The sequence below is a fragment of the Paramisgurnus dabryanus genome, chromosome 23 (genome assembly GCF_030506205.2).
Source record: "Paramisgurnus dabryanus chromosome 23, PD_genome_1.1, whole genome shotgun sequence".
Lineage (NCBI taxonomy): Eukaryota > Metazoa > Chordata > Actinopteri > Cypriniformes > Cobitidae > Paramisgurnus > Paramisgurnus dabryanus.
Window position 1 is genome coordinate 10,939,127 of NC_133359.1, and position 144,179 is coordinate 11,083,305.

Consider the following 144,179-nt stretch of genomic DNA (forward strand, 5'->3'; position numbering starts at 1 on the left):
GTTGACGTCATGCTGTAATGACGAGTTGATGTCAAATACCAACTTCAGTGTGAAGTTAAGCTGTTATGTTGGGTTGACGTCATGCTGTAATGACGAGTTGATGTCAAATACCAACTTCAGTCTGAAGTTAAGCTGTTTTGTTGGGTTGACGTCATGCTGTAATGACGAGTTGATGTCAAATACCAACTTCAGTCTGAAGTTAAGCTGTTATGTTGGGTTGACGTCATGCTGTAATGACGAGTTGATGTCAAATACCAACTTCAGTCTGAAGTTAAGCTGTTTTGTTGGGTTGACGTCATGCTGTAATGACGAGTTGATGTCAAATACCAACTTCAGTCTGAAGTTAAGCTGTTATGTTGGGTTGACGTCATGCTGTAATGAAGAGTAGACATCAAAACCCAACGACGCCCTGACGCCCAAATGTTACATCGGGTTGACGTCAAAAACATCGGGTTTATGTCAGTCTGAAGCTGTTAGGTTTGGTTGACATCATGATGTAACGACAAGTTGACGTCAAAACCCATTGTTGGCCTGAAGCCCAGATGTAACGTCAGGTTGATGTCCAAAACCAACGTTGGTCTGAAGGTAAGCTGTTCCGTTGGGTTGACGTCATGATGTAACTACGAGTTGACGTCAAAACCCAACGTCGCCCTGATGCCCAGTTGTAACATTGGGTTGATGTCAAAAACTAATGTCAGTCTGAAGTTAAGCTGTTAGGTTGGGTTGACATCATGATGTAACGACGAGTTGACGTAAAAACCCCAAGTCGCCCTGACACCTATATGTAACGTCGGGGTGACGTCAAAAACCAATGTCGATCTAAATTAAGCTGATAGGATGGGTTGACTTCATGCTGTAACGTCGGTCTGATGAAGTAAAGCTATTAGGTTGGGTTGACATCATGATCTAATGATGATGAGTTGACGTCAAAACCCAACATCGCCCTGACGCACAGATGTAAAGCCGGGTTGACGTCAAAAACCATCGTCAAGCTCTAACATCAGACAGACGTCGCGTTTTGGTTGGAAATGAAAATTGGGCTGCCGTCAAGCTCTAACTCGAACATAAGTCTTATTTATTTAGAAAAACAACTGCTTAAACAAAAAAAGACTACTGAAAGGACTAAAACTAAACCTACCCAGAGGATTTATTTTTCTGGCAAACCAAACTCAAGCCAGGACTCAAGGAGCTCTTTGCTTGGCTCACACCACAACTCAGCCGAATGCTGTTTCAGACAAGGCTGTAAACAGAAGAGAGCCAGAATTAGGTCAGTTATGCCTAATGTAAGCCACATTTGGGCCAGAACATCTGGGTAGGTTTTGCGTTTCCCTTTATGATTAGTGTTGGCGCATATTGACATTTTTAGTTGTAAGCGCTGCTATGAAAAAATACTCTAGTATACTTTAGTATTTACTACAGTAAAAGTATAGTAAGATTCCTGGATAGTGCTTTTGAACCTAGTAATATTAAAGTATACTACAGTGTTTACCACAGTTTATCCATGAACTATTGCTAATATACCACAGAATATAATAGTGTATAATTACAATATGGTAATATAGTAATTATACTATACCATGTAGTTAGAATACTACATTTTACTACAATAAATGCTAATATAGTTACTATAGTATCTTCCATTTTGGAAATCATCCCTAAAGCGATTTATGTAGACTGCATAAACATGCATGACTCATTCCACATCTTCATTTGTGTAAAAAGATAGATTTCTTTAAGGAATGCACACTAGCCGTAGCGCTCGTGCCTCCTCCTCGAGACATCACATCCGGGTCACTCGTCAGTCAGCGTGCAAGCGAGCGTGCTTCTCCATACAGTTGCGTACTGCTGCTGCAGCTCCACCGCACGCAACATGGACATTACGAGCAGCGGCCAGGCGCGGAGGGTCTGAGGACGCGTCGGGACCGCCGATACGCCACGCTGGGGCAGGGATGCGGTGCCATCCGACAGACGCACATTGGTAGGCGAGTCATCTGTCAGCGATGTCCAAGAGTCTCAAGAAGAAGAACCACTGGACCAACAAAGTCCACGAAGCGGTGCTCTCCCGAAGCAAGGAGGGCGAGCTGGGGTTCGAGTTGAAAGGGGGCGCCGAGAATGGCAATTTTCCGTACTTTGGCGAGGTGAAGCAGGGCAAAGTGGCCATCCAGAGCGGCAAACTGTCCCAGGACGAGCTGCTCTTGGAGGTCAACGATACGCCGGTGGCGGGGCTCACCATCAGGGATGTGTTGGCCGTTATCAAGCACTGCAAAGATCCGTTCAGACTGAAGTGCGTAAAGCAAGGTGAGAATACGGCGCCGCGTCGTAAACATCTGCGCTATGCTGTTGTCTGCACATTGTTCTTGTCTGAATCCGATTTACGCACAAATGTGCGTTTGGATGTGCCAGCGCGTTATTGTTGCCGTCTATAATGCACGTGATTGGCGCGATTATTGATTAATACGTTGTAGCAGCGAACGTGCCACCGTCGCCATGGGCAACAGAAGTTACAGTCAAGCTTATTGTCGCGTAAACATGTTGATGAAATCTGAGCCTTGTTTGGATCGTATGGCTGGCGGTATCGTTTGCAAGGGGGCGGGGGGTTGTTCCGCCCCATGTCTGAGATATTTTGCCCCGAGGGTCTGCCATGGGCAGAGTGGGCGAATCTTTTTGTAAACGATTTTACTGGTGTCGGCTTTTATAAAACGACGGCATTTCAGTCAGTGATGAACGCTAGATCATGATGGTATGAATGGGAGGAGTGATGTTATAGCCACGCGTAACGTTCTCCTCATACAGATGTTGGTTACCGTGATGGGATTTGAGGGCGTGATACTACGTTTTGGTATACAATGCTAAGTTTTCAGGCATGGTCACATTGTTTTGGACAAAATCTTCCAAGTGAAAGGAAACAAATCTCTTCATGTAAACAATGGGTGTCTAGAAAAATCCAGTTTGATAAATGTTGACTGGCTTTGGGAAGACACAGTTGAGTTTCTTGACCCGAAGGGATTTACGGCGTACTTATGGTGTAGGGTCACTTAAAGGGATATTACATACACATAAATTATTAGTCTGTCAACATTTTCCCACTTTCATGTTGTTACAAACCTTCATGTTGAAAGAAGATGTATCTCGGTCACCATTCACTTTCATTGAATGTTAAAAAGCAATGACTGTGAATGGTGACTGAGGCATAAATCTATCTTGTTTTCCACCAAAGCAAGAAAGTCATGCAATGTAAAGGTGGGTGAGTTTTAAAATTTCATTTTTGCATGAATTATTCCTTTTCTCTGTTCATTTTAATGATTAAAATCTGGTGGAGTAAGGAATTTGGCTTTGATGTTATGGGGGAGATGGTGTGTCTGTACTGGGTATGTGTTGGTGCATGTTTGGGACTTTGTTGTGTCTTGGTGGCTACAGGGTCTTTGATGCCTGGTTTGTCATAATGACCCAATTCTGACAGTTATATAAATATCAAGCTAAGTAGTCAACCACATTTTTATATCACATACTTGACCGGTGGCCATCACGTTTAATCTGAAATAAGCATGTTTATCGCTGTCTTATTTTGGAAGTAGTTTTTCATATTTTCTTTTAATTCTCTGGGTCAGGATTCAAGAAAATATTTAGTTTGGTGGTCTCTTACATAATCCTGTGTCGCTTCGCTTTATTACAGGATCCACTTTCTGTTTTTAACAAGTCTGCCTTGATACACAGTATCAGAAATATAATCTCATTATGTTTTAGTTGTGCAGTGCAATATTTGGTTATATAATACGTTGCATTCGCAAACTGAATAACGCAAACATGACACAAAGCTTATTTCACTTTGATGTGTCATTTTCCTGTGACAGCCATTATTCTGTCATAATGATTGTCATTATGAATTTTTATCTGTCGTGTAGTAATTTCTAAATTAGAAGTCATTTTCTTTCATCTGTGCCTTTTTAATATTTCAGCTTCTTCTTTCATCTCAAACGCTTTCATTTTTCTCTCCATCTATATAAAGAACATACACTACTACCCTACGTTCAATCAGCATCGTTTAATAAATTATCATCTCTACATTAGTTATTAAAACAACCAATGATTCTCAAACTTTTTGGCATGCCCCCCCTCCCTTTTGGGTGCATCCCTTTGCATCCCCTCCAAAGAAAATGTTGTATGTCACAAAATCTCAAATTTAGAATTAAACAAAACATTAAATGATACAATGTTGTGCTATTGGTTAGTAGCCTTGTTTTTCTGAGGTTTAAAGGGATAGTTCACCCAAAAATGAAAATAATGTCATTAATGACTCACCCTCATGTCATTCCAAACTCTGTATTCCAATCTTCTGAACACAGTTTAAGATGTTTTCTATTTAGTCCGAGAGCTTGTTGACCCTTCATTGAAAATCTATGTACGGTATACTGTCCATGTCCAGAAAGGTAATAAAAATATCAATGTAGTCCATGTGATATCAATGGGTTAGTTAGAATGTGTTGAAGCATCTGGGTTTTTTTGGTCAAGAAATAACAAAAAATTATTATGACTTTATTCAGCATTGTCTTCTCTTCCGCGTCTGTTGTGAAGCGCATGTGCAAGTCTTAAGTCACGTGACTGCTGTGACACTGATGACGGGTTATCCTCAGACATGTTTGCAATTTTGTTTTTCAAACTTACAGCGTCTCCCTTAGACTAAACGAAGCCAGCGCTCACAAAAAAAAAACAGCTGGGGCGCACCAGATAACACGTCAGCCGTGTCACAGCAGTCACGTGACTTTAGTCTCGCGCATGCGCTTCACAACTGACGCAGAAGAGAAGACAATGCTGAATAAAGTCATAATTTTGTTATTTTTGGACCAAACTGTATTTTCGATGCTTCAACACATTCTAACTGACCCACTGATGTCACATGGACTACTTTGATGATTTTTTTATTACCTTTCTGGACATGGACAGTAAACCGTGCGTAGATTTTCAATAAAGGGTCAACAAGCTCTCGGACCTTTAAAGGGATAGTTCACCCAAAAATGAAATTTCTGTTATAATTTTTTTACTCTCATGTTGTTACAAACCTGTATAATTTCTTTGTTATGATGAACACGAAGGTAGATATTTAAGGAATGTTTGTATCCAAACTAATCATGAGTCTTATTCAGACGGTTTCAGCAGTAACAACATAAACAAGCGGCTTTCGTGAAACACACGTAACTTTCCGTAAATGCCGCTAAAACTAAATAACAACAAAGTCCCTTTGAAGTAGTTTTTATTATATTTCTTTATTATTTATATAACAAGAAAAAACAACAACACATAGATTACCTAGGAAACCAAAACATTTGTTATTTTCGACGAGGTATTTGTTCAAGAGTTCAGTTTAGCAACTAGTCAGACCATTAAAAAACTAAAACCGGAAGTAAAGTTCGGACCAGACGCGTAATCGTGTCACCGCACGTGCGTCCGAAGAAACCGTTTATAGAAAAAGAGACTACTATGGAAGTGTATTGGGCTCTTGATTTTTATTTAAAGGAACAGTATGTAGGATTGTGGCCAAAACTGGTATTGCAATCACAAAACTTGTGGCTAAAACTGGTACTGCAATCACAAGACTGGTGGCTAATACACAAAATGACAACCTAAACATCAGTTGAGGGCTGCAACTTTTTAAATGACAATATCCTGGCCAGACCACTGTTGTCAGTGATATTAGTATTTGAAATGAAAATTCTTTTTTAATGTCTAGTGACATATAAGGGCCATTTTATGATAAAATGATATAAATTTCTTACATACTGTTCCTTTAAGATACAGAATTTAAGATAAATAAATGTATTTTATAAAATGTCATAAAACTGGGGTCCCCGGCACCATCTTGTGCCTCCCAGTTTGGGAACAACTGGGTTAAACAATATAATCTCTAAAAAGATTATTTTCTGAATAGTAACTAGTTTAACTTTAGATAACTCGCCATACCACCATGCCTAAGTTTTTATTTGTTTTAGTAGAGGCATTTCAAAAGCTGGTTGTTTACATGTGCTTAAATGGCAGATGATTTCTGTTTGTTTTTCCAGAAAGGGAAGCTGTTAACACCAAGCAATATTCCCCAAACTACTAGTTTGATGTTTGTTTTCGTGCACGTACACTCAAATGAGCTTGCTTTAAATGATTTTCTTGGATTGCACGGTTGCCAAATCTTTTCCAAATTTATGCAAGCAAATGTTTTGAATTGAGCAATATCTGCCATTTTTGTCCCAGTAATAACGCTACATATTTATCCCATACCGACTGGTTACAGATCTTGAAACGGTTCCCTGAGAGAGCTGCGTTTGTAGCCTGCGTTAGCTTTTTGCACATTGTAAAATGTAAATATAAGCTATTTGATCCATATATTGTGTCCGATACTAAATAAAAACTCCATTATATTCCACTCACTAACCAAGTGTCACCTCATTTGTAAAACAGATCCATCCGACACCCCTCTAGGCTGCTATTTGGGATTATGATGGTTTTAATGTGTTGAACGTTGGAGAGTGATGAGTGATTGCAATCATCCGGACAGAACCGCAAGGTGCACGTCAGACAGCGCATCCGTCTGATGTTGTGATTGAAGCATCTATAACCTCAACCAATCAGGGCGCAGAAGCTTCTTTGATCCATTATTAAGTCACGACTACGACCGCACGGGATGTCGGAGACAGCTGCCTCGAATGTTAACATGACAAACACGGGCGCTGGTGCGTGTGAAGCAAGATTTTGGTTTTTATTAAAGATTTTTGAAGCTGAATGGTTTACGTTGCTAATCCGCTTGAGAACGCATATATAGTAAATTATTCATTATGATAAGAGTACTTATCCTTTGGATATGTGCATAAAAATGCACGGCCATCTGTTATGATGTGAATGGTAGCGCAGTTAATTTTGTCTCGGTGCTGTGTGCACTGTAGGGACCTTTGAGATCTCACTTAGCTGGATAGCTTTTAAAAAGAGTGGCTTTAATTTTCTTAAATGCACACGTTGTGTTTGTAAGGCACTTCTGAAGGCAACACTATACAAATGCATTGAATCAAGTAGTACTAGTAGCTCTCCCTTAAGATGCAGAGATCATTTTTTTATGTCTTTAAGTCCCTCTCGAATATGATAAATCCACCATGTACTCATTAAGTTATTAAAGTGGATTTTCTAATCGTGATTATGATTTTTCCATAATCAAGGAGCCCTAACAGTTTTTACTTTCTTGATTTGAATGTAAATTTGACAAATTACGTCAAAGTTATAACATTGTGTTATTTACATTGTTGTAAACATCTGACCATAGATCACAGAGGTTGAAAAGGCGAAAATCATTTTAGGCATTTTGGAATATTTTAGTAATAGTTTGCATCATTAAGATAAAAAAAAAATGGAAAATAACATCATCTGTCCTCCATGAGAGGTATTCTTAGTCTAGATTGTCTACGAAATGCACACTCATACTGTTTGTTTTGTCCACGACCTATTAAAAATGCCACAGTCGGCTTTAACTTAAGAGCCACGTGATGCTGTGCACATCCATTGTGCATGCATTCTGTGTTTGTGCTATAGCCTGCAGTTTCTGTATTATTACTATGTAGGATATGAAGATGAGCCAAGTGTTTGTTTTGGGATTAGAGATGCATGCACAAATTAAAGAGGTATAGTCTGCTCGTGTGGAATTGCTCGACAGCGGGGCGCAAAACAAAGGCGATGCTTTAGGAGCCTGGAGTCAGAGAAGCGAGCAGAGAAAGGTCTTTTTGTGCAGTAATCGCTATGTGGTTGTGAGCTTTTAATGTCTGTTTCAATGCCCCAGAGTGTGTGCTTTGTCACAGAGATCCAGAATTGATCCCCAGAGCATGTTTACTTGAAATTCAGACTGTTGTTGTTGTTTTTGCTTATGTTAGATTGGATGGAGGAAGTAAATGCATGTAGTCAGGCCAAAGAAAAGCAGGTCGGGTAGAGATGAACTGGTAGACGTTGTTCATTGCAAATTGAGTTTTTTTGCTTTCATTCTCATGCAGATCGATACATCGGCAAGGGTGTCGGTAATGATAATCGCCTCTTGAGACCATTTAGGTATATCTGTGTGTGCCTGTGGTGGTCTGTCTGTTATACAAATTAGGGATGCTAAACAATTAATCGCGATTAATCGTTAGCAGAATAAAAGTTTTTGTTTACATCATATATGTGTGTGAACTGTGTATAATAAATTTGTATAAATAAATGTACACACATGCATGTATATGTTTTAGAAATGTTTACATGTGTATATACATTTGTATATTTATGTATAATTTATATTATATTTAAATATAAATACTTAATATATACATTTTTTTTTCTTAAAATTATACATGAATGTGTTCATATTTATATATATACATATTTATTATACACAGTTTACACACATATGTGATGTAAACAAAAACTTTTATTCTGCTAACGATTAATCGCGATTAATTGTTTAGCATCCCTAATACAAATGTATGAATGCATGCAAAATACGGATATTGTACAGTTTGCACTATGCAGATACTGTGTGCACTGTGTATCAGATAATAGCAATGAAAAGTTTATGCTTAAAAATACAACATTAAGCAATAAACTGTCAAAGTCTATGTGAAGTCCAGGCTAAAGTCTAGGGCTGCATGACAATAAATCGCAACTAATCGTTTGTAGAATAAAATTTTTTGTTTACATCATATATATGTGTGTGTATCATGTATAGTAATAATAATTTATATGTAAATACACACATGCATGTATATATGAAGAGTTTGGTTCCAAAACAATTTTTTTTTTAAATGAGTTACCGCGAAAATCAGTATTGTATCTGGTCAGTATTAAACTTAAATTCTTAATTTTACGCAAAATACAATATCTGCCATGTTATTCTGTCATATTTTCCCCTTTTTTCCCAAAATGCGATAAACGCCAGTCTTCCTTCTCTGCAGAATGCAATAAATCCGCTCAACAAATCACAGCACACCGTTCCACGCATTGTAAACAACAATGGTGGCGCGTTAAATACACACAGAATCCTATTTGCTTTGTACTAAGTGATCAACAAACAAACAAAAACAAAATAATACTTTTGATGGCATTAATACACCTGTGGTGGTTTTCTTTGGTGGGGAAGAAACGTGAGCCATCAAATTGGAATAATTTACATGAGAGGCACTCTGGAGACGTAAAAATGCCGGCTGTTGCTTGTTCTCCCGACAGCATCAAGCTTCTGTCATGATAACACGTTGACCCCAGGGGATCTTATAAAAAACTTTCCATTATTTTACTGAAAGTCAATGAAAATCGAGCAGGACCAAAACATTTTACAGCTGATCGCCGTCAAAAAAGTTCAGCGACGACGTCCCAGTGATGACAGCAGCAATCACAGTGTTATTAATATGACAAAGTAATGCCATTATTGTTTATTTTTTTAATCAGTGTATACCACTAATCAACTAAATACCGAAATTAGTCAAAATGGATTTAATGCGTTTTGGAACCAAACTCTTCATATATTTAAGAAATATTTACATGTTTATATACATTGTTATATTTATATATAATTTATATTATATATAAATATGAATGCTTAATAAATACATATATTTTTTCTTAAAATTATACATACATGTGTATTTATATATATATATATATATATATATATATATATATATATATATATATACATAATTATTATACACAATACACACACATATATGATGAAAACAAAAACTTTTATTCTGCAAACAATTAGTTGCGATTAATTCTCATGCAGCTCTACTAAAGTCTCATAATCAATATTTGAGATTAGGAGCATCAAAGTTTGATTTCACATTAATTCAACCTTACTCAGTCAGTATTAAAGGTGCCATATCATGAAAAGTAGGCTTTTTCCATGTTTAAGTGCTATAATTGGGTCCCCAGTGCTCCTATCAACCTAGAAAATGTGACAAAGATCAACCCAGTAACTTAGTTTTGGTAAACCATTCTCTGCAAGCATGTAAAAAATAGCTCATTGAAATTTGGCTCCCAATGTGATGTCAAAAGGGGATAATACCGCCCCTCAATCTGCACTATCAAACCACAACACTGCCATTTAGTGCAGAGATCAGCTCATTTGCATTTAAAAGGACACCCAAACATGCTATAATAAATTATCTATATGATATTTTAAGCTAAAACTTCACACATACGCACTCTGGGGACACTAAAGATTTATTTAACATCTTAAAAAAGTCTTGTGAAATGTCCCCTTTAAAGAGATCATGTTTTTTAGAGAATGGGTCACATTCATCTAATAGTCATACTGAAATATGAGCAAGATGTGAAATAGACACTTTGGCTGAGGGGAAAATTGTGTCAATGACATGAAATTAGGCCGAAAAGATGATCACTTAATACCGCAATCACACCAATCCAAGATGTTTTTCAGGGAAAAATAACAGTGACCTTCCTCCAGCAGATGGTGAGAGAAAGCAACACCGGTTGGGTGGGACGCCATCCCAGATGATTTTGCATGACAACGAGACATATTTGACACGTCATGGACATCTTTGAAATCTGTGCCTGGTCTTTTGCATGATGGGCCAGTCACTCAAGTCATTCATTGCAAATGTCCTGTAATCATTTTAAATCACTTTTTTCTAAAGAGAATGTGAGTGGTTTCTAGCCCAGGCCTATAGCAGAACTTGCAAGCATGATGTTTGAGGTGGTTACTTACTCCACAAGTCGCTAAAAGCTATTTAAGTCTGTATAAAGTGATATCAGATACGTGTTCTGAGTTTGTCAAACCAAAGAAAAATGTGTTAGTAACCAACTAGCCAAATTTGAATGATAAAAAATGGCAAGCAAAATGAAATAAGTGCACTGTAAAAAACAGGCTATACTCCGGTGGTTTGGGTGTTTCTAGGTGATTGCTATGGTGGAGTGGTGACATTCTGGATGTAGATGATAGCTCGGCTCCCTCCTTCAGTATAAGTGTAAGGGATTTTAATCGTCTGCCAGACGAAATCCATTTGCATAGAAAAGCAATCGGATGCCTTTTCAGAACAAACCACCAGGTTTGTGGCAAAAATGATGCAGGATGAATAAATGCATAACTTAAACCCTAAGTATGAATAAGACCAGCAGTGATATATTACCAGTGATTCTTATATGTTAGATAACATCATTTTACCGCATTTGTCTTGTTACAGTTGGAGGTGTGAGTGATTTTGTAATGTGAATCATATTCACAGGATAAACAAAGTGAGTCAGCGGCAGATCTTCAAAACCATAATTAGCACTTCTTGCTTTTCTTGATTTGACAAAGAGGAGAGATTGATCACTCCGGATATGGGCTGTAGAAACATGCCTGGTAAATGTGAATTGTTTGTTTCAAATAGACAAAAAGCTCTCCTACCTTACAAAAGAGTTAAAATGCAACAGCACGGGTCATTTGTTTTTCTTTTTGCTGAATGTACGATTTTAAGCTACGGTGTGCCAAAGAAATACATTGTGCTGTAATGTACTTGCCGTTCTTTTTTATCATTTGCACAAACCACAAATGGATTGATTTAGAATGGAGGAAAATGTGCAACCAGGCAGGCAGACCTTACATTTTTCTTTTTAGTGTTTTGCAACGTTTTATTGATATAGATTGTAGAGAGAGGACAGAAAGTAATGGAGATAGAAAAGGGGGGAAGTTCTGAGAAATGTTGTCTTGCAAGCCAAATTCATACACTTGTCACCCACATGAGCATTGACGTTTTATAGGATAGTTCACCCAAAAATGAATATTTGCTGTTTATTTACACACCCTTAGGCCAACTGATATGTTGGTGATATTTTTTCTTTCGTAGAACAATAAAGAAGATATTTTGCAGAAACGGCAGTGCTTCGGGATTCATATAATGCAAGTCAACGGTTTCCGCCACTTTTAAAGTTCAAAAGCAGATAAATCCAATATAAAAGCAAACCCAACAACACATGGTGACATGATGACGGCTTGTAAAGCCAATCGATCGGTCTTTGCGAGTAATTGAACGTTATTTGCAACATAAATTTTTTTATAAATAAAATTTTTATTTTTATATATCTTTTAAAGTGCCCCTATTTCATTGCAAAACATTTTTGTGTATTTTATATAATAAAATGCACGGATTTTGTACAAATTTCATCGATTTGAAAAGCGCTGTGTCTCTGATTGGCCAGCTAATCTGTACATTTTGATTGGCCTGAATACCTCTGACTTCCGAAATGTGACGCTCTTTACCATGTTTTAAAGATTCGATCACAATGCAATGCTAATAGGAATTAACTTACAGGCTGTGAGTCCAAGCGTTGCATACAATCCGTGTGTTTTTTGTAGTCCAAGAAAAGAGATTTACGTTGGAGATGATAACTCGGATCATTGTTTACTTTGGGGTATGTACCTTTTGCATATCATAAACATGCACTAATGCACACTTACACACCAAAAGAAATGTAAAATTGTGAATCGGACGATTGGTGATCTTTAAAGGGCTACTCCACTTTTTTGAAAAAATGCTTATTTTAAACATTAAACATTTGATTCTTACCGTTTTGGGATCCATTCAGCTGATCTCCGGGTCTGGCGCTACCACTTTTAGCATAGCTTAGCACAATCCATAGAATCTGATTAGATCCTTAACACCGTGCCTAAAAAAATAACCAAAGAGTTTTAATATTTTTTTTATTTAAAACTTGACTGTAATTACATCGTGTACTAAGACCGACGGAAAATAAAAGTTGCGCTTTTCTAGGCAGATATGGGTAGGAACTATACTCTTATTCTGGCGCAATAATCAAGGACTTTCCTGCTGTAATATGGCTGCAGGAGGCGCAATGATATTATGCAGCAGCCGAAAATAGTCCCCTTAGTATCTTTCAATAGCAGGGGACTATTTTCGGGCACTACATAATATCATTGCTATTTCATTGCTTAAAACAATGTTATTTTGTGTATTTTAGTATAATACAATCTGTTCGCATGGTTTATGTTTAAAAAAACATTATTTTCCACATACCGTACATTTTCATAGCTCCAGATATGCCTGCCTTCCTCAAATGCTCTGATTTTGTACAAAGTTCACTTATCTTAAAAAAAACGTTGTGTACCTGATACGCCATCTTCAATATGGCGTCCGAACAGTGGTTGCTCGTGACTTCTCATCCGAGAGGCGCAAATTCAAAATATGTGTTCGGAGTGTCATGTGATGTGTGTCACTTGCATTTTCAAAATATCTGTTTGTTGCGTCATGTGTACCATGTGCATCACGTGTTTTGTCAAAATAAGGACCTGCTGCACATGCGTCAAAACCGTTTATGATAAAAGAGATGCTCACATTCACAAAATACACGCAAGACACTCCCTTAACAATAAACTCTGATTACGTATGAGATTATGTGAGCATCCGGCAAATGCGAGCATCTCTTTGATCATAAACCCTTTAGACGCGTCTGCAGCAGGCACTTATTTTGACAGGACACGTGATGGCCTACATACATGTTGTGACGAACTTCAAATTCCTATTTGGAAAAGTCATGAAAGTTTATTGGAAATAAAGGCGTGCAAACCCGAAAGTGAGAATGAGAGATGAAAATTCTGTGTTGTTTATGTTCGTTCGCATCTACTTTAAGAAGATGCAGAATCTGACCTCTCGTAGGAGTTTGTGGCAGGAAATAGGAGATATTGATTTGACGGCATCACACACAGTTTTTCTCTCCGAGTCCACGGTTTCATCTTGTGTCTCTGCTTGATGGTTTCAGCCGAAGGGCTCTGCTGCTAAACAACTTTCCACAGGAGAGAAACTTTAAGTCAATCGATAAGCTCCTCGCTTGTCCTCCACGAGGGCAGCGGTGTCGGGTGTGATTATGGCATCAAAAAGAAACCGTTGAAACTCATTGGAATGTTTTATTAACCTCTTTTCATGTGAGGAGAAAAGCATCAACCATATGTGCCCCTGCTTGTCAAAACCCAGATAAAGACATTTTTTTGTGATTTACTGTTTTATACATAAATCATCCTATATTATGTAAAGAACATTTTGGGAAAATATAACCTTAGTTTTTTATTATTGACAGAGTGAGGTCATGTCAAAGATTGAAATCAATGTAAAATCAATGAGTGAAATCAATAAGTGAAATCAAACTTTGATTCTCTCTCTCTCTCTCTCTCTCTCTCTCTCTCTCTCTTAAATTTTGAGAATAGGAGAGAGAGAGAGAGAGAGAGAGAGAGAGAGAGAGAGAGAGAGAGTATACAACTCACCCTCACCTTTATGTCATGCCTTTGCTCATGAGGTCATTACACGCTGACAAATGATGCGACTGCGCATTCGTGAGTCAAAGGTTTGTCTTTCTCCACAAAAATCTCATCTGTGCCCTCAGTTTCTCCTTGTGTTATTGATTGACTCATGAAGATGTATTCTCAGCATAAACACCTTTTTTCACAGGTCTCAGATCAGTTGTGAATCCGTGCATTTCTAAGCCGAACTTCATGGCTTAATCAGTTTTTCTGCAGATGTTGGATACACATTTTTCTCTTTTATTCATCTACAAAAATGTATTTTTTGAAGGGTTATATCAAGGTTGCATCTGCGCCACAGTAACTATGGGTTATTGTTGCTCTCCTCTGATATATAATTTTGTTCTCACGTTGCGGGAAGTCGTACATTATAAAGGGCACCTATTTCATTGCTAAAAACAACGTTGTTTTGTGTATTTAGTATAATAAAGTGTGTTTGCGTGGTTCAAAAAACACATTATTTTCCACATACCGTACATTTTTGTAGCTCCAGATAACCCTGCCTTCCTCAAATGCTCTGATTTTGTAAAAGCTGAATACCTCTGACAATTTCCTCTGACGGAAATGTGACGCTCCTTACCATGTTTAAAAGATTCGCTCACAATGCAATGCTGACAGGAGTTAACTTACAGGCTGTGAGTCAAAGCGGGAGGAATTATGATAATGTCTGTATTCATTACATAACCAATCCCAGGAAGTAAACTGTTCCCTACAATCCGTGTGTTTTTTGTAGTCCAAGAAATACTGATGACAGAACAAATAAGTGCTAATTTTATCATAGCAATGCCTTTGGCATAACATGTTAGCTAATTACTTAAACAGCCTGTTCATTTCCAGCAGAACCTGGCTGGTCAATGCACTCTGCTAATTTCTTTTCCCATTTTTTTCTCCTGACACTGATATCTTCACAAGGTCAACAAGTTCACACAGTGCCAGCCAGCAGGAAGCATCTGGTGTGAACGCGCTGGCCTTTTTGAGCATGTGTCTAACAGCATCTGTATCACACACACACAAATACATGTACACAAATGCAAACAAACACACGCACACAAATACATATACACAAATGCATGCACACAAAAATACATTTATACGCAAAAACAAATACATAACCAAAATGCATGCACACAAAGTACACACAGACATACACAAAAAAAATGCATGCATGCACACACGCATTAATACACATGCACACAGTCATTGCGCTACCACCATTGGCAGACAGGGGGCGACAGAGGTCTTTAATATCAGCCTTGCCAATGAGAATATACAGCGTTTATTGTGATCGACTCCCCACCGGCAGATGCTTTGCTCCTCTCCGCTGTCGACGACTCTCCTCTCATCTGTTTCTCCTGTGGAATAAATGAGCTGTGATCGGTGGACTCCATCACTGTTGCGTCTATTGATGTATAAAACGCTGGTTTAAAATAGGATCGACATTATAGAGGGAAATGGATTTATGAAGGGGTGAGTAACGTTAGAGCCAAAAAAAACGGCATCTCATCTGGACCGCTGGAATAACCATTCGGATACAGGGGTTTTAACGGAAATAAAGGGATTGTTATAATGGACGACGATGACAGGAGATGTTAATTGAAGATTTTTCAGAAAAATATGTGCTCGTGAGATGTTTCCTGTCATCTGTTGTGTTTTGTCGTTTTTTTTTTTTGTAATGATGTGACGGTATGCCTACTAGGTCGCAACAGCTGTGAACGCTTGATTTTTTTTTTACTTGAGCAACAACATCAAGCGCATATTTAACATTTGGTGTTTATTTTTTTCTGGAAAATGCTGATGCTTATAGCTTTAGAGGAGAGTGCATCCAATTGTCTGTCTGAAATGATTTTGGGGTAGCAGCGATTGCCTTTGTTAACCGGTGACACAATGAGATGTGAAGTTGGGAAATGATTGGTTCACGACAGCAGATATTTTTAACTTTGTTATTAGTTTGACGTGTGCTATAAACAAATACATAAAATAAAAACTAAAATAAAGGGAAAACAATATACAGTTATAATAAATGATTAGCATATAACGACCGTACATGTATACACGCGCGCGCACACATAGGCCACTGCATGTATAAATACATAGACACATACATACATAGTTATCTACGTAGTACGTACACACACATGTGCACACATACGTACTGTACACCGTACACATGCAAGCTTATGAACATGCATACATACTGTATATACAAGCATGAAATCACGGCCTATGATGTAATTCATACAGACACAGCAATGTGTGCAGGATTTATGTATTTCGGAGCGCGTTTTGCATTGTATCCTTTCTCTGAATGGTCAAGGTTATGGCTGGAACAGACTCTCATGTGGCACTGCAGAAATTAAATATTTGTTATTTTGATGCCCTTTGCTCACCTTGTAGAGTTTTTGACAAGCTACCTTTTTGTTCTCTGCATTTGTCTGGTGTCTCTTGTTCAAAGGTATTGTTGGGGACACCTAAGGTGATTTTCTGCATGATGTCCAGCATCTGTTGGATGCATCAGTTGCTGTTACTGTAGCTCAATTGGTGAAGCATTGCGTTGGTAGCATTGCACGGTTGATGGGTTTGATAACCAGGGAACACATACTGATACAATGTATAGATTGAACGCACCATAAGTTGCTTTGAATTAAAGCTTCTGCCAAATTAATAAATGTAACATAAATGGAAATTATTGATACATCTATGTTTAATGTGCCAAAGACTGCAATTAAATATTATGAACACATGTTCTTTGATATTTACATAGAATGTGTTTAACTTTATTAAGTACAAAAATGATCCAGAAATGACCAATGTCCATTTACAACCCTAGGATTTGTCCTTTGAATAAAATTATTTTTTTTTGACCTATTTGGAAGGGTCATTAATAATAATATTGAGCTTTGCTCTGATTGGCTCTGCTCGGCTCTGCTCTGCTCTGAGGCTCATGACAGTAGCTCAAATAAGTAAACAAACCTTGTGGGGTGGTTTCCCGGACAGGGCTTAGCTTAAGCCAGGACTAGGCCTTAGTTTAATTAGGAAATATAACTAGTTTTAACAAACATGTCTTACTAAAAACATTACTTTTTAAAAAAAAAGCCAAAGTTCATCCACACGTTGGCTTTGAAAGCTGCAGGTGTTTTTACATTTTCTGCCATTTTCTCACTCCCGCTAACTTTTGAGACATTGGCTGAATGGCCGTATATGACAGACAACTGGACAGTGACAACTACAGCGACACACACAGAGGGATTTTATGTTTTTTTTTAAAATATCGATAGTAGAGATCAAAATACCGATACACTATCAGGGAAAAATGTATCAGGATAGTTGGCTGTATCAATATTTTTGCGCAGCCCTAAACACTAGCATATAACATTAATTAGCATGTAGCGCTAACTCAGCAGTCACAACTTTGTTTTTAGCTTTTAACTACTTTGTAATTAATTTAATGTGTAATTTAATGTTGGGGCGTACATTACGACTGTGACGTCACAGTTTATGTTATGTTGAGATTGGTCTGTTTTCCAGCAGTCTTTTGCGTGCACGAGGTTTACATGAAAATGAGGAAACAAACGCATTTAAGGCTTATGATATGTCATTACCATGTATAGAGCTCTTATTATTCATCTATGCCTAGATAAATACAGTTCTGCATTCTATGGCACCTTTAACACATATGGGTTTCTAACAAAATCCAGTGTCCATTCTCATGAAAACCGCATCCCAAGCCCTTGAAGCCATTTTTTTTGTGCACATATAAGATTAAGGTCAGACCTTACTATAACCATTATTTTAAGAGGATCTAAAACATATTTCCTATAAAATTATTTTAATTTTAAAGATTATCGTTATAAAACAATTATCATTACCGCAACATGATATTACATTAAATATATGCATTTACAAACTCATGTTCCGTAATGAGAACTAAAAAGTTGTCTAGGTACTATGACAAACAAAATTTCAACTTTTATCTGGAGAGAAAAAATAAGAACTGCTTACCTGGTAGCCATCTTGAGCATCACAGTCAATTATGTCCCTTCCAACTATTTTTTTTTGAAAATGTTAGTTCCTTGAGGGCTTAAACAATGATTGAAAATTGTTGCGGAGAATGGGAAAATGTTTCTTGGACGCATTTATATTCCTTATTATTGTCTCTACATTTACCAATGATCACCAAATACCACATGTTTCTTTACTGTAAATGTTTAAAGTTTAACATGCACTGAAGCTTTTTATTTTTTAGATTTTTTAATTATAAATATTTCCATGTCAAAGAACCCAAATCCAGTCATGAACACGTTGCGGTAATGAAAATGTTCACCTTAAATGTGGAAAAAACAACACAATTGGTTTGTATGATGTCATTTGAAATCATGTACATAGTACATGAAGAGATGTTTGTAACTGTATGCTTCTTATTTTTTGCATATACATTTTTTCAAAATGTTTCATAACACCTCATAAGTCTATTTGGCTAGAATCCCCCATATGTCAAACCTTACCTTTTATTTACTGGTTGATTGAAATTTCTTTGTGTTTTTCAGGAGGTGTTGTGGATAAAGATCTCCGCCATTATCTCAACCTACGGTTCCAGAAGGGTTCAGTGGACCACGAGCTTCAGCAGATCATACGAGACAACCTCTACCTCCGGACTGTGCCGTGTGAGTTACCCATTTCCTTTTGGTCACAACTTTGCTCTGTTACCTCTCTATAACCCTGGCCTGGTTCACCCAAAAATGATCATTTTCTCATCCTCATGTTGTTCTAAACCTGAATGAGTTTCTTTGTCTGAAGAACACAAAATAAGATATTTTGATAAATGATGGTAAGAGCACACAGCTGATTGTACCATTGACTTTCATAGTAGGAAAAACAAATATGATGGAATTCAATGTGTGCCATCAACCTTTAAAAAACCTTTCAGGAGAACAGTAAGTAAAGGTAGGTAAACCTAAAATAAGCCTACCTGTAATTTTGCGGAAGTTGTTATTGTTGTGTAGGGGGTTATGGGAAACATGCAGACAAACCCTTCCTCATATGTCTGGGTAATATCACAATGTATGATGCAACCAGATAGAAAGAACCGTTATGGGTTATTTTGTTATGAAACTCTTTTAATTTATTTTTTGAGTCAAAAGTAACTCATTTTGGGTGTAAACCTTACCTCTGGTTATTGGTGAATAATAAAGTTTATGAATAATAGAGTTTCTGAAATAGATATATCAGTTTTGACTTTGGTTTGGAAACAAATATGTTGACAATACAATAAAAGTCTAGTGTATTTGAGCATATATCATGATCTCAGATGTTGGTAAGCAAGTCTTCATTTTTTAAAAACATGTTTAATTCACAAATTGAAGTGCTCAGTGCTCACCCATAAGAAATGTTACAAGCTGGGTACTGATGGATAAACCAATAAAAAATGATTTAGTTACCTTAGTCACAATGATTACTGGGATGAGTCATGTACCTCTGGCGTTTTGTTGCATATGGAGAAAATGAATATGAAGTATTTGTGCAAAACGGTAGTGTGCACTCACTGTTGTGCTCTTTTTGTGCTGAGCTAAGCTGTGGCGTAGTGGTTAGCACATAAAGTGGTTGACATGACATAAACTGTGGAGGTTTGAGGCAGGTTTGCAACATTTGTGTGCCATTTTCTCTCTCTCTCTCTTTCTTATTGATAGTAAAAACCAGGCGTCACTTGTTTAGACAACACTTTGTTTATTTCTTCATTTTTTTCCTAATCTTATCGCATCAAAACAAACGGATGCCAAAAATGATGATGCATATATCAACTCTGTTTCTTCACCCTCCTCACCCTTTCCCTCATTCCTCCTTCCCTCCTCCCCTCTCGCGGTCCTCTCTTCCTCAGCCTAGGGTTTCCAAGGCAACCACCGTTTCCTTTCCAGGCTTTGCCTGCTGATGTTTCCCCCTCCCCCTTCATAGTGGTGCACAAACACATCACAATCACCAACCGGCTGGATAAAATGATGCCTTTGATTTATGTCTATGCAGTGCGGTCGGGAGCGTGTGTTTCGGGAGCTGTTTCTCCCATACCGGGAGTCATTAGTATTACCCAACAGCTTGCTATGAGATGTTTTGGAGGCCGGATTGGAACAGACAAGACAAGAAAGGCAACGTTAAACTGTTCATTTGTCTTGCATATGCTATAGCGGAAGACCGGAGCCGGATCATGGCCCGTGTAACTGAATCTGATAGCTTTGGTTTATTAAAAACATGTCAAATGGAGTTTGATTATAGTTTAACAACACCACAGGGAAGACGAAAGAAAGGGGTGCCGTCACAACAGAATTATTAGAATACACAGAATTGTATCTCTGGAAGAAAATCTTTCTGCGAAAGTTAGTGAAAGTTGTTTTCAGGTTGTTGGGAAATGGCCACATTAAAGCCTTTATGATGGAAGTACCTAGAGGCAGTAGATGTGATGTGATGTGATGTGTTATCTCACTCTCAGCTGGGAAGCAATGCATTGACACAGCAAATGTCTGTCTTGTTTCACAAGTCTCTTTGCAGACACAGTCAATCATTTCACGACTGGGTTTATACAACTGCCCATTTACTATTCACAGCAGGTGTGAATATGTGAAAATCTGACAACATGTAGATAAAGTATGTGTAGATATAAACATCCTGTCTTCTGTCTGTTTGTCTGTCTATCAATCTGTCTGTTTATCGATATGCTTACATGCCTATATGTCTATATCTGTCTGTCTGGCAGTCTTTCTGTCAGTCTATTTGTTTCTGTTTATCTGAATTGATTTTTCTGCCTGTCTGTCTGACTATCAGTCTGTCTTTCTGTCTGTTGCTCTGTCTGTCTGTCTGCTGATCTGTCTGTCCATCTACCAGTCTGCCTGTCTTTCTCTCTGTCTATCAGTCTGTCTGTCTATTAGTCTGTCTGTCTATTAGTCTGTCTGCCTGTCTGTCTGTCTGACTACCAGTCTCTCTGTCTGTCTGTCTTTTGATCTATCTGTCAATCTACCAGTCTGTCTGTCTTTCTCTCTGTCTATCAGTCTGTCTGTCTATTAGTCTGTCTGTCTATTAGTCTGTCTGTCTGTCTGACTACCAGTCTCTCTGTCTGTCTGTCTTTTGATCTATCTGTCAATCTACCAGTCTGTCTGTCTTTCTCTCTGTCGCTCTGTCTGTCTATCAGTCTGTCTGTCTATTAGTCTGTCTGTTTTTCTAGAAGTCTGTCTGTCGCTTTGTCTCTCTATCCATCTATGTGTCTCCGTCTGTCTGCCTGTCTGTCTGACCACCAGTCGCTCTGTCTGTCTGACTATTGATCTAGTTGTCTGTCTGTCTGTCTGTCTGTCTATCCATCTACTGTTTATCAGTCTGCCTGTCTGTCTGACTATCAGTCTGCCTGTCTGACGCTCTGTCTGTCTGTCTATTGATCTTTCTGTCCATCTACCAGTCTTTCTGTCTTTCTCGCTGTCACTCTATCTATCTATCTGTCTGTCCATCTATGTGTCTATCAGTCTGCCTGTTTGTCTGACTATTAGTCTGCTTGTCTGACGCTCTGTCTGTCTGTCTATTGATCTTTCTGCCCATCTACCAGTCTGTCTGTATTTCTCTCTGTCGCTCTATTTGTCTGTCTGTCTATCCATCTACTGTATATCAGTCTGCCTGTCTGACGCTCTGTCTGTCTGTCTATTGATCTTTCTGTCCATCTACCAGTCTTTCTGTCTTTCTCTCTGTCACTCTATCTGTCTGTCTCTCTGTCTGTCTATCCATTTATGTGTCTATCAGTCTGTCTGTCTGACTACCAGTCTCTCTGTCTGTCTGTCTATTGATCTATCTGTCAATCTACCAGTCTGTCTGTCTTTCTCTCTGTCGCTCTGTCTGTCTATCAGTCTGTCTGTCTATTAGTCTGTCTGTTTTTCTAGAAGTCTGTCTGTCGCTCTGTCTCTCTATCCATCTATGTGTCTCCGTCTGTCTGCCTGTCTGTCTGACCACCAGTCGCTCTGTCTGTCTGACTATTGATCTAGTTGTCTGTCTGTCTGTCTGTCTGTCTATCCATCTACTGTCTGACGCTCTGTCTGATCTATCTATTGATCTATCTACTGACTATTGATCAGTGGCGGCTGGTGCTGAAAAAATTTGGGGGGGCGCAAACACACTCAAAATCAAACTTTTACTGTAGTAATGCAGTACTCTTAAAAGCCATATCAGGTGATGAGTATCATTTGGCTACTACTTAGCTAAAATGCTGAAAATGTTACAGTTGAAATCAAACGCACAAAATAAATGTACTATGAATCTGTAATGAACTCATGTCAAGGTAATCATTCACACACACACACACGCACACACACACACACAAACACACACACAAACACACACATACACACACACAGAGGTTGCGAAAGACTTTTTCAATCTCCGTAATTTTTTTGATAAACAGCGTTGTAAAGCGTCCTTCACAGTCAGTTATTATCCATAATTTCATGTTTTAATTATTTTCATTTTCGTTCACATGTCCATTTCTAATCATAAACTTACAAGACGAGCATACAAGTCAAATGTGTTTATTCATTTGTTTAGAGAACAGATAAACGGAGACCGTGCATCACTTTACCCTCACATGAAGCAGATGAATTAATGTTTTTTTCTCACAGTGACAGCGGAGGCAATAAAACACGGAGCTTTATGCTGAACAGGCAAATATGAACAAATCAAATAACAAAATACTACTGCAATTAAAATATCAATAAACATGTAAAAATCTGAATGGAACTAAACTCATCTGAAACCATCTTGTGTAATAAACGCATGAAGGCAGATTAATGCAGACTCTTGTCATTAGATTTTGTATCTTTACCTTGGATAAGCGTCTTGTCGCAGCGCTCCTGTAGTGTTTAATTTCAGCAGCCATGCGCAGACCAATCAGTGTATGACATCAAAATATCGCGAGAATGTTTAGAAACCAGGGCGTCATTTGAGCAACACACTGCCACCAACTGGACATACATAGGAATTACATTCTCAAGTTGAGTTGTATGAGCAATCTGCCAAAATGGCGTTCAGATTTTTCTTTATTCTGCTTCAATTTTCTCCGTCAAAGACTTTTCGTTTAACGCGACCGAACACAAACAAAAAGAGACATTAAAGTTGCCTAATCACAGACTCGTACGTTTATTTTTGCTTTTATAGCACAAGCACATTTTTCCTCACAACAGGGAGTACATACAGTCCATCAGGTCAAAATGCATGGTTCGTGAAGTTTCCTTAAAAACAGTGGTTTTCTCGTGGGTGCTTTTTTAAACTCTACAACACTGTACAACAACAAAACTAACAACAAAGTTGACCAAGCCATGGAATATACCGGATTATATGAGCTCTTGCTCTCATTATGTCCACGCAACACAAGCTCCAATCACAGGAGGTAAAAAACATTAAAAGCAATATTGATTTGTTTACAACATAAGTGGGAGTGTTTGGGGCGCACAGTACTGCGCCCCAGGGCGGATCCGAAACCAGCCACTTAGAGCTCAGCCTCAGGTCACATGTTTTTACCCTTTTTCCTGAACTACATAGACACTCATTAGGGGTGCGCCCCAGACACACAAACATGACACACACACAACGAACTCAGTTTTGATTTTTAATTGTTTTAAATAAATTATAACATGACTAACAGTGAAATAGTACAACTAAATGATTTTATTTTGTATTAATTTGCACTATATATTTAACATGTTAAAGTAGCTTTCCTCTCTGGCCAGCTTTAAGGGGGCGGCGCCCCCTAGTGACCAGCCGCCACTGCTATTGATCTAGTTGTCTGTCTGTCTGTCTGTCTATCTATCTACTGTCTGACGCTCTGTCTGTCGCTCTGTCTGTCTGATCTATCTATCTATCTGTCTGTCTGTCTGTCTATCCATCTATGTGTCTATCAGTCTGCCTGTTTGTCTGACTATTAGTCTGCTTGTCTGACGCTCTGTCTGTCTGTCTATTGATCTTTCTGTCCATCTACCAGTCTGTCTGTCTTTCTCTCTGTCACTCTATCTGTCTTTCTGTCTATCCATATACTGTCTATCAGTCTGCCTGTCTGACGCTCTGTCTGTCTGTCTATTGATCTTTCTGTCCTTCTACCAGTCTTTCTGTCTTTCTCTCTTTCTCTCTGTCACTCCATCCGTCTGTCTGTCTGTCTGTCTATCCATCTTTGTGTCTATCAGTCTGCCTGTCTGTCTGACTATCAGTCTGCTTGTCTATTGATCTTTCTGTCCATCTACCAGTCTTTCTGTCTTTCTCTATTTTGTTCCATCTATCTGTCTGTCTGTCTGTCTGTCTGTCTCTTTCTCTTCCTGTCTATCAGTCTGTCTGTTTATTGATCTATCTGTCTGTCTACCAGTCTTTCTGTGTATCTCTGTCTGTCTGTATGTCTGTCTGTCTATCTTGCTGTTGTTCTTGTCTGTCTATCAATCTGTCTATCTATCTGGCGTGTGTTTCCCAAAAGCATTGTTAGCTAACTATGGTCATAAATTCCACTGAACTCTATTGGCCACGCACCCCTGTCTCCCAGTCTGTCTATATCTGTCTGTCTGTCTGCATGTCTCTCTGTCTGTTAATGTGTCTGTTATTCTGTCTGTCAGTTTTTCGATCTGGCTACATGTCTATCATCCAGTCTGTCTGTCTTTCTGTTTGTTTGTCCATTGGTCTTTCTGTCTGTTAATCTTTCTGTCTGTTTATTTAACTGCCTGTCTATATCTGTCTGTATCGATGTGTCTATCTATCTTCCTGTATAGAATATTCTATCTAAAGCGTATATTTAGTTGAAAATAGGCAAATATTTAATTTAAACTTTTTTGTTTTGAATTCTATTTGAGTGGGCAAAAATATTATTTTATGACATCTCTATCATAGTTCAATTGTAAAACATACATTAAGTTAAGGGCAAGGCATCTCCAGTTTCTCACGACACCCCGTGGCTTGTTATTTAATGCAGTTTATGACAATAGACATCATCCCCCATTCGCACTCTGATTCTTCTGGTATGTCACCATTTCTCTTCTGCATCAGCTGTTATTTCCACCAGCCAAACAGTGACAGTGCAAAGCCATGCTTTAGTTAGACCGTAGGCTGTGGCACTGTCGGATCACGTCGGTCACTTTGACGAGCGGGTGACAGAACGTATTGTGAAGGCCAGTTCTTCCTCACGGCAGACAGAGCTATAGATTGTACAATTAGACTTTCGTTTGTACCCCCCCCCCCCCAGTCTTCCCTATGCAGCCAAATGTACTCGTCATGTCCCGCTGTTGGTAGGCTTCTACTTCCCACTTTACAAAACCATATTAATATCTCTCAGCCATCAGCCAATGATATATAATCACTGCAGACAGTTAGCTGCTTGTGATGGGCGCAGAGAGAAGATGAACAGACATTTGTGGCATTGTTTGGAGGGCATTTTGATGAAAAGTTTTTTAAAAATCCTTACTGCCTTTTTGGTTTTGATTGCATAGCCTTAAAGTTGTTGATATTCCTTTGAGGAATAGTGATGCATAGAGAATGATCTTTCATTGTATGTTTGCATTATGCATGCTGTTGGTTTACTCAGACGGTCTGTCAGCTGGGTAAAATGTGGGCCTGTGTCTCACACGGAGAAACACATCAGAGTGAAAATGGCCTAGTGTTGAGTGATATGCCCCATCCTATCGTCAGCCTGTGAGATCACCGATACACGATAGTATCGAGGGACGGGGGGGGGCAATGGTTGACTAATTTATTTATTTGTTTATTTTTTACTCATTTATGACAAGTCACTTGATTGATGGACAAAAAAGAAGCTGACTTACTCTAAGGGCAACACTGTCATGACTCCAACATTCTTAAAACTGATGCCATTAATCCGAGCGCTTCTTTAAACCAATGTGCTCTGAAATTGCCAGCATGCTGAATTTTGAAAATACAGTGGCGGAAAAATTTCGGAGCCGCGGGTTGTGTTTTTTTTGGCTAGTTTTATAATGTGCAGCGGCCGTGAAAGTGTTAATCTGTAGAGTTGTGAAATTAACGTTCATTATTTTCTTAACGTGCACTATTCCCATATCTGTCAACCCAAGGACCGCTGCAGCATCAGGAAGTCAGTGGAAAAGTGAGTGGAGGGGCGCGTTTTGCTCTTAATATCACCTCAGAAACAAGAAATTACCTTACGTGAGGAGTTATGTCTATACTGAGAGGATATTTACACACCATGTGAACCCATATTTGTATGATCTTTTCAAGTTAAATAAAAAAATGTAAATACAGAGATAGTATTTTAAAAGGGCAGAGTTCATATACGGTCTCAAAATGGCACGGTCGGGTACACCTACAGTAGATGTTCTTAAAATAATCTTAAGTACTAAAGTAGAATTTTGTATATTTGGAACAGAATAGTGGGTGAAAATAGAGCACTTTAACTCTTTTGCCGCCAGCGTTTTTAAAAAAAGTTGCCAGCCAGCGCCAGCGTTTTTCATGATTTTCACAAAAGTTTTATGCCTTCCAGAAAATGTTCTTCTTTAAATATATAAACATATAATATACCAAATTAAAGAACAGACTGCTTTCACACAAAAAAACTGTTTCATCCTACCTTCAGTAGTTCTTTTGTAATCAGCTTTTGAATATGGGAAGGTTTCTGCAAAAACACCACATTTTGAGCAAAAAGCAGAGATAATTCCATTTTTGTGACAGACTTTTCATAGAGATCCCATTCAGAGCGATCTTTAAAACAGACACGGACATGCAGCCCCTTGCCATAGGGCAATACTTCCGGCTTTAAAAAGTTGCAGAAGGGCGCCACCTAGTAGATATTAGCAGTATTGTGGAAAGCCGGAAATACTCGTCATTGGCAGGAAAGCGTTTTCTCTTCGTCAATGGCGGCGAAAGATTTATGTGCATTAAGAACATTTTCATCTGGAAAGTACATTAAAAACAATAGTAAAAGTTTATTTTACAGCCTTTTGTTGTAATCCCGCAGTTTTCAACTGTGATTGGACAAATGTAAAAAATGGGCTAGTTTAAACTTCCAGTTGGGCGGGTTTTAAGATGTCATTGGGCTGGATTTTTTTTTTGACCTGGCAACCGTGCCTGAAGGACGCCAAATGCCAGCTGTTTTTTCAGCTGAGTGCTTTGGTAGCTGTGATACTTCAGCTGTGAGCAGGTTGGTTGTTGTGATAGTTGTCCCGCCCCTCCTCCACTGTGATTGAACGGCCGTGTGGGAACTGACATTGACGAGCGGAGCTTTTCACCCCAAAGTTGAATCTCTTTCAACTATCGACGCTCAGCGCCAAGCGCGGAAAAAACGCCGGTCACGGGCGTAAAAGCTTTGGTGTGCACGCTCCCTTAATGATCAAAAGCCGTAGTACATGAAATAGCTGTGAATATTATCGGCTGTGCGATTCCGAATAGGCCACGTATTATTAGTGTATATCTGCATTTATCGGTGCACTCCTAGTGAACTGGAGTCAAAATGTAATAGGATTATGTACATGTTTACATACATAGCTAATTGTGCGGACACTCACAACAGACCACTGAGTGAAAACTGTGAGGTGTGGTTCATCACACCATGTGCCTTTGATTTCTCTTTTTCATGCATCTTCGAAGCTCCATATTATCATCATACAGGACATTTGAGGGATCTGTTCTTGGATCACTGCCTCCATTTTTAATGTCTGAATGGTTTTAGGTCATCCTTTAAATTTCTGACAACTGGCCTCATTAAAACCATGTCCTTGTGGACGTCAAAGGCAGATTCAGGCGCTAGTGGGAGAGTATGAATGAGTCATCAGAGACTGTAACAGTACATTTAAAAATATTGGTGATTGGGTAAAATCAAAGATATTGGATATGACAAGATTGAGCCTTCTTATTACTATGAATGCAACGTCCTGCCTATAAGTTAAAAGAACCAATCATCAGTCAATAAAGACAGATGAGTCTGTGGGGGAAGAGCTTTATACGGATTCACGTAAGGTGCTTGCCAACCTGTACAGCACATGCACAGTAGCTGAAATTACCTCAGAAATGGGCTGTTTTAGCACAAATTAAGCTTAAGAAGCTAAATTTATGATACAGTTTAAATATTATGTTTAATTGTGATTTAACATGTGATTTTAGAGATATCTGTTTATCCCCATTAATCTTGCATGACTGAAATAAAATGGCTGCCTATTGGCATGACTTCCCTTCAGGTCAAAATATTGACAAATCGACAAACCGTTGAGTTTAAATTAACCTACGCTGGGTTGAGTCAAATATGGACATTTTCTAGATTAATTTAAACCAATGGTTGCGTTTGTTCATGTTTTACCCAGCCTAACGTTAAAACAGCCCAGAATTTTTAAAGTGTAGATAGCAAATCTGTTTGGGCCTTGAGCTCCGTTATTTGTTTGAGGTTCTTCTTTGCTTAATGGACCAAACCACACAAAACAACAGCAGACTTTTAGGCAAACAGCTGTGGATCATTGATTGCTTCTTGAAGCTGCTGTTTTCATACATAGAAAATAATAAGCCTGGGTAGAAGAGCAGCAGATTGTTGAGATATTATCACATAACGCATTTGGAAAGCTTGTCTTTGGCTTGGCCATACCCATTTGAAACACATGGAGAAGACATTAGAGGACACTCATGGAAATGCTGTTGTCAATTTTCGTAAAATCCTTTCTCCGCAGGAATATATTTCATCCGACATAGTTTCCTGATGATAACACTTTAAAAGCAAAGTTTTGTTGTATGTAGAAGATTTTTAAAATATTTTTTATACATTTTTTATTACAGCCAAATATGCAGATCAGCATGTTCAGCCTTGGGCTTTGCATTTTTTGTTTTTGTTTGAAGTGATGCATCACATATGCATGCCTGTGAACTCCAAAGGAGGCAAAACTAGATTTTATAAAGCAGGCCACAACTGTAAAAATGTACTATAACTTTTAAGGTTATTCTGAGGACTTTTAAGTGTGCAAAACTCAACTCCCAAGTCACCTAAAAAAAGGCAATTTCACTTTAAGTAGCTCATCTCCACAGCCTTTGCTGGAACATATTCCCAATATACCAGAGATCTTGTGTGGTTATGTCATATTGATTATTCTGTTTGTGCTTGAGCTTATTTAACCTGCTGTGCTAAAAAATGGATGACGGGCGCATCGTAAGCCCTCTCTGCAGCTGTTGCGCGTTACTGCGCCGGCTTTTGCAGATCTGCTTTGATGTGCTCACGGGCTCCAGCTGTTTGATTGACGCTCAGGGTTAGCATCGCTAATCCTCTGTTGTAGCTATTGTAACAGAGTGTCGCTAATGTGCAAGGTCCTTTGCAAGCTGGCCAATCAATTGAGTGAATTTTAGCTGGAGTTTTTTATCTGGACACTGGAATATCACTTGAGCCCTTTTCACACAGAAATTCCGTAAAATACACGTAAAATTCATCCTGGATTTTTCCGTAATAGTTAGATTTTTTTTCATTTACACTGCCAAGTTTACCCGGCATGTGACGGTCCCGGAAAGACACGCGACCTATTGAAAGTCCCGCCCTCTCTTCTACGCAGCGTCTGAAGTTTGCATATTATATATTATTTCTCTCTCCAGAAACAACTCGCGTGCATTTTTGTTTATGATAAGACTACAAAGGAGCGCGTGAACGCACAGTTCTATGCTGGTCAATGATCTCAGCTTCAGAGTGGATATTGAACCAACTTCATGTTGCCATGACACGCGCGTCCTCACTACGGCACGTGCGTCATTGTTTATGCGTCTCATTTATCATTTCCTGATAACTGCTTCAATCTAGTTTGCAACATTTCTCGTGGTGAATTTTTATATGCATGTTATCTCTCGTTGTAAGGAGCTGAACCATAACTTGTGTTGTGATGATGACGCGTGCGTCCTCACTTCGACACGCCATTTAGGGCATTCTTGCGGCTTCTTGTTCACACAGTGTATCTTACTAGGTCCTCTTTCCGGCAATGATCCCAGAAGATTAACGGAACGAGTTTTTCTTCACACAGACGCTTGTCTGGCAATTTTACGGGTATTTTCTGGGACCAGAGGTCTGTGTAAATGGGGTTTTGGATATCCGAACCCTCCTACTTCTTTTCTGGAGTTTGTTGAATTTTGTTTTTAAACTCTTTGCTTACTTTCACATCTCCCCTTTTTTAGCTTCTGGCAAAAGTCGATTACATAACATACATGGGGTGCGCGGATGACTCACGGTTTAGATACTGAGAGTGTTATTACATTCGCTCTGCATATGGGTGTAATCAGGGTAATGAGAGCGATGGATTATTATTCCCCCCGTTCTCACAGATGTCAAAAATACCGATTACAGCATCTTTACTTTAGTATTGGTAATACATTGTATGAACACAACTGCTGTTTTAAAGGGATAGTCAAAGGAACAGTATGTCAGAAATGTATATCAATGAATCATAAAATGGCCCTGATATGTCACTAGACATTAAGAAATCATTTTAATTTCAAATACTTATATCACTGACAACAGTTGTCTGGCCAGGATATTGTCATTTAAAAAGTGGAGTTGCAGCCCTCAACTGATGTTTATGTTGTCATTTTGTGTATTGGCCACCAGTTGTGTAATTGCAGTACCAGTTTTAGCCACAAGTTTTGTGATTGCAATACCAGTTTTGGCCATAATCCTACATACTGTTCCTTTAACCCAAAAATGTAATTTCTGTCATCATTTACTCAGCCTCAAGTTGTTTTAAAACTGTATGAGTTTCTTTATTCTGTTGAACACAAAACAGGATATTTTGATTAATGCCAGCATTTTTTATTATTTTTACAATTTTTTTTATAAATTTCTGTATAGTCCTAACCATATTTGCCTAGAAAATCGCAGCTTTTAATTTTCCGTCAGTCTTAGTACATGATGTAACTACATAAGAGGCAAGTATTAAATAGGAAAAATATTGAAACTCTTTGGTTCTTTTTTTGCCCGATGCTAATGGTCTAATCAGATTCAATGGATTGTGCTAAGCTATGCTAAAAGTGCTAGCGCCGGACCCGGAGATCAGCTGAATGGATTTCAAAACTGTAAGAATCAAATGTTTAACTCTAGGGGAGATAGAAAATGAGCATATTTTCAAAAAAGTGGAATGTCACTTTAACGTCTTTCAGAAAATGTTCTTCTTTAACTCTTTCGCCGCCATTGACGAGTTATCATGTCAATTAAGAGAAAACGCTTCCCTGCCAATAACGAGAATTTCCAGCTTTCCGCAATACCGCTATTATACCTTCTGCAACTTTTTAAACCCTGAAGTATTGCCCTATGGCAAGAGTTAAACATACAGTTGATGGGATCCATTAACTTTGACTAGTACTGTCAATAACATACAGAATTTTATCGGGGAAAAAAATATTTAAATTGGCTGTTGTCCAAGTAGCGATCAGAAACAATAGATTTTGTGCAAGGATCATGTTTCAGGATTTTCAAAATTTATCTTGGCTTGCCACATTGGGGCCAAAATCCTACAGTATGCACCTAGCTATAGCCATACACAAATATGCAGTGAAACTTGTTGCAGGGCTCGCATGCGACCTAATTTCTCAATGGTGCGACTTAAAAAAAAAATCTCAGCCCGCTTCACTTCGATAGTATTCTTTTTTTCCTAAGTGAATGGGGCTCATGAATAGTTTGGTTACAAATGTTCCTCAAAAAAATATTCAGTTATGTTCAGCAGAACAAAGACATTTATACAGGTTTGTAACAACATGAGAGTGAGTAAATTATGACAGAATTTTCATATTTGGGTGAACTATAAATGCGATGCGGTCAAAAATTTGGGTGCACCTAACTTTTAGGCGCACCAGTGCAAAAAGTTAGTGTAGAGCCCTGTGTTGTTATTGTGTTTTTGACAGTTTGTTGAGACTTAGTTGTTATCTAGTAATTAGAAGACTTTTGTCTACGGTCTCATTGTAGAATCATAATGAAATTGTGAAAATTCATTGGTACTGACTGCCGAAACTCTGGTTTTGTGAGAACAGTAGATGCAATGTCTTAAAAAACTTAGGCAGTTTTATCAGAGCTCAAGCAAGTTCTTCTCCATGCGAACACAGCTTTTCCATTTGAGTGTGCGTGGCGGGTTGAGCCGGCTTACGGCTGTGCCGGGTGACAGAATGAAACTTTAAATGGCCTTTCAATCCACCAATGACTCTCTCCTTCTCTCTCATCGCTCTGTTTGCCCCTCTCTCTCCTTCTCTTTTCCTCTCCCAGCCACGTCCTCTTCCGACGTCGACCTGATGGATGAGTCCCTTCATCCTTTATGGCAGGCAGGCAGTATACTACGTTAGTGATGGGGCTCTGTAATATAGCCAATAGACACTGGTGCTGGATCTGGTCAGTTGAAACATAAATCAGAATGAAGGCTTTGAGTGTCAGGATTATTTACGCTTTCTTTAAACATATGCAAAATCGAGACTATGAATACTCATGAATAACAGTTAAAATGCACGAAGTTGTTGTAATGTCTGCTTTATCAGGATATGCTGATGTCTGTCTTCACTGGCACGAGAACGCAAAGCGCCGTGCGCTTGGTCGTGCTACCGGCATGTAATTTTTTTAAGCCGTGGGAGAGTTAGTCACAGCTACTAGCTTGCTGCCACATCATGACCCTCGCTTTCTAAGCCCTCGGTTGAAATGTTTTTCTGATGCAAATATATTCCTTAAGCGTTCACTGCTTTCAGCCAGCCTTCAGATGGACGTCTCAAAGGTCAGCCCACGAGACGATGATGAGTTATACAAGACGTTGATGTTTGAAGGCATTGCAGACATTAACTGTGCTTTGTAGAGTCTTCAGTACTAGACGTGCTTTAAAATGTTTTTAAGAAATCTGATTCATTTCAAGAATCAGTTCATCGAAATATAAACATTTACTAACCTCATCCCAGATAGATATGACTTCCTTCCTTCGGCTGAACACAAGAACCAATGGGATTCGAAGTTATCAACGTGCCGCCATAATGGTTTTACAGCGCTGATCTGTACATTCAGCAATACCGGTTTGTTGGCGGAATCCGCAAAAAGTCCTCTTAAAGGGACACTCCACTTTTTTTGAAAATATGCAAATTTTCCAGCTCCCCTAGAATATAACATTTGATTTTTACCGTTTTGAAATCCATTCAGCCGATAGCTTAGCACAATTAATTGAATCTGATTAAACCATTTAGCATCACGCTCAAAATAACTAAAGAGTTGCGATATTTTTCCTATTTAAAACTCTTCTGCAGTGACATCATGTACTAAGATCGAAAGAAAATTAAAAGATGCGATTTTCTAGGTAGATATGGCTAGGAACTTTATTCTCAAGGACTTTGCTGCGATAACTTTGCATTTGAAAATGTCTCTGGTTACGTATGTAACTGTTGTTCTCTGAGAAGGGAACGAGACGCTGCGTCTCCCTTGCCATACTTCCTGGATCCCTGTTACGCCATCTTTGACAATATTTCAGATAGCGATATACTTCCTGGCTCCCGCGTCACCCTGTCTTTGCCGTTAAGCCTCACCATTGGTTGAATTTGATATACACATTCAGACGCACTTACCCATGGAGGCATCCCCAAAGTGTCACCGCAGTGACGCAGAGCAAGTTCCCTCAAAAGGGAACTGTAACAATGTATCTTAAAAGGTAACACGATGGAACCTTGCTCTCACTTGAAATGTGTCCCCGCAGTCCTGAAATTTGAGGGTATTGGCTGGAAAGTCCTTAAAAGGTCCTTGTATTTAAAGTTAACTAAGGTGTGGGAACACTGTACTTAGTCATTTGGATCACTTTAATGATACATGTAAGGGAGATTCACCATTTTGACCTCCATATAAAAGATAACATGATGACATTTTTATATAAAATGAATACGTGTCACACTGAAGAAAGGATGTCATAAACATGTGGGATGGCATGAGTAAGTTGTGAGAGAATTTTGGTCTTATGTGTGTGTCAAATGTATATTTCCAGCCTGAGGCGGATGTTCACCTTTTTTTCCTCTGGTACCTAAAGGCGTCTGATGGCATTTAATAGATTTCAGTCTGTGATGTGATGAGTCATGAGTTTAATCGTTCAGAAAAAGCTGCGCCATGTACAGCAGTGATTGAAAGGCCGGTTTTCCTGCATCATGTTCAAAACACAACACTTCAGATTCGCTGTTCGTATCCCCCGGGTCGTTCAATATACATGGCTCATTCACTCCAGTGCATCAGTATCTCAAATATCCCTTCACTTCTACCCACCCGGAGAGCTGTTTACCTTCATTTATACATTAGGGATTCAGCGCACAGAGCAGCGCTGGGCTTCAAGGTTGGAGTGACCGCAGATTAGAGGGAACACAACCCCCTTGTCGGTGTGTCAGCGAGGGCTGTGGACGATTACAGGCAAATTTCAACCCTTCAGCCCCTGTTCTCATCAACCCCTCAAATGGTTTCCACAGAGGTGCAAAGGGGCAGGACCTCTGTGTCGGCGTTCGTCTGACTTTATCTCCACAGAAAGTCACTAGTGCTGACTGGAGATGTTTCATTACTCTGGCTTTCTTGAACTTTTAAATCTTTTCAGTCTTGTGTTTGTACGCTGCTGCAGTTATAATGCAAATGTTTAATATAATACATTTTGTTGTGTTTTTGTTTTGATTACATGAACATGATGAAAATGATTAAAACAATAGTTGAAAATGAAATTCAGCCCATAATGTACTCTCCTTAATGCCATTCTAAGTGAATGTGACTGATGAAGACATTTAGAGTTACTGTATATTTACTAATATTCTGGCCTTCCTAGCTTTGGAATGGCACTGAATAATGGGCACGTGTTTGAAGCTCATCCATCATCAGAAAAATGAATTGGAATCTGATGAGAAGCTGAAATGCAGAATGATCAAAATCATTGATTCATGCATATTGGCGGAAGTGAGAGACAGCTCATATATTTTTTCAAATGCAAATTTTGTCATTGTTTTGGAAGACACTAGTTTATACCTACATTTTCTTAAGGCTACATATTCCTACTAAAAGCAAAAAACGTCATATGCTCTTTTAATAGTAGATAAGTCTTGAACAAACAGATGAAGAGTTTGGTTCCAAAACGCAATAAATCCATTTTGACTAATTTGGGTAAAAATGTGTTTTCTATACCAAGAAAGTGACAAAATGAAAACCACTATCTTAACAAACTTTTACATAGCATCTTTAGGTTATAATAACATTACGAATTTAAATCCATAATTTGATTTTCAAAGATTTATTATAAAAACAGATTATTTATTTAAGTTTTTTTTTCAAAATGCAATAAATCTATTGAATCAAAATGTGCATTCATCTTTGCCATGTTATATTCATTTAGTTGACTAGTGGTATACACTGATAAAAAATGAATGGTGCGCTGTGATTTGTTGAGCGGATTTATTGCATTCTGCAGAGAAGGAGGACTGGCGTTTATTGCGTTTTGGGAAAAAAGGGAGAAAATATGACAGAATAACACGGCGGATATCGGATTTAAAAACGTGAATCTGACAATAGGTGCTCTTTAAACAAACTGTTGTCAGTAAATAACATACATTTAAATCTACAGTAAGTTACTGGCAAACAGCTGCATAACCACAGCAAATTTTTACAGTTTATGGTTTAATATGACAATATTTGGCAGAGATACAACTATTTAAAAATCTGGAATCCGAGGGTGCAAAAAGAAATCAAAATATTGAAAAATTGGCCTTTAACATTGTCCACATAAAATCTTTAGCAACACATATCACTAGAGATAATACATTTTTTTTATATATATATTTACAGTAGGAAATTTATAAAAATATTTTCATGATCTTTACTTAATATCCTAAGAATTTTTGGCATTAACAAAATCAATTATTTTTACTTTTATTATACAATGTATTGTTGGCTATTGCTACAAATAAACCCGTGTGACTTATGACTAGTTTTGTGTACCAGTGTCACATATGGCTCAGCACACTGTTGGTGGTTTGACTCGACTGAGTGTCTATCGTACATCAGTTGTCAGAGTTTTGTTTAGCAGGTTGCAATGTCACTAGCAATTTGTGTGATCCGAAGAGACACTGTTGCCGAATTTAAAACAGAGAAGCGCCGTAGAGTTGAATCAAGGCAGCAGCAGGCAAAGCAAAGAGCTGGCTGGGTCTGCTAACGTATTGTCATTGCATTTGTCTTATATAGCCAGAGCCTGGTTTTTCACAGTTTTTTGTTCATTGCTAACATCTAGAGCTTTTCTTTCTTGCCACAGTTTTCTTTGGCTTTCTCAGTTGGAGCTTAAAAACAGAAGCACTGCACCTAAAGAATTCATATTAGACAAGTATCTCAAAGGGTACATATTAATACCGAATGTATACTTATCTGTACCTAATAGTAAACATTTGGACCTTTTTAATGTGTTCTGCATATTTTGACACATTTTTTCTAACAGTGTAAAGTGTTTACTAGGATGTCACTGTTTTTAGTGGTTGCATTTATGTCAGTGGCATAAACAGTGCAAGACAACTTACATGCTGATGGATATTTTAATCTCTAAATATGAGAAATAGTTATGATCTGATACAGGTACATGACAAAATTTTTTATTGGGATGTGTATCTTCTCAGCATCAGGCTATCATCTCAGGACAGCCCTCGAAATTGTAAAATGATTCACACATTTTTAATTCAGGCCCATTTACATTGTGCTTGAAAATGGTGTTGAGGTGATTCAGATGTTCTCAGGCACACTGTGTCATTCCTGTCTGCACATTACATAAGCTTTCTTTGACGTATTGGTCCCAGTCTCTCTCTGTTTTAATAAAAATAAGTTCATTTGAGTTTTCTATCTTGCTTTTATAATTCAGCAGCATTACATTAGACATTTTGAGCATCAGATGTGCTCTGTCATTTTAGCCTAGAAATCCAAATGGACTTTTCTTGTTCAAAAGAGTTCACACAAGCTGAGAAATACATTCTCACTGGCTTTGATTTTTATATATACAGTAGCTCCTATCTTATCTCTGAGTTCCCTGATGTGATTGTGGAAAAATTTTATTTAAGCGGACCAGAGACTCAAATATAGGTGACTGCTTTTAAGCAAACTGGTGAGGAAGCTTTTTGTATGATATAAGTTATTAAAATATTTTGGTATTATTAAAAATATCTTTTTAATGTGCTTAAAACATTTATTTGCAAGCAATATATATATATATATATATTGTGTTCAGGTGTTCTTTTGAATGCTCAAATTTATGTATTTTTTTTACTTTATGAAAGGGTAATAATAAGTGTTTTTCAGTGCCCAGCTTTCTATATACGGCCTTTAAAGGGACATTTCACTTTTTTGAAAATAAACTCATTTTCCAGCTCATTTTCCAGTTAAATATTAATTTGGAATTAAATATATTTGGAATCTATTCAGCCGATCTCCGGATCTGGTGCCGCCACTTTTAGCATAGCTTAGCATAATCCATAGAAACTGATTAGACCATTAGCATTGCACTCAAAAATGACCAAAGAGTTTGGATGTTTTTTTCTATCTAAAACTTGACTCTTCTGTTTGTGAGCAGATGCTGCCGAAAATAGTCTCCCTAGTAACTTTCAAAAGCAGGTAACTATTTTCGGGCAGTGCGTAATATCATTGCGCCTCCTGCAGCAATGTTAAGACAGCAAAGTCCTTGATTATTATGCCAGAATGAGAGTATAGTTCCTAGCCATATCTACCTATAAAATCACAACTTTTAATTTTCTGTCGGTCTTAGTACAAGATGTAACTACGGAAGAGTCAAGTTTTAAATAGGAAAAATATCAAAACTCTTTGGTTATGTTTTAGCGCGATGCTAATGGTCTAATCAGATTCAATGCATTGTGCTAAGCTATTCTAAAAGTGGTACAGCCAGACCCGGAGATCGGCTGAATGGATTCCAAAATGGTTTAAAGCAAATATTAAACCTTAGGGGAGCTGTATAATGAGAATATTATCAAAAAAAGGGCAGTGTTCCTTTAAAAGCACCAGCATGACTATTGGAGTGAAACTCCAAATATTTGGATTGCAAATCCTTAGGCCCTGAATTCTTAAGGCTGTTTAACTACCCCTCACCGAATGCGTTAATTTATTATACACAAAAAGTACATAAACATTGAATATGGAATTTTGAAACAAATGTATTTTCTATTTTGAAATGGCACGTCATGGTATTTTATGGACACCATACAGTGGCACTGTCATGTATGTTTTGGTGTGTACTATGGTTCTATGTTTTTAAGAGGCATGCACTGTGCTAAAGACCATTTCACATTAAGAACATTAACTATAAAAATACATTTATTGATAACTACATTAGTGTGAACACAAACTGATAATAACAATGTTTTTCCTAGCTTGTGCATTTTAAGTGTGTGAGTCATTTGATACCACCACAAAACTATAAGAATTTGTTTTTCATTCCAATTCTGCTTCTGGGCTACATGGCTATTATAGTGTAAAGCCTAAATAGTCTGACAGATCTGATATATGCTTTTTCTGCAGGCACGACGAGACAGCCCAAAGAGGGGGAAGTCCCAGGTGTGGACTACAACTTTGTGAGCATCGAGCGGTTTATGGAATTAGAGAAAAGTGGGGCCTTATTAGAAAGCGGTACTTATGAAGGTAAGGCAAATTCACTGCTAATCCTCCCACTTTTCAATAAATGATTATAGCTTTAAATAAAGCACGTGTTACACCTGTTACACCATGGTGGGATAAAATATGAATAAAATAGATATGCTCAATGTTACTGCTAGAAGAAGCAGGTACATTCCCTTTGACATTGCACAGAGGTATTCAGAACTGGTGCAGTGGGGTCCCATGAGAGCCGACACAGAGGTGTGTGGACTACTTTCACAGGCACAGGTTTCTTATCTGTTTAAGATAAACCTTCCCATGAATGCATGAGGCCCTGCATCATAATGTTCCAGGCACATTGAGAGCAGTGTACGTTTCACAATGTACTCGGATTTGTTAGAATATAGTTTCGTTCTTTTGGGTGTCACTTGGTGTGACTTTTGCATACAATATTCACCCTTTGACATTTTAAGTCAGTGTCAAGTGATTGTAGGTGTTTTATAGCTTTGACAGTTTTTTTGTCAAATATCATGTTATGCATTACTGTTAATCGATCTATTTAATGCTTATTATATGAGTTTTAATGCTATGCTACCATTGTATTGGCGACTAGTTAGCATAAGCTAAAACCACTGGATTACAAAGTTATTTTACCCAGTCTGTGATTCTGGGTCACAGGCTGTAATTTAAATAAAGCTTTTTCTCTCATCTACAAACTTCACTTCTTCTGTTCAGTTCCCCACAGACCTGCCAGTGAATTTTAAAAGCCACTGCCGTACCTGCAAATCCATGCATGGTTTTTAATCATTAAACAGATTTCCCTTGATACACATGATTTCTTTTCAATCTTCAATAAAACGATCGGGTCGCCAGTGAACGTGGTCGGCATAATGGAAAGCGTCAGAGAGAACTTGAGCAAAGTTATTAAAACTGTAATTAAAACAATTCACAGTTTTGGCATGCCAGGTAGCTATGAATGCGTGTTTTTAACTTGTTGTGCTGTTTGGAGTGCCAACTAAGTCACAAACAGTGATGCGCGGGTCAATGTATAAACAAACCGACCAACGTTTTCAACTATCCTGCAGGCAACTCGGATCGCAAAGAAAAAATTGTACCTGACCCTCTACTTGACCCGCATTTTTAAATGGTTTAAAATAGCTAATTGGCATCTTCATTTCAAATGACCTGACCGACTGCGACCCAAATATCATTAAAAAATAGTTTTGGTCAGAGCCGGTGGTGTAGTGGGCATCGACTCAACTTTTTTTTTTTTATATATATATAAAAAAAAAAACTAAAACTATAGATTACATAGGAACCAAAAAAAATGTGTTATTTTTTATGACTCGTAACCGGTGATAACCGTGTGTGACCGCAGGCACGCGCTCATTTTGGATCAACCCGCGCAGCACTGGTCACAAATAATAAAACCAAATTTGGATGCTTTAAGGCCCTGTCCACACGAACAAGGTTATTTTTGAAACCGTAGCTTTTTCTGTGCAGTTTAAGCATTCGTCCATACCATAGACTGTAAAAAAAAATGGACGCTGCGACGTCGCTTCCTTCTGTTGTAATGAACTGTGCATTAAATTTTCGATGATGGGCGCTGACATGTTATGCAAAAACATCAGTTTGGAGCCTGGCAAACTGCGCAAAAGAAATCATCCGTGGAGCCCAGAGGACTAGCAGTGGTATCAGACTTTTGCCCATACACTCGCACGCCCTTTTTAACCACTCCCCTTGAACATGTGATTTGACTGGCTTGCTAAAATAAGGTAAGTTAAATACAAGTAATTTTGTCGGTGTGATATATAACACAGAAATCGAAATTAATAGTAAGTTATATCTTCAATCTTCCCTCGAAGCTTAGAGAGTTCATTCAGAGAAGCTGTCAATCACAAATGTCATTTATAACAACACGCCCTGTTTCTATAGCATCAAATTACTAGCTAAAATGAGACTTATCACAAAAATGAACAATTGAACATATATCAGCATGATAGCAACTACCTAATAGGACCAAAACCATCTTTCGGAAAATTTTATTGGAAGTGTAATTTATTTTCTTATTTTGACCCGAGTTCTGTTCGTTTGCATGGAGAGGGCGGGGTTTTTGACTTGTACTTCATACCAGGTTTTTGCATGTTTTTGATTTTTTTTTTTTTTTTCGAAAAAAGGGAAAAATTACTACACTGTAAACCTGGATAAGTTCTACTAACTCAAAAAATTGAGGCAACTGATTGTCTCTATTTTTCTAAGTTTGCCAACTTAAAAGTTTTGAGTACTGACAACTTCAATTCAAATAAAAAAAAAAATTATTTATCTAAACTTAGATAAAGTCTTATATAAATTAAATTATATATTTTATGTAACTTAAATTGTAGTAGTAGCTTTACTTAAATATTTTGAGGCAACTGATTGCCTTGTTTTTCTTAAGTTTCCTGTACTCAAATATCTACATTTTACAACTTAACAGAACACTGTAAAACCTGACAAGTTCAGAGTACTCAAAATATTCAAGTAAACTAACTACTATTTAATTTTGTTCACAAATCACAGAAACATATCATGTGACTCATGAAAATTTGATACCAGTGAAAGTGTGTTGAGACTGAGCTCAGTGCTGACTTTCACATAGGTATTGTTTATATCAGGGGTGTCAAACATGCGGCCCGCATGATGATTTATACAGTTTTATTAAATATTAAATACATATTTTAAAAACCCTTTTAGGCGGGTGTCTAGTTCGTTTTTAATATGAGAGACTTGCGGAAAACAGCAAAACGTGGAACATAGAGTAAACACGGTGCCCAAAATCTTGCCGTTTTATTGTTACCGCTCGGCTAAAGATCCACGGGTTCTGGTAATCCACTTCGTGTTTTCTCGCCCGCTCCGCAGCATCTCTGTGCACTCTCTGCCTGGAGAGAGAAGACGACAGTTTCCAAAGTTCGTTGCATTAACAGGTAGATTCATTACATTATATCAGTTGTTAAACCGCAGACTTAGTAATTTGTAAGTATGTTTATGTATTTCTTCCGGTAATGATTTGCTGTCGGTGTTCTAAAAGTGCTAACAACTTAGCAAGCAAACAACAACAAAATTTACACATTCTTATAACGTTACAATACTTGTCTAATCGATTTAATGTTCCCGATCAGATCTAAGTTAATATAAACACTAAATTTGCTGATGTTGGCACACTTTGTAGACAAAAAATACAAAAAACACCAATGTCTTCACAAAATAACGACAGAGAACGGAAAGAGAGGCTTTTAGCAGCAGTTCAACATTGCAAACATGGATTCAAAGCTCCATCAAGCCAGCAGGTAAATCAGATTGAATATTTAGCAGATTGTCAAACTTTAATTCGTGTTATTATATTTCCCATTATAATCACTTATCTAAGTTGATGCTAGTAATATAACACATAATATTTATAATACTTTATTAAAACCATAATAATAGGACCACCCCCCATAGTGCCATTTTTGGTTCGGGCCACTGCCCCATCTAGCATTTTCTAAATGACTGTTCTCATTACAAATATATTCCAAAGAAAAGTGAATGGTTTATAAATAATTTTGGCATTAAGGCAAAAGAAGTTAAATTAAAGCTTTTCAACCTATAAGGCCAGTGGGTTTTGTTCAGATGTAAATTTGTGTGTATTAGTGATGGGTCGTTCGCGAACGCCGGCTCTAAGAGCTGATTCTTTGTAGCGAACGAGCAGAGCCGAATCTTCAGACGCATGCAGGGGAGCCGGCTCCCGAGCCAGAAGAGCCGAATCTATGAAAAGAGCCGGACTGCCATCACTAAAATGTAGAGCCGGAGCTTGAGCCGAAAGAGCCGAATCAATGGAAAGAGCCGGACTGCCATCACTAAAATGTAGAGCCGGAGCTTGAGCCGAAAGAGCCGAATCAATGGAAAGAGCCGGACTGCCCATCACTAGTGTGTATAATATACAGTATGAGTGAGACCTTATGAAATGTAGTTTTCACAGAGCTGTGTGTTTCTCTGGTTTTCTTGCTAAACAAACTAATTAATTGGTTTGTTTAGTTAATTTTAACACAATTATCAGCACACTAAGGTTTAAAAAATTATCCAGCCCGCACTTCATGCCGTTATTTACCATCCGGCCCTCAGCCTAAAATGAGTTTGACACCCCTGGTTTATATGATAAAGCAACACATTATTGACCTAAAGCCTAAGCACAGGCACTACACTTCTGAACAATGGTAAGCACAAAACAAAAAAAATAGCAAACTTTTCTAAATCTCCAAGATAAATAAATGTTTAACACTACTGAGTCTTTTTGTTTACTAAAAACCACATAACATATCACTTAATTTCAAAAAATGCTCTCGTTTTGCGGGCTCATGCAAAGCATGCTGGGAACTGAACCTCCTCAACCAATGGTGTTGATTTAACTTTAAAATGAAGTAAATTTGCTGTGACAGACTCTTTCTTAGCTTACCTGGCAAATTGAACTCATCACAACCACCAAAAGTTTGTAATTATTTGCATCCAAGAGCAAATTCATCCATTTAAAACACGTCTAAGTGCCCTTTCAATGATGACATCACTTTTTGGTAAAAAACGCCACTAGAGGGCTTTTGACTTAAAATATTTAATTATGGTTGAATCCACTTTTTAAGTTCCCTAAACTCTTTACCTTTGGTGTAGTTGTAAAAACTCCAAAAACTATTTACTGTTAACTTAAATCTATGATAGATGTTGAATGAACTCAAAAATAATAGTTAGCTAAATTTTTTGGCACATTTTGAGTACCAGGTACTTTCTATTTTAAGTTAGTTTTACTGTGTATAAAAATACCTGTGTACGTGTGGACAAGGCCTAAGACTGAAAGGACCTGAATGCATTGTCTTAAGATGCAGCTTTGTTAGGCTATTTTTAACTTGATGCTTTGTTTTACGTCTGCTATGTCTAGATCATCTAGTAAGAGACTCAGTTCTCAGACAATTGAGAGACAAAGCTTTTCTGATTTTTTGCACGCTCTGCTGAACTACTGGATGTCTTTAGACAAACGGTATGCCCGTAAGCAGTTTTACATTGATCTGTATCATAGTACAATACAAGTGCAATAGATGATTTTTATTTGTTGAATATATTCTAAAAGAACTAATATACTGAACATATTCATTTCTAGTGAAGGACTGCTCCTCTGTGGTTTGCCATCATTTTATACCCAAAAATGCATTTGGTGGAAGGTCTTAAATTATTTATACAGGACACTATGATTGAGAAATTTAGTTTTTCCATATTTCTAGTCCAAAATGCACATTCCTGGGCTCAATGTGATAATACCACAACGCTTTAAATCAAGATGAAATCTAATGGATTTAACTCTTTCCCCTTCAAAATTTTTTTAAAAAGTTGCCAGCCAGTGCCAACATTTTTATGATTTTTACAAATGTTTAATGCCTTCCAGAAGAGTTCTTCTTTAAATATATAACATACAATATATCAAATGAAAGAACAGACCCTCTGCTTTCAAACGAAGGAGACGTTTCATCCTACCTTTATTTGTTTTCTTTTTATCACCTCTCAAATATGGGTAGGTTTTTTCAAAAATACCTCGTTTTGAGCAGAAAGCTGAGATAATTGTTTTTTTGTGAAGGACTTTTGATAGAGATCAGATTCAGAGTGATTATCAAAACATACACGGAGTTACTGTTTGGCCTAAAGGGTTGCTTTCAGGTTTTATAAGTTGGGTAAGAGCACCACCTGGTGGATAATAGCAGAAACATGGATTGCCTGAAAAACTCTTCATTTGCAGGGAAGCGTTTTCTTTCAATTGACGAGTTAACTTGTTCATTTAAGGGACTGTCACTATGTACCCAACCTGAACATCTCTTTAGTTTTTACAGTGGTCTGTTGGGTAATAGGAGACCCGTCTCTTAAATTTACCAATCGTAATTTTCTGCCGAATAAACTCCACATTGTCTCTCTGAATCTTGTCCCAGATAACTTCTATGGCACGCCGAAGCCTCCGGCCGAGCCTACGCCCATGCTGTTTAATGTGACGGACCAACTCTTGCCCGGTGCTCGACCCAGTGCAGAGGGAAAAAGGAAGAGAAACAAGTCCGTCAGCAACATGGAAAAGGACAGCATTGAGCCACCAGAAGAAGAGGAAGAAGACAGCCCTGTCGTCAATGGCAACGGCATCGCCATCACACCAGGTACTATTACCACTTAGTATTGTTACAGAGATATAATATAAATGGACCAGCTGAGGCCATTTAAGAGTATTCAAGAGTCTGTATTTGCTTCATTACATTCTGTTGTTGTATGAATTATTTTGGAAAAGAGTTTATTGTTATTTAAACTTGTGGCCCATGATCGGGAATGGGGCTGCAGGATATTGAGGAAAAGACTCTAAACCATGCTATATATGATACAATAATGCTTTAAAGGGATAGTTCACCCAAAAATTAAAAGTCTGTCATTATTTTCTCACTCTAATGTTGTTACAAACCTGTATAAATTTCTGTGTTCTGATGAACACAAAGGAAGACATTTTGAGGAATATTCAGAAGCCCCATTGACTTCATACTATTCTTTTTATTATTATGGATGTCAATGGGGCCTCTGATCGGTTTGGTTACAAACATTCCCCAAAATACACCTTTCGATATATCTTGCAGCCCTAACTTCAGTGAATATGAAAAATTCACTTGCTTAAACTAAATTTATAAAAACAAATATAGAGGCTTTTAATGAAGGGGTAGGGGTGTGAATTTTGCCCTATGTGTCAAGCTGGGAAATCACACTTTGAACATACTGCCGTTGCTTATGCATCCTGCCAAATTATCAAATTTCCTCTGCTGCCTACTGTATGTAAATTGTCTTATGCTGCCTACTGTATGTCACGCTAATATTTATACCTGCATGCAGGGGATGGCGCACGAATCCGACCCAAAAAACCCTGCTGTACCGCCAAATTCTGCATGTGCCAGGCACTCTCAGTGCCCACTTCTTGATAATCAACTGTCAAATCAGTCTCTCAGTTAAAAGGTCACTCCTGACACTGATTCATTCTGTTTTACTCATAGAATCAAGTGAGCATGAAGACAAGAGCACAGACGCTTCAGGGGACGTGCCCGCCCAGCCGTGCCCACCTGAGACCCCCACCCTCACCGCCACGGATGCTCCTGAAGAAGAAGGAGAGGCCCCCAAATCCCCACAAGACTCCCAGGAAAATGATGATTTGGGGCCCTTGCCGGACAACTGGGAGATGGCCTACACGGAGAAGGGGGAAGTTTACTTTATAGAGTGAGTGAAGTGCATTCTTCAATTTGATAGAGGTGTAAACATATGTGCTTCTTCCGAAACATGGAGGCGCTTATTTAGTTACTGCATTTTACATGCATCACGTGTCCTTTACAGTGAACTCAATCCCATAATGCACAGAGCATAGGGAAATAACAATTTTGTTTTTATAGCATTCCCAACTAGACAGCTCTGCCTTTGTAGACAGTAAGTCAGCTTAATAGGTTTGGAAAGAGCTACAAAGCACAAGTCGTTTTCCTGCGGTTAACTCCTTTTCTCACATTGTTATGGACACCTGAATTATTTATGCACACTGTACTGAGCGCGCTTCGGTCTTTGTTCCATTTTGTTGTTTGCAAACAGTTTGTTTGTCTTCAGTACATGGTATGACGTGGATTATGGATAAATTGATGCGTCGCATTATGCCAAGCCACGAATCCGAACGATGAATGAATCATCATAAAACCGAATATGACTGCCAGAGTAGCAAAGGAAGGAAAACGGTCTTGATAGCGTGAGAAAGATGTTTTCCTCCCTCTCGCTGTCTTCCAGCACTTAATTAGAAGCAAGGGACTTGTTATAAGTATTGATTGTCACGCCTACTTTGACTTGAGTCCTAGTGGAATATCTCATCTGTAAGGTTTTGCATTCTGAAGTGAGATTTGTCCCAACGTACACTTTTTGAGCAGAGAGATTAAGGGGGGACTTATAAATATAGATATAGGTGGCATTATTCGATAATGCTGTGATTGTCTTTTTAGTGTACAGTATAATTATTTGAAACTGTGATACATTGGGATCTTTTACTCAAGTCGTTTCGTATTTATTTGCATTATGGTTTGGTGTTAAGCAAAATTATATTCTTGGATTGTTCCGAGTTCAGATTTTGAATAGGAATTAGTTTTGAAGAATAATAAAAGTAATCTTTAGACTTCTAAACAGTTAAACAGTAAAATAAAAACACACAACAGGAGAATAACAGTACAGTTTTGTAGCAAGTACAATACTGTCGCAGTCAAAAGACTTTTAGTATGCAAAATTTCTACGTAGCCCCCTGCATACAGTGGGGAAAATAAGTATTTCACACATCAGCATTTTTATCAGTATATGGATTTCTAAGTGGGCTATTGACACAAAATTTCCACCAGATGTAGCCATCAAGCCAAATATTAAATTCATACAAAGAAGTCAGAACATTTAGGTATACAAGTTGAGTCATAATAAATAAAGTGAAATGAGTCATAATAAATGTATATGGGTAGCAACTGCATATGGTATCACACTGCTAAAATGTTTTTTATTCATACATCATTGATTTTGATGTGCTTGGGCTGATATTGTTCCTTTTTATATTGTACATTATAGGATATTGATCTTTTAAAGGTCACAAAATGACATATTGATCATCTATTGGTCACATATCATCATGTAAAAAGACTTTAGCAGGTCACATAGTCTCGCATAGCCAGCTTCCTACAGAAATGGCTTTTGATGGCCAAGGACCGCCCAAGAGTCCTTATGACTGACACTTTTTGGGCCGCGTCATGTTTAGGGGCTTGGAAATGTCGCAATGATTATCGACCAATGAGCAACAACCATCATTCATGAACGTCTCTTAGGTTTATAACAACAATAGCAAACACGTTAAGATACTGGGCATACTTTTAAACATACCCTGTTTATTCAATCTTGATGAAGCATATTGTCACCGATGTAAACTTAAAAGCTTTTTTCTTCGATTACACGGCTTTGTGTTTTCCAGGTGGACCGTTTAAGATCGCAACACGCACATCTCCCAGAAATCATTATAATTAAACCAATCAGAGTAGCGCTTTGACCTCCCCTGAAGTTTTTCCAAAAAAGTGATCCATATGCATCAGACGGTCCATGGCCGTGACATCTGAGGCTGAGACTATACATGGATATCAGCTGACGTCACTCACTTGTCTTCCGCCATTTTGAGGACTTGAAGTGGTCGCAAAAGAACAAGAAGCTATGCCTTCAATATGCTGTGAGCATCAAAATCGCTATTTTAACAACACTAAGAAGGCTCAACACAACATGATATTTTGCTCGAAGTATCGCCTATGTCTCTACACGTGAACTCGAGCATTGAGAACATTGTTTGTGAACAGAGAGTTTACTAAAAAGAAGGTTTTGAACAACTGACTTTGGATGATTTGGCGTTCGCTCGCCGCCTTCTTCCCAGTCAAGATGTATCGATCTCCAATTGCGACGTAAGGAGGGAGCATTGTAAAGATTGATATCTCCTAAAGCATAGTTCCATAAAAATGCACGGATAAGTCGTTGTTTTGTCGCAAGTGAAAAACAATATTGACCTTCAGGTTGAAAAAGGAGCCTCTTATGATATTCATTCATTCCCCTTCGGAAATCGATTATTTACGTCTGGCAGAGATGACAAGCGGACACCATAACAGCCAAAGTCAGTTGTACAAAACCTTTATTTTTAGTAAACTCCGTGTGTACAAACAAAGTTCTCAATGCTCGCGTTCATGTGTAGAGATCCAGGTGATACTTCGAGCAAAGTTTCATGTTGTGTCGCGCCTTTTTATGTTGTAAAATAGTGGTAGTTCGGTTGCAGCGGACAGCGGCTGGAAGAACGCATCAGGGATCGAGAAGGAATCACACCCTAACCAAGATATATTTTTTTAAAGTAGCGTTTATTTTCATGACTGTCGAGGTGCGACATGTTGTCTTTCATAGCCCTTTACTATATCCGTAAGAATCATAGACAGTAAAAGATAAGAAATCCGTAAATTGTAGCAAGGTAGCCAATGCTTGTCAATAGCCTACTGGTACTCGGTAGGTCCCAAAGATGGCGGCATGACGTAAAAGGTCACGTGACTGAAATCCATCTATAGAGTTTGCCAAACTTGAACGTGCCAAATGCGAATTTTATTAGCATGCCTGTCATTTTTTTGCTCGGCTGCATTCATTCACATGCCTATGAATGAAGTCAATGGAACGGAAGTCCTGTATAACCGTGACATATCAATTTTGACATTCATACAGATATAAAAAAGAATTGCCCAATTTTATAATGTAAAGACGTGTAAAAAGTCTAAAATATGTATATAGTTTATACAACCTTATTTAAAGGTGCAGTGTGTAAATTTTAGTAGGATCTCTTGACAGAAATCCAATATAATATACATAACAATCTTTTCAGTGGTGTATAAAGACCTTACATTATGAACCATTATGTTTTATTACCATAGAATGAGCTGCATACACCGTGTGGCACCATTTTGTGCTGCCATGTTTCTACAGTATCCCTTAAGGGACAAACCGCTCTACAGAGTGTGATTCCTCATTATGTTGTCTCATGTTTGTCCTGTACCGTAGCTTCTCTATGTGTTTCAAAAGGGATGGGTGAGCAATCACACCAGTAGATGTCGCTAAAATCTACACACAGCACCTTTAATATTTTCATATTTTGATTTAAAATTCTGCATACTGTAAATCATTATTATAGTGAAGCATTTGTCTCTGTTTTCTTAAGTCACAATACCAAAACCACATCATGGCTGGACCCTCGACTAGCGAAGAAAGCCAAGCCCCCAGAGGAGTGTGAGGAACATGGTAAGTGTGTTAACATGTTTTCTCCTGTTATGCGTGGAGAAGTGCAATGTCGTGACCTCTGCTTCTATGGTTCCCTGTGGAGAAGTCACGGAGGCGTTAGATAGTATGAACAGGGATTTCCATTTAACACTTAACACAGGATGTTTCTAGATCAGATCACTAGATCGTTCTTTACTTCAGTAGATCATTTTAGACACTGTGCTTCTGAATACATGCATTGATAGTATCAATAGATTTGTGTTTTTTTGATTGACGCAACCATCTGTTCATCGGTTAATTTATCCTTTTATAAAACTCTTTATTTATCTATTAAGTTAGTTTTGTTATTTGTTCATTAATTTATGTAGCTAGTCATGTATAAACCCATCTATTCATCTTTTGTACTGATTCATCCATCCATTCATTCATTCATTTGTTTGCTTGCTTTTCCATCTGTTCAAATCTCATTGATTTATTCTTCATTTACTCAGTTGTTTGTCCATTCATTTATTCATCTACAGTATAAAAGCATCTAACCATCTATATATTCAACTATTCTTGCTTCAGTTTTTTGTTAAATGCACTTATTTGGCCAGTTTTTGTTAATCCTCTAATATAATGTTTGTTAGCATGGTGTATGCAATTGCATACTTCAAACGTCTGCTTTTTGGTGTTGTCTTGTTAGCTGGGCTGATAAGCATGCATGGTGCTGTGTACCGAAATCCAGCATCTCTAAAACCCTGTGCTGAATTAAAATGCAATTTAATGGGGCCAGAGAAATCAATATCTCTTTCCACAGGCTTTTTTAACAGTCATGCCACCGTGTGACATGACTACTAATATTCCTCCGCCTGTTAAAACAAAGATCTATGCTTTTTTGGCATGTAGACGCAACAAAATCACATGCATATTTATTCCAAGTGTAAAATTGATTGCGGCCAGTAATAAGGTGCGCTGAAATCGCTGTATATCACTAAGCTTGTCTAAAGCTTTCTCCATGTCTGTCTTTAAAGTTAAAGAAGACCTTTAAAGACCTAAACTTGAAATGGAGTTAAAGTTAGATGGCTTTTGAAGATTACATTGTCTGTTTGTGTCAAACTAATAGATGTGTATTCAGTCAAGTGTAATTTCAAAGGCATGCCAGTCTATTTAATAACAATTGAATAAGCCGGCTGTTGTTTTGATGCTGTAAATTGACTTGGTTTCTGCTAATTGTTCGTTATTTAAGCCCAAATTTTGCATAATGCCAATTTAAAGATGCATTCAGACAGAGGCGTAACCGCACACATATTTCAACTCGTTCATTCTATGCACCCAAATGTACATAAGCCACTCACTGAATGAAAGAGACTGAGAATGAGACTTCTACCATAGTTGCCATGGTAACTGCTGATGGAGAACCATACATTTAAGGAGGCTTAAGAAGATATGTTTAAGGTGGTCTGGGTACTTGTCTTAAGGATGCATCAAATATGAATTAAAGGAACATATTTTACAGAATTTGCTTTAGCCACATAAAAGTGCCATATACACACATCATAAAGATTGTTCTGTAGACGGCATGTGAATAATTTGTCGACTTGGATAACGTTGTGAATATAAACATTTTGATTTGTAGACGTACGTTTCTTTCTTTCCAAGATACGAGTAAAGCAAAACTACAGTTATTATAGCCAAGGTTATGTCACACCTCCCATTAAGAAAGTGCCACCATCTGGAGTGCTACTCGTCCGCCCGATCTCGTTCTGTCTCTCCTTTAAAGCCGTTTATGTGTCCGTATAAGAGCCTCATTTTGTATCTTGTTGAATGACACTTTGCACCACTTGGATGGCAGCCTGTGAAGGGTCTTAATATAAACATCATATATTAGACATATTTCAGGTGTCATGGGGTCAAGCATTAGCTGGTTGGATAAGTCTGGGTGTGTTTATAAATGTGTGCAGTGGTGTGTGTATTATATATATATATGTATAGGTGTACTTGTGTGTTTAGTGATGTGCATGTGTGTGTTTGTGTGTGTTTGTAAATGGAAGGAATTGATTTCTTGGTGCCTCCTGGGGAAGTGTGAGAACCACTTTGGCCATTGCACCTGCTCCCAATTTCTTCAACAGTTTGGTTCAGATGCCCTTATTCATTCCTATAATACATATATTTGACATTTGAAACACCTTATTATTATTATTATTATTCAGCATTGTTAAAATTAAAGTCAGATTTAACTTTTGGTAAACCAGCATCTTGTGAATCAGGGCAGTGACTTTGAGTGACACAAATTTGGGTTTTGAATAAAACAATTTTACATTTACATTGAAGAGACTGATTCCTTTTAAGTAGCCACCATAATTTTAGTTCCTGTGTCCCAAATTGCATGCTATGTGTCCTAGTATTCGAAATTAAAATTTGTTTGTTCGAAATCATAGAATGTTGAAATGAGCATCATGAAAGTCAATAACAATCTATGATAGCACATACTGGCAACCGGAAGGGATCAAATCAGTTTATTTGGTCACGTGACGTTCGATATATACGGTATTGTAAGTATATTAATATATAAAGTAAAATAAACTTATCTCGTATTGAAATATAATGATTAATATACAGTGTATAACTTCGCCTTATATGGACACTCCATATAGTCCATGCATGCTTCCATGAAATGTCCAAATAAAAGTTTAATTATAATCAAGTGTTATTTTCTAGTTGTTCACTTCACTTTCTGAGTCATTGATACACCGTTTGTTGTAATAATATCCAACAAGCACACGAAAGGCACTTTTTCCGTCATCACCTCAGCTTAGACCTGCGGCATACTTTCAGCAAAGATGCTTATATTATGAAGATGGCAACCTTCCATTAGAAAACACGCAACAGTCAACTTGGCTAGCGTGTAGCACCTTAGCCAGTAAATAATGATCAGTGATATATATTGCGGGCGTTCAGAGTCTAACGACAGTCAGTTAAAGTTTACATTTTACTAATCGTGTTTGCATTTTCTGTATCGGACCCTATCAGATCCACTGTGGATGGCATTTTGTTGCGTCGGCAGTCAGCCTTATCTCGCATAACGTTAAAAAGCCCAGGTGTGTGCTTGGCATTGAGCATCATTGTGATCATGGCTAGTTTAACTTCTGTGCGCTCGCTTCATTATTTTCTCCGGCTATATGTGTTTTGCGCAGGCGCCGCACACACGTGCATGATCTTGATTATTCGACAACCATTTTATCGATTTAATTCTTATCGACAATTAATCGAAGATCAATTAATTGTTAACATCCCTAATTTATACGTTATCCAAAAGCAGACATAGCGTTTTCTGCGTCTGTCTTTTTGCAGCAACTGTTGTTGCATCACAATCTAACTCGCTGGCAGAAAGTATTTACAGTAAACAAAAATGTGCACTTTGGCAAATATGCATCGACACGTGAACATGAGGAGAGTGTCAAAATAAAGGTACCCGATATCGATATTTTACATATGTAAATGATGCATGTTATCGTTATGCTGCGTACACACCAGAAGCTAATTTTACTTTTTGTGAGAGAAGATTATATACAAGTTATACAGCCCACGTGATCAAATAGCCTGGGCGCGCATTTTGGCGACGGAAGTGGTGTTGTTCCTTAGTGGTTCTAACGTGTTAGCAACTCAGAAAGTTTATCAAAACAGTTTCCCAGCATCAAAATGTCTGGTTGTTGCGTTTGGTTGCACTAATATAATATACTGATATAAGTATATATGTATCTGGACTTTATGTTTTTGGCCATCTGCTAACCTCTTCTATCCACTCCACAATATACACTGATCTGGTAGCTGTGTTGAAAAAGTTGATAAATAACTTTCTCTGTCTGTGTTGCTTCACTGCTGATTCTTACCATACTTCCGTTGCCAAAATGCGCGCGCATACGTTGCCACGTCATCATTGTGTACAAACAGTAAAAGGGTCTATAGACTCTAATTCGCGCACTCAAGTGGAATATTTGCATGATGCGACGTTAAATCCCACAAGTAATGTAGAGAGAGGAACACAATTCTTTGCTTATATCATATTTGTTTGTAGCATGTTGCTATAGTGTTCCAAGTGGTTGCTAGGGCATTGCTAGGTGGTCAAAACTATGCCAAACTAAACTAGTAGTATACAAGCTTGGTCATGTCAGGACACCAGGGTATGGTTGCCAACTGTCCCGTATTTTTTACTGCTACGCTGATCTAACCAGGCTTGTTCGACTTTATGTGGCGTCACAACAAGAACCGAAATGCAGATAACATCAAAATCCCGTAAGAGTGATTCGAGAAATCATACAAAGCAGACTGCTATCGAAATGCTCTCGCGGTACTTTGATGTCATCCACCTGTCAGTTCTTGCAGCGCCACAAGCAGCAATAGCAGCAGTGCTGATCACGACACTTGATAATGATTGAATGACCTTTCATCCAATCAAAATCAGTATACGTTTAAGATAAATAATATGATTTCCTGTTCTTTTTTATTTAGTGCATTATTTAGCTGTTTGTGCATGTATAAGATCTGCATAGTTACAAAGTTCAGTCTCAATTCTGAAGAGATCGCTGATCCAGACCTGCCTGAAACGCCATTTTTAAATTTGAACTTTGCTAGGAAATTCTCGCATTTGTGATTTACACACTGTAGGTCTGTTTTAATTAAAGTATTTTATGTTAACTCTAAAAAAAAATACAGCTCATAGAATAGTTTTATTTTGTCACACATAAGATTAACATAAGGGGTATAACAAGTGTTTTGTCTTAGACAGATAGTAAAGGTAATGGTTCAATTAAAGGACTGCGTTAAAGTACCAGCTGTAAATTAACAAACTATTAATAAACCTGTTGCCAAGGCATAAGAGTTATAAATTAACATTTAATTAGGAGAGTAGCTATCATTTTGACAAATTGCTTAAATACACTGTATTCACAAAAAACATATACGCACTTCTGCAGCAGGCCATCTTTTGTCCTGTATTTCAGAGTGAGAAAGTTGCCAACCCTATACCAGGGAGACGAGCAAAATCAGCTTAAACCAGCTAAGACCAAAAGGCTTAGGTTTAACAACCCCAGTGTTCAGTATTGACAGAACAAGGCGAATGTCTTTTTTAAAACAGCATATTTAAGGCATGTGTATTGTAAACCAGTTCTGATGTAGCAGTAATATACAGCAGCTGTGTGCGGCATCTTGGGTTTAGACTCTAAGCATCTTGGGTTTTGGCAATTAGTGAAGTTAATTATGGTAGGATATTGGCATCTAAAGCAATACGAGTCATCTTAGCATTTCCTAATTAGCATTTTTTTGTGCACATTGTTTATTCACACGTGCAAGAAAGATTGAATCTACATGCGTGTTTGTGTGTCCGTGATTGTAAACAAGTCCGCCAAAATAACTCCTCCACATCCCAGTGGTGATGTTTAGACAATTACTGCGCAAGTTTGTCTGTTTCTTTAATGTTATAACAATGTCAAATTTGGGAAAAAAAACAGATGGGATAAAAGCATTGCACGTGATGAGCTCGGTGTTGTCATGGTGATCTTGCCAGCCCTTTAATTTGTTTCGTGTGTCTCAGAGGGATTGAATTGCATTCAAGTATGTTGGCTGTAACCCCAGGCCTGCCAGACCTCCTCACACATACCGCTGCGTGTCCTGATTAAGGTTTGTTTTGCGCATTGACTGCCAGAGCTAAATAACCCGCTGGATTGTTCGCTATATTCCTCCGAGTGGAAATGTTTGTTTTTAAAAAACTGATTCAGATGCGTGTTATCATGACTGTGGGCATCCTCAGGGTTATTGATTCACTGAACAGGGTTTCACCAGGATGAAAAGTATGAGAAACGTTTTCATTACACGAACGGTTCGTGCCACACATTAAATAGCATTAAAGGGGTACACCACTTTGTTTGAAAATATTCTAATTTTCCAGCTCCCCTAGAGTTAAACATTTGATTTTTGCCGTTTTGGAATCCATTCAGCTGATCTCCGGGTCTGGCAGTACCACTTTTAGCATTGCTTAGCACAATTCATTGATTCTGATTGGACCATTTAGCATCGTGTTCAATAATAACTAAAGAGTTTCGATATTTTTCCTATTTAAAACTTGACTCTTAATAACATTGTCTACGAAGACCGACAGAAAATAAAAAATTGTGATTTTCTAGGCAGATATGGCTAGGAACTATACTCTCATTATGGCGTAATAATCAAGGATTGTGCTGCCGTAACGTGCTGCAGGAGGCGCAATGATATTACGCAGTGCCCGAAAATAGTCCTCTGCTATTGAAAGTTACTAAGGGGACTATTTTCAGCTGCTGCGTAATATCATTACGCCTCTTGTAGCCAAATTTTTGAGCACGATGCTAAATGGTCTAATCAGATTTAATGGATTATGCTAAGCTATGCTAAAAGTGGTACAGCCGGACCCGGAGATCGGCTGAATGGATTCCAAAAGGGTAAAAATCAAATGTTTAACTCTAGGGGAGCTAACCCTAACCGTGTTTGTTTAAGTGATTTACAATATCAACGACGTTTACTCGAATATGCTTACCCTACCTTTAATGTTTACATTTGCTAGCTAGTACGCTAGCAGCTTTCTACACCCACCAGGTGTGTGTTTAAAACCGAGGTGATTTCTCCTGAGCTCTTCTTTTTGAAGCAACGATCATAATATATTTTTCACGGCCTGTCATTTACCTCCGTCTGTCATTGGCTATTGTAAAAGACCTGAAATAATCATCCAATTTTAAAATCTTAAAGGACAAGTTCGGTATTTTAGACTTAAAGCCCTGTTTTCAGATTGTTTATGGTGAAATAGAATGGTTTTGACTGAAATTTCGACATTTGCGGGTGCCCTGAGAATTTTCGCGTGTTTGTGTTTCAGCTCAGACCTCTACAATGGGTTTAATGGTGCACTGGAACAATCCTTCCTAAAATGCATTAAACTTTCGTTTACAAAGACGTGAAACTCACCGAGTTGTCAGGGGTGTTCACTGGTATGCTCACACAAAAATCGCTCCAAAAGACGCATTCCAACAGGTTTTATCGTAGTTTTTACCAACTCCATGGACTTGTATTAGATGTCCTGTGAGGTACGGTATTACTCCGCGCCGGAAACTTTGTTTCTATTCTTGCAATTGGCAAAGGTGGATTAGCGCCACCACCTGGGCTGGAGTGTCTATTATTCAAGCTCTAAGCGGAAGAATGTACGGGTGTGAGGCGTTTGGAAAAATAGGTCCACAAGTTAACAACGAATGCTAAAACAGCTGTTGGAAAGCATCTTTTGCAGCGATTTTTGTGTGAGCATATCAGTGAACACCCCTGACCACTCGGTGAGTTTCACGTCTTTGTAAACGAAAGTTTAATGCATTTTAGGAAGGATTGTTCCAGTGCACCATTAAACCCATTGTAGAGGTCTGAGCTGAAACACAAACACGCGAAAATTCTCAGGGCACCCGCAAATGTCGAAATTTCAGTCAAAACCATTCTATTTCACCATAAACAATCTGAAAACAGGGCTTTAAGTCTAAAATACCGAACTTGTCCTTTAAACATCAAACATGTTTGCCCTACTGAAAAATCCAGCTAAGACCAGCAAAAGCTGGTAGCTGGTTTTAACTGGTTTAAGATGGCAGTAGCTGGTTTAAATTTGTCCTCCCAGACTGGCAAAGCTGGTCAAGTACTGTAGGGTGACCATATGTGCCATTCTTTCCAAACGCGTCCTGTCCAGGATTTCGGGTGCGTCTTCCCGGAATCGTATTTGTCAACCGCATACGTCATAGAGGATTATTATTATTATTACAGAAAAGCAACAGTAACATTTTAAAGTAAGAATGAAACTACAATTGTATTTCTTGTTTTTAACTGAATGGCGTATGTGGTCAACAAATACGACTTCCGGAAGACGAACCGAAATCCTGGCCAAGACCCGTCTGGGAAGAATGGGACTTATCACCCTAGTTCAAGCTGGTGGGTCAGCTGGTCTTCAAGCCTGAACAGCTAAGTCCAGCTTAAAAAGTGACCAAAACACAACTAGACCAGCTTGCTACACCAGCAGTACCAGCTAATGCAACGCTGGGAGACCAGCAAAAACCAGCTCACCAGCTTATGCTGGTCTTAGCTGGAATTTTCAGTAGGGTGATATGATTGAGGGAGCCCCGATTTGCTTGCGAGAAATTTGTGAGGGGTAAGATTTGATCTGTTAACGTCACACATTACATGATTGTCTGAGACAAACATCAAAAGCGATCGAGGTCCTGGACCCGATTTTCTCTCAGATTCTCGGGAGGGTAAAATCTGGGTAAATTCGGGCCGAAAATCCGGTAGTGTGAGTGTGGCTTTAGAAAAATTAGCTCATGTTTTTTATGGTAGAAGTGTAGTTTTTTGCATATTGAAGTGTAACTATGGTTAATGTGTGGTTACCATGATTTTACTATAGTAACCTTTGTAGTTTGTTGTAAAGGCTCAGAGATTACTCTTTTAGAGCTCTTTTTTAGAATTTGCAAGTCTTTTTGTCTCATCTGTCATCTTATTTGAGATGTTTCTCTTTACATTTTAGAATAAATAATAAACACTTAATTTCTAAGTCAAAAAATGTATAGATATGAAATGGGGTTAGTATTTAGTCTGGAAAGAATTGAAAATCCTCCTTTGAAATTTTCAAATTTGGTTGCAAACTTTTATATCTTGGCAGATCGGAGCAGAGTTAATACATTGTTAAGATATCTCCTGAACCAAAGAATCTAGAGGAGACATGTCAGAAAAAAATCTGAGAAGTTGGACATTTCATTTGCTCTCTTCGAGAAACATTTAGGATTTTAAAGCGTAGACATTTTGCGTACATTATGCGGACGTGTCATTTGAGACTGAGACTATACAGTATATTACACATTTGTAGGTGTTACTGCGGTTTGCTTTGAAGATATCACCTATACATTTCAGATGCAGAAGAACATAACATTAGTCCACATTGGATATAACATTTCCCCATTAGACTACACAGTCTCATTTCTTTCTACAGAACTTCCATACGGCTGGGAGAAAATAGATGACCCTATTTATGGCAGTTACTATGTCGAGTAAGTCTTGTAAATTTCTTCTTCAAGCATTTGTCGAACGCATCGAACCAAAATTCTCGAGTGCACAAAGGACCCAACATGATGAAATATCTGCTCGATCTACCCCACAGTCACATTAACAGAAGGACACAGTTTGAGAACCCCGTCCTTGAGGCCAAGAGAAGAATGCAAATGCAAGGTCAAGGTCTATCATCGCTGCCTTTGCCCACCATATACAGAGGTACTGCTTTACTCTGTGGCCCAAATATTGCATCTTCATTCCATCCCCATTGGCTTTATTGTTGTCCTCCTCATTTTTGGCTTGCTCAGGTGTGCCCTACTTTCATGCAAGTTTCAAAAAAATCCTAAGACTATAGAGATCATGTTGAAATGGTGTGCTGAAGTTCCTCTGACTGTTCCTTTGTGTTTACAGAAAAGCCTGCGTTCACGAGGGATGCCACACAACTTAAGGGAACGTTCCTCACTACGGTTCTGCAGAAGAGCAACATGGGGTTTGGCTTCACCATCATTGGGGGAGATGAACCAGATGAGTTCCTACAGGTGAAGAGCGTTATACCTGAAGGACCTGCTGCACAGGATGGCAAGATGGACACAGGTGAGATTTTTTTTTTTTTTTTGCGAAAATGCTCCAGTAAAGTGGGATTCTCAAAGGCAGATGCTGAGATGAGAACATTTGAGACCAAAGAGTTGGTGTGCTTCAATTGATTACCATATTACGTTTTTAAAGAACGGACATAATGAAATTAATATAAAATTAGATATACTGCAGAAATATTGATACATTTTATTACATAGCTTTTCTTTGTTAAAGAGTTAGTTCACCCAGAAACAAATATTTTGTCATTATTAACTTTAAACCGCTGATAGCTTCTTCAGAACCAAAACGTGGAAAATTTGATTTATATCTTAGAAATGTATTGTGCAACATGTTACAAAGAACGTACACTATGTACTACTGAATTGTGGAGTTGGACCGTTTTTAACCATTTCTAAGTTCAGAATTTTTAAGAGGGCCCAATCATGGCTCAATGAAGCACTGAAGCAACCAAACATGACCACGCCCCTAACACAATATTAACTGGAGTGCATTAGTTTTAGCAATTCGCAGCTCAGTCGCAAGCATCCATTCAGGTAGTAGCGATATTTGACAGATATTTGACTGCAATAAGGTGTGGTTTCAGAGCAGACAGTGGTCACGCCCCCAGCATTTGAGAGCAGAGAAACCTTCATGCAAGATTTTGATAATTTACTAATTTAATTTACTTGGCATTTTTTTAGTATTTAAATTTGGGTTGGTGGTTAATAACAAATTTTTCTGACGAATGAAAAGGTCAGAATACATATTTATCTCTTTGACGAGTTTTCTCGTCAATTAAGAGAAAACGCTTTACTGCCAAAGACGAGCAGGGTTTCCCGCAGCACTTTGCAGTTCGGGCGGCCCGCCTAAGCTGGAAAACCCTACTGCCTTAACTAGATTAATTTTATATCATGATAACGATATGTATCACGGTAGAGTTTTTTATGTTTTAATAAGGTTTAAATCTTTAATACCATAGAAATGTTCATAATTCTCACAAAAAACATATACAAACATATAGAAAGAAGTTAAAACAAACTAAACTCAAGCTCTCTGAAGATAAACAGTCAATGATTAAGAATGATAATAAATAATTATGCATGTATGTATAGGCCTATATATATTTTTATTTAAGGTAGAAAAGTGATTTAATCAGGAGCAGTGAGAGATTTTCTCTCAATGCTGTTTGATTAACACGAGTGACAGACAGGAGCAAAATTAGGTAACTTCCCCTTTAAGACCAAAGTCCGGATCCAATACACTGTAACACATGCGCTTTCTCTTTTAGCTGTTCACTTTCTCTTAAGCCCTAAATGGTCATGTTTATGAGGATACTTGCAAAGACGGGAATTTTGACGCATATGTGTATTTAAGGCCAATCAAGCGGAAAAAATGCTCACGAGCTTAATGAGCAGCGGTCGCGCGACTTGCGCGCTCCTCACAGACAGAAAGAGCAGTGGTTGCGCGACTTGTCCGCTGCTGACACACAGAAAGAACGCACGCATACAGATCTGTTGTTTCAATGGCTTAAAATAACTTGTTTTAAAACTGCAGTGCTTAAATACGTGTACAAACGTTACGTTTTCGCGACCACGCGGACAGGAGCGTGACATGGGCGCGTAACCTTGATAGAAACGATAGTCCAAAATCTCTACCGGTTGACAAATTTCTACCAGTTAATTATGTCTACCGGTTTATCGCCCACCCCTAGTAAATACCATAGACAGTAAAAGAAAGGTAAATACGTAAACACGTGAATGCAGCATCTGAATACAGGGAACTATATGCAAGATAATCGCAGTCATTTATAAAGAAGATCGCATTTATGTATGAATGCAATTAATCAAAATTGCATTAAAAGGGAGTCGAACCCGGGTCGCCCCGTGTCATAGATCCATGACACTAACACGTTGCCACAGAGTCACATAATAGAAGTTGCTCTCTACACTCCTTAAGTAGCCTCCATAAAAATTCACGTAAAAAAAAAAATGTGTTTAGGAAGTGGAGGAAGTGACGTATGCCATAAAGCAGTCGAATTTTGTAGTTTTTTTGTGCTCTGGTTACTACCCGAAACCCTAAGTTTTAAAGTATGTGTAAAAGCGACATGTGGTAGACATGTCATTCAACCTATTTAAAGTCGATGTACTATCAAAAGGGTCTTGAAAATTTATTATGAAGGTTGAAAAATTACATGGTGTCGCTTTAAAGAAACCTTTCCATATTTGAGAGGTGATAAATAAAATAAAATAAAATAAAAAAATATAAATTAATTATTTGATGAAGTTTTAACCAGTGCCTCCTCAGTGGGATTTTTAAAATGATCTTTTATGCTTAAATTAAAGGAAACCACAACCATTTTTCAATATTTTACTATGTTCTTATCCCAACTATCTACCTATCCTTTTTCAATGCATGCACTTAATCTTTGTACAGCACGTCGTGAATGTGTTAGCATTTAGCATAGCCCCATTCATTCCTTAGGATCCAAACAGGGATGAATTTAGAAGGACACAAAACAATTTCATGTTCATCCCTGTTTGGATCCTAAGGAATGAATGGGGCTAAGGCTAACACATTCACGACGCACTGTACACATTGAAAAAGATAGGTATGTATTAATTTGTCTAAGTTGAGGTAAGAACATATTAAAATATTGAAAAACAGTGGTGTTTTCCTTTAAAACTTTTCTAATAACAGCAATTGAGACATCGACAATACATAACATTGTTCAAATTAATTAACACTAATCAAAATCAGTTTATAGTCAGATTTAGTTTGTTTTTCACCATAATATATCACTTAATTTTTTTATTCAATTAATCGTTCCAGTAAAAATAATATTACCATGCATATTCGTTTACAGTTACTGGTGCAGAATAAATAAAATAAAACCAGCAAAAATACTAAAATTATTTTCCCATATAGGGACTGTCCACTGAAACTCCCATATCAGACTTTATGGTACTGCCCCCTATTAATATGCTGACAGTCTGCATTATAAGCAGTGCTCAGCATTGACCTTGCATCTCGAGAGAAAACCACCAGCGCATGGCCTGGAAAACGTTGTTATCTGTGTAGCCACTGCTAGACAACAGTCCCTAATAGCTTGCACGGAGCAAGCGCAAGGTCATGGCTGGCGCAGTGTGATTTTCCTCTGATGAAGAAGTCTGTTTGAGCAAATCATCGCAGTCAGGGGCCTGGGGCTTATTTGCTATGTTTTTCATATATTTTCCTGTTCCCTTATAGAAGAACTCTAAACCTAGTTCAAGAGCGCAGAGGTAGTGTGTCACGTCTTTTAGCTTCGAAAATGACATCACTTCCCTAGCAGATAATGATACTTGCACGGGCTTTATTTGCATATGCCGCGAGCTAGGGTTGCAATTAGGGGTTTAGTGCGATCTTGTGTGTTTTATCTGCTTTTGATGAGGCGACTAGGGTCCTTTCATAATAGTTTTGCTCTATTTTGCACTTCTGGTTGCCTTTATTGTTGGATTTTCATTTTGTGTGCAGTTAGTTGACTTGGTGGGTATCTGCATCAATACCTGCCATTGAAACAACCTACTGTGTGCTCATAGCAAATTATATAACAGCCTTTGTTTATATACATTTGAGAGTTCAGTTCAAATATTGTTTTGAGGCGCATATTTAATATAATCATTGTTTTATTGCTTTTCTCTCAGGTGATGTCATCGTCTACATCAATGACATCTGTGTATTGGGCACCACCCATGCTGATGTGGTGAAACTTTTTCAGTCCGTTCCCATCGGTCAAAGCGTCACTCTGGTGCTATGCCGTGGTTATCCTTTACCCTACGACCCCGAGGACGCCTCTGCTAGCTCCACCATGCCCCCTTTGGGCTTAGTGGATCATCCATTGCTCCTCAATGGACGGAACAACTATGAAAATTACATGGAGTACATGTCTTTGACTGGCCGCTTAGTACCTGAGCATGGCGAGGGGCTCCCCCCGCATCCCGGAGACACCCACTTGGATGGCTCCCAGCCTCCTTCGCTGAACACTCCAGGACCCCCACCCGATGACAGCATCTCCATGGCTTCGTCTTCGGGAGCGACAGCTGGAGCCCAAGTGCCCCCTGAGCTCCTGAGTCTCACTATAACCAAAGGTGCAGAAGGTTTTGGGTTCACCATAGCGGACAGTCCCACAGGACAGCGGGTCAAACAGGTGACGTGTGCAACAATATTCAGTTTGTTTTACCGCAGCGGTCTTAAAGTGACATTCTTGGCTGGTTGTGGTTTTTTTGACAACAATAGAGTACCGCGGGGATTACGTGTTTTTGTAGGCCAACCTGTAAGTTAGCGGGACACTGCTTCTCTCATTCATTTTTGGATTATCAAAAAAATAAGCTCTGTGTTTACATTTATGGCACTTAACGGTACATGTTTTGTCCAACAATCAAATCTTCATAGATAAACTTGCATAGTTTTTGCATTTAAGAAACATCACATTGCATTCATTCTGATTTGTGAATTCAAGTGATGTCGGTCCCAGTGCCAAATATTCGCGTTTTATTATTATTTTTTATTAAACCGCATATAACTCCCAAAGCTGAACACATAAAAAACTGAAACTACTGTCGTTTTGTCCGGCTTGATTTGTGAATTTTTTCACAATACAGTTTTTCACCGTCAAGTCACGTTAAGCCGTTTAATGTGGAAGATGGCAAATACACGTTTTCCAATTATAGATGCAATTTGTATAATCCGCGCCGCTAGAGGGCGCCAGATCAAATCAATAACAATGACGTAGATTAATGGATTTGTTGTCTTTAACTCAAACACTGATGCCCATCAATCAGACGGGAACGAGAAATATTGTTACACATGAGGTAAAGTAATCAAGTTTTATAAATGTTGTGTTTGATGACATCGTTTTTGGTTTCATGTAATGTTCAAAACGCAATTGTTAGTCATAGATGTTACAGTATTAGTCCAATACGATGTTTTGTTAACACAGCACAGAATAAAGTGTTCAGATGAACAAACTTAGCATAAAAAAGCGAGTGGCTCGACAGACGCTATTACTTCCGCATTTGTCCACAACACTGTTGTCATGTGGTTTTTACGTCAGTAAAGGCGGTAACAAAGGGTAACGTAGATATTAACGTCGTTTACAGGCGACTGCACTGCCCCGTGTCACTGTTTAGGGCAGCAATTTTCTCATTATTTACAAGTAGTTGAAAACATTATAGATATTGTTAGTAATCAGCTGGACAAAATATATAACACCGGACTAGTGTTTTTTGGATATTTTACTGCAAATATCTTACAAATTGTACCTTTAACGGCCATTTTCAAAGAACACGCAGTCAGAAATCATGTCAATTTACTTGTTTTAGAAGAGCCTGATTTGTGAAAACTCACAAACAAATTTCCTCGCAATTGACGGTATTTATTTTACAACTAAATTGTTAGTTGTTGTGTTATGCTGTAAAACACATTAGTCAAATTGGACTTTAAATATTATTTCAGATCTGTGAAACATTGCACAGATCAAATACTCTTCAGTACTGTTTGTGAAGACTTTATATTGCACAATAATGATGATCTTTGCCGATTAAAAACCGATGGTGTTATTATGTTCCCTTATTAGGAGCAGTATGCTAGCTGGAGCCATTCACTTCCAGTCTTTGTGCTAAGCTAGGCTAGTGGTGGGTGCGTCAGACAGAGTAACGGCACACACAGAGTTTAAAAATGTATGAACTTTTCTAACTCTGGGGATACGGTGAATAAGCTGAAGTACCAAAAAGTCGGCGTGATCCTTTAATTGTAACACTGTGTGACAACTAACCCCGCTGTGTAAATTTTTTTTAAATCCCAGCTATCAGTTATTAGTAGTTGCTCACATGTTTCAAAATGCTATTACTTTTTAGGTAACAAGACTAAAATTTAAATAATATAAGGTTGGATGTGATGACTTAAACACCCAACTCAAGTAATAAATGCTTTACTAGAAATTAAAAAACAAATTTAGACTTCAACATTTTATAAAAGTTGTGTTCATCTGTGTAGATTATCTTGTTGGACAAAATGTGTAAGTGTCATAAACTTTTGTTAAACACAGGAATAATTTTTTGCGATAATCTAAAAGTCTATGGGAAAACGAATGGGCTTTTAGCAAGGGAACCAGTGTGCCGCAAACTCCCGGGGTTGGCCTTACAAAAATCATTCCTGCGGCACTCCATGAAGTTTACTTCATACAGTTTTTAATACATGAACAGATGTGAAATTGAGAGATGTAACACCCCACCCCATACATAGTTAACATGCTGCTCAGCATGTTTACTTAAGTAATGATGCCAAAGATTGTATTTCTTGAAAACTGCAATTTACCGCTTTTTTGCCTTATATTTTTCTACATAAACATACTTTGTGACCCTGCCTGCAAAAAAACTTTTTATTTTTTTTGTAATTTATAAATAAAATTATTCAAGGAACATTCTGTAAAAATAAAAATTGGAAATCTTTAATATTGACTGAGTCAATTTGATCAAACTTTATAAAAAAGTTAAATTAAATTAAGAGACTTTAGCTTAAATTGTACAGGCAGGATCACATTTCATTTCCAAAAAAGCTAAGTGGAGACCCCTGTCATAATGGTTATGTACCTGTTTATAAAGTATAAAATATGTCCAATCCGTTTTGATTTTTTCGATCAGGTTCTGGAACCCCAGGGCTGTCCGGGGTTATGCGAAGGAGACCTAATGGTGGAGATTAATCAGAAGGGTCTCCAGGGACTCGACCACACACATGTGGTCCAGCTGCTGAAGGACTGTCCGGTGGGAACAGAGGCTACGCTTGTCATTCAGAGAAGACCAGCAGCAGGTGTGCGGTTTTACACCTCTCAGCTTTCAAAGGAAGTTGTCCAGAAGCTTTTGTGATCAAGGTTGCCTAAAAAATTAACCTATGAAGATCATTTTGTTCACCAATGAAGTCTTTCTTTCTCAAAGTGGGAAAATTCCCCCAAATGAAAATGAAGTTCACGAAGAAGGTGTGCAATTCTGTGGCAATTTTCGGGGATCAACATGATGGATGGATGAAGGATGGATGGATGGATAGATGGATGGATGGATGGATGGATGGATGGATGGATGGATGGATGGATGGATGGATGGATGGATAGATAGATAGATAGATAGATAGATAGATAGATAGATAGATAGATAGATAGATAGATAGATAGATAGATAGATAGATAGATAGAGTGCTTATAGTCACTCTGTGTGTCCAGTAATCCTGATGTGTCCTCTTAAGACAGTCACCCAGTACCGCTGTCAATCAAAGTCATTACATCCTTTATGAGCACGAGTCCGTTCTCTCTTGCTTTCTTTCTATTATGGCTATATCGAGGGCTATGACCTTAAAGGACCTCACAGAAACACTCTAAAGCCTTTTGTAACCAAGCGATAGACTGATTCACAGGCCGAGTGTGAGACCATTCAGTTCCCGAGCCGGCGTTGTGCCAGGGATCCAGCCATGACGGCCATGTTCACAACTCTTTCTCCCAGTTCTCTAATTAAAGCACAGCACTGAGTTGTGGATACAAACAGGGAGCAATTGTGACCAATCAGAACGCAGTCTGGCTGTAGAGGGCGGGATTTATGTAGAACAAGCCAATCGGAGCGGGGTGGAGCACTGCGGGTAGCGCCGAGGGAAGAGTCTGAAATAGATGGAGATTGAGGAGCCGTAATTTATTCTGAGTGACGTGGGGAGTTTATATTATCATAATTAACATTAATTTACATTTATTTGGCTGTTTTAAGATGCAGGATGAATGGCCAAATAAATGTCAAGACGAGCATAATTTTATACCAGAACGAGGTCATGCTAGCATTTCTGCGTGAAGAATTATTGTATGAATTTGGACAAAAGGATATGATGTAATACCCTAAGGCTTTGGCTTTTTAATAAATATCAAATTATAAATAACTAATGATAATAACAATGACACCACAAATCATACAGGGATGTTTTGATCTTCTGTTGGTTAAATGTCTTTTGGTTTAAAGGATTAGTCCATTTTCTTAAAAAAAATCCAGATAATTTACTCACCACCATGTCATCCAAAATGTTGATGATCATTGTTCAGTCGAGAAGAAATTATGTTTTTTAAGGAAAACATTCCAGGATTTTTCTAATTTTTTTTGTTGTTGAGAAAATGGACTAATCCTTTAACATGCTTCAGTCGTCACATATGGTTTGACTCTCAGCATAGTATATAGTAAAATTATAGATTAGGAATAAAAATAAAAAATAAAAAAACTGAAAGAAATCTTACAGTGTGAATAAAAGAAAATTAGGATTAAAGATAATCTTCAAATATTCATGAATAAAAATGTATTAATCAATTAATAATTTCATTATTGGCAATAAATAATAACTTTATTTAATAATTAATTGCATTATTAATGTAATAATTATGTTATTAAATTATATTATTATATTTGTTTTATAAAGATACACATATTTAATGTGTTACTTTATTTTGTACATAAATGATACTGAATATTTAGATTAGATTTAGATTTTAATGTACTGAAATGCCTGTGTAAATGCATCTTTAGCATGTTTTTAATGCAATTTTGTTGATATTATATTGGTTTCTTGTAATCTCTTTTTTTGCCAGATAATGTTTTTTGCAACAGACACATCAGTTAGAAATATGATTTATATTTCTAAATATTTCTAAATATATATCATTGAAAGGAAATAGAATCAGTTAGTTGTTAAATAACAGCGTACAATGCACTGACTCCTCATCCGTCTTTCTCTCTGTGAGGCTTTTGTCATGATTATTGACATCTCGGGTACGAGTGGACAGGCAGGTACGAGGCGATAACTGTGACTCCTCTGACTCCCTCGACTGTCTAAAATATCATCAGGGCCGTGCCATTTCAGCAGTGCTGACAGCTCTCTTACATTTTCTTGCCTCTGTTACATACGGGTCTAAGAGTAACTCGGAGCTGACAGTCACCCCGAGTCATTCGTGATCCACTTTGACTCACTTTTTAGACATCACCTTGAAGAAACACCAGCAACTCATAGCATGAATAAAAACAGTGTGACTGATACCATTGACAAGCATTTTATTTTCAATGACATCAATGTATTTAAAGTGAACTATTCATTTAAAACAACACCACATATGAACTTCTGTAAAATTGTTAATTCTCTGTTGTCCATATGGCACCCATCTGATGCATTAAGGGAGGATTATGCCCTGTTGAGTGGCACATGTTTGCCAGGGGCTTTATGTTTAGCATTTTACTGCCAAGTTCTGTCTTGGTCATATAGCATCGCATGTAATCCTGTTAGTTTAAGTAGGCATATAAATGTCTTGCCAATGTGTTCTGCTTAAAACACACACACACACATACACAGAGGCGGACACTACTTGAGTATTTTAAGTACATTTTCTAAGCATCTGTGGTTATCATGGATAAAAAATACCTAATTACATAAAATTGTGTACTTTTACTTATCTTGAATAAAAGTACGAAAGTACTTTATACTTAAGTAAAAGTTAAAAAAATACTAGATGTTTAATGTACTTAAATATTAAATATAAACCAAAAACTTGAAATTATGAAATTTAGTGGAGTAAAAATTATGACAATATGCTTTGGAATGTATGTTTTCCAAATAAAACACTGATAAAATACAAATACTTAAAAATTAACTTTAATGTAAAAAGTAAAAAATACTTAAGTAGTGTCCACCTCTGCACATACATGTTCATACACATTTGTATATCTACAAAATAACATGATTCATATTCAGAGATGTATAAAGTACTAGCGACCCAGACTTGAGTAAAAGTACAAGTGCTCTATCAAAAAAGTGACTTGAGTAGAAGTTGAAGTGCTCTTTAAGCACAGCACTTAAGTGGAAGTACTAAAGTATTAAACATGCTTTGTACTTAAGTATTGCAAGTAGTTTATTTTAAAATATACTACTCAAGTACTGAAAGTAAAAGTACAAGTATTGTGTAATGTAGTTATTAAAGAAAACAGTCAAAAGTTTGAATATAATATTGTTTATATTATTTCAAATGTTTAAGCTAAAGGACACTTACAATTCCTTTGGCTGTAGCAGGAGTACAAGGACATGAATGTTCAGATAATTCAGATTAATTTAACTGATATGGCGATAGAGAATTCAGAATTAATGAAATATTAGTCTATAAAATGGTAATAGGTAAAGGTACAAGGTGTTTCATTGAATTTAGGTTTCCTTCTTTCGCGCACACTCGCCCTTTCTTGCGCATTCTCTCTCTCTCTGTCTTTCTCGCGCACTTTGGTTCTCTGATCGCTTCACATTTGTCAACAACCCTGGCTCATATTTGTGAGTGAGAGGTTGGGAGGGGTCGCCCTTTACTATCTCCAATTGGTTCAGACCACCATGTGACCATGATTCGTAACATTTGAGAGTAACGAGTAACTATGCAGCACATAAAAATGTATTGGAGTAAAAGTATTAAACTCAAAGAAAAAATGTACTGAAGTAAAAGTGGAAGTAGGAGAAAAAAATAATACTTCAGTAGAGTACAGATACTGTCTTTTAGTACTTAAGTACAGTAGTGAAGTAGTTCTACTTCGTTACTATACATCTCTGTTCATATTACAGTCTTGGCAAAAAACGTCCAAGAAAGAAAAGTTTGAATATGTCTTCATACAACCTCTAACCTTATCTAATAAACTTTGGCTTGTAAATTGCTTCATACCATTTGTGCTACAGACATGAGTGATATGTCTAATGCTGCATTCAGACCAGTCACGATAGAGGCATCAAGCGCGAGTGATTTCAATGTTAAGTCAATGTAAAGACATGTTGACGTGCGTCTGGAGGTTCTCGGGGCACGAATGAGGCGTTTAGCGCTGTATGGTTGACGTGATTCCACCATTTGCGCTTCTAGTTCGTGCGAATTGAGCGTTGCCACTGGAAACGGGCGAGTTGAAATTTTTTAACTTTGCCAGAAAAACGTGTCGCTTTGACCAATCAGGAGCTTGCTCTAGTATTGATGTGATTACAGGAAGCGAGCAGAGTCGCAGAAGCCCCTCCCATAATGCGAATTTCCACATGTCTCGATGACTAAAATTTTGGCGTGAATGAAGCAAGTAAACTCAAAATTTTCATGCGGCAAACTAGACGCGTTAGACGCAAATTTGATGCCTCAAACGCGGCTGGTGTGAACCCACAGTAATACTTCACACGGCTTGTAGAGAAGAGGTGTGCTGTTACTCTCTAAGCATTTTAAGTTTTTTTTTGTATGCCAATAAAACAGGCAATAAAAATCTTACAGACTTACATTGAAGTAGGAGTCCATTTATGGGGATTAAGATATCATAGAAACGTTGGGGTGGGCTTTTAGCAGTAGCGGCCAGTGACTTCTTTTTTCAAGGGCGCTTGATCCGAAGTTCATCACAACATGTATGTATCCTGTCATGTGTGTGGTTCATAATTTCAAAAAAAGTGTTCTGCACGTCGTGCAATCCTATGTGCATCACGTGTCTTGTCAAAATAAGTGCCTGCTGCAGACGCGTCTAAAGGGTTTATGATAAAAGAGACGCTCTCGTTTGCCAGATACTCACATAATCTCATGTGTAATCAGAGTTTACTGTTGAGGGAGTGTCTTGCGTGTATATCTCTTTTATCATAAAGGGTTTTGTTGCGTGTGCATCAGGCACTTATTTTGACAAAACACGTGATTCACATGGTTCACATGATGCAACAAACACATATTTTGAAAACACCAGCAAACACACATAACACTCCGAACACTTATTTCGAATTTGCGCCGCTCAGATGGGCAGTCACAAGCGGCCACTGGCTTTTAGTAAGCAATCATACACCCTAGCAACCACTTAGCAACCTGCTACAAAGATTAATAAAAATGAATGCTTATCTTAGCAAACCTAGTGTTTTAAAGTCCCAAGTGGTGATTTTTGCTTAGGCAAGCAACCTTTACATTTTCTTTTGGAAATTATCTACAGTATTTAAGTTTTTTCAGTCTCTTTTATGGTGCTAAATGTTGTTTGAAACTCTCAGTAACAGTGCTTTTCTTAAGGATAAACTTGGCTTCTGCCCAAAGCTAATGATGTAATTACTTCACAAGTAAATGAGGCAAACTTAAAGCTTACAGCACTCAGAGAAAAAATCAATACTTTTTATATTATTTCTGTTCAATTACTGTTCGAACTATTCTATAATATTTTTTTTTTGCTATATTTGCAAAATAATTTACACATTACTGAAAAACAAGGCATATTAAGCAATATTGTGTTTCTCTTTTTTTACATAGGTCTCTTCACATCCTGGGATCCAACAAAACAGGTAAATTTACTTTATATTGTATTTTTGTTCATTTATTTTGTTTTATTTTATTTTTTGTTTTATATTTAGTCCGAGAGCTTGTTGACCCTTTATTGAAAATCTATATACGGTATACTGTCCATGTCCAGAAAGGCAATAAAAACATCATCAAAGTAGTCCATGTGACATCAGTGGGTCAGTTAGAATGTGTTGAAGCATCGAAAATACATTTTGGTCCAAAAATAACAAAATTTACGACTTTATTCAGCATTCAGTCTTCTCTTGCGCGTCTGTTGTGAAGCGCATGCGCGAGACTAAAGTCACATGACTGCAGTGACGGGGATGATGTACAACGCGGCTGACGTGTTATCTGGTGCACCCCAGCTGTTTTTTTTTTGTGCACCTGTGCTTGTGTCTCCCTCAGACTGTAAACGAAGCCCGGGCGCACATAAAAAAACAGCTGGGGCGCACCAGATAACACGTCAGCCGCATCGTGTGTCATCCGCGTGACTGCAGTCAAGTGACTTTAGTCTCGCGCAAAAAAATTCTTGCAAAGATAATTTTTATATAATAAACACTGCAGTATTAGATAAAAAAAATAAGTATTGTCAGCTTTGATTTCGTGTCGGGACTTTAAATAGATTTTTTGCATTTTCTGACTCCAAAATTGTATTGCCGTCATCGTCAAGTGACACAGGACAAACCTCATTGATATTCCGGTCAGAAAAGTATATTGTACAATCCTGGCGTTCAAACTGGTAAATGTTCCTCAGTTTTGACAGATACACTGATGGCATTTTGAAAACATCACTGGAAAAATTATTAAATCATGTTTTACATAAGAAGATTTGACCACCTGCACACCTCTGGGTAACAGCTGCCCTTTAGCACTGATGTCAGATCAGCTTCTTAGGACAAAATCCCCCAGAGGGGGCAGGCGAGCAGCAGCAACATCAATCTCCGATCAGTGTTAAGGAGAAAGCGCAGTCTGCGCGGCAGGCGCCAGTTCTTAGTCTCAGCACGTGTTCAGTGATGCTCTAGGTAACACTCTGATGAAACCCGACATGGAAATGTCCCGGGTGACAGATGCATTAACGCAGTCGCCACGGGTGGCCTGCTTCATCAGTATGCCTCTTGTGATTCCGCATTAGGAAACAAAGAGGTTTAACTGACAGCTAAGCGCGCCTTTTTTAGCGTGCGTGGTAGAATGTGTTTATCAGGAAGAGAAATTATTCAGGGCGAAGATTATGCAGGTGATACTCCATTTATATTCTTCTGCCTCTGTCCCCGAGACCCACAGACTCAATCATGCTGTCATGTGTGCTTTTTTACTGCTCTGCTGGATTTAAAAGCAAAATTAGAGTTGGGCTTGTAACTCAAAGATCAGCGGTTTGAGTCTCACGGGCGGCAGGTTGTGTAACCTTGAGCAAGGCACCTTAGAGGATTAGTCAATTTTCTTAAAAATATCCAGATAATTTTCTCGCCACCATGTCATCCAAATGTTGATGTCTTTCTTTGTTCAGCCGAGAAGAAATTATGTTTTTTGAAGAAAACTTTCCAGGATTTTTCTAATTTTAATTAGAGCCCGACCGATATGCATTTTTTTGGGCCGATGCCGATACAGATATTAGGGAGTAAAAAAAGACCGATAACGATATATCGGCCGATATTCTTTATGTGTATATTATAGTACAGTACACATATACTACAGTATATTATACTACAGCAGGCTACTGTACATATAATACACTATATACATTAACAGAATATACTATATATATAAATACTTTTTTTGCAATGATCACTCACAAATGTGGTGATCAAACACTTAAAATGACGTGACAAAGATATGTAATATAGGCAGGTGTGTTTTACAAGTTAACAATAAACTTTATTATCCAAAATGATTCTGATATAAGTGCACAAAACAGTAAACTTGACTAATTATAAATAACTTTAAAACACAAACAAAACAAAATACATATAACTTAACTCATTGTCAGTTTTGAAGAGAATAATGTTATATTGGGCTTATTTTAAAAAATGGAAACTTATGAAGTCATTGTTTATTAGCTTTACAATAAGTTATGTACTTCACAAATTAATTAGAAATTTACCGTTAAGACGACAATGCTTGACTTGCTGACAACATAATGATGTAGGCTTATGTTTAATGTACTGCACAACGTTTTTATGACGCGAACCCACAGTGTTCTGCCGGTACTTTAAACTTTTATAAAACTAAAGTGTCTTCTCTCCGCCTCTTTAATTTAGCGAGGGTGTAAAGTTGCGCGAGCTTATTTAATCAATTGCTTTGAAATGAGCATGTTCACTAACAACACAAGCAGCTGTACTCCCACAGACTGCGCGGCAGTTAAAGCGCGTCCTTTCTCCGCCTCGCGTCATTTCTTCCGCTTGCGTTTTAAACAACTCGCAAGTGGACAAAAGAGACGGATTAAAAACACCAAATGTAAACCGGAATGTGTCTTTCTCGCCCACTTATAGTCCAATCGACCACAGCGTGTCTTAATACCAGGTGTAAAATGTTGTGAAGAAACCGCGTGACTGCCTCCACCTGAACTGAGAGACTGACTGAAGTGAAGGGGGGTTGGCTGGTGTCACTACAGTGAGTGACCTGGGTCACCATTAGCAACCAGTAGGGCGCACTCTGCTGGACAAACAAGTACTTACATCTTTCAAAAGCATTTAATGTCTTCTGTAAGGAACGTTCATATCGGCTTCCTATCTGCGGCTTATACGCCGATACAGATATATCTGCAACAGGCTCATATCGGCCGATAAAATCGGCAAAACGATAAATCGGTCGGGCTCTACTTTTAATAGACTTTAATGGACCCCAACACCTAACAGTTTTAATGCAGTTTAAAATTGCAGTTTTAAAGGACTCTAAACGATCCCAAACAAGGCATAAGGGTCTTATCTAGCAAAACGATTGTCATTTTTGGCAATAAAAATAAAAATATGCACTTTTAAACCACAACTTCTCGTCTTCCTCCGGTCGTGTGACGCACCAGCGCAACCTCACGCAATACGTCATCACATCAAGAGGTCACGGATGACGTATGCAAAACTACACCCCAGTGTTTACAAGTCTGGAGAAAGAGGACCGTTCCGAAGTGTTGTATGTTGAATGATACTAATTAATGTCTTTGTGTCAGTTTATTGTTTAAAATGGTCCGCAAATGTGCGTTTCATATATGTAACACGTGAGGCGCGTCACAGGACCAGAGAGAGTGCATATTTTTTATTTTTCTTGTCAAAAATGACAATCATTTCGCTAGATAAGACCCTTATGCCTCGTTTGGGATCATTTAGAGTCCTTTGAAACTGCAATTTTAAACTACATTAAAACTGTTAAGTGTTGGGGTCCATTAAAGTCCATTAAAATGAGAAAAATCCTGGAATGTTTTCCTCAAAAAACATAATTTCTTCTCGACTGAACAAAGAAAGACTTCAACATTTTGGATGACATAGTGTTGAGTAACTTATCTGGATTTTTTTTAAGAGTAACCCTTTAACCCTGCCATGATAGCTGCCCACTGCTCTGGGTGTGTGTGTGTGTCTGTTTACAACTTGCAGTGCTCACTGGGATGGGTTAAATCCTAAGGTCACATTTTGAGTTTGGGTTACCATATTTGACAGACATGTCACACACTTTCACTTTTAATATTGTACGGCCACGCTCCAAACAAGTATGTAAATTTACATTTATTCATGTGGCGGACACTTTTATCTTAAAGTGGTGAACTGTCTCTTTAACATATTGCTTTACCCTTTATTTGCCTTTAATCGGATTGCTGGATATCTTTGTCCCACCAATGATGTTTACAAGCCAAATGGAATTCACTTCCCAGATTAAGTTTCTCCCAAACCTTTCAGAGCATTGCAACATTTCATTTAACACATATAGGTATTTCTAGAAACGGGCATGGTATCCGATTTCATCCCTGTGTGAGATGCTTACATTTTAGGAAGCCGTCCAGCTCGGCGGGATCCATTGCATCTAGTGAAGTTGTCAGGTTAAGCATTGCATTGGAGTTGAAGTGAGCAGCTCACAAGAAAATAGGATCCATTAGCCCTCAGGGCAGATGGTTATAACATAGATACTTCAGTTCAAAATGTAGTCCCGCTATTAAGTTATCTCTCCTTCAGTGAACGGTTAGTCCAGATATTTAGCCACACCATCACACCACAAGAAATTTGTCAATACTAACCAGTTTTTGGGCCAGTCGCATTTAACAGTGATTGTTACTGTGCGCACTGCTTACTTTGAAGTACTATGAAGAGTGCAGGGCATTACTCTCTCAAACTCCCATGTTTTATTTAAGGCACCCTACATTATTTTATACCTTCATGCCTCTTGATTTCCAATGTATGTAATGTATTAAATATATTACACCCCACCCAAGATTATGTTATCATAAGCGCTGTTAACGCACTGAACTATCTGTCGTATGTACCGTTTGCTTACAGCATTGTAAAAGTATTTGGAATTCACCCAATGTTTGTATTTGCTTTGTAGTGGGACCCTCAAGGAAGCCCTCAGACGAGCCTGTCAACCACCCTTCACCCACACGGTGCCCCACACCCCGGCCAGACCCTCCATCGCTCGTCTGTTCCAGACACAGAGGGCTTCCACCTGGGCAAGCCCGACCCCTATGACCTCTATGAGAAATCGCGCGCCATTTACGAAAGCAGGCGTAAGTTATATTCACGTTTGGACTTAAATTCATAAATAACTTGATTAGTGTGAAATAGCGTAATAAAAAAACAACCACAGACACCGTTAGTGTCACTAATAAACATCTTATAAAAATTTGACATGCATACTTGCTTAAATAGCACAATGAATAACAATCCAGATGAGAACCTAAAGGCAATATTGATCATCTTTGTTTTTTTTATAGTAGAAATACCATGACTTTTTTGTTTTTCCTCTTGTCTCTGCTGTCTTTACTAATATGCATTTACTGTAAAGCTGCTTTGCAACAATGCAAAATTTCGAAAAATGCTATAGAAATTAACTTAAAGGCTCATGTTTCCCCCACAAATAGAAAATATGTTTTGTATGAAGAAAAAAAAGAAAAAAAATTTTAAGGCACAATATGTAAGATTTTTGTAATAAAATATCCAAAAACCACGTGCACAGTGTGATATATTTCGTGCAGCTGTTTACTTGCATTATCCCAAAAGTTCCCAATTATAAATTTCAGATTTAAAAAAAGGCTCGTCTATTGTCATTGTCGCCTATCATTGATGTAATATTCGCGCGATCCTTTGTTTCTGCTTCTGTTCATCTCTGGATGGTAAAAACAAAATTTCTCATTGTTTCATTCTCCTTCATTGTGTCATCAAGCTTTCCTCCCTGTTATTGTTTTAAAAACATGACCTCTAGTAGTAAAACTTACATTTTGCACCTTCAAAGGGATAGTTCATCCAAAAATAAAAATTTTGTCATCATTTACTTACCCTCATGTTGTTAAAAACCTGTATGAATTTCTTTGTTCTGCTGAACATAAAGGAAGATATTTTAGGCAATTTTTGTAACCAAGACGTTTTTAAGCCCCATTGACTTCCAGTAGTATTTTTTCTACTATGGAAGTCAATGGTGCTTCCTGCTATATTACAGGTATCCTCCTTTGGGTTTAGCAGAACAAAAAAATACATTTTTTTAACAATTTGAAGGTGAGTAAAGGATGACAGAATTTTCATTTTTGGGTGAACTATCCCTTTAAGACTTTAACGTTCTGCATTTTTAAAGGAATACACTACAGTTTTTCAATATTTTACTATGTTCTTACCTCAACTTAGATGAATAAATACATACCTATCTTTTTTTAATCTTTGTACAGCACCTCGTGAATGTGTTAGCATTTAGCCTAGCCCCATTCATTCCTATGGCTCCAAACAGGGATGAATTTAGAAGCCACCAAACACTTCCATGTTTTCTTTATTTAAAGACTGTCATATGAGTAGTTACACGAGTAAGTATTGTGGCACAAAAGAAAACTTCTATTTGGAACCACAGGAATGAATGGGGCTAGGCTAAATGCTAACACATTCAAGAAGCGCTGTACAAAGATTAAAAGTGCACGCATTGAAAAAAGATAGGTATGTATTAGTGATGCAACAATACACTTAGTTCACGGTTCAATACATATTTTGGTTCTTGTCCACGGTTTTCGGTTTGACTTCGATTCTGATGCCTTGGCCTATTAAAGTGTTTTTAAAGGAACAGTATGTAAGAAATGTATATCAATTAATCATAAAATGGCCGTGATATGTCACTAGACATTAAGAAATCATTTTTATTTCAAATACTTATATCACTGACAACAGTGATCCGGCCTGGATATTATCATTTAAAAAGTGGAGTTGCAGCCCTCAACTGACGTTTATGTTGTCATATTGTGTATTGGCCACCAGGTGTGTGTTGCAGTACCAGTTTTAGCCACAATCCTACATACTGTTTCTTTAATTATTCTATGCTTAGGTAACTGGAACAGTGAGATGTTAAGAAGAAAAAATACTGGTTTTAATTGCAGTTCTCTTTATTTTATGTAAATGCAAAAATCATCTTACATATTTCTAGTGTATTGATACAATAATATAAGATATAATTAAATAAAGACATTTAAAAATGATATCCTATTCAAACTGGGGAACATGTGAATTCATTACATTACATAAATTGGCCATTTTATATACATGTTCTTAGTAAATTAAACTTTACATTGTAAATGAAGGCTATACCTTACTGCACTACTGTTAAATCCAACATCATGCTGTCTGTGTAGAAACAAAAAATGCGTTCCTCAATCAAGATTACTGGTGGGATTTATTTTAGCATCAGGCGCATTCTCTTCTTGAGTTGAACTTTTTCAACTTGTGCGGAAGACGTGTTTGAGGCAAATAACGCGCGTTTGCATCAATAACAAGCCCCATGTTCGTCATTCCCATTGCCCCACGCGAATTTGCATCTTTACCTTGATGTGGTATGTAATCTACACGCGCAAATTATTAATCCACACCTCAGTTTTAAAAGACAGTCGTGCTGCTTCTTTTTGTTGTCGTACTTCTGTTGGGTGTGTGTGCACGCGAATGAAATCTGACACCAGCATTGCAAGCAGAGTTAACGCAACTAGTGCACAGTGACTGGATATCAACTCCCTGTGGCGTTTATAAGCGTGCAGATCACGCGGATGCGCACATCAACAAAAGTGCAGCGAATATAAAACTGACAGATTTGGATGGATAAACAAACCGCAATTCACATGCGCGTATTGGACCGTGGGGGTCGAACCGAACGGTTCAATAATGTATTGAGAATTGTGGCATCCCTAGTATGTATTAATTCATCTAAGTTGAGGTAAGAACATAGTAAAATATTGAAAAACAGTGGTGAAAAAAAAATGCCAATTTCAATCACTAAACTTAAGAATTAATGATGTACTTAATACAATTTATATTTGGTTAGAAACAGCAAGGGTGACTTTGGCCTCCTGCAGGCATCAAATCCTCAAAGTTTTTGTGCCAAACTTGTTGCTTAGATACATTAGAGAGTGTTATATGTAGTTATAGTTTTAATATGTAGTAAAAAGCAGGCATTAACTAATTTGATACAGTGAATGTTTGAAATTAATGGGGGTTAATGGTCTCTAAAAAAAAATTTCTTGTCTTTAATAAAACATTTATCATTTTTGTCTTATTTTTGGGATTAAATATACAATATGCATCTTCTTGACAAATTTAGTAAGATGGCAAAAAGTGATGCTAACCATTGAATACTTGCATTGATTTTACATTATTTCTCCTGACAGAGCCTCTTCCACCTCGGACATTACTGGACTCTACAGGCAAGTCTCTTGTGTGTCATTCAGTACTCATGTAGCATTTTATTTATTTCTGTATTGTTCTCTGTCTATCACTGATCTGGGTTCGGCAGTGTGAAACTTGACCTACATTATGTGCTGACTTCTTTGATCCACAAGCTTGTGTTCAGGCTTAGATTTCCAAAAATATCCGTCTCTTCTCTTTCATGTCAAACACGATTCGTTTTTACATTATGGAATAAAACACAGCTAGAGATCAGACTTTGATCCAATTCTGCTACATTATGATTTATGTTGTAATGAAAAGATCAACTTTATAGCCGAAGGTTGGACTTGTATTTAAAATCTCTTATCTCACACTTGTTTATTTACATAGATTTCAAGAAAATTTCTGGATATATTGCATAAGCATCCTTAATTAAACCCCTGCGAATGATCTCAGCAGTTGTTCTTGTTCCTCAGGTGTCGAGTACCAGGAAGTGGAGGTGCACCTGCTGCGGGAGAAGACCGGCTTCGGATTCAGGATCCTGGGCGGAGATGAGGCGGTGCAAGCAGTGAGTCCGGAGGCCCGTGACAAGGCTCGTATGGGGCGCGATAAACAGATACTAGCGGTGGACCTTCTGGTTCATATCTGTATAGCTCCACGAGCAGTAAACAAAACAGACACCTTTACTGTTTCCTGTTTCAGTTACTGCACTTAATTAAAAGTTTTTGGACCATGGTAATACCATGTGCTATGGTAAATACCATGTATATAAACATACCATAGTACATTGCGATATCACCGTGTTTTGAACATAACATGGATCTACTATGGTACCATGGTAATACTGTACCACTTTTCTTCGTAAAAGTACCTTGGTACTATAAGTTAAACCCAAATTTCCATTTGTTTGGATATGTTTGGATCCAATGGATCTTCAGTCTGCACACATTATATATTTATATATGTATTGTCTGTTTCATCCACACAGAGAATCATGAAAATTACAATAATCAAAGGAATTACAATGGATGATGGCTAATGATATCTTTTTATTAAATGATGAAGATGAACAATGGTTTTAATTATTACCAGATGAGCATAATAGCTTAAGTAGTGCTTAAACGGGTATTTAAGGAAATGTGTAGATGTTAACGTGTGTATGATGTACATTTATTGAAATCAAAGTCTTAATTGAGAATATTGTTGCAGTGTGTTGATATACATGGTTTGTTAGACCATGTAAAAGCTGTGTATATAAATTTAGGGTTATGGTATGCCTCATAATACTGTATTATCTTATTGTACTATGTTACTGTCAAAGTGTGAATAAAGCAATAATAGCTGTTGGCTTAAATTGGAATTCCCAGGAATTCTAAAAATAACTCCGCAACTAAAATGCCGTCTGAATTTCTAAAAGCAGCGACAGTATGATAATGAGACTCTGAATGTCAGTTCACATTAACATTGACGACTAAATGTCCTCCACAGATTGTAATCGGAGCGATCATAGAGAACAGCCCCGCAGAGCGGGACGGCAGGCTGCGCCCGGGAGACGAGCTGGTCTCCGTCGATAGGATGCCAGTGGGGGGGAGACCGCACCGTTACGTCATCGACCTCATGCACGCAGCTGCACGTAACGGACAGGTCACCCTGACCGTGAGGAGGAGAGTTTTGACGCAGCAGGGTGAGCGAATAGCAAATCACCCACACACACCCTCTTGTGACATAAAAAGACAGATTTTATTATAAAAATCTAGTTTATATGGATTTTTAAAGGATAGTGCACCCAAAAATTCATTTAAAGTTTCCCCATTGGTTAGACTATAAACTTTTGTCATAGCTTGAGTCAGAGTGATGTAGATCTGTGTTAATGGTGACTAAGATTGTGTGTGCTGCCACCTGTAGGTCAGCCATCCGAGGAAAACGGTGCAGTGGCCAATCAAAGCAGCTCACCTAGAGGCCACGCGGTGTGTCCGGTCAACCTGCCACCCACCACTGATGTAGTTATACACCGCAAGGAGAGCGAAGGCTTTGGTTTTGTCATCATCAGCTCGCTAAACCGACCAGAGACCACAACTACAATAAGTAAGCTTGGAATAGACCTGATGCTATTGTGAACATTTTATACATAGTTAATGTTTTCAACATAAAATTATGTTTGGTTTGATATGCCAATATATTTTAAGTCTAGAAACAGGCCCTTAAAGGGATAGTTCGGCAAAAAAATCATTTACTCACCTTCAAGTTGTTCCAAACCGTTATAAATGTCTTTGATCTGCTGAACACAAATGAAGATATTTTCAAATGTGTTAATATCCAAACAGATCTGGGACACAATTTACTTCCATTTTATTCTTTTTCCTACTATTAAAGTCAATGGTGCCTCTGATTGTGTCTTCATTTGTGTTCAGCAGAACCAAAGAAATTTATGCAGGTTTGGAGATTGAATAAATGATGACAGAATTTTCATTTTTGGTGAACTATCTCTTTAATGTGTCAGATGTTTTGACACAAGGTTGATGTAAGATTAATGCTATATCAAAGCTTTGACAGTCATTTCCTTTTAAAGGAAGAATGCATGATAAAAGCTGATAGTTGGGATCTGGATGCGGGTAAATGTAATCTGTCAAAACACATCCAGCTTAGATTTAATTGCAAAATCAAGAGATAAATGTTTTATCTTCAAATTTTGAATTATTATTTTTTATTGTAATTCCCATTATTCTCAAAAGTGAATCCCATCGATTCTTATTATTGTAATACAATAAATATTTACTGTATTAATGTATTAAATATATTTTTTAGAAAATCTGCATCAATTTTAGACAATAATAATGTCATGAAAATGTTTATATAAATGTATATTTAAAGGGGACAAATCATGAAAATCTGACTTTTTTCAAGTTAAATTGCTATAATTGGGTCCCCAGTGCTTCTATCAACCTAAAAAAGTGAAAAAGATCAACCTAGTAACTTAGTTTTGGTAAACCATTCTCTGGAAGCATGTGCAAAAATAGGTCATTGAAATTTGGCTCCCTCTGTGATGTCAGAAGGGGATAATACCGCCCCTTAATCTGCACTATCCCACTATGCCACTGCCATTAGTGCAGAGATCAGCTCATTTGCATTTTAAAGGACACACCCATTTTTGCTCACACCTACAAAGTGTCAATTTTTACATACTATGATAAATTATCTATATGATATTTTGAGCTAAAACTTCACATATGTACTCTGGGGACACCAAAGATTTATTTGACATCTTAAAAAAGTCTTGTGAAATGTCCCCTTTAAATGTTATGCATTATTATAATTAACATTTTGAAGTAAATGTGGCTAACCGTTTAATCATTTATAATGCATAATGTTTTTTCTCTTTGATTTAAATACAACCCAGAGATACATGCAGCTTTTCTCAGACTCACTCGTTCATGTTTTCCAGCTGTGCCACATAAGATCGGCCGCATCATTGAGGGCAGTCCGGCCGATCGCTGTGGGAAGCTGAAGGTTGGTGACCGTATTATGGCTGTCAACTGTCAGTCTATCATCAACATGCCTCATGCTGACATTGTCAAACTGATCAAAGACGCCGGACTGACCGTCACCTTGCACATCATCCCTGAGGAAGGTGAGTTCAGGTTCAGGGTTATGTAATAACACTTATGTGATAACTGCTAAAAAATACATTTTGAAGGAAGTGATGTTATTGTTTATTCATATGACATGGTCATGTGACCCATTCAAGCCAAAACAATATAATTGGCGGCCCATGTTGTCTTGTTTGCTGTACACTTAAAGGGATAGTTCACCAAAAAATTTAAATTAACCCATTTTTTCTTTCCCCGCCATTGTCGAGTTATCTCGTCATTTAAGAGAAAACATTGCATAAAAAAGTGTTACTGATGAGGTTTTAGGGTTATCTGTAATACCGCGAGTATCCACTAGATGGCACACTTCCATAATTTATTAAAAAACTGAAACAAAAAAATATTTATTAATTTTACACTGCATTTATGTTTTGATAATCGTTCTGAATCTGATCTCTAACAAAATTCATTTACAAAAAATGCAATTATTTCAGCTTTTTGCTTAAAAAAGTTTTTTGAAGAAAAATACCCATTTTTAAGAGTTTATAAGCAGATAAAAAATAGATCGAATGAAAATTTTCCTGTTTTGTTTATTTATTGTTTGTTTGAAAGCAGAGGGTTTGTTTTTTCATTTGATATATTTGTATATTTATATATTTTTCAAAGAAAGTTGTCTTGATTTTTTTGTTGGGAAATTTTATGAAAATCACAAAAATGCTGGCGGGCAACTTTTCAAAAAAGGCTGGCGGTGAATGAGTTAAGCCATCCTCTATGTATATGATTGTCTTTTTTAAGACAAACACAATCATAGTTATATTAGAAAATGTCCTGGCTATTTCAAGCTTTTATAATGGTAGTAAATGGTGCTTCTGATTTGAAGCCCAAAAAAGTTCATCCATCCTTCACAGAATTACCCTCGATTACCCTCAGACGGCCTTTATTAACCCCTGGAGTTTTGTGGATTACTTTTGTTAAGGAAAGATGGACTTTTTTGGGCTTCAATTCAGAAGCACCATTTACTACCATTATAAAGCTTGGAACAACCAGGACATTTTCCAGTATAACTCTGTTTTTTTCATCTAAAACAAGATAATCGTATACATTGAGAATGGATTGAGATTAAGGTGAACTTTTTTGGGTGAACTATACCTTTAAATATGCAAATTGTTATGGCTGACTTTTTACATTTACACTTATTAATTTAGCAGATGCTTTTATTCAAATCGACTTATAAATGAGAGAGCAGTTAACATTTTCTCAAAGTACCAACAATAAATGTAGTATATAAAGCTATGTGGACAACTAAGAATAAAGATGAACAACACACAAGATTTTCTTTAGTGTTTTAAAATGGTCCCTTTAAGAAACAAAAACACACATTAACATGATGTCTGTGTCCTAGACGTGAATGGTGCTCATTCAGGCCCTGCGTCGGAGAAGCAGAGCCCTTTGGTGGCCCAGAAGCACAGTCCACAGACCCAGTCCAGCCCGGCAGCCCAGCAGAGTCCAACCTTGACTCAGCCCAGCCCACCTGCTCCTCATCCCAGCCCAGCTACCACACAACCCAGCCCCCTACTAGTGGAGCCAAGCCCTGGAGCTCCACACAGCAGCCCACCCGTGAGTCAGCCCAGTCTGGAGGCCATGCAAACAGGCTCAGTGGTCACTCAGACTGCAGCTGCTGCTGCTGTGGATCCAGGTGGACATGGGGTCCAGCCCAGTATGGTCGGATCAGTGCCAGTACCGCCTCAACTGTACCTACATGACACACGGTACTGTTTGCTTGGCTGTTATACTGAATAATAGTGTTATTTGATGCAATATCAATGAATCAAAGTGAACCAGAGTGGGACTTTGTAACTTTGTGATCTGTACATAAATATCCATTTATATCTTAAATCTCGAAAACATGCCTGTGTCGGGTTTATGGGGGGTCCCCTAGCTAAGCCAGTCCCATCCCATGGCCATGCAACCCCGTCATTATAGTGTTGCTGCGATTTCACAAAGTAAGATGTGGTCCTGGATCAACATTTTAATCAAAGAAACACAAATATCCCTTTACTCAAACCCTAATAATTTTTTACCCCCCAAATTACTGTGAAATAGTAGTTTAAGAAGATTTTTTTAAAAGGCAACCAACCCAATCATAAATCTAACAGTCTGCAATTCCTCCAGAAAACAGCGTGAGGCGCACTCAAGAGTTTACATTTATTTCAGAATGAAATCTTTTGGATTAGTTTATTGCGAAACTGGGACAAATAATGGACTTTATCGCTTTGTGGCAGCGCAGCACGAGAATTTTAATTTGAATAAAAAACAGGAACCCCCAATTTATATTTTTGGGCTTTATAGGGGTCCCACAATGCTTATAGGAGGATCGGGACCACCCCAACCCCCACTCAATTCGAACACTGATCGGTTCACTAAACATTCATCACTGAATCAGTCTGTATTTAGATTAGATTTTAAGGTTTGTGGAAAAACAATGTGGAAATAGATTATTTACTATAGTTTTTACCGAAATGCAATGATTATTTATAAAAGGTGATATAATGTATTCATTTGAGGAGCTCTTTTCCCAAACGCGATACATCCATTTCAGTAGTTTTCAGGAAAAGGACAGTTTTTGCCTAGACCCACACATTTTGTGAATATTTAATATTTAATTTAATCTGAACATGTTGATCAATGATTATTAAATCAAACAACAATAGTGTTTATGATAAATTCAAAGTAAAAAGCTTTCAAAATGCTATAAATCCATACATTTTTTCCCCAAAACGCTATAAATCTCTCCATTCCCCCCCCCAAAATGCTATAAATCCCATAATTTTTCCCCAAACGCTATAAATCCCTCAATTTTTCCCCCCAAAACCTTGTAAATCCCTAAACATTTTTCCCAAAATGCTATAAATCCATCCATTTTTTCCCCTAAACGCTATAAATCCCTTCATTCCCCCCCCCAAAATGCTATAAATTCCTCAATTCTTTCCCCCAAAACGCTATAAACCCCCCTAAAAATCCCAAAATGTTATAAATCCATAAATTTTTTCCCCAAATCGCTATAAATGCCTCTATTTTTCCCAAAATGCTATAAATCCCTCCATTTTTCCCCAAAACGCTATAAATCCCTCTATTTTTTCCCAAAATGCTATAAATCCATACATTTTTTCCCTAAAACGCTATAAATCCCTCTATTTTTTCCCAAAACGCTATAAATCCCTCCATTTTTTCCCCAAAACGCTATAAATCCCTCCATTTTTTCCCCAAAACGCTATAAATCCCTCCATTTCCCCCCCAAAATGCTATAAATCCCTAATTTTTTCCCTAAAACGCTATTAATCCCTCAAATTTTTCCCAAAATGCTATAAATCCCTCCATTTTTCCCCAAAACGCTATAAATCCCTCTATTTTTTCCCAAAATGCTATAAATCCATACATTTTTTCCCTAAAACGCTATAAATCCCTCTATTTTTTCCCAAAACGCTATAAATCCCTCCATTTTTTCCCCAAAACGCTATAAATCCCTCCATTTCCCCCCCAAAATGCTATAAATCCCTAATTTTTTCCCTAAAACGCTATTAATCCCTCAAATTTTTCTCAAAATGCTATAAATCCATCCATTTTTTCCCCAAAACCTCCCAAAATGCTATAAATCCCCAAAAATTTCCCCAAACGCTATAAATCCCTCCATTTTTTCCCCCCAAAACGCTATAAATCCCTACATTTTTTTCCCAAAATGCTATAAATCCATCAATTTTTCCCCCAAAACGCTATAAATCCCTCCTTTTTTTCCCCAAAATGCTATAAATCCCTCCATTTTTTTCCCAAAACGCTATAAATCCCTACATTTTTTCCCAAAACGCTATAAATCCCTCCATTTTTTCCCCAAAATGTTATAAATCCCTCAATTTTTTCCCCATAACGCTATTAATCCCTCAAGTTTTTCCCAAAATGCTATAAATCCATAATTTTTCCCCCCAAAACGCTATAAATCCATCCTTTTTTTTCCCCAAAAAAATTATGGTTTGTCTTTTAAAAAAAGTATTTTGTCTTTTTATTTTTCGTGTTTGCATTTATGAAGAAATAACAACGTGACAGTTCTCCATTACGGAGGCGACCGCTCTGAAAGCGGCACTAAAAGACTTTCAATCTTTCACAGAAACCTCAAAACAGAAAGCACAAAGCCTCTATTTCAAGCAAATTTCGTTTTGTATTAATTGTACCTTAATTTTAATACATTTTTCATTTACAAATTTCCTGGATTTATTAAATAAAAAGTAAATATAGCAGACAATAGATAATCACAACAAAAGCTCCGGCGCCTAAACTGGAGCTTATATCCTCATGAACCAAATCGTAGCCTATAAGTTACTCACCTTACAGACCTAAAAAAATATCTCATTGCAATATTTTACATATTCATAATCAGTAGGCTACTTTTGCTAGTTCTTTGGTAAGCTTTGGCGCTTATCACAGTTTGGAAAGAACTGCATCTTGTAGTACATTTTAAACAAGGAAATATAGCGATTTTGAATGAAACGTTAATGGAGCAGTGAATAGGTTCAGTACACAGCAAAATGACACAAACTACTTTTTTTTAAATGCCGTTTATTGCGTTTTGGAAAATAGCTCTTCATTTATTCATGAAGTGTGCTCATCAAATACCAAAAAATGCATCATTGCCCCTATGCGAAATATAATTTTGTATATTTTTTGCTTGATTTAGTAAAATCATTTTATTGTAGTTCTTCTTCATGAGCTTGTGTGTGAGTGTTTATCTTGATCTATATTTGCCCTACAGCAAAGTGCCTCTAGCAGTTTCACCTAGCACTAAAAGCATCTTTTGACTTTCATCGCACCGGCTCAAATAACATCACTTAACACCTCGTGATAAATTATTCACCTGTAGATATCTTTTCAATAATAGATGACACTAACACAAAGAGGTTGCACATTTTCTCACAGGGTCAGCTCGGGTCAACACTATGATTTTATGCCATGTGAAATATTGGAACTGAGACTAATAACATGAACAATGAACGAACTTAGCCCTTTCACATGATCAGAGAAGGGAGTTTGATCTAGAGGTTGGGAAGTTTGAAGTGTTTTGCTCTTTTGGTACGTGTGATGAAACATAGAAAGCTACAAATCATCTTTTAAATATTGGTTTACACTTTACAGTAGTGTTTATGGAAAAAGTTTGAACATGAGTTATTGTTGGAAGTTTTGTTTTGGGATGGGATCTCTTCATTTGACCTTGTTGGTAACTACAGGTCGGAGGTGAAAGCTAGACAGGATGTTAAACCTGACATCTGCCAAGCCGCATACACGGACTACAGACAGCCTCCGGTGGACTACAGACACCCACCTGTAGCAGACTACAGACAGCCACCGACCATGGAGTACAGACATCCACCTGCACTTATAGACTATAGACAACACTCCATCGCTGATTACCGACCACAGGTAAAACCCCTTACAAATCACAGTGGCCTTATTGTGTTACATAAAATCGGTGATATAGAATGCAATATAGTATTTCATTTAGCAGTCTTTTTAGTTTTTTCTTATCTTTGGTTTATAACTGTGTATATGACAAACAAATATCTTGAATACAGCTCAGATGTAGGGATGTAGAATTACACACTCTTAAGTGTGCACGCCAGTTTGAGACAGAAATGAAGATGGCAGGCCAGAGCTTGGCATTTTTGTGAAGGAAATGTGCAGAAATTCATAAAAAACATCTGCAAGGCCTGAAAGAGATCAAGCCTCAGCCAAGTAACGCAAAAGTAACGTAATTATTACTATCCATGAAAAGTAACTAAGTGATGCAATTAATTACGTTTTTGGGGTGTAACTTAACTTTTTCACCGCCAGCGTTTTTAAAAAAAGTTGCCAGCCAGCGCCAGCGTTTTTCATGATTTTCACCAAAGTTTAATGCCTTCTAGAAAATGTTCTTCTTTAAATATATAAACATACAATATACCAAATGAAAGAACAGACCCTCTGCTTTCAAACAAAAAAAAACGTTTCATCCTACCTTCAGTGGTTCTTTTGCAATCAGCTTTTGAATATGGGTAGGTTTCTGCAAAAACACCACATTTTGAGTAAAAAGCAGAGATAATTCCATTTTTGTGACGGACTTTTCATAGAGATCTCATTCAGAGCGATCTTTAAAACAGACACGGACATGCAGCCGCTTGCCATAGGGCAATACTTCCGGGTTTAAAAAGTTGCGGTATAATAGCGGTATTGCGGAAAGACGGAAAATCTCGTCATTGGCGGGGAAGCGTTTTCTCTTAATTGACGAGATATCTCGTCAATGGCGGGGAAAGAGTTAATATTGTAATGCATTACTTTTAAAAGTAACTTTCCCCAACACTGTACGGGGCGTAAGCGTTACGCATCTCATTTACTTTTAATGGGTGACGTCATGCTTTGCCGAACTGAATTGTGGATCGTTCAGCGACGCGACTAGCAAAAGTTGAACATTTCTCAACTTTTCAAGTGCCAATGCGTGCGTCAGCCAATCAGATCACCTTCTGCAAATAACCTAGTTTCGCCCCGTGTAAATGTACAATTTGCATCTGAACCCCTCAGTTACACTATATCAAGAATTCATAGATAGTTTTTTCCAGAATTATTCAGGGTTAGCTTGTTTTTTCCAGAACCACAAAATATTGAATAGTGTCAGGTGTCATTGTTTTGGGTGGGGTGTTAAGGGTTAAAGTTGAGTTTTTTTTTAAATGTAAGTTTTTTTTTTCAGGACTATGACTATTTCACTGTGGATCTGGAGAAAAGTGTGAAGGGATTCGGCTTTAGTATTCGAGGAGGACGTGAATACAAAATGGACCTGTTTGTTTTGAGGCTGGCTGAAGATGGACCCGCGATCCGCAATGGGAGAATGAGGGTGAAAAAACCTGTTACATTTATTTTTTTATGATTTTTAACTTAAACAAAGAAAAGAAGAAATAAAGAGAATAAAAAGAGATTTGTGTAATCTTTAAATATATATATATATATATATATATATATATATATATATATATATATATATATATATATATTTATAAAATATTCTCATTTTCCAGCTCCCCTGATTTTAGGTTAAACATTTGATTTTTACAGTTTTGGAATCCATTCAGCTGATCTCCGGGTCTGGCGGGACCACTTTTAGCATAGCTTAGCATAATCCATTGAATCTGATTAGACCATTAGCATCGCTCTCAAAAATAATAACCAAAGAGTTTCAATATTTTTCCTATTTAAAACTTGACTCTTCTGTAGTTACGTCGTGTACTAAGACCGACAGAAAATTAAAAGTTGCAATTTTCTAGGTTATTTTTAGTGCGATGCTAATGGTCTAATCAGATTCAATGGATTATGCTAAGCTATGCTAAAAGTGGTACAACCAGACCCGGAGATCAGCTGAATGGATTCCAAAACTGTAAAAATTTAATGTTTAACTCTAGGGGAGCTGGACAATGAGCATATTTTCAAAAAAGTTAAGTGTCCCTTTAAATGTATTCTCTCATAACTTTGTATGTTCGCAGGTTGGAGATCAGATTATCGAAATTAACGGTGAAAGTACGAGAGACATGAGCCACGCCCGTGCCATTGAACTCATTAAAGCTGGTGGTCGACGTGTACGTCTGCTGTTGAAACGGGGCACAGGACAGGTGCCAGATTATGGTGCGTACCACAGTACAGACAGCCTAGTCTTGAAAACATTTCTGTCTCTAGTAAACAAACAAAAAGTTGGATTTGTGGAAAAAGCACTGTATATACCATTTGGATGAACGTTGAATTAATAATCTGCCTTTGTACTGTTAATAAAAGTGTGCACTTGGGAAACAATCGCTCAGGTGTTTAATAGCAAGCCTGACAGTGTGCTTTTTGTTAAAAGCTTAAAAGCGTTTGATGACTCACCTTATCTATTAACCCTTTGTCAATTGAGTTGTAAGCTTTCTTTTTAACTCCTCTCTTCTGATAGCTGGTCTGTTTTGCTAACACGTCTTTAAAGATAATGCAATAGTACAGACTCTTACTTCCTGTTCTGTAGGAATGGTACCTACCAACCTTTCCATGTGCATGAAAAGTGACACTCTAGCCTCACCCTATTTCTTCATAATGGGACACTCTAAAGACACGGTTTGTGGAAAGCCGCATGCCTTTCTGATTCAATTCTCTTCACTCCGTACCACTGTTTCAGTTTGCATTCGTATATACCGTACTGCACAAACATCTTAGGCCTACAACAGCTAAGTTTTAATCAGCATCCATATTTATTTTTCAGTCTCTTTATTAATATTCATAGAAAATATAGGATACCACAATTTTCAGAACACAATGGCTTTTTCAGGTAGATGTCGGTGTTTAGTGTGACCTCTCTTGGCACTAAGCACATCTTGAACTTTTTTGAGGAGACTCAATATAGTTACATTTTTATTTTTAAGAGAGACTGCAATTACGTTGTGTTACACATAAACACACGCTTCTTTTGTCGAACCATCTTGATAAAACAAAGTTGTCACGTGCTGTGCAGTAATACCTGAGACTTCTGCTCGACGCAGCAATGCTGATGCTCGTTCTCACTTGACGTGCAGGGCATGTGTGCTTTTCAGGGGCTAAAGGCCCATAAAAGGAATTTGGGGTCAATCGGTCGTAACGGATACCCTTGTTAAAAAAAACTTTCCGATACTTGTAGGAAAAAGGAGTCGTGAGTTTGGCCCTGATATACTCAAGCTCAACTGCTTTTTTGACACTTTGCTTACGTTTAGCATGAGGGTTACAACTCTTAAACTGTGTTAATAAGTCAGAATGTAAGAAATAGCATTAAACAGGGTTCCCACGGGTCCTTGAAAGTTTTTGAATCTGTGGGGAAAAATTCAAGGCCCTTGGAAGTTTTTGAAAATATACATACATAGATGCAGGTCATTGAAAGTGCTTGAATCAATTTTATGCAAGTTTTCTGGAAAAAAAAATCCATATTATTTCCTGTGTAGTGTAGGATAATATCATAAAAATTCTAGACTTTTTAAGCACACGTGCTAAACCGTTAGCTTTAAATGCTTATATCTTCTATATGCGAATGTTGATTCATACCAAAATGCTTTTTTTGCATAGTTGTGTTTGACACATGAAAACGTCTCTGGTTACGTATGTAACTGTTGTTCCCTTTTGAGGATACTCGCGCTGCGTCTTCCTTGCCATACTTCCTGCATCCCTGTAACGTCGTCTTTGGCAATATTTCAGATAGCGATATACTTCCTGGCTCCCGCGTCACCCTGTCTTTGTCGTTAAGCCTCACCATTGGTTGAAATTGATATACACATTCAGACACACTTACCCCTGGAGATGTCCCCAAAGTGTCACTGCAGTGACGCAGCGCGAGTTCCCTCAAAAGGGAACTGTAACAATGTATCTTTAAAGGTAACACGATGTAACCTTGCTCTCACTTAAAATGTGTCCCCATATTTAGTCCTTGAATTTGAGGAAATTAGACCTGGAAAGTCCTTGAAAGGTCCTTGAATTTGAAGTTAAGTAAAGTGTGGGAACCCTGATTAAACTACCCCTTTAAATTGGTTGATGCTGAGTTTTCGAGCCGTGACACTGGCACGGTTAGGTGCCATTCACATTTCGCGGTATGCATGCTCATAATGGAAGCGACGCGGTCGCAACACGGTTCAACCGGCTCGTTTTTTTCAAGGCGCGTCCCCACTGGATCGAGTTATAAAAATCTCAACTTTTCAGAATGCCGCAAGCGCACCGCAGGTCAAGAAGCAAGCGACGGTCCCGTTTTCCACACAGTTTTAGAAGCGAAATGTGAACCGCCCCATAAACGGTAAATAAAAAATGACGCGGTAATACTAACCGTTGGACATTTTTATCGAGCTTAACCATTAAACTGGTAAGTCTACTTGACACTTTAGGTTGTTTTTTACAAATTTCCTATATTTTTGGTTGTTTTTTAATAAAGAGACTGAAAAATAATTATATATGGTCATTATATCATTGCAAAACAACCAAATCTAATGGTGGCATGATGACTTTGGCGCAGTGATGTATATAATTCTTGCATCTGAGTATCTTCTAACTTGACTTAGTTGGCTGTACTATCCCTTCAGTTGTGTTTGAGTTATTTTTTTGTCACATGTATGCATGTTTATGTCTTTATTCTTAGTTTTTCACATATGTGACCCTGTTTGTGAAATCCAGGCTAAAGTTTCATAATCTAGTAATGATAAGATTTGGAGCATCAATGTTTCAATCTGTTCATCAGTTAATATAAAAGATATCAAGGTTATATTTTCACATAATGTAGTATTTAGGCTTGGATTTCACACACCGGGACACATTTATCCATTTGCACATGTAATTATGCTCAAAGTGAGATTTTTTTTTGTGCTTCCTGGTAGACAGTGCCACCACCCGGAGTCCTGTCTCTCCAACCACCCCTGCCTTGTCGGAAGTAGTTTTACCCCAATAAAGTGACAGTCGCCCTTCATCCCATCCAGCCTCGAACCCCGGACACGCCCTTACTGGCTCCTCCTCGCGGCACGCTGCCTCTTTGGTGGGCGTTCGCCCAAAGGACAGAGGGTGGCGGGTCCACCTGCAGGAGCTCAGATGAACTAAAATGGGTTGAGACGGATTTCATAAAAGTGAAAGATTTTTACACACAGATGGAGACTTATTAACCTCAACGGATTGTTGCGTCCCACTTACTTTTCATGAATCTACCGTACCAGTTTTTGTATCGATGATCCAGTTACCGTCCATTTTGGATTCACACTGAGAAACGGGCTGAACTCTCAAAGCCCTTTCTTCTGTCCAGTGGACCCAGTCTCTCTTTATTCGTATATCATGTGGAGGTTGTTTATTTTTTTTGGATCGTTCACACCACCGTCCCTAATGATGCCGGGGGTTAAATACTGCAAAATATATGTGTAGCATGAAAAGAGATTTCAGAGGAAATCAAGTATACATGACTTGAACACCACATAAGTATTGAGTTTTGTTATCTGTCTGGTGGAAACACTGAAACGCTGACAATAAACATACAGAGGACACAAACAGACAAGGTATAGTATGACGCCAACCCGTTTGGGCTGAATTATGGGAAATATACCAGGAAGTAAATGCATATCAATCATCAAATCTACTGCATGGATTTATCCCTTTACACACCAATAACAAACCCATGACAGTACACATATTGGTATAATTTAGGTCTAATGGCAAAGTTGCCATACCCAGATGTACATTCGGTAACATATCACGAACTGAAACTGAAGAGGACTGCTATACTGTCTTTTTTATAAGGCTTAAAAGCAAACAGTTTTGCATCATTCCAGCCTCATTTTCTCTGTACTGTGCTTCATGAGTACCGCCACTGTGGAGTCGGGGTACCATTCCAGACCTCACGAGCATCATTCCCAAATCCCTGATGGTTCCATAGTTCACAGAAGGGAATTAGATGATAGAACTGGGCGGCAAGGTGAGAATGATGATTTTTTTGGACTGTTTGATGTGAAACAGGAGAAATGTAGTCATGGTGTCCTAACCAGATTTGAGCAATAACAAACTGTTGGCCTGTTTACAATGGGATTGAAAAAAAGTGGTACATGACAGCCCATGATAAAATACGTTATGCTTGATACGTAGTTATGTAAAAATTAATAAGATGTCTCAGTCAGTTTTTTTAATCGGGGTTCCCACATTTCTGGAATATCATGGAATTTTACATCTTTTCCAGACATTGAAAGTCAGGGAGTTTTATATATTTTTTGTTCAAGTCATGGAATATCAGGGATTTTAGTTTTGTTGATTTTAAATTTTAGTAATCCGCTTGTTAACTTGTGACAAAAGGAATACTATTTCCGGGTCCAAGCCTCCGCTGACTACAATTTAAAAAGCTGTTTATTCGCACTGTTTATTCATTTTATGCATTTAAACTACATTTTTATAAACTCAAAGTGTATATATATATTATCTAGATTATCCCACATTATCCAGGCTCACGGCATCCCGGACATAGATGGAAATGTAGCTTTTTAGTCAGGGAAAGTCAGGGAATTTGCCTTGAAGTGGGAACCCCATTTAAATAATCATATGTACTCGCAAAATAAGCATGCTTGGTATTTTGCGAACAAATGTGACCCGTCCACAAAAAAATTCATTTATTTTGTCTGATGGCATGGGTTACGAATTATTTTTCTGTTATACTGATGAATGTTATATAAAGATATTCCATTTTACATTCCAGTTAATTCCCAAGGAATATCTCAACACTCATAAATACATCACAATACGGATCTTTTTTGTTGAATTATCTGCAATTTGCATTGAACATCAATTTCTTTAGGCGGCCATGTTTGCAACACCTCCAGGCAGTTTTAAAAGAGCACCTATTTCATTGCTAAAAAACTTTATTTTTGTGTATTTGGTATAATACCATGTGTGCGTGTGGTTTGTGGTTACAAAAACACATTATTTTCCACATACCGTACATTTTTGTGGCTCGAGATTTTACTCGCTTCCTGAAATCCACGGATTTGAAAAGCTCTGTGTCTAATCTGTACGTTGTGATTGGTCTGAATACCTCTGAGTCAGCCGGAAATGTGACGCTCCTTACCATGTTTGAAAGATTTGCTCACAATGCAATGCTAACAGGAGTTAGCACACAGGCTGTGAGTCCGAAGTGGGAGGAATTATGATAATGTCGGTCTTGTCTTTATCACCAATCCCAGGAAGTAAACTGTTGCCTAATATCCGTGTGTTTGTGGTAATCCAAGAAAAGAGATTTACGTTGGAGACGATAACTCGCGTCATCGTTTACTTTGGGGTTTGTTCCTTTTGCATATCATTAACGTACTAATACACACTTACACACCAAAGGAAATGTAAAATCGTGAATCGGACCATCGGTGCTCTTTAATACAGTCCAATCTACTTAAATGGGAAAAGGCTGATATCTCTAAAATCTTGCTGTCAGTGTAAACAGCCTGTTATGATGATTTATGCATTTGCCAGACACTTTTATCCAAACCCACATACTGTGCATTTAAACTATTTAGTGTATTTGCATTAACCCTATCAAACCCATAACCTTGGTGCTGTCATCGTCACGCTCTACCATTTGAGCTTAAAAGATCCTTTTATCTTTTGATGCTTTGTTGATTCATATCTGGTTAGGACCCAGAAATTGATCTCAAATTATGAGTCTCCTTAGCATGAATAAATGGGGAGCCCATTTTAATGGGACAGAGTGCCTTACTGGCAGGACTAAAGAGCAGAAATATGCATTTTAAGAGCTGAGCATTAGTTTTTTTACCACAGTGGTGACAAACTTTGCCAGCCCTTATTGTTTTGCTATTAAATGCATAGAAATCAAAAATCGCTTAAAAGGGAAAGAAAAGGTTATCTGATCTTACAGATAATGAGTGAATGCATCGAGATTGTGTCTTTGTTACATATTAAGGTGAAGTGTTATCATTCTGACCTTTCATTAGGTTGAGATAATGACTGTGCTTTGTGTTGAAGCATTTCAAAATGATAGCGGTCAAAGAAACATTTACAAAATCTCATTGTGAGGATTTTATGCCATGCAGTGTTATTTGCCTCTTTTTGTATTCATTTAATAGTGAATTCGTCAGATGCTGCTCTCCACCTGTCATTTGAATCACAGGCTGATAACTGTGCCAATCAAACTGTTTTGGGTTATGTGGAATGTACGGTAAACAAATTTTCAGGCAGTTTGGCGAACCGCAGGACATTCTGATCAACTGGCCGGACCTGCGTCGGAAGATTGCATATCAGTTTAAGCTTATCACATTCCTTAACAACGAAAAAAAATTTCTTTCAGTATCTTTGTCTTGTTTTACAGTGCAAATAATTAAATATCCTAAAGAAAATATCCGTTCACTTGCAGTGTGCGAAAGGCTTTTTGGTAGCATCAATTAAAGGAATAATTCACCCCAAAATTAAAATTCTGTCATTATTTACTCACAAATTGTTGCAAACCTGTATGAATATTTTCGTTTTGCTGAACACAAAGGAAGATATTTGTAATCAAGCAAGAGCACTATTTACTTCCATACTAGGAAAAAATTAATACTATGGAAGTCAATGGTTTGGTTACAAACATTGCTCAAAATATCTTACTTTGTGTACAGCAGAACAAAGACATTTATACAGGTTTGAAACAACTTGAGGGTAAATGACTGAATTTTCTATCCCTTTTAAATTTTGCTCACCCTAACTGTGGGTTCACACAGATTGTGTAGATTACATACAAAGTCAACTCAAAGTCGCGTTCAGATGCGTCGGGCGATGCGAATGATGCCATATGGGCAACGCGTTTGCTGCAAAAACGCACTATTTGCCCCAAACGCGTCTTCGGCCAAGTTGAAAATATTCTAAATCGAGCAAAAAATTTTAAAAGCAAAAAAAAGTTAAATCCAGCGAGTAATCTAGAGCGAATAAGGCGATGCCCCGCGTTTGGTGTGTACGTAGCATAACTGTGGGTTCACACCAGACGCGAGTTCAACGATTTGCGCGAGTAGATTACATACAAAGTCAACGCAAAGACGTGAACAGACGCGTCATTGCGTCGGGCGATGCGAATGATGCCATATGGGCAACGCGTTTGCCGCAAAAACGCGCTATTCGCCCCAAACGCGTCTTCGCCCAAGTTGAAAATATTCAAATTGAGCGAAAAAGTAACATGACACGAAATTAAATCCCGCGAGTAATCTAGAGCGAGTAACGCGATGCCCACGCATTTGGTGTGTACGTAGCATAACTGTGGGTTCACACCAGACGCAAGTTCAACGATTTGCGCGAGTAGATGACATACAAAGTCAATGCAAAGACGCAATCAAACGCATCCTCGCGTGGGGTGATGCGAATGACACGATATGGGCGGCGAGTTTGCCGTGAAAACACGCGCTATTCACCTCAAACGCGTCTTCGGCCAAGTTGAAAATATTCAAAATCGAGCGAAAAATTTGCATGACACGAAGTTAAATCCGGCGAGTAATCTAGAGCGAGTAAGGCGATGCCACGCGTTTGGTGTGAATGCAGTATAACTGTGGGTTCACACCAGACGCGAGTTCAACGATTTGCGCGAGTAGATTACATACAAAGTCAACGCAAAGACGTGAACAGACGCGTCATTGCGTCGGGCGATGCGAATGATGCCATATGGGCAACGCGTTTGCCGCAAAAACGCGCTATTCGCCCCAAACGCGTCTTCGCCCAAGTTGAAAATATTCAAATTGAGCGAAAAAGTAACATGACACGAAATTAAATCCCGCGAGTAATCTAGAGCGAGTAACGCGATGCCCACGCATTTGGTGTGTACGTAGCATAACTGTGGGTTCACACCAGACGCAAGTTCAACGATTTGCGCGAGTAGATGACATACAAAGTCAATGCAAAGACGCAATCAAACGCATCCTCGCGTGGGGCGATGCGAATGACACGATATGGGCGGCGAGTTTGCCGTGAAAACACGCGCTATTCACCTCAAACGCGTCTTCGGCCAAGTTGAAAATATTCAAAATCGAGCGAAAAATTTGCATGACACGAAGTTAAATCCGGCGAGTAATCTAGAGCGAGTAAGGCGATGCCACGCGTTTGGTGTGAATGCAGTATAACTGTGGGTTCACACCAGACGCGAGTTCAACGATTTGCGCAAGTAGATTACATACAAAGTCAACGCAAAGACGTGAACAGACGCGTCATTGCGTCGGGCGATGCGAATGATGCCATATGGGCAACGCGTTTGCCGCAAAAACGCGCTATTCGCCCCAAACGCGTCTTCGCTCAAGTTGAAAATATTCAAATTGAGCGAAAAAGTAACATGACACGAAATTAAATCCCGCGAGTAATCTAGAGCGAGTAACGCGATGCCCACGCATTTGGTGTGTACGTAGCATAACTGTGGGTTCACACCAGACGCAAGTTCAACGATTTGCGCGAGTAGATGACATACAAAGTCAATGCAAAGACGCAATCAAACGCATCCTCGCGCGGGGCGATGCGAATGACACGATATGGGCGGCGAGTTTGCCGTGAAAACACGCGCTATTCACCTCAAACGCGTCTTCGGCCAAGTTGAAAATATTCAAAATCGAGCGAAAAATTTGCATGACACGAAGTTAAATCCGGCGAGTAATCTAGAGCGAGTAAGGCGATGCCACGCGTTTGGTGTGAATGCAGTATAACTGTGGGTTCACACCAGACGCGAGTTCAACGATTTGCGCAAGTAGATTACATACAAAGTCAATGCAAAGACGCAATCAGACACATCCTCGTGTGGGGCGATGCGAATGACGCGATATGGGCGACGCTTTTGCCGCGAAAACACGCGCTATACGCCTCAAACGCGTCTTTGGCCAAGTTGAAAATATTGAACTCGAGCAAAAATTTGCATGATACAAAGTTAAATCCTGCTAGTAATCTAGAGCGAGTAATGTGATTCCCCGTGTTTGGTGTGTACGTAGCATTACTGTGGCAAGCCTGTAAAGTCAATGCAAAGACGCAAATAGGCATCCTGCGATGCGAATGACGCGGAACGTGCTTTGTGTGAATTGAGCATTCCGCACGAATTGAGCATTGCTGCAGGAAAAATCTGAACTTTGACGGATATACATGCCGCGTTAACCAATCAGGAGCTTGCTCTAGTAGTGACGCGATTACAGGAAGTGAGCAGTGTCACAGAAGCCCCTCCCATGACGCAAATTTCTGCGTGAACATCTCAAATGACTAGAATTTCACGTGCGAATGAAGCAAGTAAACTCGAAATGTTCAAGCGTCCAACTATGCGCGAATAGCGCGTTTTGCCACCTCTACCGCGTCTGGTGTGAACGCACAGTAATACATTTTTAATTAACCTGACTTATCAAAATTAAACATTATAGGTTAAGAAAAGTAAATAATCCTCTGAATATAAGGATTTGAGGATATTTAATATTTTTACTTAAAAACAGGACAGTGATTCAGATATAATTTTCCAGTGATGAGATTCGTGCCACAATAAAATGCACCCTGTTCATATCTCACTGATGGTTTTCACCATGCACAAAATATTTGTAGTCCCCCAATGATCAGCGTTATTGGGAGCAGTGAGCTAAATAAAACTGCTGTTTACATGGAGAGACAGACAGAAACAGTGAAGGAAACGTCTGGATGCATTTATTGCACAGCTCATAGCTTTTACTGTTTGAAGCTGTATCCTGCCTGCTGTGAAAAATGAAAAAGAGAAAAAAAAAACATTTTGTATTATCGGGGAAAATATTGAATCTGTGAAAGATGGCACATACTGGGGCCCATTCAGATCAATATTACTGTCTAGTGTTAGATGTGTATTTACCTTGTACAGCTGTACGCCTATAAATATGGTTTAATGTATTATTGATAGTTTCAAAGAATAAGTGATCAAATATTTTTATGAAATGCAACAGTATGGATATAATAAATTTTGCTAAAATCTTGTTTACCTGTATGATATTCTGATAAACTGTTAAATAAACTCCTGACAGAGGCTCATTTTGTAGTTCTCATTGTACTCACTCCTGATTCTGAAAAGTTCATAGCACTAAAAATATCTTTGACAAAAAAAACCAAAGCCTTACATTGGTTATCTAGATAAAATATAACAATTGAAAGGATTGTCATGATCATCATGTGACCCGGTCTTTGAAATCCAGACTCAAGTCTCATAATCTAGATTAGAAGATTAGGAGCATCAAAGTTTGATTTTATTAAATTACTTCTTTAATATGATTTTACTCAGCTTGTTGTTTTTGCAATGTTATAGTGATCATATATAGTTGTTTCTCAGTCTCTTTAATAGAATACATCCAGAAAATACAGGAAATGTGTATATAGTATTAAAAACTGTGTCAGGTTTTTAGGGTAAACTCCCCTTCCACTTGAGCAATAGCAGGAAACTGCAGGATCTCTTAAACCTAAATAAAATGAAATCCTAATTTCTAATTTAGAAAAAAAGAAATTGTTTTTGTGAGTCCACAATGTCTCAATTTAGGTGTAAGATGCTGTCAAAATTCATTGTTTGTGATTTTATCACATAGTGGACGTCTTGGAGTACGTAGTATATTTGTAGTATCACTAATCACATATTTATTTCTTATTTACGCGATCAAATTTTCTTTTTACATGGGACGACATTTTAACGACGACGTACAATAAATATTATATGTAAAACTTCTAAATAAATGTATGTTTAAATATTAGGGGTGTAACGATTCATTCGTTTTCTCGATGCATCGATTACAAATCCTGCCGATGCATATGCATCGATCTTGAAACCTGGATTTTTGAATCGTGAATCGTTTGTTTCGATTTTATATTTAACAATCGAATGAATCGTGATTATATAACGAATATGATAGATAATAAAAAATATATAAATAAATTTTAAATTAGTTACATCTGCGACGTAAAATGAGCAGTGGATTACGTCACTACTCTTCAATTTGCGGCGCGCCTGTTTGCTGTCATTTGAATAAACACAGCAGACAGTGCACAAATGGAGGAACACGAAGGAGAACAACGCACCAGCCAACATGAGATCAAAGGTTTGGGATTACTTCAGTTTTCACGAAGTAAATTGAAAGACTGTCCGAAGTCCGTCGCAGTTTGCAGACATTGTAAATCTGAGTTAAAATACATTGGAAATACAACGAACCTTATTAGCAACCATCTCCGCAGATGCCATGCCATTAAGATAGACATACCTGCACTTAAAGCAGCTAGTATTTTAGGGTCAGACGTGAGAAGTGCTACTCCTTTACACACTTTGCTGTATTTACATACTTTGCTGTATTTCCTAAATGTGCAGGAAATGTATGCAATGTTTACAATAAACGTTTATGGTGCATTGAATATGTAGAAGTAGTATTATTTTTCTTGGTTTACTTGCTTTAATGTATTTTGAGTCCTAAGAAGTTAAGCTATTAAACTAAAGTCCTGAATCTAGTTAATGAAAATCTATTAAATGGTCATGAATTTCCCAAATATTTCTTTTATTTGCTCAGATGCAGATGTATACTAATTTATAGAACAGAATCGTTAATATTCGAATCAAATCAAATTTTATTGCTAATCGAATCGAATTGAATCGTTCTGGTTAGCAAAAATCGTTTTTGAATCGAATCGGAAACCTTTGAATCGTGAATCGAATCGATTCGCAGTCTACCCAAAGATTCACAGCCCTATTAAATATAGATGAGATCGACGAAGTATAACAACAAAGTACCGCGAGAGCGATTTGTAAGCTATGCTTTCAAATCGCTCTCGCGGTACTTTGATGTCATACAACGAGCGTAGCGATTACACTTCATCCACACCAACAGATGGCGCACCCGAAAACGATCTAAATATCAGCCAAAGAAGAGATTGAAGCGTATCGTGAGATTTCTTTATTAATCCAAAAAACATTTAGCTTAACTTAAAAACAATTAAATCCATACTTACAATAATGTCAGAAAAACATCGCAGTCTTCCTCTTTGGATGGTTAGATCTGAAGATCAAAGCAGCAAAGTAAACAAAAAAGAAACAGTGAGAAAGAAAACACAAGGGACCGCAAGGAGGAAGCGTCCTAGAAGGTAAAAAAAACGTCTATTTATAATACACGTACAGTTTTTATCCAACGATATTTGCTATAACCCACGGTATTCTATTCAGTGACATCAAGTACTGGATGAACGAGAAGGAGCTCGTGGAAACAGCCCTGTGTTTTTTGAAAGATAGCAAGGTAAATTTACAGTTCCGTTTACCTGTATTTCTACGGCTTTCAGCTTTGCAGAAAATGCATTTTAGTACAAACAGTAGAAATACAAGAAAAACAAATTATAGACATCAAGAAAAATGTATTTATATTTATAACCCGGGCAATTATTAAATACTGAATGCACTGCAAGGTGAACATTTCTTACACTAACTGTAAAAACTAAATGAATTATTCGCATATTTTTTTACACATAGTTTAGTATACGTTGTAAGCTTACTTTTCATCTCTCTTGCCTTGTAGTTGTGTACTAAAGATGCAACAGAAACCTCAAATGTAGAAATGGTCATCCCAGAGACAGATACATCAGACTGTGATGCGCGAGACAGGACGTATGTTTCAGACACAGACTGTGAAATTGCAGAACAGGAGACCGTCCCGTATGGAAACTGCACGAGTGAAGGTACCAGCAGTCATATAAAACATCATACTGATGATTCAGGAACCTCCGAGAAGATGCCACGGCTTCAAGAGCCCTCACATAAACCAGATGACAGTGATGATGAAGCTCTTGAACTTGTACGAGAAGTTTTTTTCACCTGACTGATCTGTAAAAGCATAAATGAACTTTCTTCGGGGCTGTCAAGGTTTAGAAATCGTAACTCTTATTGTGTCTTATTGACACAATAGCATTGTTTGCTGTTGTTATAGTGTTTTTGTTATTGTGCCTGTGGCATTTGTATTCAAAGCAGTTGCTCAGGTAATTGTCATTTGCACATTTTTTTTGTTGCACTTTATTGGAAAGAAAACATTAGCTGTAACCCAAGAAGACAAAATATACTTTAGTCATTATGTAAAAAAATATATGATTTGTTTAAATAAAAAGCACTTTGGGTTTGAAAAGACTGTTACTTAACCCTATAACTGCCACCCCTTCCCCCCTTTTTGAGTGTAGGGGTGAAAAGGTGAATATAAATGAATTTTTACTCTGTCATTTTTTGGTCTAAAAGCAAAATCTTGGACTCTTTTTAAAGAAGACACTTTAAAGATTTTCATTGAAGTGTCTGGAGGTTATGAATACTAAATAAAGAAGTTATAGCAGATTAAGTGTATTAAGTGTATTAAAAAAATAAATAAAAATAATGCAGTAAAGTATATATTTTATATTTAAATCCATAAAAATAAAACATACTCTCAAAATGCAAAAAAGCCATAAGTCTCAACTAGTTCTGATCCCCATTTCAAGTTAAAATCACAAACTAGTGGTTGTCACACTTTTAGGGGTTTTACCAACAAAGGCCACTAGGTGTCAACGGTTTGCTGCATACTCACAAATCACAAATTAATAAATTACTGTCACTGTTTCATTATTAATGAAAAAGGTTTTGATATATGAAAACTACATTCATATAGTTTTTCAATGATATAGTTTGTCAAGATTTTTAAAGAATCATAATAGGATATTAAAATTATGAATATATAATAATTCATGTTTTCCACACGGTAAGTGATATTTAACAAAATGACTGTCACTACTAAAACCATCACATGGCATTGAAATATGAAAACTACATTCTTATAGTTTGGCAATATTATTTCAGGTTTATAGAATATCTAATAATACATATGTAAAAACACCTTGGGCTCACCTGTTGGCCAGTGACATTTTTGAAAATTACTTGTACTATATCATTATTTTTGAAAAACGTGAGCGCTTTCCAACAATATAGTTTTTCAAGATTGGTGCGGTTTAAGATTTTTAAGAGGACATTTCATAAGACTTTTTTAAAATGTAAAATAAATATTTGGTGTCCCCAGAGTACATATGTGAAGTTTTTGCTCAAAATACCATACAGATAATTTATTATAGCATGTTAAAATTGCCACTTTGTTGGTGTGAGCAACGTAAATGAGTCCTTTTAAATGTAAATGAGTTGATATCTGCACTAAATGGCAGTGCTGTGGTTGGATAGTCCCAATTAAGGATGGTATTATCCCCTTCTGACATCACAAGGGGAGCCAAATTTCAATGATCTATTTTTTCACATGCTTGCAGGGAATGGTTTATCAAAACTAAGTAACTGGGTTGATCTTTTTCACATTGATAAACTTTATAGAAGCACTGGGGAGCTTATTATAGCACTTACACATGGTAAAAGTCAGATTTTCATGATAGGTCCACTTTAAATATGTAATGCCAAACATCCCACCTGTGGGACATTGCCAGTCAAAGACCTGTAAGACCTGAGATCTTAGGTTAATTTTCTGAATTTTATAAAAGATTATTTAAAAAAAATGTAACTTAAATCTTTTACAATGGACTAAGGCAACAAACAAAAATATCACAGAGAGATGTGCGGGAGTATACGAAAGTGTTTTTATTTGGACATGACTTGAACACAAGTAAAATGTATGTCAGACCTTTTAAAGTGTTCAAGAATGATCATACAACTCATAAATTAAATAAAATCCTCTAACACATGATGTATAAATGCAGGATGTTATCTGATCCTAATACATACTTAATGTCTTGGCAAGTTTTCATCTGTATGTTTGAATTATTTAAAAGCCAAACCTACTGATTTTACATACAGATGTTGCTTGCATGGACTCGAATGAGGGGTGTGACAAAGTTACTGTCTACCTTTATTAAACCTAATCTGGATTTGGCACAAATCTGCATCTTCAGTCTATAATTTCCTGCATGTGCAGTGCAAAAAATCATGTAATATTTTTACAATGTGTTTGTTATACTAATTCCCCTAGTTAGCAATATAGGCGAATCGGCTCTGCATCAGACATTTAACATAAGAGAAGCTTCCTGATACTGCTTTTCTGGTTGCTATAGTATCCATCATTTATATTCAGTCACAATTTATACAGTGTATCTGCAAATCTGCTGTGATCATTGGTGATCAAATTTGCTGATCTTGGTCATTTAAATGAATAGACATCATTTTTGGGCCGAGATACTTCAAGAGGTACGAATAATTGAGTCACATTCTATAAGTCTTTCCTATTTGTTGTTTTTAATACAGACAGCTCTTCACAGTACCACAAATGAAGATGAACTGGGTAACAATGTACCTAGATGCCATGTGTATAGACACAGAGTCCGGTTTGGATGGAAGAGTCAATGAAATGCTTTGTAAACACAGTAGGGAGGAGAGTCCAGCTAGGTTTCCCCGTTCTGAGTAAGAAGTGGCGTTAGACTGTTCACATGTCTATCCAGAAGATTCAGCTATAAAATAACAATAATGTCAGGTGCCAGAATATAATTGTATAAAGAATAAAAAAATAAGATTAAACATACACTCTTTGGTTTGTAAACCCCCAGTTTGAAACGACAGCAGACCACATCCACACAGAAGCCAACTAGACCATGTAGCATACCTGCAGAAACATCACAACAAAATAACTTACTCGTTCAAAATGCATCTTTATAAACATCTATGGTTTGATGAAAAGTTATATCAACTAAACCCATCAACCTAATCCTGTGTTGACTCACTGCAGAGTTTACTGCCCGTTTACCTGTGGTTGAAAAAATGCCTCCAATGATGCCACAAAGCCGCACGAGAAACTGCCACAGCGGCATGTGCTGTTCAGTCACCTTCACCATCAGAGAGCTGATGTCATACTTCATAAAGATCCCAGACACCCCGTGACTTCCTGCTGCATGGTTTATCACTCGCTCCTAAAGAGAAGGTTTTTTCATAATTTAACATTGGGAACAAATAGTAAAGAGTCGTGTTATTTTTTGGTGCACCATCATTTAAAATTGCACATTAAAAATTGTCTTACGCGCTCAGTGACTGAATACTGATGTGTGTCTGCTGACACTTTGTACGTCTGCAGTTTTGTGGGCACAATTGTAATAAAGTACTGGAACATCTGATTACCTAGAAACAAGCAAAGAGGAAAATAATATGAAAAACTGATTGGGTTTTTATTATGCATGATGTATTACCAAAAGTGCTTGGCTATATTAAACATATGTTCATGATTACTTAGTTTCTAAATTAACTGAATATTATTTGCTTTTTAAGTATTCATATTCACTCTTCTTTACTTACGATCTGAAGACACTTTTTCCGTGCCATCCAGTGGATTCAGAATTCCTGGAATTTCTTCTCCAAATGACAGATGGTCTATCCGATGGGAGAAGTTATATACTAAAGCAAATAATGATATTTATTTGAAAATTGACCTTTTAAACATAAAATGTAATGCATCACTTTCTTTTTTATGGAGTTCCCACACCTTAATTTTTCTTCAAATTCAAGGACCTTTCCAGATCAAATACCCTCAAATTCAAGGACTAAATGTGGGGACACATTTTAAGTGAGAGCAAGTTTACATCGTGTTACCTTTTAAGAACATTGTTACAGTTCCCTTTGGAGGGAACTCGCGCTGCGTCACTGCGGTGACACTTTGGGGACGCCTCCATGTGTAAGTGCGTCTAAATGTGTATATCAAATTCAACCAATGGTGAGGCTTAACGACAAAGACAGGGTGACGTGGGAGCAAGGAAGTATATCGCTATCTGAAATATTGCCAAAGACAGCGTTACAGGTACGCAGGAAGTATGGCAAGGGAGACGCAGCGTCTCGTTCCCTTCTCATGGAACAACAGTTACATATGTAACCAGAGACGTTTTCATGTGTCAAACACAACTATGAAAAAAAGCATTTTGGTATGAATCAACATTCGCATACAGAAGATATAAGCATTTAAAGTTTAGCACGTGTACTTAAAAAGTCTAGAATTTGTATTATATTATCCTACACTACACAGGGAATAATATGGATTTTTTCCAGAAAACTTCTTGCATAATATAGATTGAAGCACTTTCAATGACCTGTATCTATGTATGTATATTTTCAAAAACGTCCCAGGGTCTTAAATTATTTCCCCCAGATTCACAAACTTTCAAGGACCCGTGGGAACCCTGTTTTTAGCGTAAATGATGTTTCATTCTGCACAGAATCTGATAAAGCCATACAGATAATAACAGTACTATCAAAAAGCAGCTGGAAATGTAACATCAAAGGGAGAACAGAACAATTATTGCAACTGGATAAAACGAAGGGTCTGGAGAACATCTCATGCTTACTTTCATGGCTGACCAGGGCTGCGAGGTGAGCATGACCTCGAGGGTGTGGAATTGCCCTAAAAATAACCAATGAACAAAGCACATTCAGAGACAACAGAATATTCAGTCTTGAAATACTTGCAGTTTAGCTAGTAAAGTATATCTGAAGAGCACTGGGTAGAGTTGCACCAGCCATTCAGAAGTTCTTATTGTACTTAAATTGGAACGTAAAGTCAACATTAGGGGAGCTTAATACACCTGGTTTTAAGAAGCATTTTGGTCGCTTACAAGTGGACGACGCTAAGTACAGTTGTAAATGGGGTGGATAACAGTTTTAATTGGATTGCTGTTGTGGTGTAGACGCGCATATGGCCGAAAAGCCACAAAAGACTGCCTATTGACCTTATGTTTGATGTCTCAAGCAAGCAAAACTCTTGGATGTCTTTTTAAGACTTTATGCTGTGAACCTTGCATACTTTTCATCTTTGTGTTGTTTCCAGGTGGACCTTAAAAAATGCGACACACGTCTCCCGGAAATCCTGTGTGACTTTTAGCGTTGCCAGAAAAGTGTGCAAAGTGTGACGTTTAGTCTATGGTTCGTGTGCTGAAGCTGAGACTAGATCCCCCATTCATCAAAACAATGCTACATTGCAACTTATGAACAGTTGGTGCAACCGCCCCTGATTTTTAGAGTTATAAATTATTTGCATTAATTTAAATCATTAGTCAACCATAAATGCTTGTAGATCATCCATGCTTAGCATTTATTGCAGCAAAAAAACTATAGATGTACATTTTGTACCAAACAAAACTATAGTGTCAAAAGGGGTGTAAAGAGAGACATACTTGCCAACAGTGATGTGGAAATTTCCTGCTACTTTATTGACATAGAGATGTCCGTGTATCCGGCAGGCATTTAAAGGCTGGGTGGGATCGTCTTCCCTATGCAACGATAAACACACGCGAAAAGTATTAATTACAATATTCATAACGCTTACATTACATGGAAGAATTGGATGTTCAGTAGTGATGGTCACTTTGAAGCAGTGCTTTATGAGGCTTCGAAACTTTTATGAATCTTTTGTTTGGAATCAATTGGTTCGGAGTGCGTTTCAAACTGGCCAAGTCACGTGATTTTAGCAAACGAGGCTTCATTACGTCATAACTGTTTTGAAACATTTATAAAATCCGATGGTTTACCACTAGGGGAAGTTGATCACAAATGACCACTGTCTAATATGGTTAGGTGAACTCAGTTTTATTATGCAAGTTCATAAAATATTTATCCTTCTGACTTATTACACTACCATTTTGTCTACTTTTGTTAATCAGTCATCCAGAAAAACAGTTTTTCTGTAATTGTTGCGGGCAAAAATCCTTGATCTTGCGGCACATTGAAAAATGCGATGGAATATGCGGGATATTTATGCATGTGTATGCGATGAACTTGAAAAAACTGCTTGCAAAGATGAAAACTCATATATCTCAAAACTCATATATCTTAGCCGAAAGATGAAAACTTTCTGCTAAGATATATGTGATTTTTGCTACGAAAATGCAGGGGTACTGAAATCATGCAAGCACCGCATATTTTGTGCACAGAATTCTGCTATTTATGCTGCAAAAGTGCGGCGTATTTGAAAAATGCGGCCCCCGCATAAACATGCAGACTTTGGCTGATTATGCATTGAATCATGCGATCGCATAATCACGTTTTTTTTTTATTCACGTTTGCTTTATAGACAGATTTAATGTCAAAAATGTGCATAATTAAAAGGGGAGTTATTTTAATGATTTGTTTGCCCTAAATAAAACACTTTTAATTATGTTTTAATTAAGTTAAATAACTTTTTTAAACATATTTTAATAAAAAAATCTATTATTTTGTAAAAACAAGTGTAAAATGTTTAGAGCTATCTGCTTTTACACTATTTTGACCAGCAGGTGTCGCCAGGATGTGTGGTGTTTCGAACGTTTCGAAAAGCTTCGTTTCTCCCATCACTAATGTTCAGATGTTTGAAATGCAATGTTAAACCATACCGATATGTACTGACCTGGGTGGAAGAGCGGTAGGGGAACCTTTCATGACATTTTTGAATAAAACATCTTGGAGGGAATGTTCCTCACGCAATCGACCCTGAATAAGCAAAAGTGTCCTACAAAATGCAACAGGAAGTCACCTTGGCTTTATTTATAAAATACATCTACATCAAGACTATAATATCACTTTAACACCACCAACAGGAACTATTATAGATGTTTGGTAATGTATTACTGTAAAAAAACTAAATAAATACCTCTGCCAGAGCCTCTGATGAGGGGAGAGCTCAAAAACAACCTATAAAAGAATCATAAAATCTGTTATTGCACTGTTATTGTAAAACCTGACTGGCAAAAAATGTACATAAGAGGACATCGAATGATTGAACGGGGTATTTATCCTTGTTCTGTGATGTGACACGTAAACAAAAATGTTTTTGTTTGGGTCTGTAATGCCTTAGAAGCTTCCTAAAAACCTCTCTCAGATAGCTCTATTAGGGTGGGGAATTTTAAACAAGTGGTTTTGCACCTATTCGGCTCGCCCTACTGGCTTAACTTGCAATCTCATTACTGATTGGCTGACACTCTAAAAATGTAGCCAATTATTTTAAAGTGGAGGGGCAGGGAGATGCCTGTGATGTCATAAGCATCAGTTTTTCTGATTGGGCCGTTTTCTGGCTGACATTTCTAAAAGAGGAATTTCTATGAGACTGAGATGTTTAGCATGTCTAGCACTTTTTGAATGTTTTTTGAATGCAGGTAACTACCATTATTCAACAATGACAAGGTAAAAATGTTTTTTCATTCTCTGTCCCTTTTAAAATACAAGCAAACACTCACAGGTTCATACTGTAGACCGTCAGATGCTACCATTGTCTCAGCAAGATCCAACACATCTGCCCCAACAGCTAAAAACACAACCTATTAATGATGATTTGCCTTTAAATCTTGGGAGTTCATAATATAATAATTACTGTTAGATTTACTTACATTGGCACCTCATGGCGACGGTGATGTCTACATTAATTCTTAGTTTACTACAAGACAAAAGATTCAAACAAATAAAATATCAGTGCTTTCTGTTTCCAATGTACTTGTACAATGTAACTTTAAATAGTAAAGTGTCACCTGGTAAAATCTTTATCCACTTCATATTCATATTTCATCCATGTGTCCCGGTACACAAAGAACTCGAAAAAGGCCAAGAGCGCCATTGCAGAGAAAGCCAGAACTGACACTGTAATTGAACACACACACACAAAAAGATTTTAAGATGCTTTATGATCTATTTGAGACAAGATTTACCACATTAAACAAAATAATAATGAGTATTGTTAGTAAGGAAAGTAAGACTTTCTTCTATACTTCATTAGCATTGCATTGCACAACCTTATAATAATCAAAGCAAGCAGTAATGTTCATAATTTAAAGAAATATACTTTATAATGTCAAACAGGCAACTTCAAGGCATCTAATCCTTGCAAAATTGTATGTTAAAAGATCACACATCCCTGTGTTTATTTGAATGTCCATGTGATTGCAAAATAAGATGTGGAGTCATCTCACCAGTCCCTCCACTGGCTGTTGTCTCCACATAACTGTCAGGAACCTTCGGGAAAGCATCTAACTCCTTCACAAAGTTCAGGGCTTTCTTTTTGTTCAGCCTCCTCATCGTCACAGCAATTCAATTTGATCTTCTTCATTCATTTAGACTGCAATTCAAGTAATTTATGAATGTCAGTGTACATCATTTTGGCGCTAAATTAGTCAAAATAATCAATTTACATTCACTTCCTATGTCATTATATTACTATATTAAATGCGTAAATCGTATACATACATATCTGCTATAAGGGTAAACTTAGTAGGTATTGCTTTGCTTTGCTTTGAGCATTTTTTCTAGGTGAGGAATTTGTAATATTTGTCTATGAATGATCAATCATCGCTGTTGTCTATGGTAACAGAGCCTGCTAGCCATAGCCCATAGCAAGCCGGATATTTGTCTTTCCAGTAATTTCTACTTAGTTTAGTTTTCTACCTACCTTGAAATGCTATTTTAAATGTCCCATTGTGTTTTCGTTAATTTTCAAATAAATTATGTTGTTTTACAATGAGCTCTTAATAAAATAAAGGACAAAACGAAGATGACTCGAGAGACGCTGATGTGTTGTATTTGTGTACTTCCTGTCCGGTGCATTGTGGGAAATGAAGTCTTTTTGTAGTCAAATAACGGGAACCGGTGTGTGGATGATAAACTATTAAATAATATTGCTTAATAAAAAGTGAAATTGTTAAGTAAAACGAGGATGATGGTTCTTAAGTTAAATAATAAGTTAATACGTTTATTTTGGATTACAAAAAAAACGTGTTATTAATTCATTAATTACAATATACTCTAAACAGGTACTATGACATTATTTATTTTTTAAATCATTATTCCCAATATAGTTTTGGGCATAGCAATTATTTAAAGAATAGCTCTTAAAAATGACAATTGACATTAATTTAATAACACATTAAATTCAGTTTGTACCTCACACAAAGCAGTTTTAAAGTTTTTAAAGACTAGGAATAAAATTAATACTGATCACGTTTTGACAGCCCAGATTCTCATTTACACATATTATATGTCAATGAGTATATACAATAGTATTTTCAAATACAACAACATGGGGATAAGTAAGCAATGACTTTTCAAATATGGGTGAACTATTACTTTAAGTATATAAAAAATAAAATAAAAAAACATCTATCAATAATGCCATGCACCAAATTGGTTAAAGACCCTCCTTACAGTATATGTTAAACCCAACTGGCTCTAGTAAACACACAATATGAGCAACATTAGGCTAGATCTCGGCTGAATCTGGACCCTCGTCTTGTAACACTGCCTGTTCAGGACTGTCAGAAGTTGGTGTGCCAGCATTCTCTTGAGAGGGGTCTTCAGAGCAGCAGCTAATGGTGGGAGATAATACATCAGGGCTTGTGTCACATGACTCAGTGCTTTGTTCGGATGTTGCAGTGGTGGTGATGGTTGTGGCTATGCTGGAAGGGATGGGGTCAAATTCCTCATCATCATCCTCCAGGTTGGAACACTTATTAATGTCTGTTGATATAAAATGATTACAATTACAATATGGTTTTGGATAAATATTTACTTAAAATAATGTTTAAAGTAAATCAAAAAATGTTTAAAGATACATGGTTTGTGCAGCTCAGTGGGTCCTGGGTTTGAATTATAAAAAATGTATAGCATCTGCCAAATGCATAAATATAAATCTTTGAAATAAATGCAGCTATAGTAGGGAAAAAAAAGAGTATAACAACTTACTGATAAAAGCCTCTGGGTTTTGCTTAGCAATTTTGCCTTTTAAAGTCCTGAAAAACATTTTGAAACCAAGTTTGTTACACAGTGTAAGACTAATTAATATGGAAGTGGTTTCACGCACAGGGCTTATATTATTTTTATAACATTTTTGTGTTTTTTACTTGTATGATTCACTGATATATTTATAAAATGCATAAATTCATGCTGCTTGATATATACAACCTACATGTACCATCTACGCCTAATACCTTATTCGCCTGAAGATGCTATCCAAGTCTTTCTTCATCTCAATTAAAGTACGGGTGTGCATTAGGAAATGTTCATTCATCTGTTGTAAGCGAACATTTGACAGCCCATTGAAGTTGATCAGCATCTCATTTGTCTTCTCAAACCGGTCCAACCTGGAAGTCACGAAGACCAAATCTAGTTCAATTCAAAACCTAAACTAAAATGCTGTCTAGAGATTCAGGTCAACCACTACACATGCAGGAAAGCTTACATGTGTCTCTGAGCTTGAATGATCGCGTTGACGTCCTCAGAGTTCACCATGCTGAGCATCCTGTTGCAGAAGATCCCGGATGCGGTCGGCTCCATAATGACGCTTTAATATAACGTTAAACACTAAATATCAGAAACCAAACACTAAATAACCAAATTGCTGATGAATTTATTGACTTGCTTACGTGGGTAAAGATTCACCGTCTGGCAAGTTAGCGTTGGACGTTTAAGAAACGATTTTAGGTTACCACTTCAAAAATGCAGACGTTTTGAAAAATGAAAAATATATTTGTCGAGTTATCAAGAATAAAATATAAGGTGAAATTGAAGCTTTGTTACCCCACTGAAGAGCAGGCAGAGGCAGACATATTTGTTGTGATGGTGTCATATGATGGTCACGTCATTGAATGGGCGGGGACAGTGACGTTGAACGAATCGTTGATTGGCTCACAAGATTGCGAGGGGCGCGTACTAATGCTGCGTTCCAGACTAGGCAACCTGTAACCCGTTAATCAAATATCTCTGCCTAGCCTAGACTTCAAAACCACGACCCACGACTCTGAACTGGGAGTACATCGATCTAGTACGAGTTCACGGGTGGGAAGTCACGGGTTTGACTGCCGTTCCAGTGCACTTTAACAGGTAGAAGGTTGTAAAAACACGGGTTACAGGGTGCCTGGAACGCATACTCCCAGTTCAGAGTCGTAAGTCGTGGTTTTGAAGTCGTAATTCACGTGCTCAAAAGCCTGCCTGAAACGCAGCATAAGTTTTCTTTCAAATTAGGCTTTTCGACTTCTGCGGCGCCGCTAGAACTAACAGGCGGATGACGTCAAAGTGCCGCGAGAGCGAGACGAAATTACACTTCGTATCATAGATATCATATAGAAACTAGATGCCCTATTATCCACTGGACTGAGAAATACGGCCGCCATCTTAAACCGGTCGTACTCCTAGTTTCGTTGCGTGGCAACAGATAAGATGCCAGAGCACTGTGGAGCATTTTCCTGTTCTAATCTAATCAGATGTTTTCATTCGTAGAGAGCACATTGAGGAGACCCAGTTTGGAATCGACAACCATCAGTCTGACTTGTTGTCATTGGTTGTGTCTGTAAACAAGGCTCCACCATGTTGCCAAACTCACTTCTCTTGAACTACAGAAAGGGAGCACGGGAAAGAAGCTCTGCAAAACAGTCCTCTTTCAGGGGTGTGCGTGCGTGCGTGTGTGTGAGAGAGAGAGAGAGAGAGAGAGAGGGTAACAAATCATTTTAAATTGTTTCTTCACCTTACTATAATAACTATCTGTTTCTGCATCTTTATCATATTTACAGTGTGTGATTTATAAAATATCTTATATACTATATATTGATTGATTGATTGATTGATTGATTGATTGATTGATTGATTGATTGATTTTTACTGTATAGCTTACATGGTTAAAATAAAGAAAAACATTCTCTAGGACCAAGGTGGTACTCAGCAGTGCCAGCACTCAATTCAAAGGCTTAAGATCAAATGGATCTGAGGGGAAAGTGTTTTCAGCTGTCGGCTCGAGACCATCTAGTCCAGTGGTTTTCAATCTTGTCCTAGGGGACCCACTGCCCTGCACATTTTGCATGTCTCCCTTATCTAACACACCTGATTCAGATCATCAGCTCATTAAGGGAGAGATTCATGAACAGAACTGGGTGTGTCAGTTAAGGGAGACATACAAAATGTGCAGAGCTGTGGGTCCCCAAGGACAAGATTGAAAACCACTGATCTAGTCTGTCTCAGTTGGGTTCAGGCCGACAGAGTCATTCAGGAAGCTAAAAGAGTTCTGCTGGACAGCTCAGATTTTAGCCAGATATAAGATAAAGAAATCCTGGATGATGTAATTCAACTTGATGTATTTGTTGTAAAGTTCATGGATTACTTGGCATCCACAGCCATCTGTGTGTTTATTGCTTTGTCCAGCATTCTTTTATGGAGCATCCTTTACCGCTGCATGTTTTTGATGTCAGATCTTATGCTACCTTATTCAATGTTACTAAACTCTTCAAATGTTTGGAGTTTACTAAATAATTTTAATGTTACTTTATTCAGACATGTTTTAAGGTGGGAAATATAATCAATTTGAGTTTGTCTCTATTAATCTTATATCATAGCTGATCACTTTGAATCAGATGTGTTAGATGTGGAAGACATCCTAAACGTGCAGCGGTAAACTGAAGTTTAGGATCTCTGCTATAGACCATGATGATTTATTTGTGTGTTTATAATTCAATGAGACTACATTTATTTTACTTGTTTAATAAATGTAGGTTTTTATTTTATAATCATTTAATTTATACACTTTTATGTGATATAAAATCAAATTTGCGGTTTATGAATTGTTGTCAAACTGATGTTGGATTTTCTATGGATGGTTTTCAGCGTGCGGCCCCCCTTGTGTACAGTGCATTTTTCGTGGCCCCCCGGAAGAAAATTTATGACAAAAACAAACAAAACATATAAAATTATACCTAGTAGTGCTGTTGGTTAGTTGGCTTATTACTATTATTATTTTTAGGTTTAATTACACCGAATTCATGATAAATGAATGTATTTTATAAAATGTCATAAAACTGAGGACCCCCTGACACCATCTCGCGGCCCCCCTTTGAAAACCACTGGCCTAAAGGATTACTCAATAAAAAAACAACAACGATCATTTACCCACCCCATGTCATCCAAAAAGTTAATGGGTTTTCTTTGTTCAGTCGAGAAGAAATTACATTTTTTTTATTTTTCTCAATTTAATGGACTTTATTGGACCCCAACAATTTACTGTTTAAATGCAGTTTAAAATGTTAGTTTCAACACAGATTCAAAGGGCTCTAAAAGATCCCAAACGAGGCATAAGGGTCTTATCTAGCAAAACCATTGTCATTTTTGGCAAGAAAAATGAAAAAATATGTACTTTTAAACAGTGCTGGGCAGTAGCTTCACTACAAGTAGCGAAGCTAGTAGTTTAACTACATTTTTCAGTAGCTTGGCGGTAGCTTAGCTGCTTTCTAAATCAAATAGCTTTTCAGTAGCTAAGCTCTTTTTTTGACCAAGTAGTGAGGTAGCTTCCACACAAACTACAATTTTCCAAACATTTCTGAAGTCATCCCGAATTTGAGAATAAGCGCGTCATTTGAATCGACACAGGATGATTTTCGAGTTATGCAGCCTTCAGTCATACAAAACATTACCACTCGCATTCTGCGAAGACTCGTGCTCTACCTCTGACTGGGTTATGTCACCAAGCCAAGCTAATATAAAAACATGTAATAAATATTACAATTGAAACTATTAATAGAATGTGCTTTGGCGGGCACCTCACAGACTCTGTGCAGGCTACCTGGGGGCCCACGTTGGAGACCCCTGTGTTAAGATATGTCAGGGCAAGGTGTTTTTGAATAAAGGCAGCTCAAACATGGATTTTATTCTGGGAGTAGGATAAGTCCAGCAAACAGCCCCAAAATGTGAAGTACCTAGGCCTACATCGTGCTTGTATTGCCTATAATTACCAAAATTATAAATTGAAACTGAATAAATAATTAAATAATAAAACTGGTTAAAAATAAAAAACTAGCTTGGATGTAGCAAGCTACTATTGATGTAGCTTAGCTTGCTACATTTCCCAGGGGGGTAGCTGCATACCAGTGGAGCTAAAAGCTTTGTTTATGTTGTTACTGCTGAAACCTTCTAAACTTCAGACCCCATGTAAAAGTCGGAGAGGTGACCTTTTCCAAGTCATGTTTCACCTTCACACATATTATTTTGTCTAAACACTATGCAACCATTAGGGCATCTGAGGTCGTGCTGGAGCTTGTTGAGTCACACTTAGTTTTTCAATGGCCACTTGACTATAACATTTGACATTCACTAGCAATTCTCACTTCTCATGTCACCCATACTTATCATAATAAGATGGTTATTATCTCAATTCTTAACTGGAATAATGTTAGCCAAATCACTGTACACTCCACAGATGAACCACTATAAGATCAAAGGTACAACAATGTAAACTCTATTTAGTAATGGGCACGCTTCTCATGCATATGTTTGAATATTAAAATCACCCTAATACTGCAATGTATTTAAACTATTATGAACAAGGCACGTCATTTGCATAATAAAACACATGCAGTGTACCTATAGTGCGGTAGATGGCAGTAAACGCAATTTTAAGCTGATACTCGCTCTGTGAATCATCATAGAAGAAGCTGTTTGCGTAGTCGAGCTCTTCAGTAGTTTATCAAAATTCACCACAGTTTTTGCTTTACTGATATCATTTCAAAGACTTACTCTTGACAACAGGTAAAAACTCACTTTTTTATTGTAATAAAACCGGCCACAAATAAGAAAGTAATTTCTAAGAGGTTTTGTCTTTCTACATAGCTAGCGTTAGCCTCTAGCGTGTTAAACTTGATTTATTCCTCTAAAATAATCATCGGATTTAAGCACTTTTTATCTGTTTTCTTCAACATACCACTTTAAAAATATTTTTTTAACGCGCAAGATTACAAGAAAGACTTAAAAGAGCGAGTACACTTTTCTTTTATTTCAGCTGGTCAAAATGGCAACAGACTGGATTGGTAGCCTTGTTTCAATCCACTGTGGACCAACACTAGGAGTGTATCAAGGAGAAGTGTCTTCAGTAGATCAGACCAGCCAAACCATTTCGCTCAGACATCCCTTTCACAATGGAGTCAAGTGCACTGTGCCTGAGGTCACCTTCAGGTAAACACTTTAACGTGCTTTTAACACTTTATTTTAATGTTGTAGGCAAAAAGGTCATGATTATAACATTTAAAAAGTAAAGCATTATTACGGAGATCAAAATGTTAATGTATTTTTATAAAAAAGAGTTTATTCTGTTTGGTTCATAGTGCTATGGACATCAAAGATCTCAAAATCCTGGAGATTCCCAAGAACCTCAACGAAGTCCCAAAGCAGAATGGCCCAGATTCAAACTCCACATTGACTGCACATGGTGGACGAAAGGACAAGGGTGGAGGTGTCCCAGTCAACAGTGCTCCTGTGACAGTACCTAATAAAACTGAGCCTAAACCACAAGAAGGAGGAATCTCTCCATTGCCAAACTATTCTAAAAGTTATGGTGAACGTCACATGGACATGACTGCCCAAAGTAAAGGTTTTAGACGAAGACACAACTCCTGTGAGTTATCTGTATTAAGTTCCTGGTTTTGTTAAATTTTGGTTTTGTAGTGGTAGAGTAATACATATGTAGCATCAGTTTACAGTATGCAAAAAATATTTTCAAAATGCAAGCCGACGCTCTTGATCTGTTATTATTTAAGTCAATTGTATTCAAGCTTTTATCTATAAGTGTATGTGTTAAATTATGATTTGTGTTGCCTATTCTATTTATTTAAATAGGGCAATATATGAACATTGAGTCTCATTCACTAGCATGCGTACGCACGAATTTGTGCGTGAGATGTGCGTACGGACGGTTTCACAAACAAACCGTGATTAAAAAAACTTTTATATCTCAATTTCTTCTAAATGTACGAAAAATTTAAAGGAATAGTCTACCCTTTTGTCATATAAAACTATGTTATTACCTCAACTTAGACGAATTAATACATATCTATCTTTTTTCAATTCGCGTCGTGAATGTGTTGGCATTTAGCATAGCCCCATTCATTCCTATGGTACCAAACAGGGAAGCCACCAAACACTTCCGTGTTTTCCCTATTTAAAGACTGTTACATGAGGAGTTATACCAGTAAGTATGGAGCCACAAAATAAAACTTTTTTTGGTACAAAAGGAATGAATGGGGCTAGGCTAAATGCTAATACATTCACAACGCGCTGTACAGTGCACGCATTGAAAAAAGATAGGTATGTATTAATTCATCTAGGTTGAGGTAATAACATAGTTTAATATGGCAAAAGGGTAGACTATTCCTTTAAAATAACAACAAATATCTATAATAAAATATTATGCTATAATTAGAATGTATATAATAATGTTGATGTAAAACATTTACATTACTTAATATTATAATATTTTTTATATTATATATAATTATTTACAATATCTAGTCTTATTATATAGAGGATATTATACATTATTATAGTCTACTTATTTTTTTCTACACACAAAAAAAGATTGGTGTAATGACAAATTTTCACGCTTCCTTCCTCACTCTATATGAAAGCGTCTGCTTGTAAAAGTAATTCTTAACGTCAATTACTTTATATCTTGTTCGTTTTATTTTAGATACAGATGCACATCCCTGTCAGATTAATTAAATGTCATATTAATAAATGTCTTTATCACATCCAATACTTTAATGTTACTCTGGTGGACACAAAGCACTGGCTTCCTCCAGCGATAGCAAAACTTCCTAAATCAAAAATGCAAAGCTTAACTAAATATTACTGGTAATAAATATGATCATGGATTTCTTTTCTAGATCTTTTTCTTCGGTGACAAACTGTTCTAAAAATTTCCTTGGACCAGCGCTGCACTGCGGAAAACTCTTATATGGAGCTAGATTGGTCGTGTTTTATGAAAACGTAAGAACAAGTATAAGAACAAAAAATTCATGTGCGTATGCACCCGTTGAGAATTAGGCGGAAAGTTTTTTTTATAATTATTTTTTTGGGCTATTTTTTGCCTTTATTGATAGACAGTAGTTGTAGGAGACGACAGGAAAGTAGAGGGTGGAGAGAGGGGTATGGGGTCGGCAAAGGACCTCGAGCCGGGATTCGAACTCGCGTCACTGGAAGTGCGTTTGCACCATATGTCGGAGTGCTGCCCACTACGCCATCGGCTCCGATAGACGGAAAGTTTTTGTAAGAATTTCAAGTGTGCGTATAAATAAAAATAAAAAAAACTTACACATGAGACCCAATGTTCTCCTATAGCTTTTTATGTACCAAACAAATCCCACCCCCTCTGTAGTTTCAATTAAGTATTTTAGTTTATCATTTCTTTCTTGTTAATCCTATAATAATTCTATATTGAATATTTCTAGGGTCATCTAGTAGAGCTCCAAATCTGGCCACACCCAAAAAGAACGGGCTGAAGAACGGAGGTCATATGAAAAATAAAGACGATGAATGTTTTGGAGACGCTATAGATGATGTTCCCGATGAGGACTTTGACTTTGAGGGAAACCTCGCTCTGTTTGACAAAGCTGCAGTGTTCTCTCAAATCGAATCTTCAGAGTCGAGGCGAGGCAATGGGGCGAGATCCCGAGGGACGCCTGGGGAGCAGACGCCATCACGGTATCGTCACGACGAGAACATTTTGGAAGCCAAGCCCGTCGTTTATAGACAGATCACAGTACCACAGCCTGGCACAAAAGAGTACAGCACTGGTAAGAATCCTGTGCTCACAATTTCTTGAAAATGAAAATAACGTTTATTCAAATGCTTATTTCTATTCGTACACTGTTTCCTTGTTTCCCACAGATTCAGGGCTGGTGGTGCCAAGCATCTCTTTTGAGTTGCACAAGCGGTTGTTAGCCACAGCCGAAAGCCACGGTCTATCTCTGGAACGTAGGCTGGAGATGACCGGCGTATGTGCAAGTCAGATGGCCCTCACGTTACTTGGAGGCCCAAACAGGTTTGTGTAAAACATACCCTCTCATAATCAAATGTGTCCTCAGTGAATTTAGGATATGGTTATCATTAATATTTTTGTATGATCTATTTTCTTTTAGACTTACCCCAAAGAACGTGCACCAGCGACCCACTGTGGCCCTGCTTTGTGGACCACATGTCCAGGGAGCTCAGGGCATCAGCTGCGGACGCCACTTGGCCAATCACGAAGTAGAGGTCATCCTTTTTCTGCCAAACTTTGTCAAGATGTTGGAGGCCATTACCAGTGAGCTGACCCTCTTTGGAAAGACAGGGGGAAAAGTGGTTTCGAATGTGAAAGGTGTGTCACTTTCTGTAATGTATGTTGTCACAAAGTATGAGACATTTTCTTTGAAATTTTATAACAGGTGGTCACAGGAAATGCATGTAATGGATAAAGTCAGCAATCTATTTGTGGTCTGATTACCTTTTACCGCGTAAAGAGGGCCCAGTTGCCTTTTTAAGCAAAGATCTGTTTCCATCTACTCTCTTCATTTGGGACATGAAAGACCTTCAGCTGGGTTTCTATTTGTCACAAAAAGCCCCTCACAGACACCCACCCCAATGCTTAGCTTAGATGTGCTTGATATAGTTTGCCTTGGAAACTTCCACTCTGAATACTCTGAATAGTTTGCACCTACCCATCTTTTTACATAACACACCGGAAAACTTCTGAAAGTTAGCAGATGTGTATGTCACCTACTGTTGATGGTCTTGTCATCCGTTTATTAAAAAATATATTTTTTCTTCCCCACCCTCAGACTTACCCGAAACACCGGTCGACCTGGTCATAAACTGCCTGGACTCTCACGAAAACGGGTTCTTGAGAGAGCAACCCTGGTACAAGGCCGCCGCCGACTGGGCCAACCAGAACCGAGCCCCTGTGCTCAGCATCGACCCTCCAGTAAGCGGACAGGCACATGCCGTGGAAGCTAAGTGGTCGCTTTCGCTCGGTCTCCCCCTGCCGTTGTCAGAAGGCGCTGGCCGGGTCTACCTATGTGACATTGGCATTCCCCGGCAGGTGTTTCAGGAAGTGGGAATCAAATACCACTCCCCCTTCGGCTGTAAGTTTGTCATCCCCCTGCACTCTGAATGAACCTTTGACCTTTTCGTAATCAAATTGATGGTCAACCAATCAAAACTTGCCTTATAGATTTGCGAATGAATGGGAGACTGAACATTTTGAGCTATTGCGTTTGAGACGCCATCAAAGGGAAGTAATGGGATGAATAGCTCTTGCAACATCTTTGTTACATTAAAAATAGAAGAAATCACCCGTTTAGGTGCTGTCTTTGCATTTATTTGTCTTACGGTAATCCTTCAGATGGCCGTTTTAATTTGTAAGACTTTGATTTGAATGGGTTTTCATAATCCATTATTGTGCAGCAGTAGTCAAAAACTGCTCACTTGGGTCACGCTTACTGGGACTTCAGTCAGTTTCTCATTACTACTTTGTTTACTTTTAGCATTTCAAGTTGAAGATTTAGTTTTTATGTTATATTCGGATGTATTCTGACTTTAATTTTTTCCTAGAGAAATGTCAGAATTTGCATTAGATGGGATTTCCTCCCTCTTTTCCTGCAAGAGTGATCAAAGTCAGTGTTGAAGCACTGACATTAAGGCAGTTTATAGCTTGTAGGTGTTAACAAAGCATTTGCTTTGACCATTGACCAAACCCAGTGTGCTGTAAATAACTCAAATATTGACTGGGTTCTTATCAGTGATATAAGATTGCACACTTGAATTGTATGAAAGGGAAGCGTATTATAAAAGCAGTCTGTGACATTACATGGTATTGGACCAATACTGACCAATTTTAAGCAGTCATTGACCGATACCTTTAAAGACTACCAATAATATTGTGCATTTGTACTCGGCACAGATTTTCTACTGGCAATAGCTTGTTAAATTTGCTGTGCTTTACCTCATTTTCATTTGTTCTCAATGAGACCCGGATTACCATCCTATTCTTGTTTTTTCTTCTCGATGCTCATATAATAAGCAGTTTATCGAAATCCGTTTTTTAGAGGATTTCGTATGTTGGAGTTGTCTTGTTTGGTTACATCAAACAAGGATTTTTTATTATTAATACTCCACCTATTGCTACAAATCTGCTTGGTGAAATGGATTTATTATTTTAATTTAGGTGCGCACAAGCCCATTACGAAGTCGCTGTTGCATCTAAAGAAATTGAAAGTTGTTATATGCTGCACAATTCAGTATGTTTGGGTAATGAATGATGCGTTATTGTTTATCAAAAGACAAAAAAGTACAAATGTTTGTTTAAACCAGCATATTGCCACATGCCTTCGAAGATATACGAGAGGCACTTACGATTCTAAAATATACTCTTATTTTGGATATAAAACAAGATGCATTTGGGATAATAATGAACTTTTAGTCTATTTACAAATATGTCTTGATGTTTCTCTGTATAACTTGTTGACAGCTGCATTTAGTGTCTTTACCCGACAGCAAAACAAATCAGGTATTTTCATCAGACTATAAAGCTTTTTACTAGAATCTGTTTTTATTTTTGCTTTGCTTTTTTGCAACGTCTGTCAAATTTAACTTGATATTTCCAATTCCTCCTCCTGTATAAAATTGAAGGCGTTTTCTTTGTCTTTATTTTCTTTTTATATTGACCTGTACTTTTACTTTTATGTCATCTCATCTTTCTTAATTTCATGTTTTCAAGAAGGCTTGCACTCCAATGTTCATAAGCCATGGTCATCGTTTTGTTGTTTTACCTACGTGTGTTAACCCCAAAAGTGACTGTCCTAGTCAAATTTTGTTCTTATAATCAAAAACCTGACACATCAGCTGGTCACAGTTGCGGGAAATTTTGAAATGTGAAATTTTGCTTTTTTTGTCATGTTAAAGTGACTGTGTGGTGCTGTCTCCAATGGCAGCTAGAGAGCCATTTGGCTACTTGAATTTAGCTTTGGAGCTTAAAAAGAAGATTGAATGAATCAAGGTGATTATTAACAGCATTAATATGTTTATTTACTGTATAACAAGTTAATGATGCTAATGAGATTGCACTGTCCATGTTTTTGAGAACACTGCATTGTAAAGGTCCATGATCTGTCATCTTAATAGATGTATGTTTAATATACTGCAGTTACTGGGCAAATACAGCACTGAAAAGAGTATAAAATGGTGCCAAAATCCTAAGATTTTAGCCATGCCATGATAATAGGAAGTTTAAAAATATTACTGCTGTATAAGATTTTGAAACAATGTTTAGTTGCATTTAATTAAAAAAAAAAAAATGCTTTAATTTTTCTTTAATAGCTGTAAAAGCCCCCTAAAGATACACAGGCATCTGTTAAAATGCATCAAGGTCATACCTCTAGTCAATCTACAGAGGAATTTTGTTTCTGAAGTTACTAACCAAGCTATTAGATGTTAAGTTTTTCAAACATTATCTAATGCAGCTCATTTATGATGCATTTGAATACATGTTAAAGTTCAGTTTTGAAGGTTTCAAGCTACTTTCCAGTTTCTTTCAGTTTGTTTCCGTTTTTGCATTTTTTTCTTCACAAAAGCATGAGGTAAAGGTTGCGCAATGTTATCAGTTAACTTTGCACCTGTTATAAAAGGCGAGAAATGATTCAGTAAACGACTACTGTTTGACTTGTTTTGAACAATGAAGTTTGAACATTAATTGTGAATTGTTGACATATCTGTTCAGTATAGTTATGACATCACTGGCAACCTTACATGCTAAAAGTGTCAACCGTGAAGCGTAGGGACTGAATAAAGAGAATGGAAATGACAGTTGAGTGTCGTGTTTTCATCATTTTAACTTGACCTTACATCTAAACATGTTATGTTGTTGTTACAGACTAACCTGTTTTTTGTTGTGGGTGGTGAAAATGTGGTAATTCATTGTTAGAGCACAAGTTGTCGCTGTTGTCTCGTCAGCTTTACCGCGGTGGCAGATTTACGAAGCCTATTACTGCAAAGGCTCCGCTCATGAATATTAATTGCGTCATGCTGACGTCGCTTGAGCCGTTACTCTCCTTCCGCCTCCTATGTACATAGTTCCGTATTATTTATTTTTACTTATTATTTGCATTTGTTGCGTTAATAATGTTATTTATTAATGCATTTAAAACGTGTTTTATCTTCCACATACGTAAGCTCATAAATATAAAACATTCCTCACGGTAGAGGTCGTTAATTCGCCAGCACTCAACAAATCAGTGAGACGGACGTCACGCAACGTAATTAATATTCATAAGTCAAACCCCCACCATAGTGTAATTCGTAAATACGTCCACTTGTGCACGTTTACCAAAGACGCATGCGTAAAAGACACAGGCAGTAAAGAATTGCGTTTCCTTTTCAGGGGCCTATATGTGTGTGTGTGTAAAAGGCAGCTATAGCCCCAGGGTGTGCTGCGCTTCCGTAACGCTTAAAAACGGCTCGCTGTAGGCGGGATAACTGGTCAAGAGTACGGCAATACTCCGCAACAGTTGCGTTTTTCCGTGAAAAGTGTTCGTTTCCGCACGCGCTCTGTTTTTATAATAATAACGCGCTGCCTTAACGGTTTAGGTGTTGTATGTACATGCACGAGCCGATCATCTTTTGTCTGCATTAATGTTAGAGGAAAGCTCCGGAAGATCTGTTATTGAATGCAGATGATAAACATAGGCAGTAGATGAGCACATCTTCATCTGCCTTTGCGTTCTGGAGGATTTGAACCCTTTGCTGTATCGATCCCATACATGGACTAAGTGGACAATCCAAAATAATCTACTTTACGTTTAAATCTACCCTAGACAGGTACAGTAATCTTTTTGTGTACACGTTTAATCCTTACCTCCATTCTTTCACCTACGTTTTTTGCTCTGTTATTTGCTTGCTCAATCCCTATTGCATAAAAATGGATGCATTGTGTTTTTGAGGATCGGGTACATTTTGAGTGCAGTGGGTCTGTTTCACAGCTGTCCAAATAAGAGCCACTTGATGCTTAAACATGGAGCTCAATGTTATGTTAATTACCTTGAATAAATGTCCATTTATGAAACCTTACTAGCCCGAATGCTATGAAGGCATGAAATTCATACTGGAGCATAGTTAGGTTGAGATGCATTGTGGACCACACCAGCCATTACGTTTCCTTCTAAGCATCAGTTCTGGACCTGGTATGTTATGTTGTCATGGTTTCTTAAAAGTGTCCACATTTATATATGATGCAAACAAAATGCTCCCCAGTGTCTGAATAAATCATTCAACTGGGAGGCTGGATGTGACCAGCTACGCCTTTTTTTTTTTTTGCAGCACTTGCATTACAACAGAGCTGTTATTGCATTTCAAGGTAACATAATAAATAAAGTACATTATTTACATGCACTCATTTCCAGATGAGTCAGTTATGCTTTAAAACCAAATTAGTTATTAAAACCTTACGAAGTTAAAAATATCTTGCATCAAAAGGGCAGTTATTCAAATTATGGTGTTCAATATAGTACTGAAAGTACTCTGTGTGCTTCTGGATTCATTAATATTAATGAACACGAGATGGATGTACAAAGGCTGATGATCGAAGGTCACTTCCTTCTGCAAAAATAAAGGCTTTAAACTAGTCTAACACCCAAGTCCATGTGCATATTTAAAACAGTTTCACAGCCTAATATAGTCATTCATCTTCTATTGATGCGTAAAATTGTATCATCTTTACTTGTTATCTCATAGGTGATAGTTAAAGGGATAGTTCACCGAGAAAAAATATTTTTATATACCCTTTATTCACACCAACCCTGTATAAATGTCTTTGTTCAGCTGAACACAAACAAAGATATTTTGAATAATGTTAATAACCAAATAGATCTGAGGCACCATTCACTTCCATAGTATTATTTTTTCCTACAATGGAAGTCAATAGTGCCCCAGATCTTTTTGGTTACAAACATTCTTCAAAAAATCTTCCGTTGTCGTACAAAGATTTATAGACGTTTAAAACAATGTGATGGTGAGAATCATGACAGTATTTTCATTTTTTAGTGAACTGTCCCTTTAAAGTTAGAAGATTAAGCATCTTTAAAGAAAGCCAATGCATGATCTACTGTCTACTTTATTTAAATCACACCTGCACAGAGCTCCTGGGTTTCTTTGTATCAAGTTTATTTGAAAGGTCTATTTCTTTGCATTTGTTTTTTTGGTCCCTGTTATTTGCAATAGGGGTTTCCCTGCTTCTAAAAGCGTTGTGCTTTCCTCTTGCAGAAAATGGTTTTGTGGTGTAGTCTTCAACTTGTGTGCTCGTGTGCAGCACAAATAATGCATCACTTTCCTGCCTGCTTCACCAAGGGCTTATCGTTTGCCATTTCCTCAAAATGAAATACTGATCCATTTAAAGCCAACGCTTCGTTGCACTTCTTACATATATAAATGTGCCAGACGCCTTTTATCCAAAGTGACTTACAGTGGTATACAACGTTTTATCAGTACGTGTGTTCACTAGGAATCGAACCCATGGCTTTTGCGCTGGTAATGCAATGCTCTACCAGTTGAGCTGCAAGAACATTGCTATATTTTTGGTTGAAGAATTCTTTATGTTCTGTTTAACTTCCTGGTATCTCGGTGGCTTGCCGGTTGATGATGCTTAAGTCCAGTTAAGCATCAAAGGGTAGAAAGGAGAGAGCATCTGCTGGGTGAAGCGGTTGGAAGATGATGCTGGCCAGCATTGAACTTAATAGGCCTGCTGACATAAGTCATGAGTCATTATTAAAGCCTATGCTGGGTTCACACCAAACGCGGTAGAGGCGTCAAAAACTATTTGCACTAAGTTGGACACTTGAACATTTACTCGCTTCATTCGCGTGTGAAATTCTAGTCATTACAGACATTCAAGCTCCTGATTGGTTTAACGCGGCGCGATTTTTCAACTTGCGTGTTTCCCACGGCACGCTCAATTTGCGTCATTCACACGAACTAGATGCGGGAATGCGCTATACACCTCATTCTCTCCGTGAGACCTCCAGGCGCACATAAACGGGTCTTTACATTGATGTCTCTACCGCAGCTGGTGTGAACGCAGCATAATGTTATGATATGTTTTATATCCATTGAAGCTCCCAGTGCAATTCTCAATAACAGAGGGTGTCAAACATTTAGGTGTATTTGCGTTTGGTATCATTTTTGCCAGACATATGCCTTTCACGCAGTAATTTTGGTAAATTGCCATGAATTTACCAAAATGACTTTACCAGTAAATAAAAAAATGTGCTGTTCACACACCCATTGACTTTCTGACTTTTTACCAGTAAGATATCATTCTCACATAAGTACCAAAATACAGATAAACTCGGTGAGAAGTTACCTCTAAATTGGCACGCGGTGAGGTCAGTGGCGCGTTATGACTTCATATCCATATTTTGTTTTCACTTTTGTGGCAAATGCTGACAGTTGCTCGTGTATAAACATTGTATTAGGGGTGTGCACAACCTTGCGTTTATGCCGGCAGTGGGTTTATGTTTTAAATAGTTTTCAATGGAAGCGCCGCGCTTTTCAAAAGCACCAGCAGCTGGCGGGTTTTGTCCGCGCTGAGCACCGGCAATCAGTGGTATTTTATTTTATTTTTTGCAGAGATGTGAAAAATGTTTAACGTGGGTGAAATGCTCAGCTTGTCAATGTCACTACTCACTCAGTCATCCAATTACAGTTGAGGAGGGGCGGGACAAATATCACAACAACCGACCTGTGCATAATTCAACGACTGATAAACAAACAGGGACATTTGTGACTATACAAATCATAACAAATAAATAGGAAAATGTTTTTGTCACTTATTGTGAGCAGTATGCTAGCTGAAGCCATTTACTTTCAGTCTCTGTGCTAAGCTAGGCTAACGGTGACTGGGTGCGTCTGACAGAGTTGTGGAACGCACATAGCTGAAAAGGGTATGTATGGACTGATCTAACTATGAGGGATACAGTGAATAAGCTAAAGTCCCAAAAAGTTGTCGTGTTCATTTTGCAAAAGCAGATTCTGTCATATATCACATTAGGGGTGGATCCAGCAGGATATGGGATGAGACAATACCATCCATTCATCAATCATCCAGCACCTTAGCTTAATTTCTATTGTGTTATTGTATTTTTTTTATGTATAATTCTTTGGTAATATTGTAAGTGACACAATCATGCCGATAAAGTTCCTTTAACTTGAAATTGAAATCAATCAATATATCTGTATGGTCTGATATGACCATCTTTCTTTACAACAGAAGCTTGAAGGTCAGACATGAGCTTTCCAACCATCTCGTATGTTATGCAGCTGTAAAAAAAAAACTATACTAGGAAATCCATTCTTACTTTCATTTTCATCATATGCGGTTTAATAAAAATAAAAGTGGCATCTCACGAAGCTTTGACTTGCATGTAACCATTTAATTCACTTTGTAGAAAATATTGAGTTATTGTATATCGCAATTCATCGCAGAATCACATGACATGAGATATGTATTTTGGTCAAAGTCCCCCAGCCCTGTCTCACATATCTCATTCTCTCTGTGTTCACCACATCCCTCGTCTTCATACTGCGTTGCCTTGTGTCTGTCATAGGATGGCTTTGTCTCCCAATGCTGAGGAATTTGACGCATGAATATTAATGACATGCATTACTTCATAAAGTATAAATAGCCTATCATAATTGCTGGGACCGCCTTATGGTATGTGTAGTGCCATAGAAACAGATTCATTATCAAAATGCAACGCTATCTTATTTTACCATCATTTATTCGGCTAACTTACCTTGCATTCAGTCTTCAGCAATTTCTTTTTTGTATGCGTGTTCCCTGGAGTTGAACCCATGACCTTTGTTTTGCCAGTAGAGTCTGTAAAACATTTCAAGCTGGTTAAACTTAGAAACGAAAGTTCACTTTCTGCCTTAAAAATGTGAGTTAAATAAGCTTAAAGATATACTTTGTTCAGTAGTTGAGCAACATCTGTAACTTCAGGTTGGAAACGTACAAACGTGTGTTTAATATTTAAAACTTGCCATGATTATTTGACTTAAATCAAAGAAGTACACACAACTTAGATGCTGTTATGATTTACAGTATAACTGGGCTATTGAAACACAAAAACCATCAGAACCATTTGTGGTCATATGTTCTGTAGCTGTCGAAGGTTGTGGAGCCCACAAATAATTTTAAGAAGGCGAAAAACAACAATGCAGTTACCTTGTTAACCTTCAGAGCTAAATTTAACTCTTAAATCGTTGTTAGTGTGATTGCAACGTCATGCCCTATGTGCACTGCAAGCCAGAGCTGCAAACTGTCAAAATTAAAAAGGGCTCATTATAGTTTTGCGTAGGTCCTACAGCGTAGGCTAAAGCCTGATTTATAGTCATGCGTAAGTTCGGCGTAGGCTATCCGTAGCCTGTGCGTAGCTCTGCGGACCGCAAGCGCTGTGATTGGTCCACCAGAACCCCTCCCGTCAGGTAAAAAAAACTGTGTCATAGGTATTTCCGTTTGCAACGATGAAAACATATAATGGCCAAGTTGAGGAGTGATTTAACTCAAACTGCAACAAAAGTCGCTGTTTATTTACTTCCATCATTGCTGGTCTTCTCAAATCATACACAACAAGTTGCTGTTTCTTCTTCCTTTGTGAGTTAACTTGCCAAGCTGCTTTTTCTTTGACAGTCGCGCTGCTACTGTGGCGCGGACGTCGACGCAAAAGTATAAATGAAAACCGACGCGGAACCTATGCCGTCGCAAAAAAACAAAAACAAATACATACGCCGTCGCGGCTACGCCGTAGGACCTACGCACGACTATAACGAGCCCTTAAGCTTCGCTTTTCATATATACTTCTGCATCGACATGCAATTACACATGCAGACCACTAGTAGGCAGTATCCACGCGTGTAACCCACAGTAGGAGTGCAACAGCCAAAGAAGAAGCAGCTTGGCCAGTAAACCCACAAACAAAGAAGAAGCAGCCGCTTTTTGTGTATTATTTGAGAAGAACATCAGTGATGGAGGTAAACAGAAAGCGACTTTTGTTGCAGTTTAAGTTATCATTCCTTAACTTGGCCCATCTTTGTTTTCACCATTGCGAACGGAAATGCCTTTGAAGAAATGTGACGCAGGTTTTTTTACCAAATGGGAGGGGTTCTAGTGGACCAATCACTGCACTTGTGGTTAGAATGGATGCGTTGTTTAAAGAGCACCTATTGTCCAATTCACGTTTTTAAATGTCCTTGTGTGTAAGTGTGTATTAGTAATTGTTAACGATGTGCAAAAGGTACAAACCCCTAAGTAAACTATAACGCAAGTTATCGTCTCCAACGTAAATCTCTTTTCTTGGACTACAATAAACACACGGATTGTAGGCAACAGTTTACTTTTTGGGATTGGCGATGTAGACATAATTCCTCCCGCTTCGAACTTACAGCCTGAAAGTTGACTCCTGTTAGCAACCGAATCTTTCAAACATCGTAATGAGCGTCACGTTACCGGCTAACATCAAAGGTATTCAGGCCAATCACAATGTACAGATTAGCTGGCCAATCAGGGACACAGAGCTTTTTAAATCTTTGCATTTCAGGAAAAGAGTGAAATCTGAAAATATACGTTATGTGGAAAATAATGTGTTTTTTTAACCATAAACCACGCGAACACATCGTATTATACCAAATACACCAAATAAAAATAATTAATTGTTTTTTAAGCAGTGAAATAGGTTCTCTTTAAATTTTTGGTGAGGTACTTGTCATAGTTACGCACAGCCGGCATAGAACCTAGTACGCACGACTTTAAATTACACTTAACTAGGAATTTGTTATAAATAACAAAATATATAATGTTTTTTTTCGCGTTGTGCTGTTTGCTTGCACTGTACAGTATTAATATTTTGCTTTGTGTGATGCTCTGTAGCCCTTATATGAGATGATAGCATGTAAGATACTTCCATAGCTTTTAGGATGGCAAAATATTTGTGTTTTAGGTTATCATGTTCTGAATGTTGCAGTTAGGAGAACCTGAAGATACCAGAATCTCAAAACTTGTTCGATCTTGCCCCAGTGCACTGATAGTAGAAGTTAGCAGATATGCATACCATAATGCCGCTTGAGGTATTTTAACAGTCCAGATATTTATATGTTGTCTTTTCAGATAACCTACAGTATAACTAATTCTTATATATACCAGTAATGCAATATGTGACCCTGTCTATGAAAATCAAACTAAAGTCATTTTTTGTAATTTACTACTTAAAATCATCCTACATAATGTAAAGAACATTCTGGGAAAATATAACCTTGATATTTTTAATATTGACTTAGTAAGAATATGTCAAAGACTGAAATCAAACGTTTTATGCCCCCATAATCAGTTACGAGACTTTAGCCTGAATTTTACAGACAGGGTCACTTATTACCATAGTAGGACCCATAAGGCCTATCCCTATAGCATTTTCTTACGTGCACATGCTCAGGAATATATTAACGTTGCATATCTGATCTAAAAATGGAGCATGTCTCACTGGTCCTCCTCAAGCCCCCCGACTGTACTCATTAAATTGTTAATATATTTGAAGATGCCCCATTTATGCTGCAATGGGAAAAATGAAGAGCATCACGCCAGTTGTTGTGCAAGATTATTACATTTGGCAGATTCATAGTCATGCTAGGTGTTCGGTTATTAAATGATCTCACGGCTCGTGTGCTTATAGTTGAGTATAGTTAGTCTGGATTTTATCTCTGTGCACATCACATCTCTGTTTTCTTCTTAGTCATTGAAGATGGTTTCTAACATAGCCTGGAGCCGATCGTCGTGCCTCCCATGCTGAGTCTCTAGCTGGTTTGTCTGTCTCACTTCCACATACTGTTCTTTGAACACGAAGGAATAAATCAAAACCTCTGATGCTTCGTGTGACATTCAAAGGTGATAGTTTAGTTTTGTTACCCGCGGGGCTTCGTGGATCCTGTTAGCACTTTTCACCTTTGGCAATGTCTATTAGCGAGTACAAATGAGATCTTTTGACACTGGTAAAACAGTGCTCAAGTGACCAGTGAAAAAGATGCAGGAAAGACTTTTTTATTGGACTTCCACACCCCATCATCCGTTTAGCCGCTAAAGCTGACCAGGGCTGCTGAGACGCCCGCCGGTCTCCAGACGTCCGCCGCGAGCTTGCCTTCCTAAAGATGACAAGTCTGTCTCCGATTTAAAGGAATGAAAAGTCCTCTTGTGTAAGGCGTCGCCCTCTAGATGCTTTCCTTAAACAATGATATCATTTGTAGCAAGGGATTTGCCAAGGCACGCCCCAAAATTGTTGCTGATCGCAGAAAGACTGAAGCTCATTGATGCTGATTGGTGAACGCATTCCTCTTTGAATGTCAAGTTCTCGCCGGGACGTTTTCGAGTTGGATGTTCTTCAGTATTGGCAGTGTCCTGCTTTTTTGATGAGGGCCTCATTTTGGGGTTTTTCATACGATTGCATCATTCTTTTGCCACCACTGTGGGTCTGTGTGTGTGTGTGTTTGGGGCAACTCACAGACACCATTTGGACGACTTCCACAGCGTCATATTATTAAATGAGGCGAATCTCAAGCTTGAGATTTTGAACCTCGTATTCCTACATAGAGCCTTTTCAAAGGTTTATGGGAAATCGATACAAGTCATTTGCCTCTGATGCAAATGGGCATTGGGTATGAGACCTGTCGGGAATGTTTAGCAAACTTTTTAAGCTTTTCAACTTTTCAGCCATCTTTTATTTTATTTTTTGCAATCCATGTGAGAGCTTAAAGGGACACTCCACTTTTTTGAAAATATGCTCATTTTCCAGCTCCCCTAGAGTTAAACATTTGATTTTTACCATTTTGGAATCCATTCAGCTGATCTCCGGGTCTGGCTGTACCACTTTTAGCATAGCTTAGCATAATTCATTGAATCTGATTAGACCATTAGCATCGCGCAAAAAATACCTCAAGAGTTTCAGTATTTTTTCTATTTAAAACTTAACTGCCCATAAATAGTCCCCTTGGTTACTTTCAATAGCAGGGGACTATTTTCAGGCGTTTCGTGAACTCTTTGGTAATTTTTTAGCACAATGCTAATGGTCGAATCAGATTCAATGGATTATGCTAAGCTATGCTAAAAGTGGTACAGCCAGACCCTGATATCAGCTGAATTGATTCCAAAATGGTAAAAATCAAATGTTTAACTCTACGGGAGACGGAAAATGAGCATATTTTCAAAAAAAGTGGAGTGTCCCTTTAAGCATTTACTGATTTAAGTTATAAAAATGACAAAACAAAGTTTTATGCGACTATATAGAATAAATGCTGTATTGCTATGTGCCGTTTCTGACATTTCAATTTAAGTTTATTTTTATTGCGCTATCTAAGGAGAAAACAAAAGTTATGAAACTAGTAAATATATAGAATACATACTACAAAAAATAACCATAGAGACTGATAATATTCTTGCATATCTGAAGTGGCAAGCCTTCATAACAGCACAATCAGTTTCCTGTCTTTAGATGATTCATGTTATTCCTGTACAGGGAGTATAAAATTAGGCAGTAAGGGTAGGCGGGGACGACTGTGTTTTTAAAGGGAAGTGTGCTATATCCTTGTTGTATGGGCTTCTGTGTATTATACCGTAGTTGGCGCTCTTTTTGCCGTCTACTGCTCTGGCCAGCACCCTTAGGGCTCATCACCCACCAACGCATGCATGCCAATACAGGAAGACCGTTGTAGTCTCTGTAGCTTAAACAGGAAGTGACGTCATATTGTGGGGTTTGCTGCAAAACTTTTTATGCCAAAGCTGTTTTGCATTGAGTGCAAGCAAGGGTCGGTTGACACATTATTTAGGTCAAGGCCCTGTTTCATAAAAACTCTAGTTGGCGTGTGTTTCGCATGCATTTCGCCTCTGAGGAAAGCATAAAAATAAGATTGGAGGATTGATTTAGTTTGAAATGTTATTAGTGTTAAAATAGATTCAGCTTCCTGTTGTTGTATTCTTACACACAGCGTGCGATTTCAGAAATTGCTATTTAAGTTGCAGATTTTTATTTTTTTGCTTTATATTGTAATTAAAGTTACAATAACTTTTAAAGTGAATTAAAATCTCAGTTTTTTATGCATTACATGAGGTCAAAAATAGTTAATTTCAGTTATAACTTATGTGCAGTTTTGCATTTTTTTTTAACTCTCTTGCTTTTTTAATGCAATCATAAAATCTAATTGAATGGCAAAATCCTTAATTCCTTTATAGAAGACATATCATGAAAATGACACTTTCCATGTTTAATTGCTATAATTGGGTCCCCAGTGCTTTTATCAACCTAGAAAATGTGATAAAGAACAACTTAGTAACTTAGTTTTGGTAAACCATTCTTTGCAAGCATGTGAAAAAAATAGGTAATGAAATTTGGCTCCCTTTGTGATGTCAGAAGGGGATAATTTCGCCCCTTAATCTGCACTATCCAACCACGGCACTGCCATTTTAAAGCAGATATAAGCTCATTTGTATTTAAAAGGGCACATTTTTGCTCACACCTAAAAAGTGGCAATTTTAATCTGATACCAGAAAAGAAACTAGCTGAATGTGACCACAGTCCTTTTGGTGGTCACAATATAGTGAACTCAAAAGAGGACCCAGTTCTTTTTTTTTGGTCTTCTTGAGAACTAAAGTGATCTCAGACCCCTTCTTATTCACATTACAAGTTCATAAGTGGGCCAGTACCTCATTGCGTTCACATGTCATAACAAAATTTGAACAACAAAAGAACCCAAAAGCGAATCGTAATCAGTCTAGGGCTGCTTGATTATGGGCAAAATCATAATGACGGTTAGGGCTGTCAAAAGATTAATCGCAATTAATTGCATTAAAAATAAAAGTTTGTGTTTGCATAATATATTTGTGTGTGCAATTATTATGTATATATAACTTTTTTTTTTTTTTACTTTTTTATATACAATATAAAATATACCAAATCTAAACAAATAAATATATTAACATGTAAATGTTTCTTTAATAAACGTGTGTGTGTGTGTGTGTGTGTGTGTGTGTGTGTTTATATATACAAAATAATGAACTGCGCCGAGAGTGCTTGGAGGACTCAATGAACTACAGTAGGTGTGAAAACACCCTAAGTCTTATGACAAAAAATGCTCATTTGTTTCCCAGTCTGTCAAAACCCAGCTGAAGTCATGTTTTCTACACAAAAATCATCTTACATAGCGTAAAGAACATTGTGTGAAAATATAACTTTGATATCTTTAAAATTGACTGAGTAAGATCAGGTCAAATATCGAATTCGATGAGTTAAATTAAACTTTAATGCTCCAAAATCTCCAAATTAGATTAAGACTTTACCCTGGATTTCACAGATTGGGTGACATTTGTTCAAATAAAAAAAAAATTACTCGACAAAGACGTTAAACACTCATTTTACTCTTCATTACTCTTTCAAAAGATCTTGCTCTCTTTTTCCAGAACTCGTCATAGTGGAAAAGTGCCATAACAACTTTAGCTTTCTGTTGGTCATCACCATGAAAGTGAAATTGGCTTCTTGTTTCTGCTTTCTGGTGTTCGTATGCCATGATGTGATTTTAGTTTTTTTGGTTGTGGTCATCTAGACGTAGAACAGTGCTGCCATATTTAGCCTTATGGTAATGTGCAGTGACCTAATAATATATGATGCATGGATGTCCATTACTGCACAAGAACTATCTACGAATATAGCTTTGGTACAGTGGCAAGTCTTGTTGACTGCTTCATGCTGCCTCCCTTTCACACTGAATATTTTACAAGCTTTTTGCAAACCGTGCTTTCTGCTCAGCTCTTCCTGTCTAAAGCATCGGAAAATCTAGATCCGCCACTTCCCCTTTGAAAGTGTGCGTGTACTGTAACTCTGTTCACTGCTAAGCAGTATTTGCTGTCAAGCTTGAAGGTTGTTATTTACCGTCAGAATATGTGAGGTTGTTTTTTTGTGCAATGTAAGTTTTTCAGTGTTTTTAATGTTATTCACATGCATTTAAAAATTGCATTGCTACTCCAATAATGATTGTTTCATTTTGGTTCCCATAGGTGTTTGGCCGCTTCTGGCTGCAGCTGTACGCCACAGGGCTCAGCTCTGATGTTACGGGTTGAAACGGATCGACTGTGAGAAGTTTTCCCACAGCTATGTCTACCTTAGAGGTAACACAAGAGACATGTTTGCTTCAGGAGAAAATATCTGTATGTCCGTTTTGAGAGAACTGGATGAACTTTATGGTCATTTTAGTACTTCCTCACAGTCTTGTTTTTTAAGGGTTATAAGGTCAAGGGTTTTTCCTCATGTTTTTTTCTTTCTAACGCCCCCATCTAGTCGACCTGGCCTCCGGGCACTGAATGTGTGGCCAGGTACAACTTCCCCGGATCGACAGACCGGGACTTGCCGATGTCCAAAGGAGATGTTATTACCATTATTGGAGTCACAAAGGTAAATTTCGGATGAAATCCTCTCTGAAAAACTAATAAAGGTCAGAATTAACTTTAATTGTAGAATATGTGGAAATAAATGTTTTTTTAGCATAGTTTCTTCATAATTATTGAATCGTTAATTTCAGTTCATCATCAAAAAAAGAAAAGAACTAAAGCTTTAGAAGTTTTTGGAATTAATGTGCTCATATTGTTTTTCAGGATCCCAACTGGTACAAAGCAAAAAACTCATCTGGCCGAGAGGGAACCATACCAGCAAACTATGTTCAGAAAAGGGAAGGCGTGAAATCGGGCGGTAAACTGAGTCTTATGCCGTAAGTACCCATTTCACTTGCTTGCGTTTGTGTGTGCACAACAATTGCATAGCTGTTGTTGTTTTTTTAACTGCAAATTGCATGCTTTTGGTTTACGATAAGAGTGTTTAAGTTTTGTACATACAAACATTAGAGCGCTATATTTAGCAAGTATCACTGATGCTATCATAGATGATCTACTATAGGCCAAGGACTCATTTGAATCGGCCTTTTAGAGGCAATAGGAGGAGAAATCTGCGGTATACAAATGGCAGCACTGAGATGAATAAGGGAAGTGGAAAAAGTCCATCTCTGTGTATCTGATATGCAAAAGTCAGAAGCATGCATCTGGATTGGTCTTTTGTTTGTAAGAGAGCATGTGATATTCTTCAATTACTGGCTGCTTTTAGAAGGAACAACTGATGGAGTGACGCAGATGTCTGAATTACTTTATCGCAGTTTTATTTAGCAGGTTTGCATCTATAACGTTTGCCACAACCGCAGCGGTGTTTTTGTGGCCTCGGTTGAACCCTGAGAAATTTGAAAGAAGTTTGAATATGTTGTCGATTTTAGATTTAGCTGCAGATGTGTTTAGGTTCAACAGATTCTCATGGTAGTGGTAATCGTTGCTGTAAGTGTATGGCTTTGGTTTATTTTAGATGTCTCGTATGTATATGCGAGAGTAATTGTGAGATACAGATTGGATGTTTGTCATGCCAGGGAAGCCACAGAAGGGCCAGGCGAGGCCGGTGCTCTTTTTGGAAGCCTGTAATTTTGCTCCTTTTTTTAGTTCTGTGCTTTAAACGGTCTGAATGACTGTTTTTTTTTTTAAGAATACCCCCCACCCATTGTTAGTACATACTAAGTAAGTACCAAACACAATACAATTCTATGTGTGTAAAAAGTAATTATAAAGTAAAATACTGATCAGTCGAAGTGCTACAAACTAAGCGCCATACAATATAGTTCTCATTTTTATCCGCTTAATAAATCGCCACGTTTATTTTGTGCCACCATACTTGTGTAAGTACTCATGTCACAGTCTTTAAAAAGGGAAAACATGGAAGTGTTTGGTGGCTTCTAAATGCATCCCTGTTTGGATCCTAAGGAATGAATGGGGCTAGGCTAAATGCTAACACATTCACGACGCGCTTTACAAAGATGAAGTGCACGCATTGAAAAAAGATAGGTATTTATAAATTTGTTTAAGTTGAGGTAAGAACATAATAAAATATTGAAAATGGTGGTGTTTTCCTTTAAATAAATAGATACTATATATACTATTATATACTAAAAATAGATATTATATATAGATAGGTACAGTATGATTGATGAATAGATACTATAGATAGAAGATAGATACTATAGATCGATAGAACTGATATCATACAAGTTTTTTTTGTTTTAAGTGACCCATGTGTCACCTAATACCTTTTTTTGAGGGTGTGTATATGGTTAATAGTGCACATGCAAATGTGTAATTTCCCCTTTGTGAGGTAGGGGAGAGCGGGGGGCGAAAGTATAATTTTTCAGAAAAACTTAATTTTTAAAGATAATGTTTTAGAAAGAGAGATATTTTTGCCGTGGTCAGTAACTCACAAGTGTGGTCTATCAATACCAGGTGGAATTTTAAACAAATGTAAAACGACTTGAGTATAGTTTCACTTTGAACATAAGTAGTAAATTGTTACTTTTGACGCTGTCAACAGGGACGAAAGTAACACACGTGGGTCAAAAGTAACACAACAAAACATGAGAGATTTTTGTGTTACACTTGTTTTTAGTAAATATACATGACTATTTGACCTTGTTAATATGTAACTGCAAACATATTTTGTCATTTATCTTTGTAAAAAATTATGAAATTACATTTTTATTTTTAATTTCATTTCAAATGTTTCAAAAGCAACCAACAGTACAAACTTAAATTTACCCGATTTACTTTTATTTTGAAAAACTAAGGATGTGTTAGAGCACTAAATAACCTGTAGATTGATCTGTACTTTAACACATTAAACAAGAAACACAACGCATTATAAGAAAAAAATGAACGCTTTTGGACACGTCAGGGCTCCAGACTGCCACCAAATGGTGGCATTTTGCCAACAAAATTTGAGAGTGTGCCACTGAATTTTACATCCAGTTGCACATGTGCCATCAGTAAATTTGACTTTTTTTGTAATGTTACACTGAATTTGAAACAGCACATTGTACTTTCTGCATCTAGCTTATTAAAGTATTTATTAGTAATACAGTGGAAATTTGTAGAAATGTGAATATTTGGTTAGCATGTTGATTTACAGCGTGTGCCCCTACATTTTTTTGGTTGCGCCCCTAAATTTTTCAGTTGGGGCCACCGTACTCCTAGTGAAAAAAGTTAGTCTGGAGCCCTGCACGTGGAAAACGGTGAGTAAATAACGGGATATTTGTCAGCTCTGTCAAGGGTTGTGTGCCTAAGATGCTGTCATAGTTTGGGATGCAAATGTTATCAGGGCTGCGAGAAAATCACTTTCTTACTTTTGTCTCACGTTACTTTTGCCCTTACTTAAAGGAACAGTTAAAATAAAAAAATCTGAACATTATCTCAATTTACTCCCTAATACTATTATACCATCCCAGATGTATATGATCTGCTTTCTTCGTGTGTACACACATGCATCATTTTATATTAAAATGTTATATGGGAGCCAACATGGCGACGCTCCAAGAAGCACATCCATCCATCATTAAAGTAATCTGAATGACTCCAGTGGGGTTTCGTCTTCTTAAGTAAAACAATACATTTGTGAGAGAGAACGAGTAATATTTTGAGCTTGTTTAGCGATCAATATCACATATTCATGGCACCACACAGATCAGGGAGGTTCAAATTTGGCAGCAAAAGTATCAGTAACATCAAATCTCATTGGTTTTTTTGTGTGTCTTGTTACCATTGATTTTTGTCATCATTGATTTTGCCATAGATATGTGACGCATCAATTGCTATATAAGCTCTTAAGAATTTTTATTTGGTTGAATTATTATTCCTTCAAAAAAAGAAAATTCTTCCATTTACTTAAAGGGACACCCCACTTTTTTTAAAATTGTGCTCATTTTCCAGCTCCCCTTTTTACAGTTTTGGAGACCATTCAGCCGATTTCCGGGTTTGGCGGTACCACTTTTAGCATAGCTTACCATAATCCATTGAATCTCATTAGACCATTAGCATCGTGCTAAAAAATAACCAAAGAGTTTGGATATTTTTCCAATTTAAAACTTGACTCTTCTGTAGTTACATCGTGTACTAAGACTGAGAGAAAATTAAAAGTTGCGATTTTCTACGCAGATACGGCTAGGAACTATACTCTCATTCTGGCGTAATAATCAAGGACTTTGCTGCCTTAACATGGCTGCAGCAGGCGCAATGATATTACGCAGCAGCCGAAAATAGTGCCCTTAGTATCTTTCAATGGCAAGGGACTATTTTCTGGCAGTGCCAAAAATATGCGGCAGAAAGCATCAGTAACTATTGTATTACTACTACTACCATACTATTACTGTATCTTTTTCTATTCAATAAAAGTGAGTTGGTCAAGAATAATTAATATTCAATATAATATCCATTTAAGATAAAATTTTATTAACAAGTCCCTTTTCATCATACTATGACAGACCAATTTATACATTAATGCTAGATCTAAATAATCTATCTTAACACACTTTTTTTTTATCTGTGGTCACTTAGATGGTTTCATGGAAAGATCACACGTGAGCAGGCCGAGAGGCTCCTCTATCCCCCAGAGACGGGCCTCTTCCTGGTGCGTGAGAGCACCAACTACCCTGGCGACTACACCCTATGTGTCAGCTGCGATGGCAAGGTGGAGCATTATCGCATCATCTACCACAACGGCAAGCTGTCCATTGATGAGGAGGAGTATTTTGAAAACCTCATGCAGCTCATGGAGGTGAGGATCTCTGTTTATCATCTGGTATAAGACGTACAGTACTGTGCACAAGTGTTAGGCCACCATGCTACCATTGGATTTGATGTTTTTGCAATTGTGTAGTGATCATATATAATTATTTCTCAGTCTCTTTATTAGAATACAACCAGAAAATAAAGAAAATGTGTATGTAGTATTAAAAACAGTATAAGCTGAAGTGTGAAGTATCTAGGGTAAACTCCTCTTCCAGTTGAGCAATAGCAGGAAACTGCAGGATTTCTTAAAAATAAATGACTAATTTTTAATTCTAATTGAATGACTTCAGGACGTCAGTCTCCTCAAAAAAGCTCAAGTTTTGTGTTAAGAGAGGTCACACTAAATACTGACTGATGCCTGAAGATGACATGTAGTTCCAAAAAATTTTTGTTTTTAATTTTGTGTACATATTTCCTGTATTTTCTGTTTGTATGTTGTGAAAAATAAATATGGATAGACATTAAAACTTTGCTAAAACAACAAAGCTGGTGATGGTGACCTTTTGCACAGTACTGTATATGTGATTCAGTCAAGAACATTGTTAAACTATAAACTAGATATCTTCAATATTGACTAAGATTGAATAAATTAGTTTATGAAACTTTACCCTGGATTTCACAGACAGGGTCACAAATGGCGTTTTATATTTATACCACCAATGAATGAATTAATAAAGTCATCTTTTGTCACTTCCTATTTACTCACAACTTTACTAGTAATAGAAAATTAATAAGAAAAAAATTATATTTTTTATATACAAGTGATGGAAAATTTGTAATTGTTTTATCACAGGAATTGACTAGTATAGATATGAAACTTTTGTACTATATTCGGCTCAATTGCACGCAAAGTCGGCACAGCTTGTTATGAAACCACCAAGCTTCTTCCTGTTACTGCTTGTACTGCCTCCATCAACATTTTCAAATTGATCACCACACACCGATTTAAAAATAGACCTAACAGGAAGTCAGTTCGCATCAGACGCGCTGACCAGAGCAATGGAGCAAGCGTTTACCATAGACTCCAGGAAACAATTTCTTGCACACGCACACCTCATGCTGTGGGGTCACAGGTTCAGTCCAGGGTTGTAAGAGGATGTGACATGGGATGACAAAAATTGCATGGTCAAGTTGAAATGAAAGGTGTGTGCGTGTGTGCGTGTGTGTGTGTGTGTTAGTCTGAACTTTTTTTATTAAACAATTTGGGAGTTCAGTATTTTCGCTGTACACTTGAAGTAAGTACCAATCATTCGAGATTCTATATTATTATATTCTTATAGACGGTTTCATTGGACGCACGTGATACAAGTCTGGATCCGAACCTTACTTCCGGTTTCGTTTTTTTAATGGTCTGACTAGTTACTAAACTGATCTCTTGAACGAATGACTCGTCAAAAATAACAAATGTTTTGGTTTCCTAGGTAATCTATGTGTTGTTTTTTTGCTTGTTATATAAATAAACTACGTTTAAAGAACTTTGTTGTTATTTATTCTTAGCGGAGTTTACCGGAAGTTACGTGCGGACCGTGACAGCCGCTTGTTTATATTGTTACTGCTGAAACGGTCTATAGCTTAATTGGTAAAGCATTGCATTAGCGGTGCAAAAGGTCATAAGTTTGATCCCCGGGGAACACACATACATATAAAATTTAGGGTGAGTGGGGCACAAACTAACATGGGGTTAATTTTAACACGGATATTTTAGATATTTGTACCGGGCTGAGTAATCTGTGCTTTTGTTTTTTCCTCTTACTGTCAAATGATGTTCTCCTGTGAATTTGTAAAATGTTTTGTTGTGTTTTCATTAAGATGATATTAAACAAAGAGTTTTTTTGGAAGTAAATTTCTGTCACCAAATCCAACTTTATATTATTTTTATCACTGTCTGGTTATCCTAAAACCCAAAAAACAACAAAAAATGTCAGCAACTCTTAGTAACTGATAGCTGGGATTGAAAACATTTTTACACAGCGGGGTTA

At 37.6% G+C, this 144,179-nt stretch overlaps 6 protein-coding genes across 12 annotated transcripts in view; 4 read left to right on the forward strand and 2 right to left on the reverse strand.

Annotated features, from left to right (window-relative positions):
• The first annotated feature begins 1,698 nt into the window (after positions 1-1,698).
• On the forward strand, positions 1,699-95,724 carry magi2b (membrane associated guanylate kinase, WW and PDZ domain containing 2b). 5 transcript variants are annotated; one of them, XM_065291930.2, is made up of 24 exons: positions 1,699-2,298; positions 18,850-18,966; positions 38,808-38,927; positions 44,864-45,079; positions 45,953-46,172; positions 49,693-49,772; positions 58,768-58,825; positions 58,936-59,045; positions 59,238-59,420; positions 63,083-63,585; positions 66,080-66,245; positions 71,722-71,753; positions 76,276-76,453; positions 79,574-79,609; positions 80,048-80,163; positions 81,060-81,255; positions 81,477-81,656; positions 83,014-83,199; positions 84,561-84,927; positions 88,432-88,624; positions 89,925-90,068; positions 90,712-90,850; positions 91,221-91,309; positions 93,577-95,724. In XM_065291930.2, the coding sequence occupies exons 1-24, from the start codon at positions 2,001-2,003 to the stop codon at positions 93,631-93,633; spliced, it is 3,984 nt and encodes a 1,327-aa protein (XP_065148002.1). In that variant the 5' UTR covers positions 1,699-2,000; the 3' UTR covers positions 93,634-95,724. The 5 variants fall into 5 exon arrangements, with proteins under 5 accessions (XP_065148002.1, XP_065148001.1, XP_065148003.1 ...); XM_065291929.2 differs by having other exon boundaries at positions 93,581-95,724; XM_065291931.2 differs by having other exon boundaries at positions 80,048-80,139; positions 93,581-95,724.
• A 6,853-nt stretch (positions 95,725-102,577) lies between these two features.
• On the forward strand, positions 102,578-103,839 carry LOC135781830 (uncharacterized). Its single transcript, XM_065292398.2, has 3 exons — positions 102,578-102,793; positions 102,873-102,942; positions 103,219-103,839. The coding sequence occupies exons 1-3, from the start codon at positions 102,666-102,668 to the stop codon at positions 103,516-103,518; spliced, it is 498 nt and encodes a 165-aa protein (XP_065148470.1). The 5' UTR covers positions 102,578-102,665; the 3' UTR covers positions 103,519-103,839.
• Positions 103,840-105,273: 1,434 nt separating this feature from the next.
• ergic2 (ERGIC and golgi 2) lies at positions 105,274-112,255 on the reverse strand. The gene is made up of 14 exons (XM_065291926.2): positions 112,093-112,255; positions 111,617-111,762; positions 111,179-111,287; positions 111,041-111,087; positions 110,891-110,958; positions 110,308-110,348; positions 110,065-110,166; positions 108,857-108,952; positions 108,032-108,087; positions 106,992-107,090; positions 106,720-106,817; positions 106,450-106,612; positions 106,229-106,308; positions 105,274-106,156 (listed from the first exon to the last, which is right to left on the reverse strand). Exons 2-14 carry the CDS (start codon positions 111,720-111,722, stop codon positions 106,091-106,093), a joined length of 1,131 nt encoding a protein of 376 aa, XP_065147998.1. The 5' UTR covers positions 111,723-111,762; positions 112,093-112,255; the 3' UTR covers positions 105,274-106,090.
• A 283-nt stretch (positions 112,256-112,538) lies between these two features.
• kxd1 (KxDL motif containing 1) lies at positions 112,539-114,344 on the reverse strand. Of its 2 annotated transcripts, none has more exons than XM_065291927.2 (5): positions 114,216-114,344; positions 113,878-113,979; positions 113,627-113,779; positions 113,382-113,428; positions 112,539-113,156 (listed from the first exon to the last, which is right to left on the reverse strand). In XM_065291927.2, exons 1-5 carry the CDS (start codon positions 114,242-114,244, stop codon positions 112,900-112,902), a joined length of 588 nt encoding a protein of 195 aa, XP_065147999.1. In that variant the 5' UTR covers positions 114,245-114,344; the 3' UTR covers positions 112,539-112,899. The 2 variants fall into 2 exon arrangements, with proteins under 2 accessions (XP_065147999.1, XP_065148000.1); XM_065291928.2 differs by having other exon boundaries at positions 114,062-114,279.
• A 3,718-nt stretch (positions 114,345-118,062) lies between these two features.
• edc3 (enhancer of mRNA decapping 3 homolog (S. cerevisiae)) lies at positions 118,063-125,285 on the forward strand. Its single transcript, XM_065291925.2, has 7 exons — positions 118,063-118,202; positions 118,453-118,625; positions 118,775-119,064; positions 120,896-121,240; positions 121,335-121,488; positions 121,586-121,803; positions 122,264-125,285. Exons 2-7 carry the CDS (start codon positions 118,462-118,464, stop codon positions 122,596-122,598), a joined length of 1,506 nt encoding a protein of 501 aa, XP_065147997.1. The 5' UTR covers positions 118,063-118,202; positions 118,453-118,461; the 3' UTR covers positions 122,599-125,285.
• A 527-nt stretch (positions 125,286-125,812) lies between these two features.
• csk (C-terminal Src kinase) overlaps positions 125,813-144,179 on the forward strand; it is a 29,071-nt gene continuing 10,704 nt past the window's right edge. Inside the window, exons 1-5 of one of the 2 annotated variants that reach the window (XM_065291923.2) lie at positions 125,813-126,296; positions 137,557-137,667; positions 137,837-137,950; positions 138,151-138,263; positions 141,967-142,186. In XM_065291923.2, coding sequence (XP_065147995.1) covers positions 137,653-137,667; positions 137,837-137,950; positions 138,151-138,263; positions 141,967-142,186 — 462 coding nt within the window. In that variant the 5' untranslated portion in view covers positions 125,813-126,296; positions 137,557-137,652. Of the gene's footprint in view, positions 126,297-137,329; positions 137,466-137,556; positions 137,668-137,836; positions 137,951-138,150; positions 138,264-141,966; positions 142,187-144,179 lie in introns of those variants that run through there. The other variant, XM_065291924.1, reaches the window with a different exon arrangement.

What these genes read in the sequence shown, in the direction of transcription:
- magi2b (XM_065291929.2), top strand. Translation starts at nt 2,001, where the DNA reads ATGTCCAAGAGTCTCAAGAAGAAGAACCACTGGACCAACAAAGTCCAC. An exon ending in GGGGAAGTTTACTTTATAGA is followed by an intron (nt 46,173 to 49,692) that starts GTGAGTGAAGTG and finishes TGTTTTCTTAAG; the next exon opens with TCACAATACCAAAACCACAT. An exon ending in CTGTACCTACATGACACACG is followed by an intron (nt 84,928 to 88,431) that starts GTACTGTTTGCT and finishes TGGTAACTACAG; the next exon opens with GTCGGAGGTGAAAGCTAGAC.
- LOC135781830 (XM_065292398.2), top strand. Translation starts at nt 102,666, where the DNA reads ATGTCAGAAAAACATCGCAGTCTTCCTCTTTGGATGGTTAGATCTGAA. An exon ending in AGGAGGAAGCGTCCTAGAAG is followed by an intron (nt 102,794 to 102,872) that starts GTAAAAAAAACG and finishes TATTCTATTCAG; the next exon opens with TGACATCAAGTACTGGATGA. An exon ending in GTTTTTTGAAAGATAGCAAG is followed by an intron (nt 102,943 to 103,218) that starts GTAAATTTACAG and finishes CTTGCCTTGTAG; the next exon opens with TTGTGTACTAAAGATGCAAC.
- ergic2 (XM_065291926.2), bottom strand. Translation starts at nt 111,722, where the DNA reads ATGAGGAGGCTGAACAAAAAGAAAGCCCTGAACTTTGTGAAGGAGTTA. An exon ending in TTCCACATCACTGTTGGCAA is followed by an intron (nt 108,088 to 108,856) that starts GTATGTCTCTCT and finishes GGTTATTTTTAG; the next exon opens with GGCAATTCCACACCCTCGAG. An exon ending in AGGCATTTTTTCAACCACAG is followed by an intron (nt 106,309 to 106,449) that starts GTAAACGGGCAG and finishes ATGTTTCTGCAG; the next exon opens with GTATGCTACATGGTCTAGTT.
- kxd1 (XM_065291927.2), bottom strand. Translation starts at nt 114,244, where the DNA reads ATGTCTGCCTCTGCCTGCTCTTCAGTGGG. An exon ending in TCTGCCTGCTCTTCAGTGGG is followed by an intron (nt 113,980 to 114,215) that starts GTAACAAAGCTT and finishes GTTATATTAAAG; the next exon opens with CGTCATTATGGAGCCGACCG. An exon ending in ATTCAAGCTCAGAGACACAT is followed by an intron (nt 113,780 to 113,877) that starts GTAAGCTTTCCT and finishes CGTGACTTCCAG; the next exon opens with GTTGGACCGGTTTGAGAAGA.
- edc3 (XM_065291925.2), top strand. Translation starts at nt 118,462, where the DNA reads ATGGCAACAGACTGGATTGGTAGCCTTGTTTCAATCCACTGTGGACCA. An exon ending in GTGCCTGAGGTCACCTTCAG is followed by an intron (nt 118,626 to 118,774) that starts GTAAACACTTTA and finishes TTTGGTTCATAG; the next exon opens with TGCTATGGACATCAAAGATC. An exon ending in TAGACGAAGACACAACTCCT is followed by an intron (nt 119,065 to 120,895) that starts GTGAGTTATCTG and finishes GAATATTTCTAG; the next exon opens with GGTCATCTAGTAGAGCTCCA.